Source organism: Camarhynchus parvulus, chromosome 1, assembly GCF_901933205.1.
Source record: "Camarhynchus parvulus chromosome 1, STF_HiC, whole genome shotgun sequence".
NCBI lineage: Eukaryota > Metazoa > Chordata > Aves > Passeriformes > Thraupidae > Camarhynchus > Camarhynchus parvulus.
In genome coordinates this window covers 8,144,434-8,286,450 of record NC_044571.1, presented here as the reverse complement: position 1 = coordinate 8,286,450, position 142,017 = coordinate 8,144,434, and the positions used below count along the sequence as shown (strand labels likewise).

Below are 142,017 nucleotides of genomic sequence, written 5' to 3'. Positions count from 1 at the left end.
CAAATTTCAGTTGTAGACCTCAAAACATCCTGTCTGTGACACTTGAAACTTTCTCTCACCAAGAAATTTCCACAGTAACGTCCCAAATCCTTCCCTAGCCCGTAGTCTCCAGGCTGTTCTAGCTTCAGGTCTCTTCCATTTAAAGAGACTTTAAACACCCAAATCCAGTTTTAAACACTCCTCCTTGAACACCCAAACCCAGTCTTTTTTTCTTCTCTGCAGTGCCCTCCCCCTGCCCTGTTTCTACCATCCTTCCATGTGCCCTTACATCACTTTTCCAGCCTTTCATCTTGGCATGAGACAGCACATGCTGTGACTCAACCAAAAGCATGTGGATTTGGATGGGGGAGTTGTCAGATGCCAGTGAACATGGGCAGCATCTCCTCTCCAGCTTTTCTTTGGTGGAGGCACTAACTGGTGCCTTTCTTTCCCAAGTTCTGCCATGGCCCTGGACCTCTGCCAGATTTGATTCCATGCTGACCAGTGGAGCCCAAAAGCTCATAGTTGGGGACTAGCAGATAAACAGTGTGTTTGTGTAACTTTTGTGTCCCTAGGAAACAAGGCTGAAAACAGAAATATGAACTATGTCCATGTTTACAGATATCTTTCTTGCTAATATTTCTGTTGAACTTGCCCCTGGGACTCCGAGCAGCTCTATGATAAACACTGCGTAAACAGATAGGGATGGTCTCTACTCCAGTTAAAGAAGACAAAGTATGAAAATCTATGCCATTCAGCTACTAAAAAAATTGTAAAAGTTGCTCTTGTAAATAAGCAGTGAGGAATAAATTGCACACAAACATGACACACAAACACAGGGATGGTTTCAGGCTGGGATCATCCGTATCTGATCCGCTGAAAACAAAGATAGATACAAACTTGTCCTGTCTGAACCCAACTTTAAAAACACAGTATTGTGCATTCACAGTAGCTCAAATGTTAAATATAAAGCCTCATTTATCTCAAGAGGGAATGCTAATGAAAGGGGTAGGACTTAAACCACATGTCTTGTAGGGCATCGACTTTCCAACTTCAGACTTGCAGCAGAAGCTTATCCTCTCGAGAGATTCACTACTCCAGCGGCTTGCCATGGTATATCTGTCATATAATATCTGTCTATATCTATCTATGATGTCTGTCATATCTTCCTCAATAATCCATGGGTTCAGGACACTCATTGGTAGGGGGACACTTGTTTTAAAAATCCACTTGGCCTAGGCTTGAATCTCTGTGGGTGCAACATCTCCTGATGCTGCTGTTTCACTTCACTTTTCCCTGGAGCAGTGACTGACACCTTGCTCAGCCATAGCTCAGGGAGATGCCACAGAATTAGCAATCATCTTAGCTCTAGTGTCAGTTATACAGTCCTGAGCTTGATGGTCAGGTCACTTTGCTAGGAGAAACACAGGGATCTGCCCAAATTTGGCAGGGTGAGGCTTTGAAAACAGGTTTTCCATCTGTTAAAAGATTGCTCTAACCAATGGATGGTGGGTGGAACTTGCCCACAAGCTCAGGAAGTAGCTGAGTGGGGAACACGGGCCTCTCAGCTTACCTAACGAGAAGCCTGAGTTGCCTCAGCTGATTTGGGCCTCACCATAAAAATTTGGTACATATATGAGCTGAATCAGACCAGACTTGTTCTCCATCAAGGCTCTGCAGAACATTCAATCACCTTTCTTTTTCTTCGCTGCATCAGGAAGGAGTTAAGCAATTTAAAACTGTGCAGATCAGAGTGTAGGAAACAGACTTAGCCTTTCCCACCAAGACTCCTTTTGCCATCCCAGGGAGCTCTAACATGCATGATTGGCTCAGTGTCAAGCTCCTAAAAGAGCCCCTTGCTGGTTACCAGCCTTGGCAGGGCATGACTTGAGAACTAGGAATCCTGGTTTGCAAAATACTACCATGCAAGTAGCTAGAAATTAACTACACACATTGCAATGCAAATGGACATGCAGAGGTCCCCCTCATTGTTTAGTATGGTTTGGGGTTGGGATTTGAGGATTTATTTTTTTTTTTGAAAGGAAAGAGGTTTTGGGTGGGTGTAGAAGACTTGGCAGTGAAGCACCAGGACAGCCAGCCAAATAGACAAGCATGATTTCCATTTTTACCTCTCTTGCCTTTAATCCCAGGTTTCCTGCAGCTAAATCTATGGGTAGGGATGTAGGGAGGGAAATCTACACTTATTTATTTCTGGAAATTAGGATGAAGTCATTATGGCCTGCACAGTATGTTTGCTATTATGAAGTTGCAAACTGAGCTAGAGAAAGGGCATTTAGTGGGGAATATTGTCAGCTGGCAGTCTCGGGCACTCGAGCACCCTCCATAACACGCGGAACGGAATCAATTTAAACCCAGTGAAAGGGACATTGTCTGATAAAGTAATTCCTCTTTGAACACAAGATGGCAGCCTTAAATAAATGCAACCCCGCACAGCTTTTAATCTTACACATCATTAAATTCCTAATTTACACATTATGTTTTCATGGGCCAACCCATAACTCATTAGTGTTGAACTCTTGAGTTGTAAAGACCAACACACTAGACAAATGTGGGCTTCTTTATCTGCTTTTCTTTGGGTGGCAGTTCTCTTTTAATTTACCACAGAGGCAGACTTCAAATTCAACATTAAGAAAGCTTTCTGATCTTGCGTGCTTTGTGCATGCTCTACCCCAAAGAAAAACCTCTCTGATTACTGTTCTGTACCCACAGATTTTACTGACAAAGTGTGGAATATGGAATGGGGAATACCATCTTTTTTCAGCTTGTTCAACATACTGGAATTCCTTGAAAGATGCATCTTTCTGCAGGAGGATTTCAAATAGGCCTTGAAGTCAAAACTAAAACAGACTGCAAACAACATAGGATTTGGAGCTGGTCTTCCCACTTTTCCACAGAACTTAACACACCAAATCATGTTTTGACCTCTTGTGTTTCTGGCTGTTGTCTGAAAGAAATCACAAACGCCATCAGAGCAGGAGGGTCTCCATAGGGCTCCAGTACCATGACACTAGAAATAGTTCTACCAGAATGGATGGAAATGGCAAGACAAAGGCTATAATCCCTTTCTCTGCCTTGGGAACTGCAAGTCAAAAATGTCAAAAGCATAGAAGGAGCCTTTACAAACCTGGTACCACTGCTTTAGCACTGCCTGTAAGAACATAAATGGCTCTTGGAGCAGGTCAGACCAAGGGCCCTTCCAAGCCAGCCCCTGGTCTCACATTCCCCATGCAGGCAGGGGCAGTGGGAAATGTGACTCATTACGTGGGGTCAAGGAGGGCAGAGCAGCAAGGCAAGGCTCTGAGCTAAGTTTGTTCTTCCTGGCTGGGCTGCAGTTTATCGTGGCCACAGGGCCACTGCTCTGCAGGAGCTGCTGCTCTGAGAGAGCCAAACTCCAGCAGCACAAGGCCCTGCATGCCCTGATGGAAACTGGAATGAGGTTCACAGATGGCTGGGAAGGCAGCTTATGCAAAGGAGGAGATCATCCCTTTCCACCAGAGCTGAACAAGCTTCTAGGGAAAGTCAGTGCTCCTCAGGGGAACGCTTTGCTACACTACTGTTCAAAAAAAGCCACAAACCTAAGGAGAGAGGAGGAATATTCATACCTCAAGTGTAAACAATTTCAAGATCTCCTCCCTGTCCTCCACTAAGCCAAGTGGAGGCCATCCACAACACCAGCAGAAGAAATCTTTGTGAAAGTCCCCATCTATTCTCTTGCTACTCCTGTCTCCAGCAGCTCACAATGACTGCCCCACTGGGCACCTTACAGACCCTTCAGCTATTTTAGAGAATGGCAGTGCTGACCCAAGTCATCTGCCTGGAGCAGAGCTCCATGACCCCCACGGAGCTAACCTCTTACTCATACAGGATGGATGTCTTCACCCCCACCAAGTCCCTTCTTCTATTTGTTTTATTATATAGGCATTCACTTTTCTCTAGTCTTCTTCATCCCCTTCTCTTCCTTTTGGTGGACAAGAACATACATTTTTTTTCATGGTGAGTTGGTATCCATCTAAAGAGGAAAGGTCAGCAGAGGTAACAACGAAAGTGTCTTTCCACTGACACCACCTTCCAAGTGGAACTTTCCAGAGAGCTTGTGGATGGTGAGGGACAGTGTGCAGTAGCAGGGGATGTCCTTGTATGCCAAATAAAGGGACTCTGGCTCTTTCCTGAGACTAAACCATCTGGGGAGGGAGGTGGGCTTGTGACATAAACTGAACATCAGCCTCAGTAGGTTTTGCTTCAATTTCTGGCACAGATTTACAGATATGATTTAAAGCCATGTTGGGCTTCCCTATGCCTGACTTTACTCCTGGAGGAAATGAGTCCAGCATTTGGAGCAGTTACAGGATTCCACTCCATGCTCCTGCAAACACATTGAGACCTGGAGACCCAAGTTGCATTCTGTCCTTTCCCCACATCTTCCCCATCAGAGATTGCTCTGGAGGCCTAAAGCAACCCCCAGCAACATCTGTACAACCTCGTAAGGACATCATTTTAAAACAATGCATTGCACAAGCATACCAGGAAAGGATGGATTCCTTTTGTGGTTAAAGCACAGCAGGAGGCCCTCGAAGATTTAGGTTCCATTCTCAGCTCTGCCCAATAGTTTGAACAGGTCATTCAATCTTTCGGAGCTCCCAGTTCCCCTTTATGAGGGGGAGCAGCTCTTGGTGGGAATGCCTGCCCGGATTAATGCACACAACAGCGGAGAGGTGAGGGCTGCATCGCTGAGCTGCGCGACAGCCAGTGCTCTCCTTGCCTTGCCAAGTCTCCTACACTCCTGCCAGGGATGGGGCACAGCCTCCAGAGGTGGCAATTAGAGCCCTGCCAAGTATTACAGGGATGCGTGGCACACGGCACGGCCACCCCTCCTTGGCAGGGCGCCTCTGCAAACAGGCTGAGCCACAGGACAGCTCCCGGGCAGGGCAGGGTCCCTGCAGGCAAAGCAACCAGCCCACACAGCCCTGGGTGGCTGCAGGGCCAGGGCAGGCTCGGTGCCCCATGTCCTGCTGCCACCTCTGCTGCCTGAGCCCGGCGCTGGGACTGCCTGCACCCTGCGTGCACCCTGCCTGGCCTGCCTGTGCCACCCTGCCCACACTGCCCACCTGCCCACCCTGCCCACACTGCCCAAACTGCCCACCCTGCCCACACTGCCCACCCTGCCCCTCTGCCCCACTGCCCACCCTGCCCACCCTGCCCACACTGCCCAAACTGCCCACCCTGCCCACACTGCCCACCCTGCCCCTCTGCCCCACTGCCCACCCTGCCCCTCTGCCCCACTGCCCACCCTGCCCACCCTGCCCACACTGCCCGCACTGTCCCACTGCCCATCCTGTCCACCCTGCCCACAGCCCACTCTGCCCAGACTTGCCCACTGCCCACCCTGCCCACACTGCCTGCACTCTGCCTCACTGCCCACACTTCCCACACCCTGCCTGGCCTGCCTGTGCCCACTCTGCCCCACTGCCCACCCTGCCACGCTGCCCACAGCTCGCTCTGCCCAGCCTTGCCCACTGCCCACCCTGCCCATTCTGCCCCACTGCCCACCCTGCCCACCCTGCCCCATTGCTCACCCTGCCCACCCTGCCCCACTGCCCAGCCTGCCCAAGCTGCCCATGCTGCCCAGCCCACACCACCCTGCCCACAGTGCCCGTGGCACTGCTCAGCCTGGCAGTGCTGCTCTCCTGAGGCTCACAGAGTCCCCCACACCCTTCTGTTGCCCACAGCCCCCAGCTCTGCACAGCCCCTCTCCAGCCAGCCCCTCCATCACCTCCAGAGTCAGCACCTCCCCAGTGCCCACCCTGCTGCTGACACCCACACACAGAGCCTGGCACAACCCACCTGGCCATATGGACCAGCAGCCAAACACAATTTTCCCCTCATCCACAGCCCCTCTGCAGTCTCCCATCTGCCCTCTTTGCTTTCACACAGGGCTCAGACAGCCCTTTACACGAGGGCCAGCCTCTGCAAGCCTCACCAGAATACAGACGAGACATACCCTTCAGCTACACTGCCAGAGCCAGCCCCTCACACCACACAGGGCTCCCCCTGCTCCCTCTCTTCTGGCCCCCTGTGCATACCAGACTTGCTCCACACCCCTCACAGACAGACCCCTTCACTCCCAAAGGCAGCCACAGACACCTGGAGCGTGCTCGCACCTGTGGATCCAGAGCTACAGAGGCACAAATCATTGATAGGCACAGGCAGGAGGCTGAGTGGAAAAGCAGCAAGGAGGTGTGATCAGTGGAAGGAGACCTTTAGGGCCTGTCACAAGCCAGTGTGCTGCCTTTTAGGAAATGCTGTTACCACATTTGCAGCTGCATCCACCTCAGTGAGACACCAGCAGCGTCACAAGGTTTCATCTGTACTCACCACTTGCCTGTGCCCCACTGACATTTATCTTCCAGGTGCCTCTCCAGCTCTGCTATAATGGACAAACCCAATGGCAGAGGCAAATGCTCAGAATCACAAATATCCCTCCACCAGCCTGGCTGTGCACATGTGCACACACAGGTCCTGGCTCCAGGGCTGTGCTGCATCTCTCCTGAGCACTCCCCACCTTGTTCAGTACCTGTGCACTTTACAGGCAGAGCATTCTTCTGCAAGCATCCCAAATACAGCCCTACACTTCTACAGGAGCAGCTTCCCAAACTCTCCATGCAGCCTGAGCGCCACAAATGCATCTACACATTCCATATGGATTTTCATGTTTTCCAAGTCAACAGTGGTCTGCTGGCAGGGCAAGTTACACTGTGGTTGCCAAACCAAGAAACAGATCCCTCCGCTCATCATTAGAGGTGGATGAAGTCTGCTGGGAATGGAGCCTGGGATTGCTTAGGGCTTTATTCAGCTTATTCATCTGTCCACTTGTATCCAACAAATTATTTTTTAATGTAATATTTATTTCTATTTTTGCAGCATTGCGTCTGATACTGTGTGAAAATAGATCTATTTTAAATAGATCTATCACAGGCTGACCCTTGTACCAGACAGAATGTGTCCTGAGTAAGAAGTCACAACAACCTGTAAGTAATAGAGATGATGGCAATATGCAGAGTTATTCTGTTTTCTCCTCTTGCTGTATATAGCCCATGATTTTACTTTCAGAATCTCATGTTTAACACTGCAGTGAGCTGCTTTTTGCCTTCCTGCACTTTGGACACTAGGAAAAAAGCCCCAAACAGCAGGTTTTTTCTCTCTGTCATACTGGTGGCATAATCAGCTCTGCCTTGCTTTTCCCTGGCCTCCATCACCAGTTTCTGGCCATAGATGGTGCCTTTGGTGGGATTTCACCCCATTTTATGCCCTTTCCATTGTCACAAGGTCGGGTCACTTCCTTAGAAATAACCTGCTGTGGCCAAGGTTGTTTTCCTTGACCTGGTTTATTGCCTTTTAAATGTTTTAGTGTTTTGCCTGTTCCTCAGGTTGAGCACAGGATGTTTGTTGCACTGGTAAGAGGTTAGTACTGCGAAGCCTAGAGAGTGATATATGGATGGTTCATGCTTTCTTTTGGATTTAATTTTTCATCCTCTAGTGCTCTGTGGTGAAAGGAATGTTTGCTGCTTGCCTAGGGAGACACCTGACATTTAGACTTTATCTTCTGTAAAGGCTTGGGCCAAAATTCTCTTCTCTGACTTTGGGAATGGCAGTAAAGGGCACAGAGTTGAAGTGAAGGGGGGGACAAAGAGGGATATGTGTCTTGTGATACCAGGCCACACTAAGGAACTGTGCAGGCCTCTGATAAAAGTCAGTTCCTCCAATATAAATGGGGTTTTCATCCCCAGGCACCGTGCAGAAATTCCTCAGTCCCAGAGTACTCATGGGCCTGGGGGTGGAGGAGAAGAAAAGAAGAGCAGCTTGGGCTAGAGCATCCTGCTATGATGTTCTAACCAGGGCAGTGCTCAAATTCTGGCTTTGGAGCTTTCACAGCCCCTGCATGCCCAGGTAAAACACAAAGGCTGAAGAAAAGGTAAAGAATCTTTCTCTGGAATAGTTTTTGCTCAGGCTCAAAGGAATGAGGGCTTCCTTTTTGGTTTTTTTTTCTTCTTTTTTTTTTTTCTTTTCTTTTTTTGATGAGTCCTAATTTTGCATTGTCCTAGCTTGATTTTGCTGCCCCTGCCTCTGGCTTTATCTCATGTCTGGAGTCAGCAATGTTGATTTAACAGAGACAGATGTGACAGGAGCAGAAAGAATAAGGAAGGGACACCCTTCTGGAGATAACCCTCCAGTGTAAGATAGGTTCCCATCTCCAAGGCATCAGGAGCCATGATCTCTGCCTCCAGAGCATTCACTTTTCCAGAGCTAAACACGCTGGCTTTCAGAAGCTCTCCTCTTAGGTGCTTACATCAGGTTTGCTACCTGGGCAGGGAACACCAAGAGATGCTGTGCTGGTTTTCCCACAGCTCTTCATCCCTGGCTTTCCCCACCCCAACCAGCCACAGCACCAGAGGAGAGTTTTGAAGAGGAGAGCAGTTCTGTGAGAAGATGAATGGTTGATCATAGGTCACAGATGCCAGGAGAGGTTTGTGTGAGTGAAAGGCTGAAAGTTTGTGTTCCCCACCTGTGTGTGCCCACCCCTGCCCCTCCCAGTCATTCAGATATCTGAGCTGCAGTGACTGATGGTCCATTAATAGCAAAAAAGCCCCCTTGGCACAATTGCTGAAAGAGATATGAACTTTCTGTGAATGGCACTGGTTTATAGTTGTTGGAATGAATGCTACTTAGATGGTTTCCCAATTTTAAATAAGAATTTTGTGTTTTCTTCATGTGCTCAGTGTGAGGAAGGGTTGGTATGGTTGCAAGTTGCATTTCTGCTGACCTTCCTGTGAATAAGCACTATCTGCTTTGCAGAACTGCAGGTGAAGGTCTTCTGCATGATTCTTTTATTTCACCAAGTATAAGATAGACCTGCAGCAAGAAGGGCTCAGTTATGCTCTGCCTGATTCTTATTTTATCAGAAATTTCACTTGCGGGTTGTGTCTGTCAGGTGGATCCTCCATAGCACAGAGAGGCTGGGGGAGCTTTCCCTGCCACGCTTTGAAAGGAGGCCTGAACCTCCTCAGTCTGGCAGAATTTAGAGAGTAATTAATTTCCACCTCACTGAAATGGAGTGGTGTTTGTTTTAGAGATTTTGTGAAACACTGTTGTTGTTGTTATTTTCCCGGCTGACCTTTGGAGGCAGCAGGTTGCTATGGGGATCACCTCATAGGATGGGAGCAGCAGCCTGTACCTACAGACACACTGGGTGCTCCCTGCTGCACCTGTGCCACTGGGAACTGCTCACAGAGATATGGTAGCCTGATTCACTAACACACAGCAGATCGAGCCCCAGATCACATCCTTTTATTTTCCTGTATAGTTTGGCAAAAGTAACTTTTTTCTAAGTTAGTTACTTATCTTCAATGGTGCCATAGGTTTTGTTTTCTACTAGCAAATATAACTTGGAGCAAACTGAGGATCAGTCCTGAAGAGCTCAGGTTAAGCCAAGGGTTTAAGCTATACATATTTATGATGTAATTACTCTCTTCTTTTTCTCCCCCTTGTTTTTTGTGGCTTTGTATCACCTGTAAGGTAAAAGTATGTCAGTGGTTAATTCCTCCTGGAGAAATCCAATACAAATTCAGCAACACTTTGCTGTTGGACAGATGGCTGAAAGGAAATGATTAATCTACTAACCTTGGATTTAGGAGATATGGATTTGAGTATCTGCTTGCTGCAGATTTTCCATGTGACACTGATGCGTGAATATCCTCGAACATGGCCAGTAGCCTCTGTGCTGGAGTTCACAGGCTGCAAAACAGCATCACCCTGTCTCTCAGGGCAAGGGGAGAAGAAAGAAGGCACATGCCCTGAGCCAGGTAATCCCAGCTTCTTTACAGGGGCATCTGCTGGCCCACAGCAGCAGGGTAAGCAGAAGGTGGCTGGGAATGAGTGTGGAAGAGAAAGTGATGGCAAAATATTTTGTTACAGTTTTGGGGTGGTGCAGACACACTCTACAAACTGAGGCTGTTTGCAGGGATGGGTTCCACACAAGTGCCTGGCAAAGGCAAGGCTATTTTCAGGAAACTAGACCATAATTTGCAACTGCTCCTGCTGACACAGATTTTTCTATAGTTTCATGTCTCAAGCACACTTCTGTTTTTGTATGGGCATAATTAGTGCCAGTGACTGTCTCCCAAGGGAGTGTCTGAACTGGAACTCAGCCATCCTGGAGGTACAATATCAGGAGAAGGTTATCTAAGAAAACAGGTACATCCTCCTAATCCCCATCCTCCTTCCTCACATCCCATATGCAACATCTTTCACACAGTCCCAAGTATTTATTATTTCCTCAGCTATTCCAAAGGACAGACCCAATATTTGCCACCCTACATGCAGCATGAGACACACCATAAGTTGACACCAAATCCAATCTTCCAACACTTGTTTACATGCACTGTCTCCCCTCCCCTTCCAAAGCAAGTCTTCTCTGCCTTTTTGGTGAAAAATCCATTCTCAGAAGTATTTATTTGTTTTAAGTGAATCCAGAAACCAAGTCTTCGAACTGCTGTCTTTTGCAATTTCCTGAGCCAGCCCCACTTCTCTGCACAATTCATCACTGCTTTCTTTGTGCTCTGCCTGCTCTACCCCTGAGAAACACACAGAGACATTGAGTGCAGCCTTGAAAGCACACATGCCTGCACATGGCTGTGTCTACACCTCCTGAGGCTGTATGGGCTGACTTCTCCAGGATTTGGAGCTTGGGGGAGGAATGCATCCAGCAGACACGTCACAGGCAGGGGCCACGAGGAGTATTGCCAGAGTTAAGTGTAAAAGTTGATATGGTGGAGAGAAAAATCACAAACATTCCCCAGCAACTGTCATCATGGTCCATCTCCAAGAAGGGCTTCACATCTGGGAAGAAACTGCCTGCGGGTAATTGGGTTTGCTAGAGTTGCCTCTCTAATTAATAAGTGATTTGACTTGGAGATTGGAAATAATAGTTAAAATGATGGCATAAGCACAGGGGCACTGGGGCTGCTCTTGCTGTACTGTTCAGAAAGGACTTTCCTGCACAATCTAATGACACTGTATGGCAGTTTGAGGAATGTGAAGTTGTTTGCCCAGGAGACCAACAATGTGATAATATTGGCATATAACCTTCTAGTATTTGAGTAATTAGTTGCTTAGCTACTTTGGATAGGTCATTATTTTGCAAACTGGAAACATTTGCAAGTGGTGATATTTTCCTCGGTATGGTGAAAGAGCTAAACCTATTCTGGCAGTGTACAACTCCTAGAAATATATATGCATAAATTGTTTCTAATGAGACCATCTGCCTTTTATAGCCCCTTTGGAACTAAATAGTACCCAAAGACCACTCTGTCTTTTAGATATCCGTGGTCAGGAAGGCTGCTCCTAGCAATAGCAGCATGTAGTTTTTTGCAGCTAGAGAAGCTTTTTGATTCCTACATTTCAAGACGTGTTTGTGTGTGCGTGCGTGCATGATACTGCTTATATTTGTTAAAGTTGTTAGAAATCACTGTCCCAAATCTCTTAAGAGATAGCATCTGGTAACTCATCTGTTAAATTAGTATTTTCAAAGATAACAGAAAGTTCAATCTCTCACTTACAGGGCTGGGGGCAGCTTGGCAAGGATTCTTCGCCATGTCAGGATCTTTCTGTATTTGCAAGGCAGCAGCAGTGTTTTAAAGGAATACCCTCAATTTAAAAATCACAGCTGAGCTGCTCAGACTCAACCTCTCACTTTGAGGTGCTCACATGTTGGCACTGGTGTAAAAACTGTGTGACTCCCTGGGTGTTGTGTGCACAGCTCCCACTGAGCTCAGCATGCTGAGGACACAAAGTGGCTCAGCACCCCTCAGTCCCCAAGCAGCTGCTGTCCTGGTGCCCAAATCAGGCCTGGGCAACAAGTTTCTTCTTTTACTCATGTTTATAACCTCACATCAAGTACTACAAAAATAACAGGACTTGCCTGCTCCTTGCCTTCACTGGGCTGGAGCCGACTGACTGAGAATAGTGGAGTCAGGTGCTTTTCTTCACGTCAAGTTTTCTGTCATATCCCCTCTCAAGTCCTTCTATAGCAATACAGACATTTAAAAAGCCTCCACTGAATGTTTGTTTGTTGCTTTACTCTGCAACCACGTGGATGCATCAGCTTTAGTCTGAGGATTTGTAAAGTCATGCTCCTGTGGTTTCTCTTTAAATACTGCCTGCAGTTTGTGTCGGAGCAGAGCTCAGGGATGTGCTGGGGACAGCCTGGCTGGGAGGGAGGGAGGGAGATCTGCAGGGCAGGGCAGGGCTGGGGTCACATCCCCTGGCAGCTGCTGAGGCCAGCAGGAGGCCTGACCTCTGGCTCCAGCATGGCTCTGCCTGGGCATACGGGGAGTGCTGGGCACGCTGGGTGTGCTGGGTGTACTGGGTGTGATGGGTGGGCACACTGGGTGTGCTGGGTACGCTGGGTGTGCTGGGTGTACTGGGTGGGCACACTGGGTGTGCTGGGCACTCTGGGTGTGCTGGGTGTACTGGGTGTGATGGGTGGGCACACTGGGTGTACTGGGTGTACTGGGCACGCTGGGTGTGCTGGGCACACTGGGTGTGCTGGGCACTCTGGGCAGACTGAGTGGGCACACTGAGTGTACTGGGTGGGCCCTCTGGGTGTACTGGGCAGGCTGGGTGTATTGGGTAGGCACACTGGGTGTACTGGGCATGCTGGGTGTGCTGGGCACACTGGGTGTGCTGGGTGTACTGGGTGTGATGGGTGGGCAAACTGGGTGTACTGGGTGTACTGGCACACTGGGTGTACTGGGTGTACTGGGCACGCTGGGTGTGCTGGGCACACTGGGTGTGCTGGGCACTCTGGGCAGACTGAGTGGGCACACTGAGTGTACTGGGTGGGCCCTCTGGGTGTACTGGGCAGGCTGGGTGTATTGGGTAGGCACACTGGGTGTACTGGGCATGCTGGGTCTACTGGGCACACTGGGTGTGCTGGGTGTGCTGCGCACTCTGGGCAGACTGAGTGGGCACACTGGGTGTACTGGGCAGGCTGGGTGTGCTGGGTGGGCACCCCAGGGAGTGAGCAGGGTTGGTGAAGCTCCTGGTGAAGGAGGAGGAGAGCTGCCCCTGCAGGGAGGGACAGGAGGCCAGGCACACAGCTCATGGAGCAGGGACACAGCGCTCCCGCTGCTGAGGTGCTGAATGGAAAGGTCACCCAGGGATGGATTGACCTGAGGCACTTTCACAAACCTCCCCTTCCTGAGGAGTGTGGCTACAGCCCCCAGAGCCTCAGGAGCCTGATGTCAGCACAGCCTCTCACCCTTTTTTGGATCAGAAAGCCATGGAAGCCCATGGGACAGTGCACAGGAGGGCTCTCCAGGGTGTACCTGGGAGGTGACCAGCCCTGAGGCAGTCAGATGTTTCCATGATACCCTGTCTTGAATTAAATATTCTATGCCAGGTCACGTTAATTAACATTCCATCTGTCATAACACAGCAGGGTAGTGAGCTGAGGTGGGGGGAGGATAAACACTTTCCTATTCACTACCTGCTGTTAATTAGAACAGAAATTAAATAATAATTTTTTTTAAGGCTGCACTCTTTTTAAGGGTTGGTGAATCAGTGCTTTGTGATAACTTAGCTGCTTTGGGTGAATCCAAGGTCTCAACTACAGCCAAGATTATTCCAGAACTTTAGTCAATGAGCTTAGTGCATATTCTCATCTTAATTACAGGCTGACAGAAGCCATGCTTCGTACAGCTCGGGACAAATGCACATTCAGGAGGCTCAGGGCTGGAGGTTTTTTCAGTCATCATCTCAGATGTCTCCCTTTGAAATCTCACTTGCCCTATTTCCTCTCAGAGAAAAGTTTTGCTGGGAAGTTTGATAAAGCTCCTTTGGTGTTTTTAAAGCTGTAGCACTTTGAAATGTATCTGAACTTTCCTTTGGAGAACTTTTTCTCTTTTTTTTCCCCTTTTTCTTTCTCAGCTCAAACACACTCCACAATCGCTTGGCCTTGTTGTGTACCTGTTTGAGGTAGGTTAACTAGCATAATAAAAATATTGATGAGTTAGCATCTCGCCCTATTTTCCTTTAATGCAGCAAAATCCCATTTTCTCTTCTCACACCATGTGTGTGGGAGTCACCACAGAGTTTGTTATTTTACCTGACTTTATAAATAAGCATTTGTACACACCGTGGCAGGGAACAATACAAGAGAGAGCTCTGGAAATGGAGGCGGCTGTGCCCCAGGAGTGTCTGCCACCAAGGCCACCCCAGTGTGAGTGTCACTGTGCTCCTGCCTCCTGCAGCAACTCACACCAGGCTAACCAGGCACACTCAGCTTGGGGCTGCTGGAGATACTTGCTGCTCTCTTTAGCATGGCTGGTTTTGTAGTTTTATGCAGGCAGCTTTCTGTATTCCAGGTAGAAGCCTTTGCCAGTACAGAGCAGTGGTATTCCCCCACCTACAAAACACCCTGGTGCAGCCACCTTGTGACTCAGCTCTGACACAGAGCTGGGGCCCTGACAGTCTTTGTGCTGAGATAATGGGATTTCCAAGATATGGGGCCCGGGGGGACAGTTTGCTTCTCTTTTGAATATAATGGCTGGAGTTGGGTTTGGTGTTGTTTGGTATTGTTCCCAGTGAAACACACTTTAAAGCAGGACTTCGTTTTTATCTTGACAGGTTTGTTTGTTCACAAACAAGGAGCCTCTATCATCAGGGCCAGGTCTTCTGCAAATAAGTGTCTTAGTGTGGTTAGAAAAGGCCATACATGCATAAAAGTTACCATCTGGTTTGTAAACCACAGCCCAGGGATCAGAGGGGGACTTCCCTTGCACTTTTGTCAGAGGTCCAAGATGTTTTCCTCAGGACTGGGCCACAGCTCTGAGCTGTAGTACTCTTTGTGTGCTTCAATAGAAATGAGCAAGAGATCACATCTCAGTCAGCAAATGTAAAAGTAAAAAATAAATTTCGATTTTTACTAAAAAGTAAATCAAGTGAGCAAATTGCTTCTGCTGCATGGAGAACACTGGTGCGGCCAATGTCACCGCTATGCACACAAATTAAAAGTTGTGTGCATGAAAGGATGTTCAACCACAGGCAGGAAAAATAAAAGTTCAAAAGGAAATCCATGAGGAAGGCAGACCAAGGCCCACAGGAGGGCATGGCCAGAGATGGACAGGAGGGGACGAGCAGGGATGGACCTGTGGGAAGTCCATGCTGGGTTTGGTCCCTTTCACTGTAATTGGGATTTGCTTGTGTGACCGAACCCCTGGAGAGGAAGGGAGGTGACAAGACAAATGGCTACACTCATTTCCATAGGTTTGGGCACTGAGGGATGGAATCCAGATTGGCAGAGCAGTTGCTGTTGAGCAGTGTTTCAGTGGGTAGGAGTGCCAGGAGGAATTTTTACTCCTTACCAACTCCAGCATGAGGTGAACTCACCAAAAAATACTTACCAGGGTGTGACTAAAATCAGAAGTGAACAAACAAGGTCTTCCTTTGGCTGTTCTTCGCCAAGAATAACACCACCCTTTGGACACAAGGAACACAATTGGGAGCTGAAGTCACCAGGGAACGTGTCTTCAGTGCAGGCAACACAGGCAGACGGCTAGAAATAGCAAGGCCTCCAATAAACCCAGTGTTAAAATCCTAAATTTTGTGTTACAATGTTACAAAATGTTACAAAGGCGTTAAAATTTGATTGCAAGGATTGACAGGAACCTCTCTTGTGTTCCCCTCCTGCCTTTTCTTCCTGGTTTCATCTCCATCTCTGTGGTGCTGCTCCAACCCTTTCTGATTTTATTTTATCCTCTCTGCACAAAGACTCTTTTCTTTCAGGACTTGTCCCTGTTCCCCGAGCTATTTTTACGAGTTCCACCTCGGTCTCTTTCCCCTCTGACTCACTGCTGGGAATCCTCCCCTGGATCATTCCTCCATTTCTCATCCCCACAGCGTCACTCCTCCTCTGAGGAGGTCAGAGCAGGAAGCACTTCTCGATTCCCAGCTATAAAAAAAGGTGATATCTTGGAAATGCAGTGCCTGAGGGCAGATTGGTGACTGCTCCTTTCAAAGGCAGAGCAAATAGAAATGCATTCTGTTCAGAAATGTGGCCAATTTTTGAGATATTTATGCGGGACCATTGTCAGTTTTTACTTCTTGGGGCACACCCAATGAAGCAAAAGCTTGCAAAAAATGATTACAGGTATGATTACCCGTTTCACCTGTGTGAAGGGAAACAAAAATTGCACCAGAGAACGTGTCCACTGAAACACGAATATTTTTAAATTTACCAGAGGAAGGGTATTTAGTGATATCCGTTTGCCATAACTGCAGGCTTTGCACATTTCTAAAGAGAAATGGCTCTTGCAGAGTTTAGCCAAGGTGCCTTCACTCGCAGGTTTGTACACTGAAGGTGTCCTTCCTGTTTCTGTTTGGTTCTCCCTGCGTTGTCCTTGGCATGTTCAACATCTCCCCAAAAGGACTGGGCACTGGGTGCGACCTGGGGTGGTTTTGACTCCTTTTGACCCCTTTCTGACGCCCTGGTCAGAGACCAGCCACCAGCTCCCCCCTGGAGATGGCCACCTTCAAAGGCAAAACTCCATTCCTTGCTGCTGCCTCCCAACACCGCTCCTGCAGAAAGTTGTTCTCCTTGTCCTCTTAATAAATTTTTAAAGGCGATAAATCTTCGCTTCTTTCAATAATTCATTTTCATCTGACCAGGTTCCAGGTGGGTGTTCAGGCTCTCGCTTCCTCCCGGGGCTGCGTGGCTGGCAAGGAGCCTGTGAGCCCCATGGTTTGGGATCGGGAGCACTCACAGCCCTGCCCTGAGCCTCCCCGGGGGCTGCTCCTCGGGCTGCCGGCCCCAGCTGCCCTCCGCAGAGCCGGGCAGGGCAGCTGTGTCTTTAAGAGCAGCATCCCCTCACAGTGCCATGGGGCTGTGCTCTCCCTCCCCCAGAGCTCAGATCTGCTCTCCACAGGATGCCGACCATCCTCCTTGTCCCCTCCCTCCGGTGGGACGGCTTCCTCTGCTCTCGCTGTGATAAGAGTTTGTTTTCTTCTCCAGCATACACTGGGCTAATACCACTCTCTGCATTTTTCTGCTTTGATACCTGCATTTATGTTCTGATTTCTTTCTCTCTCCTGGGGCCATTCTGCTTTTCTGCTCTCACCCAGAGCAGCTCTGCAGCGAAGACAGGTATAACTAATAGCACTGAGCTTCATCAATGGAGCAGAGTTCCATTTACCCTTTGCGGAGATCGCACAGGCAAGAAACATCAGGCCAAGATTTATGTGGAACTGTTTGTCTAAATGGCCTTCCTACTTCCTTATTTCCATGGAGCGAGGAAGCCCCAACGTCTGCTCTGTGCCTGATACTGCTTCCCATCCCACAAGCAGAAACCTCTCCCGAGAGACAAGGAGCAAGGAGTTTCCCAGGCTGGTGGGGATTGGGATCAGGGGCTGTGTGTCCATCTCAGGGACATGGATGGGTGCAGGCTGTGGGCGTGCTCTGCCTCTCCTGCCTGCACACAGCCTGCAGGAGCACTGGGAATCCTTTGCTTCAGGCAGCTCCAGCTCCACTTGCTCTCCGAAGGGAAGGGGAGACGCCCAGCTTGAAGTCAGGCTTCTCAGAGGGCATGAGGAGCGTAGGGGGATACAATATAAGAAAATAAAGGTAGTATAGAAAGTAATCTTACCCCCTAAAGAGGTGCAGCTGAACCAGTTGGGAGCAGGCCTGATGTTAACAAGCTGCACCTGTAGCCAATCAGAAGAGTGTTTTTATAAAAGAGTGGATTGGTGGGAACTGGAGTCAGTTGGCTGCTGAGAGGACAAGGAGGAGTCAGTGCCTAGAGGAGCTGCTTGCAAGAAACATCAAGGAGGTACCAAACTCTAGTAATATGGAACCCTTGCAATATAATGACAATAGAACTCTTGCAATGTAATGATCACAGAGGAGCTCTTGTTTTGCTGAGGCATCCTGAATTTCCCATCCTCTCCGGAGAGAAACCCCTCTCTTGCCTCCATTGCCGCTGTTGTGCAGGGCTGACGTGAGAGGTGATGCTTCTCTTGCCCAAACTGTGGCACTCTTGTCTCCTGAGGGACAAAGTGCAGCTTTGGAGAACAAGCAGCATGTCCAGAGCAAGCTCTCTGCTGCTGGGCACTCCAGGGGCTTGGGGCTGAAGGAAGACTCCAGTGAGCCTCAGACCCACGGAGACTCTTCTACACCCAGGCTCCAGCTAGAGAGAAATGCAGTTTTCTGCCTGAAAGTTACGTGGTTTGTGGCTTTTGGAATGTGTTCTAAAGCTCTTATGTGTCACATGTGGCCCCCTGCATGGCTGCTCAAGATTCTCAGTATTTTACTGTGCAGATCCTCCTGCCTTTAGATGGAAGGAGATGTTGAAACTAATGAAAAATAGTCTGATTTTATACTAGACCTGTAACAGTATAATTCGAGGGGAATGTGTTAACTTTTGTTTTATTTAGCTTTGCCAACTTTCAAGTCAGCTCTCCAGCAACCCAGAAGGTTTTAGAAAATGTTTAATCTAACTCAGACAATTTCCTGAACTCCCTAACTGGACCACCCCATTTTCTGAAACGCTGCCAAAAGGCCTCAGTTGCTCACAGGCTCCTGCGTGCTGCTCTTTCACAACTCCTCACTGTCCTCTCACCCATCTCCAGCCGTTGTGTGTGCCTTAATATAGCCCAGAAAGAGGAACCTCCCAGACCTCACTGTCAGTGCCTGATGGAGCAAACACAGCCCGCAGGGCTGGGGTGCCTGGAGAGCCCCTGCCCCAGTCACTTCCAGGCTGTGCATGGTGTGAGCATGGACACCCAGCCTGCTTGTGTTAATCTGCTGCTCCAGGTGTGCCCTGTCCCCCCTCCCAGCCCCTGTGCCTGTGGCACCAGCCTCTGTCCCTGCAGAGCCAAGGGACACTCCCTGTTGGCCCTACAGGACAGTGGTGCAGCCTATCCTCAGCCTGGCTTTGCTGTCCTGGTGCCCCTGACCCTCCTTGTGCTTGCCAAAAATCATCAGGGGCAGTTCCTCATGGTGTCAGGACAGAGGGGGTGGTGAGCATCACCTCTGCTGCACACTGAGTCTGTACAGCTGCAGTCATGGGGGCACAGACAGCACACAAAGGTGCCAGAGCCCTCAAAGATCCATCCTTCAGACATTAAGAATTATTTATTTTTCCAGCACAGCTGGAGCATTGTCAGGACCCAGGACATCCCTCTGCCAGGGGGCTCAGAGACCCTGGCACAGAGCCCAAGATGCCCCTGTGGTTTTGATTATGGCCTGTGGAGCAAGTTACCAACCTTAGATGAAGATCTGCAAGCTAAGAAAAATTAAGTAGAATGATGGTGAATTTATCACAAGGTGTAAAAGTAGATTTTTGGGGTTTTCAGAATGGGGATCCAGGGGGGCAAGATGGAGGGATCTGGGCATGTCCTGCCTTTCTCCTTCTTCTTGGCCTCCATCTCCTGCTGTGATGTTGTCACTTACAGATTGGTTTAGAGAAGAAGCTCACTGTCTAACACAGGTGATAGGTATTGGAAAGTAATTGTGAACATTGTACACATAGTTTTTAGTATAAAGACATAACACTGCCCTGGGAGCAGGCAGAGTGCCTGCACTGTCTTGCTGAGCGGACCTCAGCTGGACAGGAGAAAGAATTTTATGGATAAGATACAATAAACAACCTTGAGACAGAGAAATGAAGAGCTCTGACTCCTTCTTTGACCACCAGGCTGGGAAAAGAGACTTTCCAACTCTTCTCAGGGTCGCTCTCAGCAGCTGGAGACCCTGACAGAGTAGCACAGTTTTAACAAAGCTGCAGCAAACTGGGGGTTTAGTCACTCCCTCACCAAGAGATTCTTGCTGTTTGGGGACTTATCATCGTGTGATAGAAGTGTCCTCCCCAAACTCAGTTTCCTGCTCTTCTCCTGTGCTTCCCTCTGTTGTCCACCCACGCTGCTGGCTCCAAGTAAGGGCAGGGAGCTCCCCAGAGCTCTCCCCCACCTACTCATCCCCCTGCTTTCCTTCCTCCCCTGCCTGCTTGCCCTGTCCCCTCCTGGTCACAGAGGAAGTGGGATGACAAGAAAAACTGGCTCAACTTTTCCAGGGATTTCTGGAGGAATTTGTTCCCTGGACCTGACTGGCTCATCTTTAGGATTTTTACTGCAAAAGGAGTTAGGCACCTACAAATCCAAATGAAATAAAACCCGGGGGGAAGAAAATAAAGACAGCAGTTAGAAAAGTGATTAATGCAGTTTCTAGGGTCTGCAGCTTCCTGCTGGTTGAAATTGTCACAGACCTCACCAGAAGCCAGCTGGAGTGCTGGGGCCAGAGCTTGCCTCACAGCACAGTCCTGCCATGGGATGGTCAATCCCAGCATGAGCTGGGGGTGTTCCCAGCTCCCCAGGCAGGGCTGCACAAAGTGATGAACCCTCCAGGCTGCAGGGCTTTCCTTCCCTCTCTCACAGGAACCAACTTTGCTGCAGGAGTGACACTGCCAGGAGGAACAGTGATTTTGTGAAGGTAAAATATTGCCAAGGGCAGGGGCTTTCCTGGAGGCAGAGGCACCTGGGAATGGCAGAGCTGGGATCCACAGAATCGGGATGGATGGCTTTCCTTGGGTCTTGCAGGTGAGATGCATCTCTCAGGGGGTGAAAGTTCCTGCTTGCACTCGCTGGAAGTCTCTGCTCTGATCAGCATGGCACACAGGGCTCCACAGCTGCAGAGCCAAGGAGTTATTGCTCAGAAATCATTTCCCTATCCTTCACAGAAATATTGCAGCAGGGAGAGGATTAACAGGTATGCAAATCACAGTGGAGGTGGGGGGAGAGCTATGCTAAAAAATTAATAAATGCCACGGTGGTATTGCTATTCGAGCTCCCGGGTGCCTTTTTAGGAAAACTAATGTGGTTGTGGGGTGGGTGCAAGCCCAGTGTGAAGAGGGAGCCGAGAGCCAACCTTCCCCCTCCTGGATCCTGCTGTGGGTCAGGTAATAGGATCTCCTGCACAGCTGGGGTGGGGAAGGAGCAGCCAGCAGCCCCTGCACACACACACAGACACAGCGTACCCCTGGAGATGCTGAGGAGGGGAAGTGGAGGTGGCAAATGCTGGCAGCAGCACAGCCAAAGCTGTCTGCTCAGCCAAGAGGGTGAGGGAAGGCACTCACCAGGGTCTGTCTCTGCTGGGCCTGGCTGTGCTCCCTGACACGCTGGGCTGGGCTGTGCTGGGACCTCCTGTCACCCTGCAGCGCACGGCACAGGCTGCTGCTGCCGTCTGTCTGTCCCTCATCTGCGGTGGCCAGCAGGCCAGGGGCTGAGCAGGCAGCTGAGTCCCTCCTCCTCCCTGGGCACCTCCCCGGCTCCCTGCCCAGGTGGGATTTAAAAGGGAGGCAGCACATCTGCACCCCCACCCCAGCCGCTCCAAGAGAGCACACAGAGTTGCAGGGGGTGGCTAATGGCAAGCAAGAGTGATTTGAAGAAGTCCCTCAGTGCCCAATCTCAATTTCTAAATAAGTCTGCTTTAAATTACATTGATTTATGATTCACATATTTTTATTTGATCAGTCAGTGGTGCTGCAAACCTTCAGGCACTTTAGGTGTTTCTAATCTCTCCATCCTGTTGGATGGAGGCACCACTTGCAAGAGGCCTTTTTTTAACCCCTGAATCCACCAGCCACTCAGCCAGGACGGGCCACAAACCTGTCTGCTGTCCCCTTACTGGGGCTCTTCTCCTGGTGTGATCATAGCATGGATTATCCAGCGTCTCTGGGGATTATCCAGCACCTCTGGGGTCTCCTGCTGTCACACCACGACACAAGAAACCAGGGTGAGGGAGTTTTGGACACTGCTTGTGACAGGCTGCATCTCTGGGAGTTTACATTTTAACATTTGTACCAGGAAATCAGGTCTCTCTCAGTGTCACGGGGTTAGACAAATACCTGATAAAGAAATAAACCTGTCAAATAAATTTACTTTATAAAGGACCAAGCCCCGCAGAAGCGCCTGTTGTGTGTTTTAAAATCTGCCTCACGCCCTCACAAACAGGCTGCCTGGGACGCTGCATTCCTGTGCACTTGGGAGCCGCTGGCAGCAGAACAGGGACCGTCCTTGGGGCTGTCCCGCTGTGATTCAGCCCCAGCTGCTGAGCAGACCTGCTCTGCTAATCCTCCACATCCTCATCCCTCAGCACTGCCTGGCTGAGGGATGGGGCTGACTCACCTTGCTCTGCCGCTAAAGCAAAGCTGAGGAGCACCAGAGGTGACCTGAAAGCAAACACTGAGCAGCAAAGGCTTGAACTTGGTGGGGTGTTTGAAGCCCCGGCAAGCCCAACGTGGGCTGAGCTGAGGCTGTGTTTGAGGTGATCTGCAGCTGCAGAATAAGCCTGGGCAAGGACTTTCTGGATTCCCCCAGCCTGCTCTGCCTGTGCCCCATCTGCTGCGCTCACAGGACAGCCTGGGAGTGCCGTGGGTTCCTTCCCTCCTGGCTGCTCTTGTTTACTCTTAAATAACCTTGAAGGCAGAGACGCTGCTTTGTGTCCGCAGAGCCCTGTGCTGGTGTGAGCCGCTGCTTTCTGGGCAGTAGCACACCCTCCCTTCTCCAGGGCTTCCCAGCACACAGAGCTGCTGCTTCCCACCGCCCAGGCCGACTCCCAGCCTCACAAAGCACCTTTCTGCTGCAGCCTATTTGCATCTCTTTGTTGATTTTGCTAATCAAGCTCACTCCTGAGCCTTTGAAAACAGCAGTACTCAAAGGCACTCCATCTCTTTGGGCACGGCAGCCATTTCAGGAGAGGTAACCCCTTGGGGACCAGGCAGGTTTGGTCCCCGGGCAGTTCAGGGCTGTGTTGGGAGCTGGTGGATGGGCACAGCATCCAGGTTTGGGAGGCACGGGCTTACCCAGCTTTCTGAGCCAAGGTAATGCCACACTGCCACCAAAAGGGCAACGCTTCCCTGGCTCTCCCTGACCCCTTGCCCTGCTCCCAGACCCAGGCAGCCCTGCCTCCTGCCCTTGCAGGGGATGGGCTGTGTCCCACGCTGTGCATCCCACCCTGAGAGGCTGCTGGGTCTATCTGCTGGCTTAGTGAGTGCACCCAGCCCCTGTGGGGACATTCCCAAGCACTGCCACCAGCTGAGCTGGCCCTGCAGGGAGGTGACTCGGATCCCCAGATGCTCACAGCAGCCAGTGGTAGCACAGAGAGGGTCCCTGGGCTGGGGAAGCTGAGTAGGGCAGGGCAGCCAGGCAGACACAAAGCCACCCACCCTCATGACATGGAGCTAGGGCACAGAAGGATGAACTCACTCTGGAAACCCAACCCCATCCCTTGCTTAACTGCCCATGGGCTGGCCCAGCTCAGAAAGAATAATTACATTTGTGTAGACTGGCAGGTCACAAAGAGACTTAAAAGTGATATTTACCCAGAAATGCCCTGAAGTGGGGAGACAAGGTACCCAGCTTCAAACTCCGTGTTTCCCTCAGTGCTTTATGCCATCAGCTCCAGCAGCTCAACCCCAGCCCCACGGAGTGGTCAGACACCAAATGCCCACTAAATTCCTGTGGTGCTGGAGGAACTTCTCCTCAACAAGCACCACAGACCACGGGCAGGACACGTGGCAGTGGCAGTGGCAGCCCAGGTCTCCCCACTCCCAGGGCTGGGCTCTGTGGTTACCAGCAGCACTTTGAGAGCAGCCAGGCCAGGCTGTCACAGGAGAGTCCCTTTGGCACACGCTGGCTCCAGCTCTGAATTTGCATACTGTATTTGCCAAGGGTTATTAGTGTTGATCAGCTGTTAAATAATCTGCCCTTTTCATTTCAGGAGGCCTGTCAGGACTTGCCTTCACGAAGGCTTTGCTTAAACAGGAGTTTCATGGCATATTTGAAAAGGGTTTTCATTAGGTAGCCTTTTCCTTGAAATTTCGACAGCTACAAATACTAAACACTGTCTCTGACATCATGAGCATCTGCCACATGTGTTGCCTAACCCTCTACATGCTCAGAGTGTGGAAAAGCCTCAGCCACAGAGCAGTGGAAATCGGGCTGCAGTCCCATTGGCACTCCTCACTGTGCCAAGGAAAGACCCGAGCCAGGAGATGAAGATAAAAGCAAATCCCACATCAGAAAATGAAATTATGCCCTGTTGGAGAAGGGCACTCTGAGCTTGCTGTACACAGGTTTTAAAAACAGCCTCACCCTGCTCTGCACCTGCAGAGATGGAGTCTTTGGGGTGACTGATGGCTGCATTTCAGCGTCCTTGGTTTTATCTGTGTCTCTTCAGGCCGTGCACCCTTTGCAATTAGCCAGAAACAGGAGCTCCAGAGCCTGGGCAGGCTGGGAGCACAGCCCAGTGGTTCAGGGGCTGGCTTGTGACTCACAAGGGAACAGCAGGATGGGGTAAGAACCATGTTTTGTGGTTAGGCAACACCGTCAAAGGACTCTGGAAAGTCAGGTCAGGAAGAAACCTCACTTCAGGACTGAGGGGAACTGCAATAACCAGCTGGTTTCCTCACATGTAATTATGCCCACTACCCTGCAAATTTTTAAAAGAGCCAGAAAGGAATGAAAAAATGGATGTGGCAGTAGGGATCTGAAGAGGGGGGTGCTGTGCATACTGGACAGTCTTGAATAGCCCAGTAGAAAAAAGTTGTGCTACCTTGCAGGCAAAGGACCTTCTCTGTTACCAGCAAATGAATTAGAACATCTGCCTGCAGGACAGCCCCACATTCCACACCTCCCATTCCTCTCACCTGCAGGTTTTGAGTGCCTGCTGAATTCCAAGGGCTTTTCACCACGGTTCCTTCAGCGCAGGGGAGGAAACCCACGGTGCCAGGGGAGTTTGCTGGGGACATGCTGGGGACAGAGCTCTGCCCTCCTCCTCCTCCTCCTCACCAGGGCTGGCCCAAAGCTGGTGCCTAGGTGGTACATCCAGGTGGTGGCTGCCTGCTGGCAGAGAAAAGGGCGAGCAGGGAGGTCCCTGAGATGGCCACGTTTTCCTCAGCCATGCCCAGCAGGACGGGAGGGTGGCAGTGGGCACCACAGCCAGCTCAGTCTTCTTTCTCTCCCACCACTCCTCTGGGGAGAAGAAACAAAAGCGACTGAAAACCAACCAATTTGGCTGTAACGAACCATAAAACATGGGATCAGCTCTCCACCTCTGGGTCACCTCGCCAGCAGAGTGCTTGGCTGTGCCTTGCTGGTGCTGCCTGTGTTACGGTCATCAGGCAACAAAGCCAGCATTTAGAATTGACTAATTGATTTGTACATTAAATAGGTATTTGTGCTCAATTATTGGCAGGTTTGTTAGTAGATTACTATTTAAACAATTGTGATATTTTAAATTACACGTTATTTTTATAGATGCATATTTACTTGAAAAAAGAGCGCCCCTTGCATCTATTAACATATTAAAAAGAAAATAAAACATTCAGGCTGTTATAATGCACAATGTGGCATTACTCTGGTACTTTCCCTAAGCTAGGGAAATCTTATTTGTTTAATAATAAGTTAACCATGAATATGCAAATCTGCATCCATGCAGTACCTCACTGCTGTCACTATTAATGAGTTGCAAATTAATGTGACAACAAAAGGAAAATCTATTTAGTGACAGATTTGTGGTTCCTACCTGGCTCAAGAGAGCAACCATCTACAGACACGTCAGGCTGCTGGAGGAAAATGTGCACATGGCGTGGACGGGGTTTTCTTCAGGACTGGCAAACCAGAAACAAGAAATGGATCTCCTCACCCCAGGGGCAGGAGGCAGTGCGGCTCCTGAGGATCCATCACACTGCACTGTGCCATCAGGGGAACCCATGCAAGGCTGAAATGCAGATCTAACAAGGCTGATGCAGGTAGACATCATGGTGGGATGCTTAAAACATCATCTTCTTCAGATCTCTTTGGAGATTTTTACCCCTGACCACCACTCCAAGTGAAACTTGGGTTCCTGTCATCTCCTTCTGCTCCTCCTTCTAGCAGAAATGCAGTGGTGAATGAGCACGCTGAGAAAAGATCTGTGTCTTTACAATTATGGCATTCAGCTCTTCTCCCTTGTGCGGTGGCGCCAAGCCCTCTCCTACCACCACTGGTAGGTGGTAGTAAAAAATAAAATATTTTTATTTTATACTGAAATAAAAATAAAAAAAATAATTTTTTTTTTCTGCAAAAAAATTTTAAAACACAAAATGCTATTTTTCCAGTTACCTTGGATGTGTGCAAGTTTAAAGCAATAATGTGTGCCTTTTCCCTGTGCAAAGTGATGATGCTGAATGTTTACCAGCATCCCCACAGAGCCTGGGAATGGCAGCTGCCTGCACTTACCACTCCCTGATACATTAATGCTCAAATGATGGGTCTCCTCTATAGTTTCATTATTTAGCACAGAAATGAAGGGAGGAGTCAGCTTCAAACTCTTTTGATTCATGGAGTGGGCTTGGCTCCTGGGAGTAGTTTTTAAAATAATTTCCATCCTGCTCCTGCTAACTAAAACCATAGAATCATTAAGGTTGGGAAAGACCTCCGAGATCATCAGGACCAAATGTTAACCCAGCACTGACAGGTCCACCACTGAGGCATGTGCCTGAGCACCACATCTCCCCTTCCTCTGACCCTTGCTTGCCACTCACTGCCTCAGTGTCTCTGGCACAAGGCTCCAGCTCAGCCACCGCAGCAAAGCAGAAGAAATGAGGAGAGTGGCTGGAGGCAGAAATGACCCAAAGAGGAAACCCCCAGGGCTGACCCCACTCTGCAGAACTCTTGGGTAAGGCAGGAAAGTAAAGGAGACGTTCCATATTTTGGTCCTCAGCAGCATAACTTATCTCAGGGGAGCCCTCCCAGCACTGCCTGTGCTGTGGCTCCCCCTTATCCTCCCTGCCAGGCAGCCAGCCTGGAACTGGGTATTCCCTGGGATTTCCCAGCCAGCAACAAGTGAAAGTTTGACAGAGGAACCTCTTTGAAGCCAGGTTCATCTGCCTGCTCTGGCTGGAAACAGGGTTTTCCCTATTGCACCACTGGTTGTCCAACACTTCCACAGGGCAGCACAGACTCCCAGCTGGGCAAATCCAAGTGGTAAGCAGGGGAAATTCAAGGAAACACCTTGGCTTTGTCCCCAGCAGCATCAACACAGCGCTTTCACCTTGCAGAAGGCAAGTAACAGGATCAGCATGCTTTTACCATCCCCAAAGGCTGCGTTTCCATTTCCTTATTTTTTTATTGACCTGGAGCAAAGCCAGCAGTGTGAAGCAAGCATGTTTGGCCCAAGCAGGATGCAATGCACAGGAAAGGGCTTTAAAGGAGAACAGTGTGAGATCAGAAGCTGAAGTGCTGAACACAGCTCCCACTGTGGGCTGGCTGGAGCTCGCCCAGCCCCAGCTCTGTGCCCTGCAGGACCCACACAGTCCCAGTGTGGCCAGTGCTTCATGCCCTGCTGGCACACTGCCACCTCTCCTCTCCCAAGGTAACTCTCCTGGGCTTGCCTCCTGCAAAATTTCACCTGCATTCAGCCTCTCCTGTGACAACCTCTCCCAAAGCACCCAGCACAGGGGCAGCCAGGCCAGGCTCCTGCTTCGCTGAACCCTCTGTGCTCCCTCACACAGCGATGTCCCTTTAAAAAATCACATCCCAGAGTATAAAAGGGTTGTGTTATGTCAAGGCACAGCGCTGGGATCAGGTGTCCCCTGCCATGGCCCTATTTTTAGAGCACAGGCGCCTGGGGCAGGCTCACACACACATTACAGCAGCATGAGGCTGTTACTGTATTGAGCACCAGGCAGGAGCCAGCAGGGAGAAATCCCGACTGTACCCGGCGGAGGCAGGGAAAGCTGACTAAGCAGAGATGCTCGTGCTCGGGATTCCTTGAGGAGGAGCTGGCCAAAAGAGGAAGCTGTGACAATCTTTTGTGTGCGTGAGGGGTGAGGGGCTCGTGGAGAAATGAGGTGTGCGCCACACCCCCCGGGAAGTGGCACCAAACTGATTTATACCCAGCTCAAGCCATGCAAGCATTGGGATCACACAGCTGATCAGGTAAAGGTGTCTGTAACAATTGCTTTTAGTATTGTGCCTTGACTTTCATTTTCTGGCCCCCTTCTTTCTGGGAAAATCAGGGGGTGCAAGCAGATGGCACTGCAGAGTAGGGGTGTCTGTGCTTCACTCCCCTGCAAAGCTGGAGACTGTTTGAAAAGGAAATCCAGCGTGCCCATACAAGCTGTGCAGGAGAGACCATCCTCCTCCTCCTTACCCCAAGTCTGGAGAAAGGAGGTTGGCAGACGTGTTAGGACTAAAAATTCCCTGTCCTGAGCAGAAATAAGACTTCAGCATCCAGCAGCAGACAGCTGTTGGACCCTTCTCTCGCCTCTTGGCTCAGCTACAAAACCACCTAACCCACAGGAACAGCCCCACTGTAAAGCCATACAGCACAAATGTTTGGCAAAAGACTCAGCACACCACGAGAGGCAGCAGCTCTGAGTCTTCCCCTCCAGGGCACCTTCAGAAATGTTCTCCCTTACCTTCAGCCTTCAGGACAATGCAGAAACTCCTTCCCAGAGGCTTCTCCCAGAGTGAGCAGGTGCTCTGCTCAAGACCCTTTGAGTGGGATGCTGGCCCCCATCAGAAGAGCAGAGCAGTTTAAACACCTCAGTGGCAATTGGCTGTCATAAAATAACAGCCCCTAATTACAACTCAGGAGTTTGAGTTCACAGCTAGAATTTCCTTCCACAAGGGGAAGGCAGAGAAGGTCTGCCCAAGCCCAGCATCATAGATAGAAGTTCCAGAGCTGCACAGAAGCGACATTCTGGTCCTTGTCCCTTTAAATCCTCCCAAAATGTGCTCATAAGTTTAATGCTCCACATTAAAACTAAAGCATTTCCCCTGATACTATTAACTTCCACTCTGCAGACTCCGTGGAAAAGAGAATTCAGCCAACTGAAATTAAAAGGATGTCAAAGGAGGGGAAATGATGGAACCTATTCACAGTTCTTAAAAAGATGGTGAAGAAAGTATTGTGAACACCATTTCTAAACCCTTGTCCCACCAAAAGCACAAACTTGATGTTTTCTTGTAACATGGAATTCAGAAAGCCAATATAGTGTACCCCAGATTTCATCAGCTGCTTGCCTGCACGTCTACCAGCCGTGCCCCACTTTGGAAACTCCACCTTCCGTTAATGAACATTAATGAGATGAAGCTCATGTCACAACCAGGCACAGAGTTAATGGGAGTCACTTTAGCCTCTTCATTTCTCAACAGTTTTATTGCCTTTAAGAAAATTTTTGTAAAATATAAATACAAAGGCAGAAGATTTACTTACAAAGTTAAAACACAGATCTCAAACATAAACACACAATTCAGAAAATTTAGTTTATGTACAGTTTCAAGCAACTTCAACATATGTTAGTTTTTCAATATTTTACAAGGTACAGAAAAAATAGTTCAAAGTCTTCTTTAAATAAAGAGCATAAAATGTTTAAACATATATAAACAATCCGGTTTGATGTGTGAAAACTAAATTTCACAGCTTTTAAATTAGGATATAAAAGTTCTTACAATTAGTTGATGCGTATGGATATGGTTTAATTTATATTACAAACTATTGAATTATATTCAATAGTGCTTACCTGGCCAAAGCAGGTAATTCTGTAAACAAAAAACCGAAAATAATATCACCAAGTGCCTTACCAAATTCTATCTCCCAAACAAGCCACACGACTTTGATCACATCACCTAGAAAAAGTATGTTCTGTGTAATCAGTGCTTTGCATGAAACAAAGTCAATGTGTGTGGGTGTGTTCTTTAAAAAAAAAATGTGTTCAGAGTAATAACAAACTTATCCCAAAGCCTGTGTGCATTTAAAGAAACATTATATAACAATTTTTTGTAAAAACTGATTGAAGTTAAAAAAAAATTCTTCCAAAATCCATCCAACTGGAATTCAGATCTCTTATATAAAGGAAAGATATTTTCATATTTAATAGTGTCCTTTCTTTACAGAAACAATTTCATTTGAACACATATACATACAGAAGTAGCTGTATAGAGCACTGTACATTAAAGGGCCTGACGGTTCACCAGAGGATGTCGAAGGGAGGCTCCTCGTGCGGGTGCAGCCAGTGGAGCTCGGAGCCCAGCAGAGTCTTGAGCTCACTTGTGAACTCCACCAAGTCCAAGAGCTCTTTGCTCTCTGGGTTAAAAGCTTCAAGGTCCGTAGCACAAGAGAACAACTGGCTGAGGGAAGTCTGTTTGTAAAACTCTGCCTCTGTGATGGTGACGACCTCCAGGTTGGGGAAGTTGCAGCGGAAGATGCGCGAGGACATCTTTAGCCTCTTCACCACGTCCGAGAGCAGAAGCCAGTTCCGTGGTCTGTGGAAGCACAGGAGAAAGGCTCCAATAACTGACATCAGGTCTCAGGATTCCTGACTCTTCCTCACATCGCAGTGTGACAAACCCTCCCCGATCCCACACCCACAAACAATCCCTCTGAAAGCAAGGTTGTTGCCCAGGGGTCGAAAATAACAGATGAGCAGGTGTGTATCTGTTTATTCAGAGTACTGCTGCCTGCAGCTTTGGGAAGGGAAGATCTAGGATGCAGGGGCACTGGGACCTATAAAACCTGGGCTCCTCAGTGCCCATGTGTGCCAGCAGCCACCCCAACTCAGACACCGAAAGGTTAGCCTGCCTGAACTCAACTTTCATTTCACAAATAGGAGATGGCTTATAGTTACAACCACAAAATTCAGCACCCCTGACTTCCAGAGAGGCTTACATAGAAGTCAACAGTAAGTTGGTTTTTTGTCAGATAAACAACACGGTTTTAAAATTCAATCTTTGTACTTGTCCACTTCAGGGAATTAAGTTAGATCCATCACCCATGTAACAAAAACATACTAAAACCCACACCCCTGCATGACCAATATTTAAAACTAGCTGTCATCAAAATTGGTGCAAATGGCCAACAACAGCCACTAACAAATCTAATTTATATCTTGCATATAATAGATAATACAACTTTCCAGGTCTTTGCTTATTAGTAAGTATCACAGGATCTTCCCTAAGATACTCATTTGTTTGTTCCAATTCAGAGCTCTAAACCAGTTTTGCTACAAAGTCTAGAAAAGCAGTAATGGTGTCATTTTGTCATGCACAAAAGCATGTCCACTCAGCCCCAGAACAGAAAAACCCATGGAATAAAATTAACACTGTACAAACATCATACCCAAATTTAAGTGCTAGAAGCACTTCTATTTTGGGAAGTTATAAACAAGATGCCTGTCTGGGATGAGGAAAGGACTCTGTGCTCAAACATCACTTGTCCTGCTCCGGAATATGGCAGTAAAAACTCAGCCCTGACAAACCAGCCTTTTCCTCTTCCACCTCCTCTTAGTTATTTCCTAAAAACCACCAGCAGTTACAGTATTGATCTCTCATTTATGTTACATAAACACAAACACTTTTCCCCACCGAGACAAACTGCCACCAGCCCAAGCAGATCATCCCAGCTGTTTTTACCCCAAAATCTGAATTTGTTCTTACCCCTGAGAGAGACACACTTGGATGTTGTAACACGGTAAGGGAGGCTCATCCAAAAATTCAAATTCAAACACATCACTGAAGCCATCTTCATCTTCATCACCTGGGCCAGGAGGATTTGCCAAGACATCAAATCCAGATTCATCTTTTGGATCTAAATAAAATTGAATAAAGGTGCTAAGTCAGCAATGAAAAGACTGTTGCAGGTCTTGCTTTTTTCCCCCCAATAACGTGATCTGTAAACAAAATCAGTTTGCTTCCTTCCCAGCTTCCTCCACCACAAGAACAAAACAGCCCCCACCCCCACGTGCCCCGTGTTTTTAAAGTCTCTGCATAGAAAGAAATAAAGGGCAACATTTGCTCACCGCACACAGAGCTGCCATAGAAATCCCAGTACAAACCAGGGTCATCCACACTTCGACCTTGCAGGTCAGTTAAATACTCTGGAGAGGAAAAAACAACAACAAAAACATACTGATGAGAACAAAAAGCTGGCAAGTCAGGAGACTGCACGTCACAGAGCCTCAGCACCTTCCATCAAATAATCCCACACCATACCCCTGGCACACATGCTGCAAACAACAGCATATAAACACCATGCCCCCACATCAAATAATGACCCACCACATCAAATAATCACCTAAGGTCTAACAGGGACACACCCAACATTAAGCTTCAGATACTGAGGGCAGTATCTTATTTTTGTGGAGATAGGGTGTGCCACATTTATTGGCCTTCACAATTATTCTGGACACCAACTTGAGGGTGAAACTGTGGCCCCAAATAAACAGATGAAAAAGGTTTTTCTACACAGGTATGTTCAGAAGATGTAGTTCTTTTCTACAGATATAATCTGGGAGATTTACAAGCTGAATTGCTGAAAAGATACTGGGAGTCAGGATGCTAGGAAGCCAAAGATACTGGACTTTACTGGAGTCCTGAAACACTTGTGTGCCTTCTGTACTGCACCAATTAAAGAGGTAAACAGATGAGTACTTAAACTCATGGACTATGAGCACTGCAAACATGCCCAGAGGTAAGTTATTAGGGAATGCAAGTGTCTTCATCCAAAACTAAGAGGAAAAAGAACCCTAAAGCCATGTTATAACATGGATATGTTTAAAGCCTTTAATGTATTTTTACAGTATTTCAGGTATAAAACAAGGCAGAACTGGCAAAACCAAAAATAGTCTAAGACCATGGGAAAACGCAAGTATAACAAACAGCTATGTGAATTGCCAAGTTTCTTATTTTCATTTCAAGCAGAAAACTGAAGGCACCAAAACAGCCCGCTGACCTCCTACCCACCTATCAAATCTGACAGTGCAATAATCCCTATGACTTATTAAGAGTTTCAATCAGAAGGAGCCCCCAAGCATGGCTATGCTTCCCACCTGCAACCTCTGGGTTTTTGCAGGCAAGGGAGGGAGCTCAGCCCAGCCCACATCCCCTTGGCATGAAGCCACCCCTGCCAGGCAGGAGGGATTTGGGGGACAGAGAACAAGCCCCAAGGACCAGAAAGCCCCAAGCAGGGTGGGCACAGACCTGTGAGGAAGGTCTCCATGAGCTCACTGTGGGTCATTTTCACGATGGTCCTCCCAGAGTAGGTTGCAAGTGTTGGATCAGCACCATAGGACAGCAACAGGCGGACAATTTCCAAGTGGTCGTTTTCCACCGCGTCGTGGATTGGTCTGGTGTGCAATAAAATAAAAACCACAGAGTTACATCTTGACTCAACAGTTTTATGCAAATATTTTTGACAAGAAACTTCTGACTGTAGATCAAAGCTATTTATAGAAAGTAACACTATTAATACAGCTGCCAATCATCTTGCTGGCGGTTTTACTTGCACATCATCCCCCTCCCCTCTTGTCTTCAGTCAGACTGCTCAGGGCACATATTTCTGTTACGTCTACTCCTTGCTGCACACATTTTCGAGGGACAGTAAAATAATTACACTGCTGTAACAGAAAGCAGGAGTTTGTGTGAAGCCTCACAAACATCATTTTGCTGCAAGTCACTCTAGCGTTCCAAATCTCTGCCACATAACAGCGTGTTGTGGAGCAAGGCTCATTCAGCCTGCCTCTGGGCAAGCAGGGAAATCAGTTACCCGAAGCTCCTAAATTATGTACACAGAAATAAGTTATGAAAATTTGCTAGGAATTAAACTTCCGTGCAGAACATCCTCTTTAAACAGTACTTGTAAATACATCTGCAGCACAATTCAACCCTTCTAATCAGAGAATAGAAAAACATGTTATTTTAAGTTGTAGTCCACCCAGAAATTAAAGCATTTCATGCGGCGTGAGCAATCCATACAAGCTCGACATAGATTTTGTGAGCCTTCAGAAGGATTATTCATTAATACACAGGCCTGCAATTCCAGGTTTAGAATTCCTTATCGCTAATTATAAATCGCATTAACTTCTGCCTTTAAAATTGATTATACATAACGGGGAGTTGTCTGGAAGTAGAACATATTACCCTTCAGACTAATGAAGATGTGCTAAAATCCCATCTTTTCCTTAGACAGCAAGAGCAGGGAACTAAAAGCAGAGCCCAATGCATGGGCAGCGATCATGGCAGCCCAACTCAGCACAACATTCCTCCTTTGCACTGTCAACACTGCTGCCCCCAACAAGGCTGTCAAGGGAGCTTGTATGAAAAGGCAAGGAAGGACTTTCACCAGGATCACACACTGCCTTCCTGGAAAGCTTTCACAGTGATGTTACCAGGGGAAGTCACTTGGAAGCACTGCCAAGTGAACCTCTCTGCTCCCTCTCCGGATCTGCCAAGCAGCACTCGGCTGACAACCAGGGCTCAACTCCCTCCTGCCAGGAGGTCACATCCCACCACTCCTGCCTCTCAGGGCAATGTCCCCTCAAGGTCACCACTGCTTTGGCATGACCTGGCACACACGAAAGCTCAGGACAGAGGAAGGGGGGATCAGATCAGTCAGAAGAGGATGGCACACCACTGTCTTCCCATCTACCAAACGGCACTGCTGGTGGGAGAGGGAGGAGGGTGACTCTGGTAAGTCTCAAAAAGATGTTGCAGATGTATTTACTCCAAGTACTTTCCATAGTGATTTAGGGTGACTAACATCTGCTATACATGAAGGGTTCTTGCTTGCATCCATCTTGCTGGAAAGCTGCATGTCGTATCAGTTTTGACACACGCACAATATACTGACTTGAGGAGGTGCACCTGGGGACTTGGTGGTTTGTTCCCTATGGAAAGAGGGCTTATCCCATGCTGCCTGCCTCCCATACACCCCATGCCACCAACAGAGAGAAGAAGCAGGTGGTCCTCGAGCTGCTGAGCACAGTCCTCAGCCCAGCTTGCGGCAATCCTCAGAGCCTTGGCAGCAGAGAGCACAACGTGGATACCTTCAAAGCCCAACACCCCGCTCTTTGGAAAGCCACCTTCACATTTTGAGACCAGAGAGGTCCATGAGGATCACTGCAAAGCATCAGGATATCCTTTATCAGTTTCCGAGGGAATGCCTCTAAAATAACACTGACACTGCTGCCTTTGAGACAGACAGTGTTGGAGGAGCCGACATTCCCAGGATTCCCCTGCAAGTCTCACCCTCCCACCTCCACCTACTGACTCAGCGCTTCCCCACAGGGAAGCATCACATCCAGGATCTGGTCAGTGCTACATCACAGTGTCACATCCCAGGTGACACCAAGCAGGAGGCAACAAATAACAGAGGTGCCGACACGGGGGCTGCAGAAGTATCGAGTGTTTCTTGCTGTCAGCGAGCATCTGAGGCCTGAGCTGCTGGGTCACGGCACTCTGAGCATCTACAGCAGGAAAGGTCAGCCCTGCTGCAAACCCTCCTGTCCCCCCCTGGGCATGAAGCATCCCTGGCTGAAAGTCTGGCACCAGGCACCAGGAGCAGATCAGAGGCTGCTGCCAAGTGCTGGCAACGCTCTTTCTCCCCCACTCCCTCGCTTCGCTCGAGTCTTTAATTCTGAACTCATTTTAAATTTTATTTCAGAATTACGATTTTCTGGTTTTGGGGACGGGGTTGAGGAGTGTTGTGGGATTATTGGTTTGCGGGTTTTCTTGTTTGCGTTTGGGGTTTTCTTTTAAACTGACTTACCTAAGTGGCTTTTGAAGCAGTAATGAATTCAAGATGATCCCTTAACTTATTAAAAACAGCATCTAAATCACCGCCCAGTGTTCCAATTGATTTAACGACACTCAGACGAGTTTATTAAAGGGTGCCTGGGCATTCCCCAGGAAGGCAAAACTGCAGCACATGGGCTGTAACCCTGTGATGGAGCCTCCTTCTGCCTCCTTGCAGGTCACCAAGCCCAACGTGGGGCTGCAGACAGAGGGGCAGGCAGAACCAGATTCGTCATCCCAGAGTACACAGGGAGGCTGCCTGGGCATGAGAGGGAATTTATAGAGGCACGGGGAAGGAAAGGCGTAGTAAGGCAGCGTGGAAGGAGGAAGAACAATAAATAGAAGGAAGCAAAGAAAACACTGGCAGGGATGGAGGGGGGGTGGGCGGGGAAGGAGATTCCCCATAGATAAGTTAAGGGAGAAAAGGCCAAAACAGAGCACCGACAGACTCTTTCACTGGCTAGAACAGCTTCTTGGCAAGCTGACGAGCGAGACCATGCAAAGGCACAGCTATTTGTTTGCTTCTCCCAGCAGAGCCAGCAGAGGAGGGAGTATTCTTCAGTCTTGGCAGAGTTTAACCATCCTCTTTGTAGGATGCAAAAGCAACTACTGGAATAGGCAACTTTTTCAGATGTGAAAATAAAAGAAGATCCCTGGGAGTCCTCTCCTGGGCTGCTCTGCCATACAATCTCTTCCACCCTGAGCATCGTGGAAATAAACACTCTCTATCCCTAATGGTACAGTTAACGTAGCACAGCTCGTTTCTAAAACAAACCCTTCAAAAGGCCCCAGAAGGAGCTGAGGACATTCGAGAGCTGCAATATCCTACAAAAGACACACATCTCAAACCCTCTCTTGTGTACCGCCGAATCCTTCCTACTATTTTTACTTCCACTAGAGTTAGGAAAACAATTCACTGGAGGGTTTATCATTCCACCACCAAAATTATAAACTATTTAGACCAGTCAGGGTTTGCTCTCAGCCTCTCAGGCACCACCAGAGCTCTCCCCACTGCAGTGAGAGGGAGCGGTGCCATATTTTGGCGTTCTGTTTGCATTCCCAGCCGCTCTGTTACGCAAGGCAAGGCTGCCCCACGGAAGGGGCAGGGCAGGAGTGGCAGGAGGGCAGGCTGGGCTGCCTCTCCTTGAACGCAATTAGCTGCTGGAAGGTATGGCTGTGCCAAGACCAGCTGAAAGGACACAGGAAGAGAGCCATCTTGGCATGGTCCTCGCAGGGAAAAAAAATAAAAATAGGCTGAGCTCATCAGCTGCCAGCGGGAAGGATACAGCGAAACTGGCTGCAGAGAGAGGATCTCGCCAGAGAACTCCGAAGCAACGCGGAGCCCTCGCTAACAGGCAGGGGATGTCTGTATTTTTGGCACGTGGCTTTGTTGCCGTAATGGCAAGGGTTCAGCTAGGGCATGCTGCAGAGGGGTAAGAGGAGGAGAACGGCGAGATAAGGCCAAATACAGGCGGCAAACAGCCTTGCTAATGTCAGTCCCAACACCCCTAGCGGAGCTACTGCACTTACCCGGGTCCTGTCGGGAAAGGGAAGCTCTCACCTCTTAAGCACGGTCTATTATTATTTATAGGTAAGACGATTAAGAGCCCTTAGTGACTGCAGCACCTCGGAGACAGGTCTTAAAGATCTCCGGATTCTACAATAATCTTTGATTAGGCACTAATTGAGCAGCAGAGTGCTTGTGTATTCAGGGTCTGCAGGCACTGCATGTGGTCCATCAGCATAGAGTTTAAGGGGAAAAACATCCAAGACCTACCACATTTAGCCCGGCCAGATGTGCTGTGAATAGGGCAGAGAGGGACATCCTGTGCCGAGCTGGGGTGAATGAAGAGGAGGACTGCACCATTCCCAGACATCATCTCCTCGCTGCCCCTACACCAGACTGGCATTTTGTTTGTTTCTGGCTTCACCGAGATGTCTGATACCACCAGGAAGCAGAGGCTGGACGCCTGCCTCATCCCAAAACACACACACAGAGCCAGCACCATGATCAGAGCACCCGCAGCATTTGAGAGAGGCACAGACTTCACAGAACTTTCCTGCATCCTTCACATTCGCAGAACTTTCCTGCATCCTTCACATTCGCAGAACTTTCCTGCCTCCTTCACGTTCACACCGACACCCTGCACAGACCAAAGCCATACCCTCACCAGCCACAACTTTTCAGAATGTCCTCCAAAAAGCCGATGGTAGAGGCAGCAAGGAGCAGAGCCCAGGGTTCCAGGTGACCCCCCAGGCTGCCTCCCCAGCACAGCTGTGCTCGCACAGCACACGCAGCTGCATCCATCCATTGCAGTTACATCACTCCTCCGTGCTGCTTTGCATTAAAACAGACTGAACAGTACCACACACATCCACTGCCACCGGCTGCAGGCTTGAGAGCATCCACAGCACTACCAAAAGTACCTCTGGATAAGTGAGGTGGCAGAGGGGAAAATAAAAAGCCAATTCAGAGTCGTTAAAAAAGCAGGGGAGAAGGACAAGTCTCAGATGGTGCGCTTTTTGGGTTTGTTTTGGAGGGGGTTTTGTTGTTATTTCTAAGGGTTGAACATGTTCTGGATTTTAATTTTAAAAGCAACACACCAGAGGAAGACTGACACATCTTTCCTCCTAAAAGTTAAAGGAGAAAAACCTTCAAGAGAGAAATGGGACTTGTCTTACGAACGTCCTAACTTACTCCACAGAGACAGAGAAGTCTGACCCTGCCAAAAGGCAGTGCATTACACAAATCCAAAGTTCCTTACACAAACTTCTGCTCTCTGTCCTGCCCAACTCAGACCATCTTTCCTCTGTGTATTAGCTGTGTTCTGGATTCTTGCTGTCTACTGGGCAGCTTTCCAAATGAAAAGTAAGTCTTGCCCTCAGAAAAGAGAGGCAACAGCACGCTGAGTTCTGACATTACCATCTATGATCAGATCGTCATTATGTTCATTTCTAAAATCCATTTTCCCAAGAACAACTTTTCAGGGTACACTGGCCAAGTTTCTTTCTTGAAAATCAGCTCCATCTGTGACTAGAAATCAAAGGTGGGCTCGGAACTGGCGGGTGATTAAGACTGCTCAGACGCTTCCCAGGGATAATTTTCTATATAGGTTATTCCAGCGAGTGAGACAAAAATAATTTAGGGTTCTTTTTGAGGTAATTCACCGCTGTTGCACAGGTCACATATTAAAGCTAAAGGCAGCAGAAAATGCGAGGCTGTTTGTCAGCCTGGAGAGCTCAGAACTCTTTACAAAGACGTGGGCGACAGAGGAGGAATCTGACAATCCAGTCGGGGTTTTAATGTTTCTCCAAAAAGCTTTCCTTTGGGCTGTGATGGGCTGGTGATGGGCCGGGAACAATGGACCATCATGAACTTTTAATGGACCATCCTAACCAGACCTCTTTTTGTTTTCCTGACTCCTCCCTCCCCAAGTTAATAAATAAAGAGCTTAAAAACAAAAGAAGCAGGCTCTTAGTTACGCTAATTTTACCTCCCTGGCTATTTGGATGGTGATAGGGAAGGCGATAAACCATTTAAGATAACAAGCTGCAGGAGATTCGCAGAATACAAAGACCTGTCCCCAAAATGCACAGACTGAATAACAGCTCTGCATACGCTCAGGACAAGTTACCCCAAGGTCAGCCTCGCAGAGGTGGTCAAAGAGGTGCTTTAGGAGATACACAAGAAGCTTAAAAAAAGGTCCAGAGCAGCATTTTTTTTCTCCACAAAGCTAAAAAGAAAAGCTCACTATCTATTCTGCCAGCACAGGAACTAAGCACCCCTACTATTCTGTGAAGGAAACTAAAAAAAGGCTAATTCGGGATTAAAAAAAAGAAGAAAAAAAAAAAAAGAAACCGTAAATCCAAAATATCAAATGAGCAGATAGTTTAACAGTTCAGCAAACAACATTTTTATACAGCACATACAGGACTCGCACACCCGATGGCCACAAAAGCCTGAAGTGCTCTCCAAAGTAACCCTGCTAACAAGGCTAACTCCACTCTTTTGGCACAGCTCAAAGGACCTGCAGGGCACATGAGCAGGGCTGCAGCTCAAGTATCACTCCTTCCTGCCCTGCAGCTGGCAATTCCACCGACTAACAACAACCAACCAAAGCACAACTTATTAAAATTCCCAGAATCGAAAAGAAATTACCCCGAACTGGAGCCGCAACAGAAGCGTGTCCCCGCCGCTTTATGAACCAGAGAGCACAGGAGGCCACAGAGCCCCGCACGGCCCTGCCCAAGGACCAGCAGCAAGGCTGTGTGACCTGCCTGGGTGGGGAGGCAGCACAAGGGGAGCATAAAGGAGAGGCTCAGAGGGAAGGGAGGCACAGAGAGACGAGGGGGTGCTGCTCACCTGGTTCCATCCTGGGCGCTGCAGTTGACGTCCGCGCCGTACTCGAGGAGGTGCCGCACGATGCTCAGCCAGCCCCGGGCACAGGCCTCGTGCAGGGCACAGTAACCCGCGTTGTCACGGTGGTTCACGTCACACGCCTTGCTTTCCAAACAATACAGAACCACTTCCTGCAAACAGCAAGGAAAACGGACGAACACTGAGTTATTTCTTGCTGGGTAAGCGCGCGGATTTCTCTGCTTGAAGGAAAAGAGGGTAAAGACAAAACCCCTATGATTTGCTAAGTTACCCTCTATGAGATGGGTCAGTCAAAAGGAAAATGAAAGGGGGAGCTGTTGACAGTCCTGTCTGTTCAGGAGACACAGCAGAGACTTCCCTGAGCAGACTAATTTGGGCAAAGTGACACTGAGAGCTCCATGCCTTGCAGGACCCTGTAACCCCCAACATCAGGAACTGTCACAGAGGGAGAACACAAAAATTTCACAGACAAAACTCATAGTGTTCCACTTCTGAGAACTTCTACATGTAAATCTAGTGGGAAGGTTGTTACTCTTACATCTGCATTTTCTTAACAGAAAATTCTGCAAGTGCAACAGCAGCACAGCCAACGTCAGTTTGATTTTAAAAGAAAAAGTGCATGACCCGAAACAAAACACATTTAAGACACACAAAGGATGGTTTGCTATCAGCAAACAAAAACCAGCCTGGCTCTATCGAGACTGGGGAAATCCCATTTTCACCCACCCCGGTTTTCTGCATGCAGAAGTAAAGGCAGGCGCCGGGTTCCAATAAGGAGCCCGGCGCCGCAGGAAGCCGTGTGAATTTAACACAATTCATCTTGCAGTCAAATCCACACGCTCCAGAGCCTGGGCCAGGCTCAGCTCTGCACTGCCCTGCAGCCTTGGAACAATGACTGCTCCATCACTCAACCGAAAATTTGGGATGGTGCGAGTCTTCCTCGACTCGTGCCGGATGCAAAAGAAGGCAAAACAAAACAAAACACATTTCTAAGAGATGTTCAATGCATAAAATAGCCCCCACGTTCCCAGATTAGTGGTAAACCATTAATTTTACATTTGAGTGACATCCATGCAAAGCCAGAAACGGCACGGAGGGGGCGAGTGCTTGTTTAGCCAAAGCAGGAGAATAAAACGACGTCGGGCGCAGCGCATTTATTCCTCCCGTTTCAAAATAAACCAGAAAGCCCGCAATAATCTGTGCTCTGGGTACACCTGACTCGAGAGCTGGTATCCAGGATACAGCATGAAGCTGCTCTTTTAGCAGGCCCTCCAGCCAGGCTAGAGCTGAGAGCTAATGAGCTGCCTGTCCCAGGCTCCAGAGCATCCCCTCCAATGCCACGGGGGATGCACCCACCCACCCACCCACCCCAGTGCACCCACAGGACCCCCACAGTCCCACCTCTCACCAAACAGGGGCTCTGAACGCTCCTGCTAATCAGCCCAAGGGCCAAAAATCACTTCAGAACAGATCCTCTTTACCCTGCACATGCTCAAGCCCATAAGAAAGGGCTGTGCAAAATTGTACTCTGGAGGTATGAATTTTCCTTCAAAGCAGACCACCCTGCCAGGCAAATTAGCAGATGGATATAGGTAGCAGAAGCAGCTGCTGTATTCAGTGCCACTTTTAGCATGCAGTTACCATTTAAAATAGACTTTGCAACTCAAAATAAAAGATGTTTCATCTATTTTTGTAAAAATGAAGGACTCGTCCTAGGGTGGAATACCTACTACTGGACAAAAAAGCTAATTTTGTCAGGCAATTCTGTGTTCAGAGGCTATAAGAAGAATGTCATTAACCACAAAATGTAACCGTAAAGACCATAAAACTCTACACTGTTAATTAATTAAATGCCTCATTAACTTTTTTTTAACATTATTTATTCAATTCACAAAAAAATTGGCCACTAATGCCAAATACAGGAACATGTGGTGCCACAAACACACTTTTGGTTTCACAAGCATTTCTTGCTAAGGTTTGGGGAAGTCTGTGAGAGTGCCACAGGGCAACTTAGTGTCTCTTCAGGTGCTCTATTTAAATCAGCATTCTGAAAATCACTCACAGTTAATCCAAAGAGTCAAACTAGAACATAACCAGACACCTCCACCTCTGCTTCTTGCAGTTTCTTAGCCAAACTGCAAACAGCCACGTCAAAGTATGCATATATATATGCATGGCCCATCCTCGTATGCAATGAGCTGCCCTTCTTATGTACTCCTTCTCCAGGGGAAGAGCTCAGCATCCCCCAGGCCCCAAGAAGCACTATTGCCCCCCACCCAGCCTCAAAACACAGCCCTTGGGTCAGGCATTATATGCTGAGCCTTAACACTTCCCCCAGCACCACACCAAACCCCTGCAGTGGTGTCCATTCCTGAGCAGGATGCAGGAGATCTGCAGGAGCTGTGCAGGGGCAGGATGGGGCTCTGCAGCTCCTGCTCCTGTGGCAGTGACACTGCATAAGCCCTGCCTTCCCCTCTGTTTAAATGCCCTCTCACACACCACACACTTTGCTAGTTTCTCTGCCTTCCCAGGAAGGATTTAATAACAAACTGACAGGGAACTTCCCAAGCCCACTGTCGTGGTTTCAGCCCAGCCAGCAGCCTCACTCACTCACTCACTCACTCACTCACTCACTCACTCACTCCCTCACTCCCTCACTCCCTCACTCACTCCCTACTCCCTCACTCCCTCACTCCCTCACTCCCTCACTCACTCACTCACTCACTCACTCACTCACTCACTCACTCACTCACTCACTCACTCACTCACTCACTCACTCACTCACTCACTCACTCACTCACTCCCCCAGCAGCAGGACCAGGGTGAGAATCAGAGAAGCACAAGGGTCAAAGGTGGAAAACTCATGGACTGGGATAAAGACAGTTTCATAGGGAAAGCAAAAGCCATGCATGCAAGCAAAGCAAAACAAGGAATTCATTCACTGCTTCCCGTGGTTGGGCAGGTGTTCAGCCATCTCCAGGACAGCAGGGCCCTATCCCCACTTATCAGTGACTTGGGGAGATGAACAACATCACTCCAAATGTCCCCCCACCTCCTCCTCCAACTTCACACTCTGATCCATGATGTCCCAGGGTCTGGAATATCCCTGTGCTCAGTTTGGGTCACCTGTCCTGGCTGTGTCTCCTCCCAGCCTCCCATGCACACCAGTCTCCTCACCAGCGTGGCAGCAGGAAAAGCAGAAAAGGCCTTGGCTCTGTGTAAACCCTGCTCAGCAGTAACAAAAACATCCCTATATTATCATCACTGTGCTCAGCACAAATCCAAAACACTGCCCCATACCAAATACTGAGAAGAAAATTAACCCTACCCCAGCCAAAACCAGCAAATGCAGACACACACCAAAAAGCAACGAGGCAGAAAGACAGCCAGTGTTTCCTCTCACATCAAATTCATTACACAAGCCTTTTGTCATTTTTTTCCCAAAAAGACTCTGCGCTCCCTGTAATTCCCTCTTCACAAAAAGTAAATTACAGTTTTAAGACTACCATTATCTCAAGTCATTTGTTTCAAATGGGGAAAACAGAAGGGATTCTGGAGCGGCCATACATTGGGATGAGTTGGTAACATCCTGCTGAAGCATGGCCTGGCGCAGAAGCCTAGGAAGGGAAAGGCAAAGCTTCCCACCAGTTTTATCAGGGATTTCCAGGGCTGAAGACCATTTGCTGCTCTGTCTTTAAGCAGCCTTGCTGGCTGCAGCCCTGCAATTTATCTGAGCATACACGAGCCACACTTCTCCTTCGACATTTCACACTCGGGTCAGCTTTTCACACAAAATCATGTGCACTCGTGTCCTGCTTCCTGCAGTGACCTGGGGCACATCTGCACCAGGACAGCAGGACACAGCACTGGCACTGACAGCAGGACACAGCTCAAGGCCTCGCAGCATCGGGCTCCCCACGGGTCCAGCAGTGATACACACAGCCTGCCAGCACCTCTGCGTGCTGAAGGCTTTGGAGTGGGATCTCTGCACAGCCTCGGGGCATCCCTGCTGCAAAGGCAGGCAGGCTGCCAAGGGCAGGCACGAGCTCATCCGGTCTCAGGGCAGCACAGCATTCCTGCCAGGGCTCCGTGGTGCCCTGCGGTGCCAGCCGCTTCCAGCTCCCAGGCCTGAATCAGCACTCAGCTCCCTCTGCAAGCTGTGTCCTGATGATGCAAACTCATCTGCCTCCCCTGCCACGGAGCTGGCAAAGGGCTGCTGCCATCACAGCAGCCAGGGAAGCCCCATGTGCCCACCAGGGGTTGCTGCCCTGCTAATGGGGATGGCAGAAGTGACCTGTGTACTTGCCACAGGTCACAGACCAGCATGTTACCTTGACTCATCCAGATTTTTCTTCCTTTTTTTTTTTTACATAAAGGAATGTCTTGACCATTCTCATTCTTTGTGCAGACAGAGGAAATTCAATTCAATTTTCTACTAATTGCAGTAGTGCCATCACAATTAAGAAAAACCCCTCAGCTATGGAGCTTCCATGGATGATCCAACTATCACAGCCCACCATGGGCCAAACATAGCTCCAACAGGGTGACACAGCCACCCACCACTGAGCCTCAAAAAACACAGACAACATCAGATTCTGGCAGCAGTCTGGGTGCATGGACTGAGCTCTTTCCCTGCCCTGTATTCCACCAGCAACACAACCAACTGCTGCACGGCCAACACCACCTGAATAATCAAATCAAATGAGCTGAATATTTAAGCCTATTAAAAACACTGTGTTCACTTGAACTTTTGGGTGAATTTAAGCCAGAAAATGAAAACCCCCCGCCAGCTGATAATGGGAAGGCATGGTGGCACACAGTGTTACTCACAATGATACCTTGGTGAGCCTGGGTATCCCCAGCTTTCTGCAAGCAGCCAATTTGATAGCAGAGAGCTCCTGCTATCAGAGCAAATGGAGAGCCCTGGGCCCCTGCTTGAGCAGGATGCCAGCCCATCACTAAGTTGGGAGCTGCTCCCATTGAGCTGTGCTCAGCAGAGGTGCTGGCCACAGAAAGCCAAGCGCTCAAGCATGCTCACCCTGACAGACCCCATGCAGGAAGAAAATACACACTGATAGCTTGGAGCACATGCTACAGCACATTTTGATTTTGGACCCACAGAAAATGAAACCATTTAAATTACGGAGAATTCCATAGCAGTGTTGTAACAGCCACCTCTCCCAGCTAGAGCTGAAGTGCCCTGGGTTAGAAGAAGCCTTTGTCTAAGGTAAACAAAACCTTCCCAATAAACCCTGCTTTCCAGAGCTGGACAAGACCCTGCTCCACACAAAGCTCTCTCCAGCTACACAAAGGGCATTCCAAGGTTTCAGCAAATCCCCAAGGCTGGGCAGGCCCCACCTGGACCTGGGCTGATGCCGCCTTTCCTCAAGCCCAGCTCCAAGGTCCAGGCAGCCCCCTCAGCAGCACAGCAAACCCTGCAGCCATGCCAAGGGCAGCAGTTGCTCTCTGCAATGAAACACCTCTGCACCAGATCTGAAACCGAGCAGCAACGATGCTCATACCTACATGCCCACATTTCCCCAATAAAAGCGTGCTTCAAAACGGCCGAGCTAAGGGATTCATCGGTTTCTGATTTTTGTAGCAACAGGGGGCCCCTTTCATTAGACAACATTGTTCCAGCTACACCAAGCAGCTCCAGACGCCGAGTATAAAGCATGCAGAGTGCTCCTATGATGTGTCTGATCATGCAAGAGGACACTCTAAGCGCTACATCCTGTGTCACATACCAGATACTCCTTGGAGAGAAGAACAAAAATAAAACCCTTCTCCTAAACTACACGCTCTTCACAAACAACAAAAGCAGAAAACATACAGCTCATTAAAGATCACCATAAAGATTACTTGGGAGGAAAAAAGAAAAGAAAAAAAAAAAAGACATTCGTTCTGTTTGCAGATGGTTTATATCTAAAGGGAAGTGAGGGTTACCAATAAAACTTTACCCTTTGCTCATTCCCGTGGGATGCTGCTCACCCTGCATCCCTGCCAGCTGACCCAGCAGTGGTGGGGAGCCATTCCCACAGCAACCTGCCTCCAAACCCCCACACCAGGAAAGGGAAAGCAGCAGGGGAACGGGGGCTACAACTTTCAGCAACCCAACCGAAATCCACTAACTTTTGGAATCCAAAAGAAAAGCCCATCCCACGGGGCGCCGGGGGAGCCTTACCTCATAGCCCAGGCGTGCCGCGCGCTGCAGCAGCGTCTCCCCCGCGTTCTTGTTGACGATGAGGCGCCGTGCCTCGGGCGGCATGGGCCGGCTGGGGGTGCTCTCCGGGCCGGGGCTGGCCAGGGGCAGCTGTGGGGGCTGCGGGAGCAGCGCGGGCGCCTGCGGCAGCCGCTCGTACAGCTTCTGCTCAAACGGTTTGGCCGGCGAGGAGTCGCAGTCTGAACTCGGCTCCGGTCGCTTCCTGACTTTCCTCGTTACCGTGACCTGTCAAAACCGTGATGGCAGGGGGTTTTTTATCTTTGTTTGCACAGTACTGAGATGGGACTGTGTTTTGTCAGCGAGGAATTAAGACTTTTCTACTGGTATTTAATTTTTAAAGGAAGACCCGCTACAGCTTTTAAACACGAAATGCTTCACCCTTGTAACAGTGCCTTCAACTAAGGTTAAGAAAAGCAAACACAAAATGTGCAAAGCATCCACAGACAAATCCGAGCGCAATCCCCGCTACCCTGCATGCACGACAGTGCGTTAGTTTTAAGCAAGCTGGCTCTGCCTTCTCAGAGGCTGGTGGACAATTAAATCTAAATAAAGATACCTTATCTTCAGCATTTTCGATATCTGTGGTGTCATCCCCTGTCAGAGATGACCTCCTTCTCCTCTCCTGCAGTGCCAAGTGTTTTGTTTTACACTGACGTTTCCCTGATGGCTTCTCACACTCGCTGTATTTCGGCATCAGAGATGCATGTTGGAAATCCTCCTCTTCGTCTGTGTACAGCCCATCTGTCTTCCGGCTTTCTTTAATTTTCTGCTGTTTGGCAGCCAACCTCGAGGCTGGAGTACAGCTTGGCTGAGCCTGCCTTTTGCTGTTTGCATTGGTGGATGAAAGGCTCTTCATGTGCGGAGACACCGGGAACACGGGCAAGCCTAAATGGGAAGGGAAAGGCATTACACATCGCATGGTGCGTTAAAAGGAAAACGCATTGCTAGCACTTAACACAAGCTCCTCCACTGCTTAAGAGATCTACAATTACATTTTCAAATCGTTAATATTTTAAGCGTTCCACATCCAAACTGTAAATAGCATCTCGCCCGTTGACGCTGCTCTAACAGTTATCGGGCAATCATAAAAATCCCTCAATGAAATGCCCCACGCAGGTGCTGGGCAGCGCCAGGGCCGTGGGGATGCGTGCCAGGCCAGCTTGGCAGTGCCACAGCCCGGCCACCACGGGCAGAGTGGAACAGCTGCAGGGAAAAACTCGCCTCCTTACCTAGGACTGCCTGATCTGAAGGGGAACCAACTCCTCCAGCAGCCTGGGCCCAGCCTGGCGTGTCTCAGTGCAGACACGGGGATGGCGAGGGAAGAGGGGACAGGAAAAAAGGGGGAAGCATGGATCAGATTTTAATGGGGCAGTGTGCTGGTTTTGCATCATGGAAGAGATGTTTTGGGAGAGGTGGGAATGTCGAGCTTAGTCCCAAGACAGGGACCACCTTCTCAGCAGCATTTTGACTTCAAAAACAAGCCCAGAGAAGACTACTCAAGGAGCTGTCCCTACAGAAGCTCTGTGCAAGCTCTCCATCAGAAAGCACAGGGATTTTGCAGGAAAAGCAATCAGATGGTTTTTTCCCCCAAAAACTGCATTCACAAATGAGTCTTTCTGGGATGCTGGGACAGTAAGGCCAGTGCTCTGCTGCCTGTGGCAGGATACTGGCAGGGCTGGGTTTTCTCTGGGGGTTAGCTCCAACAAGCTGGATCCCACAATCTGGGCCACATGCAAAAAGCATGGTTAGTTTTGGGGTTTTTTTTTTGGAGTGCAAGCAGGCTTACGACAAAACAAGGACAGGAAAGTTGACTTTTTATAGTCTGAATTTCCCTTGGGAAGAGAATTGAGGTGACCTCAGAACCAACTGCTCTGCAGAAAAATTAAAGGTTTCTAGAAAGGAAGGGACACTTCAGTCAAACAATACCACACCACCAAGGGAAGGTGTGGAAGAAACTTTGAGAACTTGAAAGAGGCTCCCTTGCTCTGAGAAGTCTCTGAAGTGATGCTACTTTCACAATAGAAGAGATGGCAGGAGCAAATAAGCAGGTGCTCAGAGGGGAGACACCCTTACCTAAAGAGATTCGGTCTGGAACCAGTTGGTAAAAAAGAAAATAAAATCTAGAATCCTCTTGGTGGGCAGTTTCACACTTTAGTCTTCCTTTAAATAGATCTGTGAAAGCAACTCACAGAAGGCTTTCTAGATTAAGGATGAAAACAGAAATCCCTCAGTTCTTTTGAGCCACTTTCTAGAAAAAGACGCATACCACGGCTTGCCAAGCAGATGTCAGGGAATTTATGGGACACATGATGTGCAGATTGTTCAGCAAAAATCATGTAAGTTTTTCAGGCTTTGCAATACTGAAGGAAGGCACCTAGTTGTAGGCTGAGCCTATGGATGCAAGGCTGTCTTTCCAACTCTGTAGACAGCACAAAGTAAGGAGTGTTTAATTCTCATGTTCCCAACTACCCTAATTGAGTAGCGTGTGAAAAGCCCAATTCCAATACAGAAGTACAATTATTGCCTACTTAATCACTTACTAAAGCAAAAAAAAAGATGGAAAAGATGGAAAGCAACAGTGAGGAGCTCTGGTGAGTGCAAATGGAACAAACAGCTGCATGCAGAAAAACTACAATAGAATGAAAAACTCACAGGTCTGGAGAAGGACAGAAATACTGAAAGGATGGAGGAAAAAAAAACAAACACAGGAAGCTTATCTCAAAGAACTGCAGGCTTTCCCATGCAGACATGCCGAGGCATTGAAAGCAGAAGTTTAATCACCACAAAAAATGTGTTCTCCTGCCTGCAAACTCCACATCAACTCTGTGCTTCACTCTGACCCTCCACAGTGGTGACAGCAGGCACCAGGCTAAATGTGCACCGGAGCTGAGAGATGGAGAGCAGCTATGCTGTGCACCCAGGAGCTTCAGGATCAACAACATTGCAAGATGCCAGCACTACACAGAAAAAGCCAAGCATGAGCCTGGGAAATGCAAGATAGCAGGGGCAGAAAAGCAGCAAGTGACTGATCCTGGAATCCCAACCCATCTTCCTGACCACGTGAAGAGAGAGAAGAAAAACAAGAGTGAGCAGGAATATACCTAAATATCCATGGAAAAAAAAAAAAGAAAACCCAAACCAAAAACCCCATAAAACTCAGGCCTCTGACTGATGTGGGCTGTGGCAAGTCTGACTCAGAGCAGGACCTGTCTCCCTTCCCGCAGGAGCGGCTGCTGCGAGGTCCACGTGGAGCAGCAGCTGCTGCCGCGTCACCTGAACGCTCCTTGTTCAGCTCCCCCAGCAGCTGCCTCCTCCTGCCTGCCAAGCCCCTGGCTGCCACACTGCCTGCAGCCCCAGGCAGCTCCCAGGGGCTGGCACATGCTTCCCGGTGGGCGAGATCCTCTTGGCTCCTCTCCTCGGGGCTGTTGTTTCTGCGCTGCTTTGGTTTTCTCCTCGCACGGAGTGAGCGGCTGCGGCTCCCTGGGGAAGCATCGGGAGATGCTCCAGCAGTGCAGGGTTATTGCTCAGCTGGGACCCCAGCAGAGGCTGTGGCTTCTGCCTTGGTCATGGGGCTGGGCAAGCAGTGTGGTGCCCTGAGGCAGCAACATCCCCATGTTCATGGACCTGCTGCACCCCAGAGACCCAGCATGGTAACAACACTTTGCAACAGGATCACAGAATCGTAGAATGGTTCAGGGTTGGAAGGGAGATCATCCCCTAAAGATCATCCAGTTCCAACCCTTCTGCTGACACATTCCACTTGATCAGGTGGCTCACAGCCCCATCCAACCTGGCCCTAAACACTTCCATGGATGTGGCAGCCACAATTTCTCGGTGCAGCCTGCTCCAGTGCCTCACCACTCACAGACAGGAATTTCTTCCTAATAACCTAATCTAAGTCTACTCCCTCTTAAATCTGCTACCACTTGTCCTATCACTGTATGTCCTTGTCAAAAGTCCCTCTCCAGCTCTCTTGGAGCCCTCTTTTAGGTATTGGAAGGTGCTATAAGGTTTCCCTAGAGCCTTCTCTTCTCTGGGCTGAACAAGCCCAGCCCCCTCAGCCTATCTTGACACCAGAGCTGATCCAGCCCCCTGATTATCTCTGTGGCCTCCTCTGGACCTGCTCCAGCAGGTCCATGTTTCCCATGCTGGGGGCCCAAGAACTGGACACAGCACTGCAGGTGGGGTCTCACAGGAGCAGAGCAGAGAAAGAATCACCTCTCCTGACCTGCTGCCCACACTGCTCTGCATAAACACAACTGGAGTAACAGACCCAGAAGTTAGAAACCTCCACAATCCCAGAGATTTGCAGGCAGGAGTGGCAAATCATCCTGCTGATGTTAGACTGAACCTTCAGAGGCACAGAGGCAACCCTCTTGTCTGTTACAGCCAGCTCCTTGGGATACAACCAGCTGCCCAGCAGCAGAGACTGCCACAACTGCAGGCAGTGCTTGAGCACAGAGAACAGCTGCTCCCAGCCCCAAACTAAAAAAAAAGGCTGCAAGTGACAGTGTACATTCTTATATTGTCAGTCTCTGCTTGTTTAAGAGAAGTTTGAGGACTAGTCCTGAGCAACACAGACAAGCTGCAAGTCTCCATCTCCGTGAGACTGTCATGCAGAGGATGCTCTGTCACACAATGGGGAAAAATATCCTCATCCCAGTCAACTAAGAATGAGGAGATTCAAAAGTTTACACTTCAACAGGGCTGGAGAAGCACCAGCAAAATTATCTGAATGATATCCACTGTCTTTGTACAATGAACAGGAAGGCACTATTTAGTCAAGTTTATGGTTTTATAGCAGCTTCCAAACCTAAGAGGTTTTTCATAGCCATAGGGCAACTGAATCTGAATGCCTTTGGGAATGGTGCATAAACTGGGAGCCACCTCTTTTTCTTTCCCAAGGCCATGAGGCTGTCCCTGCCACAGGAGGGATTCCAGGGGAAAGTGAGAACATCCTTACACAATACAGCTTCTTGTTTGTGACCCTGGTTTAATCTCTACAAGGTCTCTCTCTCTGAAAGTACTAAGGTGAGGGGCAGGGGTGTTTGAGCCAATACCATGCTCACCCAGGCAGCACACAGAGCAAGGAAGTAAGAGTCAAAGCTCCTTTTTGTCCTTGGTTTGTTAATTTTTGTTCTCCTACTGCACAAATCCTTTTGGAGGGATCCTTCCCCATCAGTAAGCATCAAAGTTTGGGGGTTTCTGTCCTCAGATAATCCTACCAAGGAGAAGGACAGATGAGGAGCTTTAGGACCGAAGGGAAGCTGGTACTTTTGCCTGTGACTGTGTCAGAGACACTACCAAGGAAAATCTTCACTGGCACAAGATCATCTGGACTCTGTCCTTTCCATGGCGTGGGACAAGAGAATCTACTCTCCTCATGCTTCTCTCTTTCTAGGGGATCTCAGCTGAACTATAGTTAGGCCAGCTGGAATGTGAATGTGTTCCAGGTGGTGAAGGTCCCAGGTTTGTGAAGGAGCAAGGAGCCCAAATGCCATACACGCAGCTCCTGCTCCCAGAAACAGTCTTTCCTCAAAAACAAGCAGAGCACTTGGAGAGGTAAGAGCAGGAAAAGAGAAAGAAAAGGGGATTTTCCCTGTGCACTGTGTGATTCCATTCCCCATCAGTTCTCCAGCCAAGCTACAGCAGCAAAATGTTGCAGGGAAGGAGAAAGGCACCAGAGCAGAAAATGTGCCCAGGGGCTGAGGACAGTGAGGACAGGAGAGTGACCTGTCCATCCCAGTGAAAATTTGGCAGATTGTATTCACAGCCTTTCCCCCAGGATAGGGAACTGACAGAAATGGGAGGGAGGATGGGGAAAGGAGGAAGTGGAGTCAGAGGCAAAGAAGAAGCCAAAAACAAGCCAAGGAAAGCTGATATGCTTTGAGGAAGCAGCCCCTTAGGAGAGAGGTGCTGGAAGACCTCTGCCGAGGGGCCGGGAAGTGGGGTGCAAGGGGTTTACAGGATGTGCTCAGGACAAACCAGCAAAGCATCCTTGGCAGGAGGAGGATGAGCTCTGCTCTTGAGCATATGGCCTGGGAAAGGCAGGGGAAGCCAGCAGTGCTGAGGGTGCTGGAGGAGTTGGGTTCCTGAGATCAAGAGCAGCTGTAGATGTGCTGACACTGCTTTAGAAGCTCACAGCCCTTCAAACCCTACGTGGTTAAACACCCTTACACCAACTAGCAGCCCATTTGCTCCCTCTCTCACCCAAAAGCATTTTATGCCCTCCCCAGCTCTCCTCTAAAGATAAACTTCATCTTCGCATCGTCTACGAAAATATTTAAAGCCAAAACACACACGCACACACACACAAACACAGAGTTACACACACATACACAAACACGTTTTCTGGTCTGACAAATATCAGCTACAGTGCAATTCTTAAAGAGGAGGTGTCAGCCCTTATAAAAATGGACATCTACAGAAATATATATATAGTTTAAAAAAAAAAAAAAAAAAAAAAAAACTCTCGACAATTCCTTCACATCGGTGGCAGCATGCGTCACTGTAAATGCTAAAGCCAGCTGGTTTCCCTAGTAGTCTCTGCATACCTTGTTCATTGTCACTTGTTTTGAGGGACTCTTCAGACCAACTTCTATTGCTTTTGGCCTCTGACCTTTTCTTGGTGTGCCTTTCTTCTGTGAAGTCTTTGACCTTTGCAGTGGCCTCTGGCTGAACAGCCTCAGCTAAATCTTTCCTGCTTTGCCGGCCCAACTTGCCGGACGGGGATCTCTCTGGTGACACCTGCTGCTCCCATAGTTCCCTAAGATGCTGCAGGTGACGCTGCTTTTTGGGATGGAGCCCTGTTAATTCAATGCACACCTTCAGGTTGGTCACCTCATTACAATTGGGCTCTTCTAAGTGGTTAGAGGAATTGTTTGTCATTTCCCTCTCAGGCCAGTCATCTAATGGAAAAATAACTAAAAATTAATCAAAAAGCCCCCTCAACTTAAAACAAAAGCTACATTTCACTTTCGGGGCATATAGTCTCAGCTTTACCACCACACTATGCATTTTAAAGCTTCGCTCATTACGGGTTACATGCACTACAGGAACTTGCACTGCTGTGGCTACAGTGGCCAATGACTAGTGCTTTATCCTTACATACCAAGTCTTTTTATATATACATATATATATACACATATATATACATACATATATATACATATATATAATTTAAAGTGAAATGACAGTGCTCACATTAGTAACTAGCAAGTTCAAAAATGGAAACACATTAAGCCAAAGGGACGTTCCTTTCACAAGACATTCCTTGAGAGAAACCAAAGCAAAATGCTGTCTTACCTTTGGAGCTCTTCTTCTTTTTTGCTTTTGATATAACTTCGTCCTGCAGTTCATCCACAAAGCCTTCATTTTGGCTGCCATCATTTTGCACTCTCTCACCAGAGTGTTTACGTTTCCTGTCCAGACGTGGACATGAATGTTGGCCAAAATCTTCTGCTGGCTGGTCTTCTGCCTTTTCATACACAGAATGTCTCTCTAAATAACATTTCTCATTTGAGAGATCTTTTTCCTCTGGAGTTTCAAGAAAGTGACCTCGGTTGTTTTCTGTACTAGTAAAGTTACCTAAAAATAAAAAACAAACAAACACCACAAGACCTAATAAATACAACACAATTCACTATGAGAATAGGCTTTGCTCTCTGATCTCTTCAATGTCATCTCCATCATGAATTACGGCTCATGAGGCATGCAAATTGTACTTGGGAACAAGTCTCCTCTGCCCAGCCTAAGGCAGCAGTTTTCTCAACAGTTAAGCACAAAACTCCCAAATGCACACTACTTTGTGTTGTTTTTACATTAATTTAAGAAGCACAATATTCACTATACTTGTATCCATAGAAACATCACAATATGCTTTTTTAAATAAAGAAACATCTTTGGATACTGAAAGCACAAACCCTTTTGAGAAAGCAACCTCACCCCCCTAAACTGTGGCAAGTAACAGTCCAGTTCAAAAATACCTTCTGATGACAACCAAGTATTAGTCCTCCCTTAATTCCTAATCTTTCACTAACTTCTCCCATCAAATTGCAGAGTCTGACTTAAAAGCATTCATCCCCTTTTTCTGGAGATATAAATGGGATACAGAACACGCACACACGGACACAGAAATACCACTAAGAATAGCTGTGATATTTTGCAAAAAAGTACTACTTGAATCCAAGGTTATAAAAAGGCTTCTTCACTTCAAGTAACCAACCAGTCACTGTACCTCACATGATCTCTGTCACCTCCTTTTAAAACAGACCTCACTTTTTTCAAGGAGTATTTCCAGCAATAGCAAGAGGGTGAGCTCTGAAAAGCTTACTAGAAACTCGTCAGACAAATTAGCCACAAAAACACCCATGCTGCCTTGCCCTCACCAGCTTCAGCTTCCCTCCAATACTGTTTGCTCTAAGTCAGAGACAGCCTATGCAATTTTAAATGGATGCCTGATTTAAAATTACACTTAATCACCATCTTGAGTAACGTTATTTTCTTGGGTTTAACCAAACTAGCAAAGGCAAGGTTAGGCAGAGATGCAGTACGGACTTCAACACAGACAATCAGCTCCTATTTACAACTCTCACAAACAAGCTGGGGTTCTCACGTGTTTTAGCCTCCTGGCCGACCAACACTCCACACCTCTGCCACTGTTTGGCAAACTGTATGTTCCATCCTACTTCCCCATGGCTCACTGTCCCTTTTCCTCTTCCTCCTTCCTGCCCTTCCTCCTTCTCCCACTTCCCTTCCTGCAAACACATTTGCTGGTTTCCTACCTGGACTCCTGACAGCTCTGCTGCCCTTCTCTCCTGCGGATCCGCTCTTCCTTTTACTCAGTTTTTTACAGGTTGCCCTGTCCAGCCTGGCCTTCAACTTCTCTTTCCCCTTATCAGGGCTGAAACTGCTCCCCTGCAACCCCTTCTGTGCCCTTCAAGACCCACCACTGGCAGTGTCTGGAAGCAGCCCAACTCAATCCCACCTTATCTTGACAGCACCTTCCTACAGCTCTGCCAACCCCTCCTGGTTTCATGACCATCCTCGAAATACCTTTTGTCAGCAATGGAAGGCTGGGGGGGTTGCGAGGGGAAACTTCCCTGATGAGTTTTCTCCTCACCACAATCTGGAAATAGCTCCAAGTAGCACCAAGGGCTCTGGAAATGTTTGTCAGCACCAGAAGACACCCCAGCATAATTTTTACACTGCTTGGGAAGCTGCCTGCAGGGCTGCTTGTAAAACAGCACAAGATATGGGCCAAGAAAAATCAAAACAAAAGCTGATTTTCTGCAGGCGAGCGGGAGGCTCGGGCTGTTCCGCTGCTCAGCCATGCGATGCTCCACAAGGCCGTCTGGCCAACACATGCTCCTTCCAAGACTTTAAAATGCACTTTGTCACACTTCTTCCAGCCAACAGCGCTGAGGTATTCCAGAGAACAGGTATCTCAGCTTACTGTGGCCGTGCCTCTGAATGGCAGAGTCCCCCCAGACCAGAATTAATCTGGCAGCACCCTGCACTCGCACATCTGGCACGAGGACACCGCCCCACAGCTGTGCCCCATAACCACACCAAAAGCACCAGCAGTCCCGTTTCACACAGCATAAAAGCAGCTGGCCCAGCCACGTTTTAAGTATCACAATAGAAATAAATGTGTCTATCGGATTTCATTTTACATTTTTAATGCAATCTGCTATTTTCTTCCTCTCATAAGGAAACATTATACTTCTGTGGTCAGTTTCCCTGAAGAGATCAGGTAAGGGCACTCTCAGCCACACCCCTGCTGTCTTAGAGCCCTCTCATCTCCAGCAGCACCAACAGCTACAAGCCATGGGCTACACCAGGATAGCTTTCCTGCTCCTAACACTGTCTGGCCTGAGAAAAGGCAGGCACATCCTGACCAATTCCCAGAGAAGCTCTTGCAGGGTCAAAGGAAGTAGCAGGCTGTAGGGGGGGGGCAGGGGGTGATGGTCTTAATCTTTACGGCTTGCAGGAAACAGCAAGCTAATTCCAGCCTGCCACCACCGAAAGCAACCTGCTGCAGATTAATTCCTTCTCTATCTGCAAGAGGACTTGGCACGGGGATGTCGAGCGCCGCTCGCTCAGACTGTGCTGAAAAATAAAAGAGGGGAGAGCCCTCGCTAACAGCTTGTCACTGTCAGCCTTCCTCTGAGACTCCACGTGCTGGCAAGAACAGCACACACCTACTGCAGCTCATCCAAAAAGCCCTGGCTGCCAGCAGCTCCGTGACACCTTAGCCTCCGCTGCCCGGTGACATCCCAGAGGGACCCTCAGGGGACAGAGCTCCAGAAATCCCTCTCAAGGGCCACCCGCTGCACGCGCAGCTGTGCGATCCATGGCTGTGCGATCCGTGGCTGTGCGGTCCATGGCTGTGCGATCCATGGCTGTGCGGTCCATGGCTGCGCGGTCCATGGCTGCGCGGTCCATGGCTGTGCGATCCGTGGCTGTGCGATCCGTGGCTGTGCGATCCGTGGCTGTGCGGTCCATGGCTGTGCAGTCCATGGCTGTGCAGTCCACGGCTGCACGGTCCATGGCTGTGCAATCCATGGCTGTGCAGTCCATGGCTGTGTGATCCATGGCTGTGCGATCCGTGGCTGTGCAATCCGTGGCTGTGCAGTCCATGGCTGTGCAGTCCATGGCTGTGCGGTCCATGGCTGTGCGGTCCGTGGCTGTGCAGTCCATGGCTGTGCAATCCGTGGCTGTGCGATCCATGGCTGTGAGATCCGTGGCTGTGCAGTCGTGGCTGTGAGATCCGTGGCTGTGCAGCCCATGGCTGTGCAATCCCACTCCTGCAGTAAGGCCATTAGGGAAGCGGCATCTCCGCACACTAATCCCAGTTGTGTAATCACCCTGCTCCGAGGCGGGAGCAGCCCGGGAGCCGCGGGACGTGCCCTTGCCTGTGCGCTCCCTCAGCCGGATTTCAGTGCCAAAGCACAAAGGTCACTCATTCACTCATTCACTCTCTGCTGGGGACACCCACGGCTGCCAGGCCCTCCTCGCAGCTTGCATCCACACGTCGCAAGCCCAGAGGTTTCTCCTTTTCCCCCCTGGCACAGCTGTGGCTGCCTCACAGAGAGCAGGTCCTATTAATATTTTACCACCGGATTCCGTTCTGTCCTCAAACTGTTTTGCAAGCAACAGGGATCAGACGCAGTGTCTCCCCAAATTAAGATACAAATGTCAACAAGAAGCATGGCAACATAAGCATAACGTGCGTGCCCAACAAGGATGAGGAGAATTTATCTGCTTTTGTTCCCACCACCCCCCTTCCCGTGCCATGTATCTACAACATCCTTTTCTCTGCCTAAGGAAGAAAACAACAACAAAATACTTGGGAGTTCTCGTATCATCATTATTCAAACAGTGGTGAGGTAGCCAGAAACACAGGATAAATGCTGAGTTCTCATAGCAACACACCTCTATGAGTAAGGAGATTAAACTCTTAAATGTGTTCCTTCCTCAAGCCTCCAGTATTTGCCAGTGTCACACCAGCTGTGACAACCAGCACCAACAATTCAAACCATTTCTCACTGTCCTACCAATCTAGAAACAAGGGAGAATTAAGAAGATGCTTCTTCACAGCTGGTTTTTGTCGGAAGCAGTACCTTCTTAGTGCACGGGTTACAATCTCACAAGGAGCAGTTACAGACACGCACAGACAGGCTACCCAAAAAACTTTCTTTCATTTTTCTATCTTCCTGTTGCTGTCAACTGCTGTCAACAAGACCAGACCCTCCCATTCGATGCAAACAAGGAAACACATCTTAGTGTTCAAGCTGCAGATTCTTTTGTTCAAATAACATGGCAGCTAAAAACAGCCTTTCCTCTTCCCTGGAGCAACCTCTCATTGTGCTCACTTATACGCAAGACACCCTTTATTCATCCAAGAACAGTAATGACTATCCAAATGCTAAAACCCAGTATTCAGCAGGGAGATCACAACAACAGTAAGAAATTCCCTAAGATATTCTCAGAATTCAACTCTGAGTATCCCATGGGGCAGAGGGAACCCAGTTGATCTCACTTTTCGCTCCAATTACCTCTGCATGGGAGCTTTCTGCATTTGTTGCATTCTGCCCAAGCCTACCACACTGCACAAACAAGCAACCACCACTCTCAGTGCACGGACTTTTTTTTTTTTTCTTCCACTTATGTCCTGTGGCAGGAAGGTAATAACTGACCAGGGCAAAGGACATGTTTACTGCCTCCATCTTTCATTTGTTCCAGTGTACACACAGCCCAGCAAGAAAAAAGAAAAGCAGGGCATCACCATGCAAAGGGACACTGATACCTCACTACAATGCTAAGATCAATTGTGCAATGTGTTTTGGCACATTGCACCATTTACCTTCACACATACCAACTGCTTTAACTTCTTCTTTATGACCTCATGCCTGCCTTAAGATCAGGCTTCTAATATATTGGGGTAATTTTGCCCAGCTAAGGCTTAAACAGGCACTGTCTCCCATCCTAAAAAATTAAATAAACAGGTGAAGTAATGCTCCCCAGTCAAGAAATTCAGAGTCTGTAGAATTCATTCACTCTTTCACACTCGGATATGATTTTCAGAACCTCTGGAAGAGCTTTGTTATGAACCGACATGCGATCATCACATGCCCGTATTGATGCGTGTGTCCGTGCCAATAGCTTAAATCACTTGATCTCTGAACAATCCTATGACTCATGACATATGCATCCCATAATTTATCATGTTTGTGCTATGAAAATGCACTGGAGCAGCATTGCCTCAGCAACATTTACAAGTCACCTTGGCAACAAAGCAGCTTTGCGGCTGCTCTCAGATGCCCGGTCTGAGATGCCCAGCAAAACCCAGACGAGATGGGAGAGAACTGAAGCACTTCTAATTTACTGATCAGCTTTAATTGCTCATTAATTAGCTAACACGGCTACCTGCCTTAAATTGGGCCTTAAAAAAAAGGCAAAACAAAAAGCTAAATAAAACAAAAGCCCATCTCTTTTACCCTTCTCCAGGAGGCTCAGTGCTCAAACTTAAGGAGACTCCCAGTACAGAAAATCACACACTGCCAAGCCAGAGGAAAAGTTTAAGGAACCGGATATTGTGCCTTCGTGTGCTTCCCAAAAAGTCTATACATGTGCAATGCAGCTAGGAAAAACAGCAAGTCCTAGGACAAGCTAAAAAAAAAGCAGTTTCCATCCCATGAAATGCCTCTGTAAGCATCACCTGCCTGTGTTATTTAGGCTTTTGTTGCACGGGCAGGTTTAGAGGAGCCAAGGGGGCAGGCAGCTGCCAGGGCCGATCGGCTCTGCAGCTCGGTGCCAAGCGCGGCAGCGGCGGCAGCAGGGGAGCGCTGGGAGCTGGCTCCGTGCCACAATCACAGTTCTGGATGCAGTTTCCTTCTTCATCAGGCAGGTGAAGTGCTGGCAGTGAGGGCAGAACAGCCCGTCGGTTTCACTCCTAAACTCCCTCCTCACACAGGTAAAGGCACGGCTGTTTCACTTTCAAGCTAGCGCCAGACAAACACCAAACATAGGGAAACAACTTTTCAAGCAGCAAGATCGCTCACAGGAGGCAGAAAGGAAACACGGGAGGCTGCAAACCATCAGCTCATTCCCATTCAGGAGCTTTAAAGCCAAACACACCAACAGCGTGGTCAGAAATTGGAGGCAAAGGGAAGGCAAAGGATCAGCAGCCCTGGCTCCCAGCGAAGGGGAAGGGAAGGCAGAGCTCATCTCCCCTTTGCCAGTCGCTCAGTGAGAGATGCAGTAAGGCTGCTGGTGGCTCAAGCCCCAACACAGAGCCCAAGCCACCACAGTAGAGGCATTCAAGAGGTGTGAAACTCAGCTTCCTGATTTATCAGCTGCTATCCCGAGGGGCAGGAGGTGAACCACCACGATAAAAAACTTTTACTGAGACCTGAATCTGTACTGGGAAGTATTTGCTGCTGCCCAGGCGGGTGTACAAAAAGAAGGAGCTCCCTCAGCAGAACAGATCCGTGCTTTTAGGAGTTTAGACATTTGGCCAAAGTCTGAAATAGCCTGTTAAGTCAGAGCTAATTAGCAGAGGAGAGGAATGAACTAACATAACACTGAACATACTTTCCCTGCTCCCAACAGTTATTTAACAGTCTCAAACAAATTTTAGCCAGCAGATTCAAGTGCCAGAGATCTCACTAAATGGTGAATTTACAGACAAACCATATCATCAGCCTTTTGCAAGGATGGGGGGAGGGGTTTCAGCACACAGATTATGCTCTAACACACATCCTCTCCACAGCCCCCCACAAGCAGCCCCATGTCCCCGAGCAAGCCTGCCTTCCCTCCCCCTGTTCATCCCCTGCACTCCCCTCTCAACCCCACAGCCCATCATCCCCCCTGTGCTGAACCCTCTCTGCAGCCAGAACCAGCCAGCAGGACTGCTGCTGCTGCTCTTCTAGCTTTCCTGCACACCCAGGGTGGGATTTAACAGAGGGCATCACCAGAGCATCCCTGAGGAGCAAGGAAGGCTGCAAAGGGGACAGCCAGGGCAGCAGCCTGCCCAGCTCTCAGCTTTAGCACAGGGACTGCAGAGGCAGCTGTGCCTTCCTCCCCACAGCTACCTCGATACAGCCTGGGGAAGGAAAAGGCTCAGCCTGCCTCTCCCCACCCTGCTACCCTCTCTACTTCCACAATTAAAACTTTCCCGTGGTATTTTGCCACGCCAATTTTTGTGGAGGCTGTCGTTTCAGTGATAGCAATGCCCGGGTAACTTGAATTTAGGTGAGTAACCAAGCAAGTACGATTGACCAGCATGCTCTCTGCCAAAAGCATTAACCAAAGACCAGAACAATAATTCAAAGTTATTAAATTGCCTGAATGAAATTTTCTACTAGCCCTACTCATGAATCTCCACCTACCAAAGAGCACACAACCACTGAGTTACACAGCCACGCACACACACACACAGTGCAGTCTGCAATACAATTCCCCTTGTTTTGCAAGGCTTTCAGCACCAATCTTTTTTTCTGAGTTGCTCAAAACAAAGTAGCAACAGAAGGAACTGATCCATTCTTTAAATACCCAGGTAAAACAAAAAAACAAAGAAAAGGTGGAAACTGACAGAAGCCACATGCTTACCCAGAGTGCAAACAAAAAAGAAGTGATCTTTCTTACCTACAGTAAAAAATCCCCTAATACCATTTTTTAATTTTTATCTTACTTTCAGGACATTGCATTTTCCATAGTCCTCTGACACCCTGTAACAGCCTAGAGGGGACAGACGGCCCCACAGGGAGATTCAGACTCTGCCTGCAAGAACCTGTGCCTCACAAACCTCCCAGCCACTGCAGCAGAAGTCACCAGGAAAAGTAACTTCTTATCATCTGGAGCTGTTACTGCCAGCTTTTATGGACAAGCCTGGCAGATCACATCCTTTCCCACTTCCCTTCACTCTTCTGTCCTCCATCCTTGCTTTGAAGACTGCAATATTGGCATATCTCAGTGCTACTGCAACTTCAGGAAGCTGAACTCCTTCTTGCTTTCCTGTCTTCCCCCATATCCTTTCTGTATTTAAAACATAGCCTTGGACCTTTGCTTTCACTGGCTGGTGTAGTATCCCATCAGTTAAAAGGAGGATCTCTCTAAGGCAATGACAGACAGTTAGCTATCTCCTGAAAAGCAGGTGCAATGGCAACCAGAAACTTGCAAGCCCCAAAACAAGCACAGAGGGTACCAGCCGTGGCAACTCAGCACCTGCAGAGGATGAGGTCAGTGACTTTCACAAGCAACATAGCGAGAACACGAGGATTTGCTTGCTTTGCTGCAAGCTGCCATGGCAAAGAGACACATACACGCTTCAGAAAGCCATCTAAATTCGCTTACATCTGTCATTGTCATTTTGGTCAGCAATGGCATCTTCCAGAGCAACAGACTTTGGCTTCTTTTCACTGTTTCCTTTCAAGTTTTCCCAATCTGCCTGGCTGAATCTGCAGACCTCTGAGTCTTTGGTAGCTGTTTGGCCTTCTCTCTCTTTCATCTCCAACTCTGAGAAGCGCATCATTGCTCGCTAGAAAGAGAATTGATATAAAAAAAAAAGTCTTGCAATAAAAACTACTTCATTTACACCTTACCTTATATGAAAGCATTTCCAAAGAAAAATTGACTCAAAACCAGGGTTTCAGATAAACTGCTAAGGGTAGGATTTTAACACACCTGACTTGTAAAACAGTGTTCTAGAATCTTATAAGCAAATAGCCACACAATTCTTTCATATATAAGTATATATATATAAAAGATTATATATAAATGTATATTATATATAAAACAAAAACATTCCATTTGGAGGTAAAAAGAGACAAAAACAAAAAGAAATACAATAAAATAAAATTTAAAAGGAAAAAGAAAACAACAACACAAAACCGTACAATGAATAAAAGACAACCATGGCCCACAAACTTCCCTTTGTGTATTGGAAATGAAATTTAACTCAAAGGTTTATGTAAGAGTCTAGTAATAAAAATTTGAAGAACTGACCTCACAGTAAGCAGCAGGTAGACATAAAATACTGTCCTCTTGTAATCCTTCCATCTATGTAATTAAAATGGGCACTCAATGGATCATTTAGATAATTTCATCCATTTTTATAAGCATAAACCAATTCTTTTCTTAACAATGCAAAACAATTTGGCTTAACTCATCCCTTCATTAACAGTAAAACACCCTAAGAATATTCCTACACAATATCTGTCTATCATCCCTCAGCATCAACCTCAATACACTCCTACTCTTCCCTAGGCGCTCACTTGGAACCAACATTGCCTGAGACCCACTAATGCATGACTGCAACTCCTCACCATCCAATGGCACGTTTGGCATACTAATCAAAACTTCTGGGTATGCTGTGCTGGCTGGCACCACAGGCCACCTCAGACATTACAGCCAGCGCCAAGGTAACATGCATGCCTGTCCAACTCCCCTCGAAACTGCACAAACATTGCATTAACGTGCATTAACATTTGTATCAGATTTTAGTAACAGCCCTTTAAAGCTGGCTAGCCCATACATACCTATAAGCCACACATATTCTTTACATTGCCTCACTCTCATTAATAAACTCTGCTATTTAAAACCACTTATGGCCAGTACGCCCCAACAAAAAAAACGTTCTGGTCTCCCCACCTGCGTCGCTTCTCTCAACTTTAAAAACTCAACTGTGACTTGCAACAGAGAAATAAATACCGACAGCAAGCGCGGCGGGTGCTGGACCGCGCGGGCTCACCTGCAACGCCCGCTGCTCCCGGCTGAGCTGGCTGGAGTCGGCGTAGAGCTCGGTGGTCACACACTTGAATCGGTCACCTACATAACCGGCAGAGTTTGCGATCCTCTTGGCCAGTTTGGACGGCTTGGGTTTCAGCGTTTTGCCGTCGGCAGACTCCGCATCGTCGGCTCCGTCTTTGGTATAGGTCTGGCTGGCATCGATGCTCGGCGGCGCGGTCCCCATGCAGAATGGCTTCGCGTCCTCCTGCACCTTGCCAAAAGCCAGAGCTGGAGCATCGCTCTCGTGCGCGCTTTCCAAGAAAACAGGAGAAGGCTGGACAGCCACTCTCTCTTTAGGCTGGCTCACAGGTAAATCTTCTTTCCTTAAGCCGAACACTGATGAACTCTGGGCTTGCTTGAAATTATAGGTTTCGTGAACATCATTATTTCTTCCAAACTCCTCTCTCATTACAATAAAATCTCTGTGCTGAGACGCCTGCTCTACCTTGTGCTTTGTAGGGTCATTAGTCTGATTACTGCTTTCTGTAGCAAAGCTGGCTTTCGTTACGTTTGCTTCGCTCTTAGCTTCCTGCTCGTCTCGCAGAAGATCCGGGAAAAGGTGTTTGTCGCTTTTTGCAGAGTTTTTACTATGGCCAGAGTTCTGGTGCAATTTCACGCTCTTGTCACCGGGCATTTCAAAATGCATCTTCCCACCGCTCTCCAGGAGCTCTGGCAATCGGCCCCGCAGAGCCGGGTCCTCGTAGCGGACCCTCTCGTGAGACCGTGACCTCCGTTCTGTCTTCTCCTCCTTATTGATTTCCAGAGCTGAATGCTGCAACAGCATGGGGTGCACCATCCCCACTCCCAGAGCATCCTGGTAGGTCATGAACTCCCCCCTCCCGGCTGGCAGGCTGTAAGGGAGGCCGGGTTTGGGAGCCAGGTGGGTGGGGTAGAGGCTGCCGTTGGGCAGCAAGACAGGGTGAGGGTAGACGTGTCCCTTCCCGTGGAGGGTGAGAGGGCTGATGGCAATCCCCTCTGGCACTGGATATGGGAGGTAGCTCCTGGGGTAGGGCAGAGGAGGGGAGCGAAACGCCTCGTTGGGCGGCAGGAAGATGGGGCTGGAGGCCAGGGCAGTCTCGGTCGCCTTGAAGTTGGCTTCCTGAGCACAGGACTTGGCCACCTTACTGCTGTGTTTGGCGGCAGGGGTGGCGACGGGCTGCCCGACGTGCTGGATAACCGAGGCCGTGCTCTCTGCAGAGCTCCGCGCCGTCTTGGCGCAGTCCACGTTGGCATTGGGAGCCGGTGACGCTGACGCTGGCCGCCCCCCTGCCGACACCGTCCCAGAAACACTGCCAACCACGGCTTCCGTGCCACCCATCCTGGGGCAGGAGGAGCTCCGTGGCTGTGGCATAACCCAGTCCAGTGCCTTGTTTTTCAGTTGGACATTCTTCCCAGCCTCCTCATTGGGGCTGGGACCAGGAACGATCCAGGAGGATGGCGCCGTGCTGATAATTTCAGGCCTGTAGATGGGGCAGCTGTTCCCAGGAGAAATGGTTTCTTTCTGAACGATGTCACCGCCTGGCAAGTGTGTCCCCCCTCCTGCCCTTCCATGCACCAGCACTGTTGGCATAATTTTCTTACTGTGGTCAGACTTGCCAGCAGTTTCTGCATCAACCACTTTTGCCGACAAGTCCAGCGGTTTGTCAGTGACGTCTTTGGTCGGGGTCTGCTTTTCCAGGAGTGGGGGAGACCTGCTATCCTTCCGGTCGTGGCCAGCTTTCCGTGCATGGGGGGCAGATGGAAGGGGTGCCTCCCCAGCATCACTGCCTTTGGGAAGCTTCCCATTGGAGAGGCGAGCAGGTGGAAATTCACTGCCGATGTTCACGTAGGGCTTTGGGAGCGTAACAGCAGAGGAGGGAGAGGTGGTGATCCTGGGGAAATGTTTGTGGAAATCAGCATAGGCATCCCCGACCTGGGCGGGCAGGGGGAGGCGGGGAGATGGCCGGGGCGAGTGCGGCAGCAGGAGTGCAGGATCTCCTGGCAAGTTGGCAGGGGCCGGCTTGGCGGCGGGGACCCGGGGCTGCTTGCTGCTCTGGATGTGGGGGTAGGCGTGCGTGTCCACAGGCGTGCCCGGGCTCACACCCATCTTCCACGACAAGCTCTTATCCGGACAGTGCACCAAAGGTGGGATCGCTGGAGAAGCTGAAGCAGTCGAGAGCCTCATGGGCGACGCCAGCGACGAAGGGATGTGAGGGGCAACGTAGTGGGAGGGAGGCAAGTATAAAAAACGTTCACCGTTCGTACACACGGGCGAGTAAGCCAGGTGCTGTGGTAAGCTGTAGGTGGACTGCTGAGGTAGCAATGCCTTGTACATGTTCAACGAATACTTATTTGGTGAGTCAAGGAAAGGGTATATGGTGGGCGTTGCACCCTCCATGTAGGGGTTTACCCAGGGGAGCCTTAGGTAACTAGCACCATTGACACCGAGGGGACTCTGCCTGTCACCCGCAGCTCGGTCCAAACCCAGTGTCTCCCCTGTCGGGACAGAGGTTTTTTGTATTCCAGGTGGTGTTTTGTATATAGCGCTGAAGCCGTTCGGGGCTTTTCCAGAGACAGCTGCGCTTTCCACCGCTTCAGGAGGATTAGACTTAAACTGTATCTCTGGATTTCTTTCAGGAGTAAATCCCAGGCTGGCTATGGAACCCGCAGCATCCCGCGATTTTTCCGAGCCAAGTCCACACAAGCTGGAATAGACAATGCTACTGGGCACTCTGAGTCCTTCTCGCATGAGCCCAGACCTGTCCATACTCAGAGCTGCGAGGCTGTCGATGCGATGTGCTGTAGTTGCATCCACCTTTACAGAACAAGAAGCACGTTACTTTCACATCTCACTGACACTATTACCATTCAAGCTACAGATAGATCAGCATTTTGGACGAGAAACAGCAACAATGCAAACATGCTGTTTGTTGTGAAAACGTACAGAGGCTGATTACACTGGAAAATGGGAGAACAGGAACCTACAGGGTAATATGCATAACACCACAAACATCAACACCAATCTCTCCAAATCCCAAATTCAAACAGGCAGGAACGAAGGTGTGAGGACTCAAGCAGCCAAGAGTGGGCCCAGAGACAACGCTCAGAGGCACTGCTCCTGTGCAACTGGCTCTTCAGTCCCAGGCCTCCCAGAGCAAGAGGACGTGGGTTGTGGCATGGAGACCAGAAAGAGAAGGATTGAGTGCCTCTCATCCTCCTCCAGGACCTCTCCCTCCACCTCTCTCTGCTCTGGGACTCACCACACCACATGATTCACGGGGCAAGCCATCTGAGGATGCAGCATGAAGAAATGTCTGCCATCAAATTTCCTTCCCACCTGCTGCTCCCCATGTAGACTCAAAGAAAGGAAAACCCCACCAACTTTGCTGGAACGCTGATGTTCTTAATGCTTACATGAACTATTTTTGTCACAAATGCTGGTATTCATAACAGTAAAACTAAGAATCTGAAGTCACACAACAACACGTATCACAAAGCATCAAGAGATTAACAAGATAAATAAACAAAGCCCCAACTTCACTGTTTCACAGAAACAACCTGAATGTGCCCAAGCCCACTAGAGCTGCAACAGGAAAGTGTTTTAATCATTTCTCCAAATGGACCACGTAATAACAGCTAGGGGCAGGAGTCAGTCATGGTGGGAAGGACAGGCACAAATTCATCTGCAGCATGAAGCTTGTGACTTCTTACCACACTGTGGTTCAGGTGATTTTCCTCCCTCAACTCCAGTCTGCTTTTCGGTGCATCAGCATCATTAACGGGAATTTTCCTATTGAAAAACAGAAACTTACTATTTGAAAACATCCTGTGCATCTCAGATCAGTGCAATATCATATCACCTCCATATTTTGATTCCACTAGAGAAGTCCCATGAGGTAACATATTTATCCTTCTCTCTACCCATACATGCTGACTACTTTGAAAAGCAACGACCATTTGAAAATAAGCATAAAGGACTTTGACAACAAGAACACACCAAGTACATCTCAGAGCAGCCTCTTCCAAAGCAAGCAGTTTTTGTCAAGGTCTTCTCTTTTGCTCCTTGCCCTTTCCTTTTTCCAGGGGGAGAATATCCCATTTTAAGCATACTCTGCCCATATACCATCCATAAACACTGCTGAGGATAAAATTAAAACACACACGCTAATATCATATGAACATCAGCTCTTCCATGCTTAAGAGGGAGCTGCACATCTGTGCCATACCAGTGTTGCAGCTCTGGGACTTGTTATCACAGAAATCACCAATAAAGAATATACCTTAGTGCCAAATTTCAAATCCCAGGGATAAAAATCACTGACATGCAGCAGAAGGAAAGTTTCAGCATTACCCAAAAGAACTCCTTTCAATCGAAGTGCTTAAAGGCATATCATCACCATAAAGCAGAAATGCGATTTTAATCCATTTGTTTTTAAAAGATTCACCTTCCCTGCAAGCAGCACATAGAGTTATTATCCCTGAACAACTGGGAGGAAAGTGGGGAGGGAGGGTGAGAAAGCAAAGTGAGATGCTTGGCAAAATGTTTTCCTTTAGCTTATGTTTGCAAATAGTATTCCCTGCAAAGACCAAAAACTTCCACCAGCTTTTTGGAGGCTTTTCACACAACAGTGAGAACAGAGAATGAGAAGAGAGAAAAGCACTAAAACCACACAAAACTGGCACAGAGAACTGGAGGCACATCTGCAGCTTCTGTCCAGCATCATTTTGCTTTTTAAAGAGCTGGGATTTAAGGGAAGGGGACACCTGCCAGTGCTTGTGTCATTCCATCAAACACTGTATTTTGATCATCAATTGAATTATATTCAGCAGGAAAAAAGGTGGGGAGGAGGAGAAATTCACTTGTGGGAGACAGACACTACTGATCCTATTCCACATGACAAGCTGTTGGTCCAAAGGCAGGGAACACCAAATTGCAGGCACGAGCCCCTCTGCTGCAGAGAATCACCACAAGAAAACGAGCACTATTTGGTTTAATCCCCCTTCACAAATGCAAAACAATAAATTAATTGTAAAAGCACATTCAAAGGCTGCTTTGGGTGCATCCCCCCTTCACTGACCCAGGTTGCCTGTTCCATAGTAAATCAGCATCTGCTCTACTGCTCTCAGGCACGTCTTGACTCTCTCCCTCTGCCCTCCCTCCAAGCTGGGCTGATCTCGATTCAAGGTGGCAGCTTTCTGCTCCAGTATTAGGGAAGCGAGCAAACTCCGAGACCTCGCTCTGCAGAATTACAGTGTGCTTTAACTCGCCAGAAGCTTAAATATTTACCTGTCTTCATTAATTCCACACATGCGGACCCTTTCATTGCTCATCCAGCTATGAACGTTGCCATACAGGGGAGTTGCAGAAAGCATGACGTCTTCTTAAAAATCGACGCTTTTCTTCGAGGTTTTATATTCTATTAAGAAAAAGAAAAGAAGAAGAAAAAAAGTAAAAAAAAAAAGTTGAGCAGATTTGTCTAGGAGGAAGTGCAAACATCACGGCGGAGCAGCCAGCCTCCCTCCGGGTAATTAATAATGAATGCAGGATTGGTGCGGGGAGTGAGCTGCCTACGTTAACCGCTAAGGGAGATACCCGGCAATAAAGGAGCAAATTGAGGGCATTTATAGGTCAGAGGAGATGGATCTTTTCCCCAGCGCACATCCAGAAAATTAAGAATCATTCCAGACTATCGACAAATAAAAGTTTCTCCACAGCATTTCATTTCCACAAGAAATGACTCAGCCGGCCAAGTACACACCAGTCCCCAAATCTTTGTCTCACATAGACTGAACCAAGGAGGGACACCCCGTGAGCGTGGGGAGACATTCAAACAACCCACAGGAGCTCACAAAAGCCCTGCATTAGGAACACACAGGAGCAGGAGAGCATGGCAAGAACAACCACATAACGCGTGTATTAGCAACACTGATTGCTGATAAGGCTTTTACACGAGGACTTAAAACTGAAGAGACGCTGCTACAGAAGGCATCTAAATAAAACCTTCCCTTTTAGCGTATGCACATGACTAACTTAGAGAAAGGGGTTAAAAATAGTAAGTGGGTTGGCGAGCTCCCCACCCCTTGATTTGATTAAGCGTGGAGCCCTGGTGGCTTCTGCATTGGAGCTGCTGTGCTGCTGCTGCTGCTGCTGTTGCTGCTGCTGCTGCTGCTGCTGCGAGTGCTTTCAGTAATTCAATGATGCCTGCTCACTCCAGGGAAAGAAATCATTAGCGGGCTCACTGGAGAAGTATTAGCAGTCCAAGAGGATCGGCGCTGTGTGCAGCCAGAGAGGCAGGTGAAAGGTAACCACATTTTCACGTCCAGTGGCAGAGAGGGAAAGGCTTTTCCTCCCCTCTACCTTGCCTAATGCCACCTCCGCTCACATTAAATTCTAGTTTGCTGCATGAGCGAAGTGTCAGGACAAGCTGCGTTTTATTAACAGGATTATCGCGGCGCATGATTTATTCCAGTGCAAGATTTTAATTGCTCTTCGGAGGTTGAGTCGTTTCTTTTGACTGAGCTTCAGCCTGCATCCTGCTGCTAAATGCTGGGTTAATAAGTAGGGGGAGCCTTTAATGCACAGGATATCCCTCAGCTCTTCCTCTCTCACAAAAATAGAAGCCTTTAAGCAGGAGGCATGATACTCCTTTTACACACACACAAGCCAGTAACGGGCGATTGACCACTGGGAGTTTAATGCCTAACGTCTCCCAAAGCATCCATGCTTCCCCAGCAAACTCATTTCCTTTTGTCAGGCTACAAAATATGCAAATGATCACTTTGGCATTTAATAGGGAAGAAGCCCAGATTGGGCCTTTAGCACAATACTTCACACACGTTCAGAGAGGTTTAAGAACTGAAACGGCAGGAAAGCCTTGTTCCCCAACACTTTTTTCTCCCCTCAGAGAGGCCTTTTGTGCAAAACTCCACGTCTGGAACAAATGTATATTAATGAAACGGCGCGTTGACCCTCCTTTCTCCACAACGGTTAGCTTTTCCTAATGAAGTCCGCACAAATCGCCGCGAGGAAACAAAAATCCACGGAGGTTAGTTACCGCGCTATCATTCAAAAGGAGTTATTTCACTGGAAAGACGTTTTCTGGACAGATTTACTGGTTTCCAGATGCGCCGCTCGTAATGTTTTCAATAGAGGCAGCAGCAGCATGGAGAGAGTGATTTAGGGTTTTACGTAAGGTTAGCAGCCACCCCATGTGCTGCCTCATCTCTAAGGGACAGACACCGGCGCAGGGAAGGGCCTCGACGGCACAGTGCCGCTCTCTGTGCCCCGCTTCCCTTCGGGGCCAGGCTCCTCCGAGGGGCTGCCGGCACCCGCCCGCCTGCTTTCCTCGCTGGAAATGTATCATTAAGATAAGGCGAGGTGCCTGAACTAAAGCCCATCAATCCCCTGACACGTGCAGATAGCGAAATGCTGAAGTTGCATGGGGGGGAGTGAGAGCTTCCCCAGCCAAGAGCGGGTAATCTGGAGGCCCCGTGTCCCACAGCCACCACCACCCGAGCAAGGGCAAAACCAGCCCGGTCTCAGGGACGTGGTGGGATGTCCCAGGGCCACCAGGCAGGTCAAAGCCCGCGCCCCCGAGGGCTGCCAGCCCCTTCCCCAAAGCCACCCCTTGTCGCTGCGCGCCCCGGGTGCGCGCGTGTGCGCAGTTATAATCACCGCCGCCCTGATGAACTTCTTGTGAACTGTTTAAAAGTGGAGGTCTGCTGAACGAGCAGCGGCGCCACTGCCAGCCATAATTTCATTGCAACAAGCAGCAGACTTTTAACTCTTCGCACACCCTGTCCCTCCCCCTCCTCTCCCTCCCCACCCGCAGCTGCCTGTCGGGGGATACCGGCTCACGGAGGCTCGGCCAAACGCGGGCAGCGCCACAAGCGCTCTGCGCGGCGGGGACGGGGGGGACAGTGATGGGGGCGTGGGGGGCACCGCACCTATTTATACACCCAGCTTCCGCGGGGGTGGGCGCAGCCGGTCCCGTTATGCAACCCCGACGGCGGGCTGAGCGCCCCAGCGCACCGAGGAAACCGAGGACACGTCTCTCCCTCCCTCCCCCTGTCACCCACCGGGCCACCGCCAGAGCGCCCCAGGGCGCCGCAGCCCCCCCGGCCGCCCCCGCTGCGCTGCGCGGCGGGGCGCGGAGCGGGGCTCGGCAGCCGGAGCGCGCACGGCATTTCCTCCGGGAGGTGTCTGGCCGATAAAGCCATTTGCGGCTAAATATAGACGGTGATGCACGGAGGAGGGAGGGAGGAAGGGAGGAAGAGAGGGAGGGAGGCGCGGGGTGGGGGGTGGAAGAGAGTGAGACGCGCAACGCACACGCGGTTCCGCAGCGATGCCGCCGTGTGAAACCAGTTGTGAAAAGCGCCTGCAAGCACTAACCTGCCTCCCGGCGTGCTGCCGAGCGGGGCCCCGGCGTGCCGAGCCGAGCCGTGCCGTGCCGAGCCGTGCCGGGAACACCCACCCACCTCCCGCGCTGCCCGCGCCCCGCCGGCCCCGCGCCGCAGAGGCAGGCACAGGCACACACCGCACCGCTCGGGCAGCTGATTAAAAAGGGAAACGTTTGGGTCTCCCTCGCAACGTCAACAGACTTTTGGCAGCCATTGACGCCAGCAGCAGCAAAGTTTTGTTAACACGCTGCTGGCGTGGAAACGAGAAAAACCCGATGCCCGCGGGGAGGGGGAGAAGGAGGAAGAGGAAGACTCCACTTCTCCGTGCCTCCGGGGGAAAGAGGAGGCGATGGCAGCGCCACCCGGGACAGGGCAGCCTGCTCTTCCCCCTCCCTCTCCACCCCCGTGACCCCGGGGTGCCTGCCGGCGAGTTTGCGAGGTGAAAGTCTCAGCGAGGGGCGTGGAGGGGCGGAGGGGATGAGGGGGGGGCGCCCGGAGGAAGCCCGGCGGGGCCGGCGGCTGCAGCGAGCCAGGAAGCGGGTCGGGAGGAGAATTGCAGCGGCGCACGAGTTCCCTTTTGGCGCCTTTACTCTTTTCCACCTCCGAGCTCCGCCTGGCAGCCTGCCAGTTTCCACTGCACAAGCCACGGAGCCGGCAGCGGCAGCGCAGCGGCAGCGTAGCGGGGAGGGCTGCGCGGGTTTTAAAAAAAAAACCTCTGCGAGAGCCGATGGCACCGACGGAGCGCCGGGAGCTTCGGCAAACAAGCCAGCCTTTCGGATATTAAAAGCGATGCAATAAATTACCGGCCTCTGAACCCTCCCCGACATCACCCGCCCCCCCCCCCCGAGCCCCCCTTCCCGCCGCCCCGTCGTCGCCCGGTTCCAGGCCGCTGGAAGGATCATTTCTAGATTTGTGAAAATCCCTGAGAAAGAAGTGAAAAGCAATCGGGGACTCGTAGTGATCTACTTCGATTAGCCCTCAGCCCCGTTCATCTGGAGCTTGATTTAAAGGGCAGCGCTCGCGCGGTATTTATAAGCTTAAATATGGGCTGATGCTTATGAATGTGTTTAGGTACCTCGTTTATCTTGTACCCCCGACTTATATATTTACGACTTATAGGAACAACGACTTGTGCCACGGCTGGAAAGGAGACTTCAGAGACACCGTATTGCTGCACCGTTTACAATGCGCCGTATAAAGCTCTGGCAGCAGCCAGCGATCTAATATTAGACAAGTGTTAAAAGAATAGGCTTGGCTGCGCTTTTTATATATATATGTATAAAAAATAAAATATACTGTGGGGTTTTTTTTATGCAATCTCTACACGACATCACCGCTAGCGACACGTTTTGTAAACCAGAGGAGGAAGCTGCAGACTAAGTAGCCGCCGCACGGATCCGCGGATTAGAGAAGAAGTTTGACCTTTACCCGGGACGTGTGGCATTTCATTTAACCATAAAGCTAAGCACAATGCGCCAGCGAGATCGCTAAACCGATTTAAAATACATATAGAGTCATGCACGACAGTAGTGCATCTCGGTTTAGGCAGCGTGCAGGCAGCACGAGGGGGTCGGCCACTATTTTAAGGCTCTTGCCGCAGCCACCCCCCCATCGTTCCCGTGTCCCCCCCTTCCCGCGGCTCCCACACCGTCACGTGTCGAACAGCGACCGGGACTTGCTGCCGTGTAAACACGGCACGGCGGAGCCGACCGGGACACCCGGGGCTGCCGAGCCAGCGCAGCATCCTCCCCCTCCCCAGGCACCGCCGCCCCGGGCCGCCCGCCCCTCTGCCCCACGGAGACACCCCCGGTGCGGCGGGGCTCCGGCGGGGTCTGGCCCCCCCGGCAGAGGCGGCCCGAGGGAGCGGCGGCCCCGCGCCCCCCCGCGCCGCCTGTCACGCCTTGGACCCTGCACAGACAGGCGCTGCGCCGGAGCGGCAGCGGCGCGTTCCCCTCTCCCATATGCTGCGAGGCGAATCATTGCATCGCTCGCAGCTGCCGGCGGCAGCCAAAAGGGGGGAGGAAAAAAAAGTTTTCAATTAATGATAAGCCTAGGAACTGGGGAAGGGGGCGGGGGAGGAGGCCAATGAGGGAAAGTTAAAATGGCTGGCGATCCTTCAAATAACCCTGGCTGCCTTCCCCTAGAGCCCACACGGCACTGCCTGCCGCGGAGCCCCGGGGGAAGACCCGGACGCCCAGGCACACGCTCCTCGAGGCCAAAGCTGCCTCGGGCGGCCAAGGCTGCCTCTGCACACCGCGAAGCCCACACCTGAAGGCTACGGGACATTCGTATGGCGGGGGCACTCACGTCACCCCCCCCCCTCCCCCTGGTTAAACCACATGGTGGGGGTGCGATAGAGTGGCTGCAAAGGCTCACATACACACACAGCGTGGGGAGGTGACGCGGCTGGTACCCAACTTTGAGGCATCGCCGCATGAAGGATTTCCCAGAGATTCGCGGGAAACACCGATCCCGTCCGCCGCACTGGCAGCCCCGCACCGCCGCTACGGCGCCTACCCCCGGGGCCCCCCGCCCCTCCCGCGGCGCAGGCGATGCCTCTGTCCCCCCAGGCGCTCTCTGCGGTGGCCGGGCGGGACGGGCGCTCCGGGGGGGCCGGGGGATTCCTGCCGCCGCTCCGGCCGTGCCGGGAAACAAGGCTGCTAACTGGAGGAGGCGGCGGCGGAAGAGAGAGCCACAAACCGGCTCAGCCGCAGCAACCCCGGGCCCCCGCGCAGACGGGAGAGAGCCCGGGCTCCCTTGCGTCGCCCACCCGCCACGGCATCTCCCTACCCAGGCCGGCCGCGCCATTTTAGTCACACACACACACACACACACACACACATACACACTCCCACAGAGACACAGACAGACACGCACATACACACTCATACAGACACACAGACACACACACCGCGCGCGCGCACGGGAGCGAGGTTTCCGCTGCCGCTGCCAGAGACAACAGGCAGCAGCAGCAGCAGCAGCAGCAGCAGCAGCAGCAGCAGCAGCAGCAGCCGAGCCCGGGCTGCGCAGGCGGAGCAGCGGCAGCAGTGGGAGAGAGGACACACACACACACACACACACACACACACATACACACGCACACGCACGCAAGCACACACACCCACGCGCCGCGAGCCAGGCAGAAATGTGCATTTCAGGTAATTTAAGGCCGCATTCCCGGCGCAGGGAAGGAAAAGCGCAGGCCTGCGCCCCACCAGCCCATTAACTCGCCGTGCAATCGGCGTCCCGGGAACCCCTCATTGTTGCCTTTATTCCCTATGGCTTTTGCTTTCCAGGAGGGGGGTAGAAAGGAAAAAAAAAGGGGGGGTGGGGGGGAAGGAAGGGGAAAAAAAGAAAAATACCACCGAGCCAGCCCCTTCCCCCCGCTCGTCCCCCATTGTTCGTCCGCGGGAGGCTGGGAGAGCGCAGCGCCACGGGCTCGCTATTAGCCGGGCTCCGGCGAGCACTCCCCTGCCCCCAATAGCTCGGGAAACTTAGGAGGCAGGGTGGGGGCGAACCCCCCCACATTGAATACAAAAGTCCCAGCACTCCTGCGAGAGTTGGGCGAAGGCCTGCGCTCACTTCCGCAACGTTATCCTAGCAGAAATACCGGAGCACGGCCCCCGTTTCCTTCCCCCAGCCCCCGCCGCACCCCCGGGGGGTGGAGTGATTAATGGGCCGTACGCCCTTGGTTTCCCTCCGGCCACCCCGGCACACCGCTCCCCGGCGCGGAGCCGCCGCGGCACGCTGGGCGGGGGCGGCCCCCCCACACATCCGTCGGGGACGTTGGGAGATATTGATCACGGACGACTTCATTTTGCATAACTGCGGCTGACAGGGCCTGTGGTTCCCTCATTTACGGAGCAACAGCTTCGCGGGGCTGATGGATGGGGAGCGGCTCCCTGCGCTCCCCCAGCCCCCCACTCCGATCCCCAGCCCCGCCGGGGGACGGCGGCTCTGCTGCTCATGCAGCAAATGGCCGCGCACAACAGGCAAATATTAAACTTAGGTGCCTCCGTCTCTCGTTTTACCTAGCGCGGACAGGATGGAAGCCTCTCGCTTCCCGCAGGGCTTTGTCTGCACGGCCAGGCCAGGGCCAGGGCCGGGGCACGGGGACCTTCGGCGACTACATGCAAGAAAAAGTGCTTGGGAAGTTGGGGGGTTTTCCTTTTTTTTTTTTTTTTTTAATTCCCTCCTCCTCCTCCCAACAACAAACAAATAAACAGCCTGGTTTCTGCTAAACAATGCATAAAAATCAGCCTCGCCCCAAAGTTTATGTCGGGTTTATGGCGTTAACGTTTCTCCTTAATGGGAAACGCTTTCCCGAGCACTTCTGGAAAGCGCTGGCGAGCCCTCAGTTACGAAAGCTGCATTACGAGCACCTCGACTAAACGTCTCTGCAACGAGTCCCGACCTCACATCCACCACCTTCTCCACCTTCATAGGAAACGCCAGTCCAGGGTGGGCACAGCCAGCGCCAAACACTGCCCTAAGCGTGTGGAAAGCACTGGGGGCAAAAAAAAAAAAAAAAAAAAAAGGAAACCAAACCACGTGAAAAAATACAAAGAAAAAAGAAAAAGGAAACAAAAAGGACATAAAGTTGCCGGTAGCGACGGTGCCCCGGTGTAGATGCAGGCCGCCACCGGCCCTGCCTTCCCATCCCGGCGCTCCGCACCGAAACAAAGCAGCGAATCAACTGCGATGCAGATGGGCGGCTATGAATTTTTTGCTGCTGCTTAGAGCTTTAATTACTCGTTCTTGATCCGTGGGACTACGACACGACACCGCCAAGGTTAAAATGCCCTGAACAGCTCTGAGCAGATGTGAACGAGTTGGCAGACGCGCAAATGAGGTCTGCCTCTAAGCATGATAACAAGTGACTAATACATTGCATATCGCTGAAAGAAAATTATTTTTCTCTAATTTGCATTAGCTTCTTTTTTTTTTTTTTTACGCCGCCGACATTCCCTCCTCAGAGGCAGCAGCATAATCCTTAAAATATTGCTCCGTGACTTTAAAAGATTTGGAAGGAGGCAGCAATTGCCAGTGTTTTGGCTATGCAAGTGTTTTGGCTATGCAGGCTTGTTTATCTTTCCGCCTTTGCTCCAAGGCGAAACTAGTTTCGCAAGCAGTATTCTTGCAGAAAAATGGCACATGTCATATAAAACACCAGTTTATAGGAATTGATGCTAAAATTGTTGAATGACTACTGGTGTACTTTTGCCACTAATAGCACAGTGTAATCCATAAAGGACCAAGGGGACAGTCAAGGCCAAAAGAGAAAAAAAAACATAATAGATTGACTGGAGAGAAATAGATAAAGACAACCCATCGACCAAAACGACTAAAAGGGGGGTGAGGGAGGAAATAAGCATCTCCCCTTCTTACCTGCTTCCACCCCAGAGACGCCTCGTCAAAGAGACAATAGTACGTGGAGGTCACTTACTATATAAAACACAGCGGTTCTCGTAGGCAGCGAAATTATGTCAGGTACAAATATAGGCTGGAACCCAGTTCTCCAAGTTTCCTCGACTTTCCAGAGGCTCTTCTGAAAGGGCCAGGAGATCACTCTGGGTACTGGAGCAAACTTCAAGAACAGACAGCATTTTATATCCTACGCTCAGAAGACACACCGAGGGCCTTAGATGCAGAGGCTTTGAGCAGAAAATAGCCACTCGGGAAATTTATGCACGAGGAGTTTTTCACTGAAGACCTACTCCAGGGATCCCTGCACATCCCAGGTTATCAGGGGTCGTACGCTGCCATCTCAAGCGGCAACTTCTCTGCCAACACGTGTTTGTGAGGGAAACGTGCTGCCAGCCCCGCACCGTGCCGTGCTGTACCGTGCCCGGGCCCGGCCGAGCTCGCAGCCGGGCTGCCCTCTCCTGCCGCGGGGCTGCCGGGACACCGCGCCCGCCGCTCCCGCACAGCCACCGGGGCCGGCGCAAACCTGCCGCCAGGAGGGATTTCCCAGCGCCGGGGCCGGGCACGGAGCCGGCCGCTCCTCCAGCTGCCTCCCTGCGCTTGTAAATCAAGCGGAGGCGGAAAGAGGGGCCGGGGGGAGGGGGCGGAACGCTTCTCCCCGGCCAGCGGCGTTTGCCGAAGCGTCGCGGCGGGCGGCAGGGGAGCGCGGCTGGGCGCCCCGCCGCCGCCCGGGATGCCGCCGGGCCCCGGGGCGCCCCGCCGGGCCCCGCAGCGCCGGGCGGTGCCTCCGGGAGCGGCGGGGCGGCCCCGGGGCCACTCCGGCCGCAGCGAGAGCTTTTGTGTGCGAGTGCCAGCGAGGCGCGGGCTTTTCGCGCTCCAACAGCTGTCACATTATTTGCACTGGCTGTAAACAGCCTTCGCCTTCCCCCAAAACCCCCGCCCCCTTGCCACAGAGTTAAATCCAGACTAACAATCCCCAGTTAGAGATCAAACCAACAACAGCAGCATTGTGTCTGCCTTCATTGCTTTACCATCAACTACTGCAGCTGGTTTACTCGAAACAAGGAACACCCTCTACCCACCTCCCCCGCCCCGGGGCCAGAAACGTGCTTGTTCCCGGAGGCTGGCCGGGCGGAGCCGCGCTGCCCGGGGGGTTCCGCGGCCGGGGTTGCGGGGCGCTGCTCCGCCAGCCCCATATCGGTGGGTGCCAAGCGCCGCGGGGCTCTCCCCCACAGCACAGAAGCGTTTCCAGTCAGCACTCACGCCCGACGAAACGCCCGCACAATCACACGCTGAGCTCCGCTCTCGGTCTGGCTTTTGGGAAAGGCGAGGGGGAACCCCGCTGTAGCGGGGAAAGCCGCGCCTGCAGCTGCGCAGCGCCCCGCGGCACACGGCGAGCTCGCCCCCGCGGCGCGGCGCGCCTCCGAGCAGCCCTTCCCCGGGAAAGCCGGGCTTCCCCCGATCCCTGCCCGGCCCTGGGCCGCCGCCGGCAGCCTCCGACCTGCTGCGGCAGCGAACCTCCCGCCGAGGGGCCCCTCCGCCACCCCTGCCCGGGGCGGTGACCCCGCAAGCCGCGGCGGCCCCGGCCCCTCCGCTCAGCCGGGCGGCAGGGACACGCTGCCACCTTCTCCCTTCCACCGTAAGGAGAAAAAAAAAAACAAGAACAGGAAAAGAAAAATGCCAATAACCTAAAGCACGACTCCAGCTTCGTTCATGATACAACCACTGTGCAGCACACTCCTTTGCTTCCAACTCTCAGAGGGCCTTTTGCTGGGCACAGCTGGAATTTGAGTGTAAATCCTCATAGCTCCTTCCCTGCCCTTACTTATTTTTACATCAGCAGCAAAGTTGGAGGAGACGTGAAATTTACTTTACAGAAGCATGGGGAAAATAAATCTGTTCGAGGAAACCTTTCCTTGCCCATTCTGACTCTTGGCATTACCCAAATTGTGCATCTCTTAAGGGAAAATCGAGACACGGCAACTTTCTCTGAAATTTGTGTCCCGCACAAACTCTTTATGAGGCCACAGGAGCTGAAATAACACTTTCTATATACCTATATGCAGCTTTGGAGACAGCACCAGTAAGGAAAAATAGCTGACTTCATTGGAAGCATCTTGGCCTAACTCCTGCCAAAGGGCAGTACTACCCCGGCAGGTATGGTGCTTCACACTAATGTGGTAAGTGTCCAATGGACTTCCGAATCAGATTCACCACCCGAAGACACCAGTACATATTCACAGGTCAGTATCATCGACTATTCATTGCCTATACGTAGCTAGAAATCTGCTGGCCTGGTAAAAACCACTGCTAACAGAACAATGTCAGCAAAGGCTGCAACACAGTCTTGTGAGAGACAGGCGATTCGTGCCTACTGAGGCTCTTTCAGCACAAAGGCTTTTAGAGGAAGAAGAGAGAGAAGAGGGGGAAAAAGGAGGGAGGGCTCTCGTGTTTCAGGGCTGCTGTCCCCTGGGAACCAAGAACCAAGTGTAGCTTCAATCAAATGCTGACTTCTCCTCTGGGAGCTCAGTAGGAAACCTGATCTCACTAGCTCATGCCTGCCTCCATGCATATAGGCTGGGTTTTCTTTCATACCAGCAATTTGTATAAAGACGGGAGCCAATATAGTTTATTGCAAACGAGATCTCGCAGTAATGGATCTAGAGAGATACTTCTGTAGCTAAAATAAGACAACCTTCAGCCACCTGCTCAGGGCAGGCCGTGCCACAGCCGCCTCCAGCTCGGCACGCAGGGCTAGGCTGTGGGTGCTCTGGCACGGTACGGCACAGCACGGCACAGCCTCCCACGCGTCTCCTCCAGCCCTGCATCCTCCCCAGCGGGCAGCAGCCGCCCTGGGTTGGGGTTTTGTGCAATGCCAGGTTACACTTCCATTAAAACGGTTACCCTGGGAGATCACTTCCTGCTTGCGCAAGTACTGCTCCAGCTTCCCCGGCCGCTCCCAACTTTAGCCAGAGGTATTCCTCTCCTCACCCAGCGAGGCCTGGACACCCTGCAAAGCATCCAGCCCTGCCCACTGCTCCTGGGCTGCCCTGGCACGGCACGGCACAGCACAGGAGGTCTGCAGGGCAAGGCAGGCCAGTCCTCAGAGCTCCGCATAACTTCACACCGGGCTGCTTAATTCTGCACGGGGCTTTGCTAATCCACTTTGTGCTCGACTACTGAAACAGGAGGAAAGGAAAACACTGCACGGGGGAGCACGAGCAGGCCAGAGCAAGGTGAGCCTGGGGGACTGCAGGCTGTGGGAAGGGCTTTCCTCAACAGCCAGCTCAGCCTCCTACTGCTGTGGGCAAGTCGGAGAAGCTTAAAGCACAACCCAGCACACCAGGGCGTGGGAGCAAAGGGGATTGCCCGAGGATCAGAGATCCCAGTAGGATCTCTCCATAGCCAGGAGCTTTCACATGGAGAAAGTTTGGCTCAGGGAGGGAATTTACACTTAGAAAGAAGAGCTCAGCCCATCCCTTCTTGTGCCATTAACAAGTTCTCTGTGAATTTCAAGGAAAGCTGAGAATACGCCCCTCCAGCTTTGATTTCACTTCTCTGTCCCTACCTGTCACCTTACACAAATGCCATACTCAAACCATGACTAAACCAGCCCCACAAAGCTGTCTCACCCCTCCAGGAGACTCCCAGATGCAATGCCACCCCACCCCAGGGGAACACAGAGGAAACACAGCGGTGGGAGAGGGACAGACAGCCCCACAGCACCTGTTCACACAGGGACAAGGACACCCATCAGACTGTCCCAAGCATGCAGCCTGCTCTCTGTGCAAGTACAGGTGTACTTCCCTCTGCTATCAACTGTGCCAAGCGCCAGCTACTCCAATACTCCCGTGAATGCGGAATTCTCACTTTTATAACCGACACAACAGGCCCAAATGTTTTGTAATATGCAAATACTGAAAGGCACACAAGGCCCCCAGGTGAGGTACTGGGGTAAGACCAAGAGCTGCTCCAGCTCAAAACGAAAAGCAAACCACGCTCTGAGAAAGAATGAGCTGGCCGACTGCAACCCACCGTGGGCTGTCTAGAGGTGCACAGGGAAGGAGCCCGCCACAGCACTAAGCTGCTGCAGCTCCTGGATGTGGGAGATTACTCCAAGGGCAACACAGCCACTGAAAGGAGAGCACCAAGGCTGGGAGAACTGCGAGGAGCAGGCAGAGGAAGCACAATGACAGCTTTCCTGATGCAGGCTCAGCCACGGAGCACAGCCCCGAGCCTCCCCTTTCCCCTGTGCTCCACTGAACACACTTAGCTCTTTATATGAGCTGTTCCCAGTGTGGCTTGTGGATTCTGCGCTTTCCACTTTAATTGTCTTATCCAAATAAAGCTTTGTTTTCCTTAGCACGACAATCCCAACATTCAGACCGAGATTTTCATTGGACAGAGGAGATATTTTATTCTCTGATTGTTTAGGGAGCCAGGGCTTACACGGAACAGCCCCGGCTTGTGTGCCTCCACTCACAATGGGTGCTTTGCAGTCCCTTGTCCCGTCATGTAGATTCATTTTACAGAGTTATCAGGGTGAGAATCATGTTTCTCTCAATTTCATAGCTTTCCAAGTCTATCCTAGACTTTAACAAGTCTTTTAGTTTGCACCTAGACAATAAATTTAGTTTAATTTAGCTTCCGGTCTTTAATTTTAGCAGGTCTTCTTTTTGCATGCAAATCAATATGGCAATTACCATCTAAAAGCTCACCCAGCCCTAGGTCAATGTAAATTGATCATTGTCCGCCTTCTACAAAATAACACCGGGAGTCTGTGGTGCATAATGAGATTATACTGGAAACTGTCTTTCAGATCACAAATTATATTTCATGCTATCAGGATCTTCTCCAAGAGGACTTCCTTGCATGTCTAATCACATGGCACCGAATCTACCAGCTCATGACGTAGCTTTGGGGTGCAAAGAGTGAAGGAAGAGTCCCAAATAATTCAGACAACAGTTTTGGAAAACAGGCAGGCAGGTACAGAGTGATGCTCTCACTCGCTAACTTTTCCAGCAATGGAAGAGAGGAGGGGAAAAAAACCTCCCCTTAGCCAAGAACTGCTGTCCAGCAAACAAGGAAAAATGAATTCCCTGCTGGAAAGCAGCAGAACTTTCCTAAAGCCACATTTACAAGGAGTTCTTGGCCTCCTCCTTTCCGTCCCCACCTCGTTCTGCTGGAGCGCTGGCATGCAGCTCCTGAGAAACCCGAGGAAGGATGCGCTCTCCTGGCAGAGCCCGCCCTGCCCGCCGCAGCCCGGGGACCTGAGCAGGTCAGGTCGGAGGGAAAGGTCGCTCCGGAGCAGCGACTGCTGTAAGCCGGTTCCCTGAAAGGCCAGAGGATTAACGGGATCTGCTCACAGCCAGGGGAACTCCCCCTGCCTGCAGCTCGGGCCTCCGCGTTCCCTCCGGCACGCACACGCGATGCAGCCAGCGAGCGCTGCTCGGGTACTCCAAAGGGGCAAGCCCGGCTCTCTCTGCCACTGTTCAGGTTACTGGAAAACCAAGAAAGAGGGGAGCAGGCCCGCTCTCCAGCCATCAATTATTTCTAAAGCAACACCAGCCTAAGGAGGAAGTATTAACTTGGCTTCATGCTGCTTTAAGTCCGCACTAAAATGTGATGTATTGCAGCGTTCGGGGGAAAGACAGCGCATCGCACATCACCTGTGCAACCCAACTGTGCTGCAGGGTCCCAGCAAGAGCACAGACCTCTGCCGAGACATGCAGGAATCAGAGATCACTTGTCCTCCACACTAAGCACTGAATTACTCCAAGCCATATTTAATCTGAGGGCAACGTGGCTGCTTAGCTACGACCTGAACTGCAGCAGGCCCTCTGCCTGTCTTTGCAGAGGCCACTCATCGGTCAAAGGTGAGAGACCCTGTAAACGACAGCCACACATTGCCAAAACTACTTTGAAATGTGCAGCACTCATTATTTTGGGCCTTGGCGACCTGTGTCCATTTTCTCCACAAACGGAGACACAAAAACATGTCAACAACTTTGTGCACTCTCGCAGCTGCACAGATCCAGAAAGTTTGCTTGCATGGACTGTACAGGCACCCCTGCAGCTCAGTCACTGTTAGGGGACCTTGGCTTCCTCATCAGTCTTCAAAAAAGTGTATTATCATGGGATGAAGGAAGAAGAGGGAAGAGGGATGACAATTTTGAACTGCCTGAGAAGCTGAAGCTCTTGGCACATTCTGGTAAAGGCAAATACCGTGTGTGACACGGAGTCTGGATTGTCCACCAGCACAGGAATAAAGCCAAGGCACCAGTATTGTTTCAAGACCCAGTCCATATTTGGGCATTCAGCTCACACATCCCAAGTATTGCTTTAAATATTAGAGACATTCGCCAATGTGGTTCATAATGCACTCAAATGGGAGAAGTCATTTCTGTTCGCTCTCAGATTACTGGCTTGGTCTTGATGGTGGGGGGGTTTTTTGTGGGGGGAGAAGAGAGGGAAACCCTGCTGAGTCTGTTTGCACTGGTCTCTATTAGATATGCAACAAATCTGCCATTTCCGGCGCTGCTTCTATCTAATTAGAGATGTATTTAGATGTGACGTGTAAATAAGCGCTGAGCTGCCTGCTGCCCTGGCTGCGTGGACTGCTCGGGAGCATTTCCAATAAGGCTGTAGCGCCCGGAACCAGGGCTCAGACAAAGAGGGATGGGAATGGTCTGCGCTGCAGGCGAATCCAACAAAACCAGCTTTTATCTATCGCTCTAAAGCCTTAACTGCTTTTAATCTGTACCGCCCAGGCTTGCACGCCAGGATCGCATCTCATCCACCGAGGACGTCTCAAGCACAAAAGGAAGCACACACGCACGGAGGAGCTGCAAACAGCCCCCGACCCACCCGAGCTGCAAGGCAGACCCCGCTCTCCACCTGCCCTCGTGTTCCACGAGGTGTGCTCGCTCCCGTGGGCTTCCAAAGAGCCCGAGGCAGGTACGGCCGGCTCCTGCCTGCACCCACACGAGCCGAGGGCTGCCCCACGCCGCAAGCACAGATGTGGCCCCGTGGGGCGAAGGGCGCCGAGCTGCTGGGGGAGAAGTTGACAGAACCTGAAGGCGGCCACGGAAACTCGCTCCCCCCGCGGGCCGGGAACCTCCATCCCGGGATTTCCAGCGCGGGAAGAGGAGGGGCACGGCAGGGCGGCGAGGGGCGGAGAGCCCCGGGGACACCCCTGAGCCCGAGGGGCTGCGGAGGCTGCCCCGGCCCTGGGGCTGCCTGACTCCGGCTCCAAGCGCTCCTCCTCGGAGTTTCCAGAGAGGAAACTCCTGGGAACGAAATCATCTGGCACTCGCCTCGTGAACTCTTTTCCTGTTGTGGGAAACATCTCGTATAAAGCCATTAGATGGACGGGGCAGCGCCGGGGCCCGGAGGCGCGCTACCCCGTCCCTCCCCCCCGCTCCGACATCATCCCTGCGATCGCTGCCGCATCTTTCCAGGCCGGGATAGCCAGCCCCGATCCCCTCTGGCGTGAAGGGTTAACAACCATCACCACCAACACACACACACACACACACACACACAAAAAAAAAAAAAAAAGGAAGAAAAGAGGGAGGAAAAAAAAGAAAAAATATCGCGGTGACCTTTTCCGTCTCCCCCACTCTCCCTTTCAGGCTCCGGTTCCTGAGCTCGCAGGGAGCCTGAGCGGCTGTCTAGACCGATCTATCACAGACGGACAAACAATACCAGGAGAAGCCCCTGCCCGGTCCCTCAGCCTCCGCCACTCACCTTAGAAATGGCGAAGAACAGAAAAGTGACCGCAATACAATCCTCCCCGGTATATTTATAGCCTTCCACACAGCCCACCTTCATGCCTGACAAATGAGATTTTGTCTGCTCTCTCAACGTACGCTCCAATAAACACACACACTTTTTTTTTCTTTTTTTTTTTTTTGTGTGTCTGTTTGTTTTCGGTAACATTCCGGGCTCGTCCCTCCGATCTCGGGGCGGGCGAGGGCCCACCACGCCCGTGCGCGACGGCAGGTTTGATAGCGGGGGCAGGAGGGACTGGGGGCAGCAGTAGGGGTCCCGGTCACTCGTGTCCATATGCAACCTCCCACCCTGGAAGCTTCAATATCCGTATTCATCACGCCCCTTCGCACCCGGCCCCCCTCACCCGAAGTACTCCCTGGGCCCTGCCAGTCCTCCAGGTTGCGTATTAAAGAGGCATATACGGGGCGAGGAGCCGGAGGTCCAACGCTGCAAAAGGCTGGGGAATAACTAATGAGCTGTGCAGCCCATTGATCCGGTGCATACTTCCTAATTAACTCTGAGTCACCTATTTGTGACAGCAATTCAAAGAACTGCACCAGGGATAAACTGCAACCCCGGCGCGCGAAGGCAACCCGGCGGGGGGGGCGGGGAGGGAAGAGGCGGCGGGAGGGGGGGGCGCTGGGGGAGGAGGAATTTGCTCCTAATCCTCCTAAAAGCAATTAGGGTGAGCGCTGCGCTGGCTACCTCTCGGGAAGAGGGAAAAAAAAAAAAAAGAAAAAAAAAACCCACCCAGCGGCTCCAACAGCAGAACCGAAAGGAAATGAATCGGCGTGTCGCAAGGGCGACAGCACCGGGCTCCAGACAGACAGGCAAGCCTCAGCACCTCGGGGACGAAAGTCGGCGAGAGCGGCGGCCGGAGGGAGCGGAACGCCGGTCTCGGCGGGCAGCGGCGCGCACGGAGCCGCGGGAGGAGCGCGGGCGGCGGTGACCCCGGAGCGGCGGAGCCACCGGCGGGGGGAGCGGGCGCTGCCCGGGGCACCCAGACCCCGCACCGCCCGCCCGCTCTCGCCCCCAGCTTTGTTCCCAAGTGGCTCTGGCGGGGCATTGCTCTTCCCGGCCGCCCCCCGCGGAAGGGCCACGGGGAGGGGGCGGGGAAAAAAAAAAGTTAATAGAAACCTTTGGAAAATCCGGGCTTGGCTACATGGTGCGGGTTGGGCTCCCCCCTGCCCCCCCTTTTTAATGCAAACACGAATACAAAAGCTGCGGGCTCTAAAGAGCAGATGAAAGCAATGAACGGAGTTTCTGGAAAAGATTCATTAGTGGGAATTAATGCTGCGAGGAGCTCCGAGGCGATACCATTAAAGTCAGTCCCCACACTTTGTCAGTTTTACACCGCTCGCTATGGTCGGGGCGGTTTTTTTTTTCTCTTGTCGGGGTAAATGGGGGAGGTGCTCTTCGCCTTCCCCTCGCCCCCTCTGCGATCGCCAAAGCCGGGATCGTACAGACGTCGCGGAAATGAGAGAGGGAGGGAGGAAGGAGGAAGGGGAAAGAAAAAAAATAACAAAACAACAAACAAACCACCCAACATACACACGTCGAGAAAGAAAGAGGAACGTGAACGCTCCGCAGCCCTCGCCCCCGGACTCGCTCCGCGAACATCAAATGCATGCCTCATATGCTGCGCAGAGCCGCCCCACTTGGCCCTGCCTTCACAAAGCAGCCTCCGCTGCCTCCCGCCTGGCCGTCCCCCTTCGGCCGCCCCATTGACGGCAAGCCCCGAGCCTCTCTCTGGCTCGCTCTCCCAACTCCAAACTACATTTTCGGGCTGACTAAACTTCCGTGTCACTCCGGACCTCACGCCAGCACAGCTCCGCGCACGGGAAAGCCCCGGGCCGCCGTGTCCCACGTGCGCCGCGGCGCCCGCCCCGCCGGGGCGGAGGGACAGGGGGGAGCAGCGCCTCAGGCTCTCCCGGCGGGGAGGAGGCAGCCGGCAGCGGGCTCTCCCGGCGGGAAGAACGCAGCCGGCAGCGGGCTCTCCCCGCCGCTCACCTGCCCGCCGCCGGCGGACCGCGCGTTGCTCGGGGCGGGGAGCGCGGAGCCCGGCCCGCCCGGCGCGGGAGCTCTCCCCGCTCCGCGAGCCGGCAGCGCCGCTCCTTGCTCGCTCCGTCCCACGGGAGCCCCCGTAACGCCGCTGCTCCGGCGCCTTCCCAGTCACAAAGTGCGAGACGACGGGAACACCGCCACCACTCCCCACACGGGCGCACCGGAGCCGACAACGCGATCGGGTGCTTTCCCCCGCCTCCGCTGCCCCAAACAGGCATCTTCACAAGCAACTGCCTCCAAACTTCCCCTCCGACACCGCAGCCCCGGAGGCGCTCCGCTAGACCCTCCTGGCCCAGCCGCTCCCGCCCGAGCCCCGCTGCCCCGCGCCGTAACTTTCTGCCACGCCGCCGCTCTGCCTTGCCCGCGGCCGGCCGAGGGGAGCCCCGCAGCCTCCCCGGCAGCGCGGGACTCGGCGGCGGCGCTTCCGCACGGGAGCTGTTCGCGGAGCGGAACACTGACCTTCCTGCCGCGCCGCTGTGCCGTGCGCGGTCCGAGACGCGGGTCCTCACACCGTCGCCTGGCCCTGCTGCTCTCCCTGAAGGGCAGCCCCGTCGGGGGTGGGAAGAAGAGACGAGAAAAGTTTCACGATCCGACTCCCCCTCTCCGCGGGTGCGTGTGTCGCGGCTTGCCCCAGCGCGGGCGGGTCGGGGAAGGGGCGCGGAAAGACCAGGGAGCTGCGGGGAGCGGGAGCGTGGCCGCCCTCTGCGCCGACGGGGCAGGTGCCCGCGGGAAGGGCTTTGCTCCTCGGCTCGACCGGGCTCAGCAGCGGGAGTGGGAGCGGCAGCCCGCGATGCTCATTCCGGCTGCCGGCTCTGGTTTGGCAGCGCCATGTTGCTGGCTTGCTCCGGGCGAAGTTCCTGCGCTGGCGAGCGCGGCGCTCCCCACATCTCGCCCGCGCCGCCGTCTCCCGTGCCCTGACCGCCGCGGCTTTGTGTGTGTGTGGCTGGGGATTTAATTCTCCTCCTCCTCCTCTTCTCCTCTCTCTCTCTCTCTCTTTTTCTTCCTCTCCCCCCCCTCCCCTCTTTAGTCCGCCGGGAAAGCCGCTCTTCCTCACCTTGCCGCTGGGAGACCGGGCTCCGTCTGCTGCACGCTGCGCTCCCCTCGCATCCCCCTCCCTCTCTCCCTCCTCCTCCTCCTCCTCCTCCAGCCGTCGCCTCCCCTCCCTCCCTTCCCCTCCCCCCGGGCAGGCGCTGCACCGAGGGAGCCGCCGCCAGCAGCAGCAGCGGCAGCAGCGCCGCCACCGCTTTTTCCCTCAGCAAGTTTCCCCCTCCCCTGGCTGCGTTTCCCTGCTCAGGCAGGGCTCGCCCGGCCGCTCGCCCGCTCCCCCCCCCTTGCCCTGACTAATTGATTTGCCCCCCCTCGCCGCGCCGCCAGCCCCTCGCCTCGCTCGCTCCCCCCGGCTGGCACAGGTCGCTGCCAAGCTGCGGCGCCCCGGGGGGGGACTCCGCGCTCCCGCGCTCCCCGGCAGGCAGGAGGGGAAAGCCGCCCCCCCCCGCCCCGCCGATACTCCCCTCTCTCGCTACCCAGAAGGCCAGTGGAGAACCGCAATTACCATAAAGCTCCGTTCACTCCGCTCCGCCAAGCTGTCAAAACCCCGGCGGCGGCGGCGCTGCCAGACATCGCTGCGAGCCTCCGCGGCGGGTCGGGTCGCGCCGCGCTGCCACCCCCGCCACCCCCGGCCCCTCCGCCGGGCGCCCCCAGCCCGCTTCCCCCGTGATCCCAGCGGCGCCTGGAATAACCCCCGGCGATGCAACCCGCGCCCACAGTCCCACCCGCCGGTTCCGGGGTTCCCCCGTCACGCAAAGACATCCCCGCTCCCCCAGGACCTGCCGAGGGCTCGCAGCCGTCGTAACCCCCCGCAGGGGTCACACCACGAGCGGAGCCTTTCGGCCGCAGCCTCTCACACTCGCGGAGGGAGGGCTGTCGCCCCCCCCGATGCCGGGGCCCCTCTCTGGGTCCCACCCGCCGCCCCCAACTTCGCGTGGTCCGCGGCTCGGCCGCGCTGATTTCCGCGCTTCCCCCCGGTCCGCTTCTCCGAGCTCTGAATCGGGATGGGAAAAAAAGCCACTCGTTTGTCAACGTCTGCATTGCGGGGGGCGGGGGGGCCGAGGGGGACCTTATTAAAGCGCGTTTTCGCCTGATCCGGCTTTGGCAGCCCTTAACGCGCTTTTTACCCGGTGTGAGCAGTGTGGCAACCCGGGGTGGGGTCACGACTGAAGCGCCGTTTCCCTCGCTGGCATTTCTAGGGCTGCTTTAAGATTTCTGCCCGGATCGTGGAGCCCTTTAATCTCCGGGTTGGTAGTTATCGGCTGCATCTATTTACTTTGGCAAGGCAACTTTTGGCTCAGCGAGCTCGACTCGTAAATTTCACGTTCATAACGCCCATCCCCGCTGATACTCCCAGGTCTGGTCCCGCAGAGCCCGCGGCGTGGAAGCTCCCGGGGCGGCCCCGGCCTCAGGGCCAGGCGGGCTCTCGGCCCCTCTGCTCCCCCGCACCTCCCGGCGCCTTCCCGGGGAACGGGAGTTCTGCCACCTCAGCGCCGCCGGCGCCGCATCGAGCCCTTCTCGCCGCCGCTCCGTGTGGGAGCGACTGCCAGCCAAACGCCAGGCGATTAACGCGGACAGTTTGCCCCAGGGGGGATTTTTAATCGCTTCGCTCAGGACCCTGCGCGAAAAGGCTGAAGAGACGCTCTGAGCTGCAAAAGCGTCCCTCACCGAGGGCGCCGGAGCAGCAAGCGGGGCGATGGGAATTCAACGCCGGAGCAGGACGGCCCGGGCTGCCTGCCTGCTGTGCGCCGCTGCTTATCTCTGAAGGTGGAAAAATGAGAGTTCTCCGAAGTTGTCCCTACTAAAGCTCCCCCCCTCCCAAATTCAGAAGTGTTTAATAGAGAAGATACACTACGTCTGGGGAAAACAAATAAGTGAGGGTCGCCCAATGCACGGGAAAAGGACACAGAGTCCAGAGAAAAGCACACACACCTCTCACATACACACACGCAGCCGGGTCATGGCCAGAGGGTTGGCATTTCATGGAACTGCCATCACAGGCTTTGGAGTTTCACTGCGTCTCTTAAAAAAACTCGCCCGTCTCAAAGCAGAAGTGAAATATCCACCATCTGAATGAAACCCGAAACGGCAGCCGCACCGCTCAGCTTCCTCACAGGGGAACCCTGGAAGCCGCTGAGGATGGGGAACGGGCAGCGGTCCCACCGACGGGGAGCACTGCCCCGAGTAGCAGCCGGGTTTGATCCTGGTGCGGCGGGCCACGCATCTGAAAAGGCTCCCACACGTTTTTTTAATCTCCAATAACAAGCAGAAGGACACCTGGCCTATTACGCTGTAAAGCTATTTTTTATAAAGATGTTTTAGGGCTAGACATTAAAAGTTATTAGATTGAACACACGTGAGTTACAGGCACACAGCTGGAGGGGAGGCCTCTGTTGGATTTTTTTTTTCCCTTTCCTAGGAAAACCTCATTAAAATTGCTTCTTTCTATATGAAAGCAGAACTAGCGCGTTTCCTGGCGAGGTGGCCGCAGCTTCCCGGCTTCATTGATCTGGGCTTTGTCTCTCCCCGCAGGTCTGGATCTGCGGTGCCAGCGGCCCGCACTTGCATCACAAAAGTCGCCCGCTTGCCTTCCCCCTGGCTGCGATGTCCAGATCACAACTGTGTGCCTACAGCCTGGGGCTGGATCCTTGGGGCAAGGGTGGTTGGGGTTTTTTTTGTTTTGTTTTTCACTAATGACTTAAAAGTTATCTCGGGGTAAACTTGCTCCGCTTTTATTTTTAACCGTAAACTTTCTTTGTGAACGCAGCTTCCTTCGTGGCGGGGAGGAACAGACCCACGCTTGTTCGCCTCTGTGCCTTTTTTGTTCCCCGGGTCCCCGAGCTTTGCAGCGGGAGGCTGGCGGCTCCCGGCTAGAAGACATTGAGGCTTCAGTTCGCTCCTCCCGCGGCCTGCCCGGGCCGGCTGCGCGCCCCGCCGCCTTCCCCAGCGCGGCTCCGCCGGGCACCGCCGAGCTAACCCCGGAAAATTCAAAGCATGCTCTTGCCTTGCGGATTACCGGGCGGCCTCCCCCCCTCCCACACGCCCCGGAGGGAGCTGACCCGCGGGTCAGGCCGCTGCACACTGCTCTCTCCCCGGGAGGGGAGGGGGGCTCCGCTCTGTCGCTGCTGTTGCGGCCGCCGAGAAGCGGGGCGAGGATGCGCTCGCGAAAACGGCTGCTCCGATAATACTAAGTACTTAACCTCCTCGTAAAGACAAATCCATTGTTAATGGCAGAATAGGCTTCTCGCAGGAGGCTTCCAAGTGGGATGGCTTTATGCCGGCTCTCATTTACCTCCAGCGCCGCCTCTAATTGGAAGCTTCCCCGCGCCCCCGGCCCGCGCACCTCAGAAAGTTGAGGGTTAAACCGCAGGAGTGGCGAGGCGGGGCCTTGGCCCTTCCACGGCCTGCTCCCCTGCTCGCCAAACGGCAACCGGAGCACGCGAGTCCTTCGGGCACGGGAAACGAGACAGAGGGGAGATGGGCGCTGCAAAGGTAAAATGAATTAATGCGAGCGAGGTGCTCAGACAGCCTGGTGATGAGTGCTAGGAAAAGCCTATAAATAACAGATCACTGTCCTAAGCTCTGAATTGCCCTGGTTGAGTGTGTCTTAAATCAGACCTTTATCATTGGTTATTGTAAGGCTGTTTTTAATGGAAGTGTAGAAATCTGAATAACAAAACAAGACAAGCCTCAATTGGCGTTATACAGGGTCTGCAGCGCTTTCAGACCTGACACGGCGTCAGCATATTGTAACACCGCCATGCAAACTCCCCGAGCAATCAAAGGGCTTTTGCATAGCAGAAGTACTATAATTTTACTTCGTAGTTCAGGGCTACTCCGTTGACAGGAGATCCATCATTTTCTTTCCGTCTCCCCAGAAGAGCCCGAAACGCGCTCGGTTCACGGACTAAGCGCCGCTATCTTTCTTACAAAGGCGAATGACAAATCGCTCCGGTTGAGTTTGCTTCGCTCCGCACCCCTTCCCCGCTCCACGAGACAGCGGAGATGCCCGCGATCATGCGGTCCCCGCTCGGCGCCCGGAGGGGACAGCCCGGCAGGGACAGACAGACAAACACTCGCACTATCGGCCTGCCCCCAGCCGGGAGCTCGGCCTGCCGCGCCGCGGCCGGGGGAAGCTCTCGCCGGGCCCGGGCAGAGCTCAGAGCTCGCAGCGCGGAGCCCGCCAGGATTCGATGCGCGGCCCGGGCCCGGTGTGGGGAAGGGGGGCGGCAGCCCGGCTGCAAGAGGAGGGCAGGCTGGCTGCGAGCTGCCCCCTCCACCTCTCCCACTTGCATACCACGGCCATTTTGTCTGCTTGCGGCGCGCCCGTGTGCGTGTCCCCCGCCCCCGCCCTGTCCCCTCGGGCCGCTGCGGGCGCTGCCCGGGGCGCGGGGGCCGGGCCGTGCCGGCGGTGGGGCCGGCGGGGCGGGCGGAGGTGAAAGGCGGGCGGCCCCGGCCGCTCCTGAGAGCGGAGAGATGCAGCCGCTAGGCAAGGCCCTGCAGGGGAGGGGGCGTGCGCCGCACAAGTCTGGAGAGGAGTAAAAATAGCGCCGGCGAGGTTGTCGCTCTGCTCGCCTCCCCCCATCCCAGCGGGGAGCAGCGGTGGGGCTCGGCGGGAGGGCGGCGTGCAGGGCTGGGGGGCGAACGGGAGCGGGAGCCAGACAAAACCCCGGCCCGGCGGAAAGCGACGCGGACGAGGTTGAGCCTTCGCCTTTGAAGGCGTTGCGCGGGAGCTGGAGGCTACGAGCCCTTTTCCCGGTGGGGGTCCCTGAGCCCCGGGAGGCGCGGCCCGCGGCCCGTCCCAGTCTCTCGGCGGCCTGGGGAGGAGCGGTAGCGAGCGGTGACTTGGCGGAGGAACAGAAGCCACCATGCTCCCGAGTTTAAACATAATACGGCGGCCGGGGGAACCGCCATGGTTTGAAGGTGTGTTTGTGCAGACTACAGCTTGTATGTTAATAATTGGATACAGTCGATGAATCACCTCCGTCCTCCTTCTGGTTTTGTTTTTGTGTTGTGTTTTGTTTCGAAGGGGGTGGGGAGAGAAAGCGAGGAGACGGTGGCTCGGCGCTGAATACCAATTCCGAGCCCGGGTTCATAAACACTGGGGTTATTCACTCCGCCCCAGAGGTGACAGCGGAGGCCTCCGCCGCCCTCCGCGCCCGCGCCCTGCGGCGCGGCCCCCGGGCTCGCCAGCGTGCCGAGCGGGATTTGCGCCCCGGCTGGAAGCCCGGCAGCGGCGGGTAGCTCGTTGGGGTGCATACATATGAAATGAGAGCCTGCAACATCAAAGCAGCAGCAGAGCGGAGGCAGGGAGGGGCTCTCCGTGCGTGCATGTGTGTACCTTTCCAGAGAAAAGCCCCTAATTTTTAAAATCGGACACCCCCCCTCCCGCCCCTTCACTCGCATGGCAGACACGCGGAGAGATTCTTTAGTCCTGTACTTAACACTTCACAGTGTTTTTAGCAATTAAGGCGAGAGGGGGGTGGGTATAAAGATAAGCCACTTTTTCGCCCTGCAAGTGTGAAAGATAAGATAACAGTAAGCTGGGGCAAAACGTCTGCTTACAACCTCCCCCCAGCGATTCTGATCGGTCACCTCTTATCTCGGAAAATGTTCATTTCGAAAACAGCTTCAAAAATCCAAGGGAAAATAAAAGTATTTTCCGTTCAGAAGTGCCATTTAAAACCCCGTCCTCACCTCATCTCTCTACATCGTCGATTCCCCGCGGCCCCCCGCCATCACGGTACCCAAACAAGGGCAGCAGCCGCTTCATAGAGCGCCTCTCGGAAGCCAAATCACGCAGGTAATCAGAGGACCGAACCCTGTCAGGCGCCGAGATTAGTGGCTCCCCGCCGCTCCCCGGCCGTGCCCGCTCGCCATCCCCGTCGCGGGCGGGGGACCCGGCCCCTCGCTGCCCGTAGAGTGGGCAGAGACCCGCGCTAGGGAAAGCCCCGCAGGCCGAGGCAAAGCGAGAGCCAGGCTGCCTTGCCCAGTTCGTTTCTCCGTAGCACCCCCGACGGCGACACTCCCCTCCCCTCCCCCGCCCCGGCCTGTCCCCAGCCCGTCCCCAGCCCAGCTGCAGGATCCGCTGTGGGCGGGCCGTGCCCGGCGTCGGGTCGGTTCTGATTCGGAGCCTCTGGGCCGCCCCGAGCCCCGCTGCCCGGCAGGCACAGGCGGAGGCCGTGTGCGGGCAGGGTGCCCGGTGCACACGGCGCTGGCCCTGCCCTCTGCGGCACGGGCAAGGCCCCGCGGGCAGGATGCGGGCGCTGTTCCGCCCCGGCCCGGCGCGCCTGCCACGGCCACGGCCGGGGATCCGTGCTGCTTCCCAGTCCCCGGGGCCTCCCCCCGGGCCCGGAGTTTCCCCCTCCCGTCCTGGAGCCGTCGCCACCTGCGATAAATCGAGATGTCGAGTAGAAAAGGCTTCCCGACCCCTTCCCGAGGGCAGGGAGCGGCAGCGCCGCGTCCTCGCTGCCCGGGGAAACCTCCACGCGAGGCAGCGCAGTGTGTGTGCCGTGGGGCTGTCTGCGTCCCCTTGTCCCCCGGCAAAGACACATCGAGGGCACCGAAACGCGATAGCAGCGACCCCGCGCTGCCCCAACGTGCTCAAGGCCGGAGCAGAGCAGGGGTGGCTCGGCAGAGAGCCAAGACTGTGGGGGGGCTTCCCCAGGCTCGCCACACCCCCGATTGCTCCCGCCGCCGTTCTCAGAAACCCGTCGGTGCCGTGCTCTCGAAGTGAGTGGGTCAGCAGCTGATGACAAGGGGAAAAAAGAAGAGAGCGAGAGAGCGAGCGAGCGAAAAAAAACTCCCTCCCAAACCCTAGCCTGGCGCGATTACTCATCCCCAGAGTTCCCCTAAGTCAGAGAAACTTGGCGAAGTCCCAAGGCCGAGCCGTTAACACGGTCTGAGGCTCCCCGGGCACCTTCCGCCGCCGGGCCGGGGCCGAGGGGGCCGGGGCTGAGGGGCCCGGGAGGCCAAGGCCATCGGGGAATGCGCGTCCCCATCCCCGGCGCTGTTCGCGCTCGAGTTATTGTGGAGCGTTTTATCTTCACAGTCACATCGGCAGCTAACGAAGCTCGGCGGCTGCAGCCCACACGACTTTGGTTCTCTGCATTTATCCTTCAATAAAAGCCGATTCCTTTATTAGAAACAGGAGACGTGTCTCCTACCGCCCCTATCAAATCCCAACTGGCAAGGCGCAGCCGACACCTCCCCCTCAGGCCCCCCTGCCCGAGAGGGGCAGGCGGCACCACCCCATGGCCCACGTCCCCTTCCCGCCGGACCCCCCACCGCGAGCATCCCGCACTCCCCCGCTCCATCATCCCCCTACGAACAGGGGCAGCCCTCGTCCCCTTCCACCGGGGCGGCCACCGCCCCCTCCCCGTGATCCCTCCCGAGCAGGAGCAGCCGAGGCCAGCCGGCCCCTCCCGCCCCAAACAGCCCGCGCCGGCACGGGCAGCCGCCACCCCTCCCCTGCCAAATCAATCGCCCCCACCAGGCGCACCCACACGACTTTCGTTCCCCTGCATTTAGCGTTCAATAAAAGTCGTTTCCTTTATTAGAAACAGAAGAGACGCTTCTCCCTCCCACCGCCCTCACCTCATGCCCCCTCCGCGGGCGCAGCCGGCGGCCCCCTACCACGTCGCCCCCCGCCGAGCGCGGACAGCCCCACCCCCCCCCGCTCCCACCACCACCGCCGCCCCCTAAAAATAACAATAACAGTAATAACAATAATAACAGCCGCCGTCCCCGGCAGTCGCGGCAGTCAGCACCCCCTCCACCGAGCTCAGCCCCCCTCCCCTTTCCTCTCAAATCCCCCATCGCTAGGCGCAGCCAACCGCTCCCCCCGCCCGCCCGCCTTTCCCCAGGCGCAGCCAACGACCCATCAAATCCCCTGGCCAGGCACGGCTCGGCCCCCGCCCGCCTCGCAGCCCCCCCGGGCACCGAGCAGGTCTGCGCGGCGGATGCTTGTGTGCGACTCCGATTGGAGCTGACGCTCCGCCGCTACCGGGCGGGGAATGTTTCCCCGGGCGCCGCCGGGAGAGCCGGTGCTCGGAGGATGCCAGCCCGCTTTGCCGTGCCGTGCCGTGCCCCGCCGTGCTCCTCCTCCGCGGCGCGGAGCGCCCAGCGGAGATCTCCCCGCTGAGGAGGGGCCGGGAGGGAGCGCACTCTGTATCGCATTAAATTAATCGCTCGGCTCCGGAGGAGGCAGGTGATTCTGCCAAACACAATGAGGGGTTTGAGCGCTGCGGAATAAAGCGCTGTTCATGGGGCCGTGGGCGGCGGTGCCCGGCTCCACCGCGGGATCGCCGGCTCCCGGGCGATCTCGGCGCTGCTCCCCGCCGCCGGCCCCAGCGCGGGGAGCTCCGGCTCGGCGCACCCCACCCTCGCCCTCGGGATGGATAAAGGGAGGGCGTGGGGGGGAAACGAGCAGCCGCCCTGGCAGCGGGGGAGCGGCAGCCCCTGGGGACGGGGAACGGGGGGTAGAAGGGACTGTAGCCAGCTTTCCTCACACCCCACCCCCAGCCCCCGCTGTGCGCCCCATTGGGGGCGGCCCTTTGCGATGGGGGGGCGAGAATCAGCCTCCCGAGAGGAAGCGGGGGCCGAGTGCCGGGGAGCGCGCAGCTCGGCGTGCAGGGCGCCGGGGAGCGCGGGGCCCCTGGGCGGCCTCCGGGCGGCCGGTGCGGGGCGGGCGGCGCTGCCAGGGTTCAGGCGGTGGCAGGCGTTGTTTTCCTCGGAGAGCGGAGGAGGAGGAGGAAATCTCCGGGTTTTTAATGAGGGGGTGCAGAAGGGCTGAGCGCTGGGATTACACGGCGCGGAGACAGAGCTGCGGGCTGTGTGTGCGCGCAGGGCTGCTAGTCTCCGCCCGTCTGCCTGCTAATCGCACGTTTTCCGCTGTTAAAAAGAAACCGAGACACTGTGGCCGAGCCCAGCGCTGTCTCTGTGACTGTGACATGAAAAGATGGCGCTGTCTCCCCTCCCCCAGCCTCCCTCTCGGTTTACACTTCCTCCCCAACAGCTTTTGCCTTCCAGTTTTTTAAAGCCCTCTTTGCTCCTTCCTTCCCCCCCTCTCTCCCGGCCGGATACCACCAGCTTCCCAGCCGGTCGGTGGGTCCCTCTGTTGCGACGATTTTTTTTTCCCCTTTTTTTTTCTTTACCTCGCTATTTTCGCCTCTCCCTTTTCTCGGAAACCTCGATCTCTTTATGTCTCGCTCTTTTGTGAACTTCAGCGGCAGTTTGCAGGGGGCGGGGGGGAGGGGGCGAAGGAAAAGCGGGGAGGGGGTTATCCCGTCGCTTCTGCCCCCTATCCATGTCCTCCCTGTCCCCAGGGCCAGCGGGGGCAGGAAAGTGAGCCGGATCTGGGTGCGTGGGTGTCGGGGCGGGCAGCGGGGAGGCTCTGGGAGGTGCCTGCCAGCGCCGGCGACCTGGTCGCGCTGCGGGTGACCTGGTGGCCACGGGAGCGCTGGCCGAGGGGGCGAGCGGCGCTGGAGCGATGCAGCGGGAGGCAGCTCCTTTGGAGGAGTTTACCTGCCTAGAAACCTGCGCGCTCCAAGGTGCTCCCGGAGGGGGTCCAAGGAACTGGCCGCGGTCCCGCTCCGAGGCAGGAGGGCTACTCTGCCGCCTTCCCCATCACTTCTTGCGTTCATCACCAGACCGCTCTAAGTGCTAAGTTTTTTTTTTTCTTCTTTTTTCTTTTTTTTTTCCCTTAAGCCTGCAAATTAAATTCAGCGCCGCTCTCCTATTTTAGTGTCTATTATGTTAATTGCACTTAGCGCTGGGGCGCTGCTCGCCAGGGATGTATGAAGGCCTCGGAGATTAACCACAGACTTTTTCTCGGACTTTTCTGAGGCAGCAGCAAGTTGCGAGGGACTAACAGGGAGTCTTCAAGATCCCATGTGCTTTCGGGGCGTGCCGCTGCTGGCCGGCACCTCTAAACTCGGGGCCAGCGACTGTCGGCTGGCAGGTCAGGCTGCCAGCAGCTCCCTGTGCACCCGCAGATCTATTTGCGTAAGGATTTGCATTGCGGGACGACAGGTATTTTTCCTCCCTGTGGATGGTAAAAATGCAAAATTAGCGTGACTGTTTCCAGGCAGAGAAGCCACGACTACGTGATCTCGCTGAACCTGTCGGTTGTGCTCTCTGGAGCAGCAGGGAAACCGGACACCTTTATCAGTGACCCCCGAAGCCGTTCTCCCGGGCGTTCGCTGTACTTATCGCCATCTAACCCTAGGCAGCCCGCGAGGGCCGTGTCACGGCCCCTGTCGTGCCCGGGGATGTCCGTGCGGCTGGCTGTGCCCCGCGCTGTCACCCAGCCACTCCGGCATGTGCAGCCCTCCCCTGCATGTCCCTTCTCCGGCGTCTACTTCATCTATTCGTTATCAGGGGACGGCGTGTGGAGTGACTGAGCCTAATAAGTTGTCCACTTGTTCATTTCAGGAGCATTGATTTCTGGTTCCAAGGCACTCCGTTCTAGCTCTGGCTACAGCTGCGGGGCATTTCGCAGCTGGTCCTTCGCCTAGACAAATATCAGCGAGAATGTGAGCGTTATTAGCCGCATAAATAAATCATTAACGTGCACACAAATGTTATTTTAGCATAACTTCCAGGGAGAAAATATCCCGGCGGGGCAAGGCGGCGTTGGACCGGCCTCGTCGCGGGCTGCCCGGCAGCGGCGGGCGGGGGTCGGCGCCCCCCCGGCACGGAGAGGCAGCGCTCTCCGGTTGCCGATTGAACATTAACAGGGCCGGCCGGCGTGGCACGGCCGCAGGGCCTTGCTTCGCAGACCTTTGTCTGCTCTCCCGAGGCCGGGCGGGGACGCCGGGCTCTTTACTCCCCAAACGCGACGGCGCTAATGAGATTACCGGCCGGCTGGCCGCGCCTGGGGCCGGGAAGCGCCGGGGCGGCGGGCAGAGCCCAGCCCGGCCCGGCCAATGCGCCTCGTTAGCGCGGAGCCCGGGGCACGAACCACGTTCGCTCCCGGCCTCCCGCGACGCCGCCGGCTCCCCCGTGCCCCGGCGGCGGCGAGCGGGGAGCGGCAGCCGCCGCCGCCCGGGCCGCGCTCGCCCTGCCCCGCGGATTCCCGCGGGTGCCAGTAAAGCCCTGCCTGGGAGCCCTGCCAAGGCGGTCTCGCTTTGATATTCCGCGCCACGGCCGCTCCTCCGCTTGCTCCTAATCACGCAAATGCGAGCTTGCCCCGGCACTCTCCGTAATAAACACTGAGCGCGTTTCGCCGGGCGCCCAAAGTAAATACTGTGTCGGAGAAGCCGGGCTGCGCTGGGGAGCTGAGATCTTCCACTTTTTCGCACTTAGCAACAGACTGAGGCGTCGTGCGCGCCCTCTCCGAGCCAGGCTCGGTGTGATTTACTTTCTGGTTGCAATGCAGATACACACTTGTCAGTTCAAGGGCAGGACAGAAACTGTGCAAGCGGAGTCTTGTGAACGGAAATCTCCCATTTACGAGATTCTGCTCCTGCACCAAAAGCCACCCCCCAGCACCTTTGTTCTGCATGCAGCTGCTTTTACACACACATACACACGCCCTTCACTCCGCCACATCACCATCCAACCCTTCTTCCCGCGTCTCACTCCTCAGATGGATTCTCAGTTTTTTCCCGACTGACCCTGGGGGAGGCGGTGGGGGGGAGCAAGGGGGAGGGAGCCTGGGAGAGGTTGATGATGAATGACAAGGCAAATGATAAGAGCCGAAGCGACAGCAAAAGCAAACAGAAGTGGTCTCTCGCAGGGCCCAGAACCGTCCGCGGCCACGGGAGTTGTGCCTGTGCCATGAAGGCAGGGTTGGCCTCCGCAAGCAGCCCGGCTTCTCCGGGGCGAGATAAACACATTTCGGTCACGTGGCGAGCCTATACGGTGCCGTGCTCCTATTTGCCTTCCCCGCTCGCTTTTCGCTTCTCACAATAACATGCCATCCGCCAGCCAGCTCCGAGGCTAGCCTCACCTCCCTGGCGCCCGGCCAGCCCGCCCCGGCCCGGCAGTGCGGGGAGAAGCCGCGATTCCCGTGGGGAGGTTGCAGCCCGTCCTGGGGCTGGCAGCAGACCAAGCCAGAGCTGGAAAGCGTCCGGCTGCATCCCGGTTTAGGGCTAGAACCGGAGTTGGCTGCCCGGGGCGGGAGCAGGGGCCAGGACCGGCCACATCCCCAGGACAGGTCTCAGGAAGAGCGCTGTGTCCCCGCAGGGTGGAGTTTCGCCCGGGGCCCGCAGGTGCGGAGCGTATGCGGGTGGTGCTGACTTCAGGGCGGGGGGAACCCCCGCATCTCCGTCAGGATCGTAGAACGGGCTCCCGGGAGAGGTGGGGGGAACGGGGCACCCGCGGCGAGACGCCAGCTTTGCTGGTTTAAAATGGCTGAAAAGGGTGTCCCCGGGCATCCCCTTCCCGGTAGCAGCAGCGGCGAACCCCGTCGCCCCGAGCACCGCGGGCGCCGGCGGCGGCCCCGCTTGGTTACGGGAACAATGAGCGGCCGCGGGCGCGCCCGGTGCCTCCCCGCTGCCGGGGCCGGCCGGGGGCAGCGCCGCGGGGCCGGGGGAGGCGTTCGGGGGGAACGGGAGCCTGGAGCCGGCCAAGCCCCCCCCGCCCGGCGGAACGAGCGTGCCGTTTAATCCCTTTATCCCCGCTCGCTGGTGGCGGTGCGAGCCGCCGGGCCGGGAGCCACCCGGCAGCCACCGGGGAGGCAGCGTGCTGGCTCGGCGCCGCAGATGTCGCCGGGTGGGAGCCGGGAGCCGATCCCCAGCGGCATCACCTCCACAACGGCGGCAGCCCCCGGGCACCGCTTGCCCGAGCACCGCTTGTTACCCGCACCCTCCGGAGCCCCCGAGGGTTTCCTGCCGTCGGGCACCGCAGCCGTGCCCCAGCACTCCGTATCTCGTTCCCGGGGCAGGCCTCTCTTCTGTCCCCACGGGAGCGCGGTCTGCAACCTCCCCTGTGCCCGGAGCTCCCGGGTGAGCGAGGTGCAGCCCCCGGTGAGGTGCCCAGGTTGCAGCCCGTGCTCCGAAATCCGGCAATTATGCAAATGCCCCGGACGCTCTCCCCTTTGATCTGAACTTCCTCGGAATGATCCCTTCTCATTACGGGGCATGAAAATGCCTCTCGGACGTGTAAAGTGAGCTACAGAGCTCCTTTCATTCCCTTTTGTTACCCGCACCGGGCTCGTCTCTCCAGCCCCGCATTCCCCAAGCGCCGGGAAAGAGCACGGAAAGGGGCTCCCGGGGGAGGCGGCGGGACGTGGCAGCAGCCCGGGCCGCCGGTTGTCATGGCGAGGCCAAGCGTCTTCCCAAGTTATGTGCGACTAATGGGTTTGTGCCCCGCTCGGCTCCGGGTTCACCTTTCCCCCCGCTGCTCCGCTCCCCGCCGACCTCCCCGCCCGCGGCCCCGGGAGCCCAGCAGCGGCGGCGGCGGCCCCGGGAGCCGGGCGGCGGAGGAGCCTCGTCCCTCTGACTCGCTGCCCGCTTATCGAACGCCCCGGGGCTCGGGGGCGCGGGCGGAGGGAGGCGGCTGAGGGCTCCCGACGACGGGAGAGCAGTCCGCGAGCGACTCTAAACTCCATCTTCTGCTGCGCTCCTCACCACCTCGTTCCAGTTTTGATAACTGAGGCTAACGAGACACTGAATGTATCAGAGGTTTAGAAAGTCTATGCAACCGTGGATATGATTTTCAGGACTCCCAGGAGCCGTGGCTGGGATTTTCTGTTATCTTATTTTCTCTCTTCTCTTTTTTTCTTTTTTTTTTTCCTTTGAAAGGATATTAAGAAAGTTTATGCTGTCTTGAAAACTACTCCTCCGTAAGAAAAACATTCTGACCATTTGCTGGAGGCCATTTTATGAAACCTCAAGGAGGTTAATAGCTTGCATAATTTCAGGAATACCAGGTCTCTCCTTAATACCTTCTTCTCATTCTCTGCCATTTACTCAGACAAACCAGGAGCTCTGGAGGCCAAGCACTCCCGTGACAGACAATGGATTCCTACCTGAATCCTCCTATCTGAGGGGCCTGCACCACAAAACAGATGGACTTCTTCCCTGCTCTGCTCATACACGGTGCTGAGAGAAAACCTGCAATGTATCTGTGGGACTAAGGGATGCACATGAAAGAGGACAGGGTGTAAGGAGCCCACCCTAAAGTATGGAGGTTGCATTTTTCATTTTGCTGGAATTTGCTATTTCATCTAGAGAAGCACTGGTAGATGTGGCATGAATGAAATTGTGCTGCTGCAAAACAAAGCTGAGCAAACGGGAGAAGGAGAATTATTTGAAGTGTTTCTAAAATGTTGTCATGTTTGTTAACAGCTGCTTAACTCCAGTGCCTAACAAGCTCTTGGAAAATAAGTTTATTAATAAAAAAAAGAAAAAGGCAATGCCCCTGCTTGCTTACAATTAAATGATGACAGCTTATAATGCATTCCTTTGAGACCTCCAGTAATATCAGGACTCAGGGGACTGGAAATACCTAATTCATAGATTTTTTAAACCAAGAACGGACTGTTATGATCAGCTGGTCTGACCTGCCACATATCATGGGCCAGTGAATTTCAGCCAGACATTCTTGTATCAGACCCATAAATTCTGCCTGAGCTTTTAACTTGGCATCCAATCTTGCTTTGAAGACTTTTAAGTAACAGGAAAAACCACTGCTTGCCTCAGTTGTTCCAGTGGTTGTGTCCCCTCACTGTTTTTTTTCCTAAAAAGTACCTATTTCTGCTCAGAATTCATAGAGCTTCATTTTCCAACATAGGATCTCATTATGCCTTTGTCTGCCACATTAAAGAGATCTTGACTATCAGAAATCTCCCCATAGAGACACTTAGGGCACTTAAAGACTATGATCAAACCAAGTCATAGCCTCCTCCTGGATAAATTAATAGATGGGATTTCTTTAGTCTTTTGCAATCAGATGCGATTCCCAGACCTTGAATCATTCTTCCAGCTCTCTTCTGATCCCATATTAATTTGCCAATGCACTTTTAACATGCAAACACCACAACAGAGCCGGACGCAGTATTGCAGCACAGCCCCATTCATGTTGGAAGCACCAATGGCATAATTAAGTTTACTTGTTTAAAACCCTATGCAGATTACTTTTATAGATAGCTTTAGCAATACTGACTTTATTAAAACCCCATTTAAAAAGTCACCTGTCTTCATGCAGACTAGTGTTGTTCATCAAAATCACAGTGCTGAGCATAGCTTGACCAAAGTGCAGAGCTAGATTAGTTTTTCTGGCTGGGGCTTTTTCAGTGCTCCATCAGCCCTAGCCTTCAGCAGGGCTTCATATTTTTTTCTTTTGTCTGTAAGAAGCAACTGTTGCATATTCTCACAATGGCACCAGCCCTGGATGTACAGAGACAGAGAAGCATGGGCAGAGCTTCACTACACCATTCCCTCTTTTCCCTGCTCCTCTCCTGTGGTACCAAAGCCCTCATCAAGTTGCTGCAAGATTCAGGGTAGTTCAGTCTTTTCAGTGCTCCAGTGATGGGGCTCAGTTTTGGGACACCCCTCCCCAGGTAGCTCACAGAGACATTCCATAGAGGCCTTTTCAACCATGTCAAAGGGTCTGCTTTCACACCTCAGCCCATTGCCAGGTTAAAGCTAGGAAAAAGTGTGTTTGGGGATCACTCAGAAGAAGGAGCAGAGAAAGTGATGGAAGACGTGCCCTTTCCCAGGGAGGGAATGGCTGCAGGATTTATCTTTCCTTCTCATGAACATCTGCTCCAAAAGATGGACATTGAGCATGGTAAGACTGTGAGTGACATTGCATCGGGTGCTGCAAGCCCAGACTCTGTTCTGCATGAGAGGTGGCCTGAGTTGAAGCCAAAATGCCCTGGATTATTTGGGTGAGACAGGCTCCCAAAAGCCTCAGCAGTAGCTGGGATTGCATTGTGCTGGGCTTTGTACAGCAAGGATGAAATATTCTGGCCCAGCAATCTCTTTTCATATTATTTGTATCTTCAAAAGCAGAAAATCACCTAGGATAGACACATTCTAGGGAATGGCTGAGCCTCAGCTTCATACACTATCTCTGTGCTACCTAGCAGGAGTCACACCTGAGCAACACTCCTTTATTTATTTTCCTCCCAAATTATAGGTCTTTTTTCATGGTTCTGGTTGGAGATTCAGGCTGGTCATGGTCACACATCAGCCCAAAGGTGCTTTTCCTACCAAGGGCAATCAGACTGGCATCACTTGGTTTGCCAGGCTGTCCTTACTGAGCTCTGTGCCCTAGCAGAGGTTGTGGCACATGCTGGAGATGGGTGAGCTTAGTGGGCCTGCACCAGGGTCACCTCCCAGTGGGAAAGCAGCTGTGACTTGCCCAGGGAATCTGGTCCCCAGGCAGGAATGATTCTCCTTTTGCACAGAGCTGCTCAAGGGACTTGAATGCCACTTATTCTGCCACTACCTCTGGGAATGGGGTGGCAGAGCATAAAGCCAGTGTAATTACACTTTTTATGCTGAGGTGATCTGTGATGAAGTTCACATTACATTACAGAACCTAGAGGCTGCTACTGCAACACATGTCAAGGCCCAGCCTGCATAAACCAACACCAAGACAGGGACAGCACAGGATCAAGGGTTAAGTTTCTTTTATGCTTATGCCCCATCACACATTTTACACCATGCAGTTGCACCACATCTGCCCCTTTAATCATAAATTATCCATGAGCTTAAATTATATTTCCCATGACACATAGCACAGCCTTCAAATCCTACCAGCAGCAGCCCTCCCTTCGTTTGTACTTTCCACGTGCCCTCGTTTTACTATGAGTCAGACACAGTTGCCCTCTCTTCCTCTGACTTACACTTTCCTACCTCAGAGGACACATATATCAGAAGACACATCTGATGGCCCACTTTATGGATATCCTCTCATACAATGGGCATTACTCCTTTCCAGAACCACTGCTAGAGAGCCATCGGGTTCAGATCAACCTCTCCATTAGACCCAACTGTGAAAAGGAGAGCACAGAGAAGTCACCTTTGTTTTAACAAAACACCCTTGAATTGCACTTAATTCTAGTAAGCAGCACACTATCCCCGCTCGCTGTACAAAAATGCAATTTATAATTTTAAAAAGCAATCAAAAAAATCATTCAAAGCATCGGAGCTGCAGCTTTGAGGCACTGCACACTGCAGGATGGGATTGCTTCTCTTCTGTCTATTTTACCTGCACACATCACCCAGACACTCATGACAACCTGCACTTGCTTCTTGCCAGGCTGCAGCCAACAGTGTTTGGGTCTGAGTGCCTCTTTTGGGGTCTGCTCCCCTCCAGCTCTCCTAGGGGTTTGCCAGTGGTTTTCATGGAGAGCAGAACGAGGCTGTCTGTGTCAAAACCAATGTTGACATTCTCTTGTTTAAATATCATACATCAGAGGGGGGTCACGGGAGCCAAGGCCACCAGAAAGGGTTCCCCCACCAGCTATTATTTCCTTCTAAAAGCACCAGGGACCCAGCAGTCTCAGCTGGGCCCCACACCCGTTTGTCTGCCCTTCTCTGTGCGCTGGCTGGCTGCTGCCGGTGCCACTTAGCAAATACAGATGTTCAGGTCTTTTTCTTTCACCACGGGCCTCACTTATCCCTGTGCAGAGGTCTGCCACTGAATGAATGCATCGTTTAAGCCCTGTTTTCAAGGCCATGCAAAATACACAGCCCATCCACGCTCACCTCACTCTTTGCTTGCAAAAATCTACGGCGCTTTCCTATCAAATTTGAAACAAATGGCATTCAAACTTATTTTAAAAATTAATTGAACCAATACATCAACAACTTTCATGTTTTCAGAGCCTGTATGGCCCTCGCCTGGGAAATTAGAACTGCAGGAGGGTAATTTTGCATTTAAATCAATGGAGCTCTCTTTCCTGACAAGGTTGTGTTCACACTAAGCCAAGCAGCTCTACCAGGGCTCCAAAGAAGGGGAACCATTAGGTGTCCTGCACCCATGGCACACCTGATCTCCCAGCCAGGAGAGCTTCCTGGGAAGCTGTGGGAGTGTCACCCTCACATCAGCACCATAAGGGGCAATGCTGCTGGGGGATCCTCCTACCCCCTGCGCCCCAGTTCCTCTCTCTTCCTGCTCATCCAAGCAACACCTCACCTGCTGTGCCTTATTCCATGCATTTCCCCCCATTCCTGATGTGGGAGTGTCGTGCTGAGAGTGAGCAGGCTGTCAGGGTGATGTCAGATGCTGAGCTAGGAAAAAGTGTGTTTGGGGATCGCTCAGAAGAGGGAGCAGAGAAAGTGATGGAAGACATGCCCTTTCCCAGGGAGGGAACGGCTGCAGGATTTATCTTTTTTATCTAAACCCCTGAACAGATTTGCTGCCAAAAGAAAGATAATCCACATTATGTGGAAACACAATTACATTCACATGAGCACACACACACAAACACACACTGTTCCCTTCTAACCACAGGACACAGACTTTGGGAGTGGTGGCCTTGCTGAGACATGGCAAAGGAGCCCATGACTAAGCCCAGGAGCTCACCTGCCTCCCTGTACCACCAGCACAGCACTCGTGGTCATCTGCCTCTACAGACTTTACAGTTTTGATTCCATTTTGGGGCAAGCAGGAGCAATCTGTCCTCTGTGTCTACAGAGTGTGCAGCACCCAAAAGTTTCTGGCACGTAACACAATATTTGTGAACCTGGAAAGATAAAATACTACTCAAACTTAGCATATGTTGATCTCCCTATTTATCTCTGTGTGTCCTGAGCCTTACCCTAGTCCAAAACCTCTCCTGACTGTGTTATAGTTTGATAATAGGAACAGTAGATTAGATGACGCAAAGCAGAGTCTACCCCAAAGAAACAAGACAGGCAGCATAAACAGAGTTTCTAAGAATATGAAGGCATCATTTAGGTGGTCATATAGTGGTCTTTGAGAACTTTCGATGGCAGGACTTTTGAAATAGTTTTTCTCCTTCTCACAAGTGTTCTGAGGGTGGTGAGATGTCAAAACAGTGAACAAGAGAGACAAGACTTGACAAACTGTAACTGGGAGAACATCAAAGGTGTAAGCCTGGCTGCAAGAAGGCCTGCAGGCTGGTGAGGACTGGTGCCTGCAGCCTGCTACTTCTTGCAGAATTACAGCAGGCAGCAAAGGGCTGAGGATGGAAGAGGGGCCTGGGGTGCACCTGTGTTCCAAACTGAAGAAGCTTTCACACCTTTTGGTGTACCAGCCCACTGCTCCAAGCCACTGGGGCTTCCCATTCTGCTTTAGCAATGTTCTCCACTGCTTTGCTTCTAAGGCTTTGCCATCACCATGTAACAGCACTTCCAAGGGGATTCTAAATTGCCTTTGGAGCTGCAAGGGGACAGCAGTGGGAACACTGTTGGAACCACCTTGGTCTGAGATGCTGGGACTTAGATCCATCCAGGCATTAATTCAGTGAAAGCCAGACAGGATCAGGCTGAAAGTGGCATAATGTTGGAAGCAAATCCACATAGTTTCAAGTACACACAAACCATTTTCTATGGGACCTTGGAGTGCTTCACAAGAGCGCTCAAGGGACCAGGTGACTTTCAGCGTGGTGAATTTCCAAGCTGCATAACCAAGGCTTAACACTGTGACCACAGCCCTCCCTGAGGTAGGGATGACTGCAAAGGCTAAGCCAACAAGTTGGAAAGGATTGTTTTCCTTTTTCATTGCTACTGTCTGGTTTTCCAGCTTCTCGATTCAAGCATACTGCTTGAAAAGGGGTGTATGTTACCATCAAGACACAAGCCTGTGTTTTCTCTCCTTTCTAAAATGCTGGATGTTCCTAGTCAGAGAGCAGCTCCATGCAGAACCTACAGGGAGATGCAGAGACCCTGGGGCTGTTTTTGCCCACTGCTCTTCAGGTTGCTCAGAAGTTTCAGTCCTGCCTTCAGACAGAGAAGAGCAAGGCTCAGGGCTAGAAAGAGTGGTGGTATATAACACCTGGGCAATATCTCTCCCCTCACAAGGCAGGGACCAATCAACTACATCCAAACCCTTTCAGACCCCTGGGAAATGAGTTTTAGTGTTGGTTTGCCACAAACCTTGTCCCAGATACCGAAGAAGGACCTTGTCTCAAGCCAGCCTGAAGGAGTTGTACTGACACACACCTATGTGCTGTAGTCTCATTCTTGCACTGTTTTTTCAGGTGCTTCCTTGCCATGGGAGAGGGTATCCCCAAGCCCTCATTCACATGTACCTACAGGACTGCTTCCCAACCAGAATTTATATTCAGTTTTCCCCAGACAAGAGTTACTCTGACATCTCCACACACACACACACACACACACACACACAGAGGGATCTCTCTGAATGCCATATGCATCATCTTTTGCTCCTCTCCTGCTCCCAGGCAGACCAGGGCTCAGCCTGTCCAGGCATGTGCCACACCACACGTCTTCCCCGTGATCTGCCCAGAGTCTGTCCCCATTTCCTGCACCTTCCACTGTGCCAACACCAGCCACTTCTGGAGGACCAGAGCGACTGCTCAGGTGCAGCAAGGGCACATGAATCATTTAATCCTAGCCAGTCCTCTGTGCTGTGCTCCAGCAGGAGTGGCACGGTGCTCTTGCTCCTGCTCCTTAAGCGGGGCTCAGAGGTACAGGGCAGGTTACAGATTTCTGTCTCTCTCTGACTTTTGGGCTCGGCAGCAGCACCTCTGCTTGTGGGGCTGTACAGGCAGCTGCCTTGCTGCTGTGCCCCTCCACTTCCTCTGCCATCCCTGATGGGTTAAAACTTCCTCCAGAGGCCGGGGGGTGGAGGGGAGCAGAGGGAGAAGGCAGAGGTCCGTGGGATGGGAATCGCTCCAGGGTGCTGGTGACGAGCCTGAAGGCAGCTGGCCAGCTCTGCAAGCACAAGGCGGTCGGGAGCAGGAGGTGTCACTTGCATGACCTGGGGCTGGGGCCATCACCGAGCCGGGGGACAGACCGCCCTGGCCCGGCTCCCGTGGGGCAGGGGCACAGCTCAGACACCGCTCCCGGACCCACATCCTCCTCGGGGAGCCGGGCGCCTCTCACCGGGAGCTCTCTCGGCCCCGCAGTCCTCCCGGCTGGCTTAGCCCGGGGGGACACCCGGAGGAGCCCTGTCCCGCTGCTGCCATCCCCTGCCCCAGCCCCGACGGCACGGCTCCCTCCTGCCCTGCCTGCCTCGCCCAGGGCAGTTTTCTGGGCTGAGGAACGTGGCCTGCACCAGACCGAGCCAAAACCTCGCCGTGCGAGTCACCCCTGTCCTAGGAAGAGCCTTCCATATCCCGGCTGCCTGGGGGTAGCAGGGAGCTCCAGAAAATGCCAAGTGCGTGCTTGGACTGCATCAAAGGTATTTATTTTGATTGTCCCTTGGCTATAACTTTCATCGTTCGCCTTTGTTTTATAGCTGCTCAAGTTTACTTGCAGAATTAAGACAGATTTGGGGGGGGAGGGGGAGGAAGGGGGTAGGAAGCCTTTGTTCTCCGGAGTGTGCTTGTCTTACTTTTGCATCATGTGGCCCGAGCGGCACACACACACACACACACACACATCCCCCCCGCCCCGACCGTATTTACTCTATCTCGAGTGAGTCCTTTGAAGGAGAGGGCAGAGCCGTCGTTAACCCCCTGCGTGCCTGCTGGGCCCTCCGCCGGCAGAGCCCGCCTGTGGCGGGGGCGCAGCCGCTCCCGAATCCCGGAGCCACGGGTTTCTCTTTGACGGACGGCATCACTCGTATGTTTGTCCCCCCCGGAAAAGCCCACAGCGGCCATCCCGTGGCGGTCTGGGCTCCAGCAGCGCGCACGGGGAGCCAGCGGCGGTGGGGCCTCTCGGAGAGAGCCCGGGGATACCCCTTGATCGCTCGCAGACCGGGCTGCTTACACGAGGCTGGAGATGCCTACAAACTCGAAACAGCTGCCGGGCTTTGCTCTGGCCTGACTGCTAAAATACGCCGATCTCCTTTTAATCTGTTTCATATTCACAAATTAAGCACTTAGCCTAGGTAATAAATCATGAGGCAGTTTACGAGGCTAGCAGGAGACAAACAAGTGGAAAGGGAAAACAATCGCCTAAAAGTAGGTTCCGTAGAACTGAAAATATAACTCGGAAATGTAACAAATGTAACTCGGAAAACCCAGTCCGCGCTCCCCGGGGCGGCGGCAGCACCCCGCGGTCCCGGCAGAGTCCCCCCCGCACCGGGACCGGCCGGGCCGCACTTGTCGGCGCAGCGGGGCTCCGGTGGCACCGGGAGCTCCGGCCTTTGTCTCCCCGGGCACCGGCCGCCCACACCGGCTCCACCTGGGAGAGACTCCCGCGGCAGTCGGCCTGGAAATAATGACTCGAGCTGGCGATAACCTCGTCTTGCACACACGCACACGGGCTCGTCTCCGGCTGGGGCGCGGGGGAGGAAAGTGATGATGGAAAATAATAAAGTGCGGGCTCGCCTCACGCCGAACCGCTCGCAGGCGCCCGCGTGTGATGTGGCACTGCCCGGTGTCCCCGGGGAAGGCAGCCCAGCGGTGCCAGGGGCTCCGGAGCGCTCGCTCCCGGCCGCCGGGCGCAGGGGAGGGCAGCAGCTGGAAAGTAGCGCCCTGGCTGCCGGAGCTGTCCCCTGCTCCTCTTTCCGGGATGGCGAGGGACACACGCCCCCCCAAGCCCCCGCGTGGGGACACGGTCACGGTCACCACCCGCGGGCGTCGCGGGGCAGGGGACGGGGCTCCGGGGGGCAGGTCCCAGCCCCAGCCGCTCGGTTCCTGCGGCGGGAAAGGGGAGCCGGGAGGCGGGCGAGCCCGCAGAAGTGCCGGCCGGGCGCAGGCAGCGGGGGCCCGGGGCACGGCTGCCCGCGGCGGCAGCCCGGGACTCCCCGGCGCTTTGCCCAGAGTCTCTTCCCGGGAGAGCCGCCAGCCACTCCGGGGCACGAAGCCGAAGTCCCCAAGACAAAAGATCCGACGCCAAGACCCCTCCTGGCAGAGTCGCAGCGTGCCGAAAGTATTCCCCCGGGGAGTTTTCCCCCTCCCCCGGCGGAGCTCCGAGCCGCGGCCGCCGCCGCTTGCGGGAGGGGGAGCGAGCAGGGGAGGGCGGCAGGGCTGCTGCGTGGGGGACGGTCGGGAACATCCCCCGGGAGAGGTGAGGGGGGAGTGGAGCCGTGATTTAAAGGAACTCCCGCGAAAGGGAGCGACACAGACCTGCGGCCGTCCACCGAATCCGATCCGCCGAGCTGTGGGTGCGGAGAGGCGCTGTCAGGGGCTATTTATCTCTCGCCGGAGCGGCGGCTCCGGTCCCCGCATCGCCCGCCGGTAACAATGGCAGCGGCCGGCGGCTTTCCACGCGCCTGGGCGGCGGAATGGATGGCGGAAGATGCCGCCGCGCTCCGCTCACACGGGCTCGTTCATGCATCCCTCTTGGCCAGAGCCTCTCGCTACTGCCGCTCCGCCGAGAGCTCTGGCCCGCTCCCCAACCCCCCCTGCTCCTCCACCCACCCCTCACAGCCCGCCCTTCCCCAATTTTCCATTTTCAGGACTTTGGCACGGAGCCAGACATGTCAGGAGGGGATGAAACTTGACACAGAGATCTCAACCCAGAGCGATTTCCTCCTCTCTCCCCCCCATTCCCACCTCCCCCACCCCCGTCCCCAGCCCCTAAGTTAACCTGAAGATAGTTTGGCCATATTTCAGTTTGAAAAGAAGGGGAAATTGCAGGTCACTGGTGCATGGTCGGGCCGGGTGCATTTTTTTAATTTAAAACGGTAGACATCGAGGCCTGAAAAGCATCTGCAAGCCCGTGCTCTTTAAGTGCTCCTCCCGGCCGCGGCGCGGTTAACCCCTGTGTGCCTCGGCCGCCTGCCCTGCCCTGCCCTGCCCTGCCCGGGGGGACTCGGGACCGGCTGGGGCAGCGAGCCCGGCGCGGAGCTGCGGAGGGCGGCGGAGCAGAGCGCTTCGCCAGCCTTCCCCCCCGCCCCCTTCGCTACCAAACGTCGGGGCCGGGTCGTAGCCGCGGGCAGGATGAGGCCCCCGGCGCGGAAGAGCGGCCAAGCGACAAGGAGCTCGCTGAAGGGTCCCCCCGCCGCTCCCCGCTCCCTCCGCCCACGTCTCCGCCCTCGGGCGGGCGAGGCTGCGCTCCCCGCGGGGCAGCGCCGGGCCCCGGGCGGCAGCAGCGATGCTCGGCTGCTCCTTTCGCCCTCAGTCGGCCCCCTCGGTCGGGGACACAGCGGAGGGCTTCCCTTGCCTCTAGCCAGCTGGGCGTGCTGATAAGGGAGAGCGATAAGGGGGGGCTGGAGGGTGGGGAGGGGGACGGACCCGGAATGAGGGAGGGAAAACTCCCGAAACGAGGAGAGCAGGGAGCGGAGCCCGAGCTAACTCCGGGGAGGATGCCTCAGCACTTTCTCTATTATGCATTTCCAGCACAAGGAAAGCTAATTCCTCCGCTGAGGGCCTCAATCAGGCATTTATTTGACACTCATGATGCATGAACGGCTAAACACTAGTCTAAGCGGAGGATCAGCCGCTAGTTTATAGCTCGCGAGGTTTTTTTTGATGCAGGTGAATTATGTTGATCTCTGAATGCCTCGTATTCCTGGTGGCGGCCGGGGGGTTGGGGGGAAGGAGAGGAGAGAAAAAGAAAACAAGAAGGAGAGTGTAGGGGAGATGAACTTCTTCAAGCTCCTCTACCGCACACCCGGGAAACATTTTGGCCGGGAGTTTTGGCTGCCATCCCTCCTCACGGCCCTCTCCTGACCCCCAGGTTCCCCTGCTGTTCGCTCGCCCCTCCGCGCCGCACGCTGGCCCGGCTGAGCCCCTCAGACACTGCGGCCGGGCCGGGCCGCTCTGCGGGGCCTCTGCGCGCCGCGGCGGGGAAACTCCCCCGGGAAACGGAGAAGTAGCGTGGAGTGGGGAGCGTCACGGAGACAGCATGGAGGGGGGAGAAGAGGAGGAGGAGGAGGAGGGGAGAAACCATATGGAGCAGGAGGGAGGGAGGCGACACGGAACGAGCGAGCTGGGAGAGCCGGGAAAGCAGTGGGAAGCCGGGTGGCCGCTCCGGCCCAGGGCGCTGGGGCGGGAGGGGGCGGCCCCCGAGGGGCCTGGGGGGGCTGGGGGGTTCGGCTGAGCGTCGGCCAGGCCCTGCTGCCCTCCCTCCCTCCCTCAGGGCTGCACTTTCTCTCCAGCTCCCCCACACTCTCCCGGGCACTGCCCTTTATAATTTATTTTTAATTTTTTTCCCTCCTGCTGGCCTCTTTCCAACTGTTGTTCCAGGGCCGAAAAAAAAATAACAATTAAGTAGGAGTCATGTCTTGTGACGTGCACAATCTCTTCTAACGCCTGAGTTCAATTTTACACAACATTTAATACAAATATTAAAAATCAATAAATCAGGGAGGTTGTTAATGAAATGTTACAGTGAGTGTGTGTCACCAGATAGGATTTTGGTGGGAAACATGTCTGATTTAGCAAAAGCTGAATGCAGTTGTATTATTTATCCTTCTGCTAAAAACAAAAGATAAAGGTGTTCATTAAATCATATCAAATCGAATTAAACTCTATTGGCGGGTCCCTCCAGCAGAACAGAAGTATGAAAAACAGGGGATGGAAAATGAATCTCAATGCATCTCTTGACAACGGAACAGGAATCGGAACGCATTAAAAATAAATCAGAGCGCTGCTGTAGGTCACAACAGAAGGATTCGACTGTAGTGGAATAATGGGACGAGAGACAGAAAGGCAGAGACTACCCTGCAGGTACACCCTGGCACTAGAAGGGGAAACCAGATTTTTTAAACGATAGGTCACATCAGGTCTGTAAGAAAGAGTCTTTACCCCATTCACGCTGCTCCTTCATGTCCCCTTCCCCTGGCTGTCGGGACTGCAGCGCTCCCCAGCTCCTCGGCCCGCTGCCAGCTCAGCATTTTGCCGGCTGCTGGCTCTGCCTGTCACCCCCTCACCCCGGCCCTTTGCACCTCTCCCTTTCCTCCACTGTGGCCGGTCCCCGCTCTCCCTGCCGTGCTTTAGCCCGGCCTATCTCACTATTCAGCTATTCCCCGTGACCCATCTCAGCCCTTGCAGGAGGCCTTGGGAGCCGTCTGCAGAGCGATCTGCCAAAAACCGGGCAGCTGCCCGGGCGGTGAGGAGCCCTGCCCGGCGCCCGTCCCGGTGGCAGCCCCCGGTGTCTCCAGCTGCCAGGAGTGGCGGGACCGGGGGGATTCTCCCTTTGTCGTGAGTGGCTGAGAGATGGTCGTGGCCTTGTAGCACCCCTGGGAGCTCAGGCCGCGGCTCCGTGGGAGCTCGAGGGGCGCGGCTCGCTCCGTTCTTCCTCCCGGCGCGCCGAGGCCCCAGCTCGGGCCGTGCTGCGCTGGGAACCATGGCAGCGGCGAGAGGTCGTCTCCTGCCACCGCCAAGCCGGGAAAGAGAGGTCTGTGACCGCCGGGGCGAGTGTTGCCGGCCTCTTCTCGAGCTCTCGTCCAGCTTCCCCAGGCTTGGACTTCGCTCCCGGCTCTCCTGACACAGCTCCTTTCGTCCTCCTCTGCTGCCTGCAGGCAGAGTCCCTTCCTCACCTCGGGAGCCTTGAGGCTTTTCTGGCCCTGTTAGCAACTGGATGCAAGAGTGATGTCCCCTCCGAGCCCTCCGCGAGCAGAGTGGCTGCAACCCTTGCTCAGGCGGGAGCCGCCTCCCCCCGTGTGGGCCTGAGGCGGCCGACGCTGCAGAAAGGCTCGGGAAGAGCGATCGGAGGAGCGGACCCCCGCCCCCATTCCTTGCCCGGGGAAAACCTGAAGGCCACTCGGGGGCCAGTGCCACTGGAGAAGCCGCGGGGTCAGCTCTGCCCTGCCGCCTGCAGAGCCGGCAGTGAGCGAGGCGGCGGCGGGAGGCAGCGGAGAGGCTGATGCGCGGCTGCCGGGAGTGCTCGCTCGGCGCCGAGCCCGGAACGCGCCGCCAGAGCGGGAGCGCGGCGCCCCCGCGGTGCGGCCGGCGGGGCCGCCACGGCCGAGCCCCGGCGCTGGAGGGAGCGGGAGCCCCCGGGCACGGCTGCAAACCCTCCGGCAGACGCCGTGTTGCCGCTTCGCGATCGGGAGGCTCCGCTCCCGCTCCCTCCAGCTCTCCCTTCCTGCCTCCCCGGGGCCGGCCGTGCCGCACAGCAGCGGTTCGGCGTGCAGCACCGCCGGAACGCGATAAACAAGGGTGGCCATCTGCCCTCAGCCCGCTGCCAGCCCGGCGCCACTGCGCCTGCCACCGCACGGGGCTTGCCTGCCCCGGCCCCGCTCCGGTCCTGGGGCCGCGGGGCGAGGTGAGGGGTCAGGGGCCGGAGGTGCTCTCCGGGGCCGCTCCCTCCGGGGCTGCTCGCTCGCCCCGCGGGCTCATCTCGCCGGGAGCGCAACTTCTGCTCCGACCTGAAGTTGCAGCTCCTCTGTTTGTTTATTTCCCCGGCCGCGGTGGCCGGCTGCCAAGCACGCCGACCTTGCCTATTAAAAACCCATTTCTCTTGCCCTGCGCCGAGCAGCAGTTTGCTCGCCGCGCTCTGTTTTTTCGTTAAAATAAAGCGCAGCAAAGTCTGCTCGGGGGTGCCGGGGGAGGCTGGTAATGGGGGGGGGGGGGGTGTGGGGTGTGGAGCTCTGCCCGCTTCACGCGTCCCTCCCGGGGCCACCGCGGTCTCCGGGGCGCCTCCCGGCGCAGCCCCCGCCGGCCGCCGCCGTACGCCGGGATCGCGGCCGGGCGGGGTGACCGCCCCGGCTCCCCGGCCAAGCCATTTCCTGCCCTCCGGAGCCGCGGCCCCTCGCCGGCGGCCAAGCAGTAGCTGGGTCTGGCTAGGGGACGGCGGGCATCGGGGCTGGGCGGAGAGGTTGGAAAAATCAACACGCGGCAGCGGTGGCGGAGGGCAGCGGCTGATCCCATTAGCCTCGTCAAGCCGGAGCGGCTGAGCCGGAACAGCGGGGGCACCGCTGCCAGGGGCGCCCCGGGGCGCCGAACTGAGCGGCGGGAGGGCGATGCTGAGTTCCGCCCCTCCTTCCCCCCGTGTCCCTCGGGGTCCTCACGCTCTTATCGGCCGAGACAGCCGAGGAGGCCCCGCGGAGGAGTCGTGGCAGCGTACACACCTCCGGGGGCAGGACCCGACAGCTTTGTGCCGCTGGGCTCAGGGGGCCTTTTCTGCTCGCCACTTTGTTCGGCGGCGGCAACTGCCCGACCCGGCCGGGCCCCAGCTCGCAGCTCCCTCCCCCTTGGCACTACCCCTGTGCTCAGAGCCTCCTCCAACACCCGAGGGCGGCCTCTCTTCTCCTCTAGGACGATCTAGAAGTCGTCCAAAGCAAGTCGCTTTTAGAGCAGATACAACAATAAAGTATATTGAAATAAGTCTGCGGTTGGTGAGTTTCCAGCGATACTTAATGGCACTCGCGGTAAACAGTCCCTCTCTGTGCGAGCGGGGAAAATCATCCAGACACAAGCACATTCCACCCTCTTTAGGGCTCCCTGGCTGTTATTATAGTTATTGCATTACTCTGGTGTAAGCCTTTTGTAACTAAGCTTCTATAAAGCCCCGCTTACAAGCACCCTGATTAGAATTTTCCTTGCCAGTAACCAAAGGCCACCCGCTTTCCAGTGCTATACAGAGGGAGCCGTCAACAGCCACCCCTCTGAATGTACGCTTTGTTCCTGGCAACAAGGAAACGAGTGGGCTTCTATTGGGGAGAATGCAACCTTTCTTTTAAATATCACACAGCGAGAGCTGATGGGGTACTGGGCTTCGGAGAGGCTGCGATGGAGGCAGAGAGACACGGCGGGGTCACGGGAGCGCGGAGTGGCCGAGCCCTAATGCTACCCACGAAGCGGCTGCCACTCAGCCGACGGCCGGAGGATCATCTGGCTGATCCCGGCTCAGGGGCGGGCGGGGACAGAGCCAGGGCCTGGTGGGAGAAGAAAAGGAGAACGCCGGATAATGGTTTCCCAGCAGCACACTCCGCTCTGCACCCTGCACCAGCTCCCCAAGCAAGGGGAGAGCAGCGCCTCGGAGGCCCGGGGTGGACCCCAGTGCAGGGAACGGTGGGGTCGTCTCTCACAGTGGTGACCTGCCTAGGAGCTCACCCAGCACACCCAGCAACCCCATCCCAAACCCTCCAGGTCCCACCGCCCCTCCAGGGATGTGCCCCTCCAGGAGTGCAGGGCATCGCCATTTCTGCACACACGGCTGAGCTGCCGGGCACCCCCATTTCCAGGGCAGAAGAATCCCCCGGTGGCGGGGAAGGAGCCCGGCTCACCCGGGGCGCTCCCTGCGTGCAGCTGCCAGCCTGCAGCGCTCCGGGAAGCGAGCAGGAGGTGAGCGGGCAGCGGCTCCTCCGGAGGGCTCCGCAGGCAGCCCGGCTATTGTGAGCGGCCCAGAGCCCGTCTGGCCGGGTGTAAGCGATTAACCGCGGTGTGTCCAACACGTATGCTAGTGACATTACTGAGGAGGTGAGAGCTTGGCGCTCACCGGGCCGAAATGCTGGGCTTTCGCTTTCGTTCAGGATGTGTGTGACACAGAGCCTTTTCTCAGCTCGTCTGATTTTTAACTTCCTCTAAAGCTCTCTCCTTCTCTTTTATTTCCTTTGCTCGGAGAGCAGCAACGAGAGACCGAGAGGAAACACGCTGCTGCTGTGCAAAATGTGGACCATGTGTGGGAACTATTTACTCAGAGTGCAACTGCAGGCACCAGGCGAGGGGCTGGCAGAACCGGGGAGCGGTGGAGAGCGAGGCTACATCTCTCTCGCTCTTCGTCCCCCCCCCTTGTCTTCCCTAAAGCCAAACCACGTCGCTGTGTGTGTAACGGTGCGTTTTACTGACTTCTCGCTGAGCTTGTGTCGGGGTGCATTTTATATTTTTTTCTTTTTTTTTTTTTTTTTCAGTCCAAGGCTTTCACGGTCTGCTTTTGTGCCTCACCCACCTCAAGCCTCAAGCAAAGGGTTAAATCTTTGGAGCCCTGCAAGGAACCAGAGTTAAAAAAAAAAAAAAAAAAAAAAAGAAAGAAAGAAAGCGGGGTGGGGGGGAAGGAGTAAGAGCGTGAAGAAGCGGGCAGAGAGGGCTGCACGGTCCCCTGATCGTCCTTTTGATGGCTGAAGAATAATAAAAATAATTAATAATAATCCCTAGCCTTTTTTTTCTATTTGGTTGTACCAGGAAGTGCCTCTGGCCTTGAAACTCCCTATTACTTCTCTTCCCCCAACCCCCGTCCTTTCTTTGGGAAGTGAGAAGAAAAAGGTCTGCAGCTGACAAATATTATCCATCCTTTTCATCGATCGGAGCATATACAGATGTGATAGCTTGATGTACGCTGCAAACCGGCTGATCCATCGCTTTCTCCCTCTCTGGCTGGCTCTGGTTCGGCCTCCTCCTCCTCCCCCTTTGTTCTTCCCCCCGCCTTTCCCTCTCTTTAAATAGATTTCAAGGCGCTGCCTGTTGGAGAGCAGCTCTCCAGAGAGAGCGAGCTATTGCTTTCCTGCCGATAGCCTCCCCCTTTCTCCAGTTTCCAAACAGAAAACAATCCCCGGCCCGAGGAACCTGTGCTGGGCCTGGCGGAAGGAGTTAAACTAGCAGCGAAGAGCGAGATAAGGAGGCAGCTCGCTGCACCATCGCTTTCGAGTCCTGCGTTAAAATAAAAAGAAAAAAAAGGGAAAAAATAAACTAAATAAACATTACATTAAAATAAATAATAAACAAATAAAAATACAATTCGTGGCTCCCTGTCCTGCACCATCACGAGGAGAAGAGGCGGTTTATCCCGGGGCATTGCCCCTCCTGGTCCTGGCGGAGGTGCCCCGGGCTGACCGGCACGGCTCGGCACGGCACGGCTCGGAGCGGGCGGGCGGCTGGGACGCGGCTGGCGGCGCGGAGCGAAAGGGTTAAGCCTCCCCTCCACCGCCCTCCTCTCTCGCCAGAGAATAAGCGCTCGCACGAAGCGTTTCTGAGGAGGCAGGCTGCGAGCAGGCCTTTCGCAGGGATCCATGGCTACCTCGGTGCTTGTCACCGAAACGCTGACCCTGTCCCCGTGCCTTGTGCTGCCAGTGCGGGCCGCCACCAGGCACTTGCAATCAGTTTATCGAAAGGTTAGCCAAGGTCCCCGCTCCTCGCAGACGGGAGGCATTACGAAACTGCCTTTGTATCTGCGGGAACTTACATAAAAAACAGGCGAGGAGGAGGACAGGGAGACAGAGCAGCTCTCTCCGGGCTGGGGCTGGGGGCTCTCCCCGGGCGGCTGTGGGGACCCCCAGGTACATCTCTCTCCGCCAGGGCACTGCTCCGCCCCGCAGGCAGCTCACCCGCGGGAGAGCCGGGGTATCCCTCCTCGCCAGCCCCCCCCGACCTGCCCGGTGCCCGTCCGGTGCCGGGGAGAACCAGCCGGCGGCGGGGCTGCCGCGGCGAAAACGGAGCGGGAGGAGGGAAAAGTGCTATCCGGAGAGCTGTTGTGACAGATGCTCAGCTTTGCCCTACGCGTGCTGGTGAGAGAAGGAGTTAAAAGCAAGCTGCTTTTTCGATCGAGCTGCTTCCCCGAGCGTCGGAAGGAGCGGCTTGCTAGAAAGCCGTCCATCAGCAACCAGTCCAACCTGCCCGTGATAATATGCGATCAACACCAAATCACCCCCGCTAGGCACGATCCATCATCGCTACGATGCAATGGGCCCTTGTATGGATGTGTCTACACGGGGGGCGGGCGGGGAGAGAAGGGGAGGGAGCGGAAAAGAGAGAGGGAGAGCGTGTGTGCATGTGTGTGCGAGGGGGGGACCGCATCATTCACCGGAATGGGGATCGCCGCCTCCCCCGCTTCTCGGCGAGCGGAGCTGCCCGAGCCAGCGGAGCCGAAACTTGCTGGGCCGGGGCTGAGCGCGGAGCCTGGCACACGGCCCCGCCGCCGCCTCCGACTGACATCAGCCTCCCCTCCCCCTCCTCGCTCCTCCTGGGCAAGCTTGACTGGCGTAAAATTAATAATTAATAGGGTGAAATTGATTAAAGGGCTGGGCGCGAGATGGGGGCGCTCGGAGAGCCCTTCCCCTACCCGGGCGCTCCGCATCCGCCTCCCCGCCGGCCGCGGCCCGGGAGCGGGGACTGGCCGCCGCCGGCGAGCCGGGGGAGCTCCGGGGCAGCTCAGCCCGAGCAGGAAGGAAAAGGGCGGCGGGGACCGGGGAGGAGGAGGAAGGCGGCGGCTGCAGCAGCCAACCCCGCTGGGTGGCTGGCTGTAACCGAGATCGGCCGCACGGGCAGCGGCGGCGGCAGGCGGGGGCTGGTCCGGGGCTGGCTCGGCTCAGCGCAGCTGGGCGTGTGTGTGCGTGAGTGTGTGTATGTGTGTGTGTGTGTACAAAGCCGGGTCCCGGGAGCTGCCCGAGGGCGGTGCTCGGCAGCACAAGGCCAAACCCCCCGGGCCCCCCCGCTTCTCCCCCACCGTGATCAGTCTCTGCCACGGAGGGAGTGGGGAACCGCAGGGGACGCGGCCGGGCCAGCGCACGCCTCAGCCTCCCGCCCCGCGGAGGTGGGAAAGGGTTAAACGTTGGAGGGAGACGGGGAGGAGGACGGGGGATGGGGAGCGAGGGAAGGGGGGCCGCCGAGCACAGCGCTGAGCGCAGGGAAACCACAGCGCACCTGGGCTCGGCTCGGGAGCCGGAACGAGCCGCCGCCTCCTCCTCCCTCTTTCCCTCCCTCTCGCCCTTCCTCCAGCTCGGTGCCTGCTTGGCCCATATCGCGGCTCTATCTCTGCAGCAGCGGGAGCTCAGCTCCTCTGTTTCTATCAGCTGCTCCCTCTAACCCCAGTGACCCAGATAACAGCGGCGGCCTCCCCCCACACCTCCGCTCGCGAGCGCGCCGGGGGCCCCGGTCCTGCTTCTCACCGCCCCCCCTGCCCCCCGCGCCGCCTCCCTGCGGGGCCGTCCCCGGCCGGCCGCCCCAGCCCCAGCGGGCTCCTCCCGGCCCCGTGGCTCCGGCCCCGACCTCCGCGGGAGGCGGCAAACCTGGCCCCGCGCCCGCCCCCTCGCTGGGCTCCTTCCCTCCCGGCTGGGGCGGCGCTGCTCCCCGGTGCCCCTCTCGGACGGCTTGGGGTTATTGTTTGCTGCGCTGCGTCAGCCCGCCGTCAAAATAATAATTAAAAGCAAAACAAACACCCCGATCCGGTCTTTCCTGGACACGCGGGTCGGAGCCACCGCAGCCCAAATGTTGTTATTCCCGGGCTGGAAATAGCCCTGGCTCCGCCCTGGACAATCGCCTGTCAGAGGCCTCTTCTCTCCCTTCCCTGGAGGCCCTTCCCTGCCCTGCTTTATTTACTTTTGAAGTGTCTGGATTGATGGAGACCTGCGAACGGCACTTTTTTCCCCCGGCTCCCTCCTGCACCAGGGCTCCGCCGGAGCCTCTTACCGCACCCGGCGCTCCGCGCCAGCGTGACCCAAGATAACCCGGCCCCGGAGAGGCCAGGGCGATCGGGGGAGGGCGCTTAACCAAACCAAACCAAACAGATCGATCCGTCCCCGGCCGAGGCCACGGAAGCCCAGGGCGGTAGTGGGGGGTATCGGTAGCCCAGGGGGATCGGGGCACCCCTCGCAGCAGTTCCCGGACGGGCGGGGGGAGCCGCGGTCCCAGAGCAGCCTGTCCGCCCAGCCCGCCCGCCGGGGAGGGAGGGCGGGAGAGAGATCGCGGCAGGGCCCGTAACGACACAAGGGATAAACACCAAAGTTATCACCAGCCGTGACCAAAATAAATGCCTGTGATAAAAAAGCACTGACAGGATGATCCATTACGCGGGTGTCACTGCCTACAACGAGGTTCAATCAGATACGCCGGTTGCCGTGGACAACGGGGGAAGCGGCGGTACCGGGCTGACGACTTTTCTGGAGAGGCGGGTGGTGGTTGCCATCAGGGAGGTGACACGGCGCGATCTGCATGAGGGTGGCCCGGCATCGCGGCAAGGGGCAGACCGCATCTTCCGCGGCCGCCGCTCGCCTTGGGGCCCCTCCGCTCGTCCGGGAGGCAGCCCCGAACCACCGGCACATCCTTAGGGAGAGGAACGCCTTCCCTTACGGGCGGCCCCGCGGATGTGCACACTCCCTCCCATCTGGGATGCGGTGGAGGGGGTCCCTGCCCGGTCGGTGCCCCCCTCGCCGCCGCTGTTGCGGGGCCGGGAGCGCGGCACGGCGCCCCGCGTTCCCCCCGCAGCCCCGCGGTGGAAATCAATGAACGCTTGTTCCGTGCGGCGCGACCGCCTTGCGAGCGGTGCCCTGTTATTAGTGGGGAAAGGGGGAGAGAAGAAAGGCGCTCTGCGGACTCCTGCGCACGTCCTCGCCTCCGGCGGAGCTGCTCGCAGGTGCCGGAGCGGGGCCAGCGGGGGCCGGGCTGGCTGTCAGCGCCGCCGGGAAGAGCCGTACCCCGGGGCGTCGGGCTAATCTCACGGCAGGCCAGCTCGGCGGTGCGCCGCGGCCCCGGGCGCTGCGATTAATGAAGGCTCAGAGGCAGTGGGGATGGGCTAAGGGCCAGTCTCCCTTATGCCACATTCCTCTGGATCGGGCCGGGCCGGAACTTGCCCTACACAGGGGAAGGGGGGGGTTGGGAATAAAGTCCTCCGGGCCTGGGGGGACCAGCCCTTCTTCCTCAGCCCTTCTCCCCCCGGCCCTCCGCATGAGCGAGCAGCCTTTGGGAACGGCCGTGCCCCAGGTGGGGCATGCCAGGCAACAAGAGACGATGCCTCTCCACGCCCGCGGGAGGAGCGATGCCAGGGCCCTCCCCGCCGGTGCCACGGTGCGTGACACGCCAGCCCCGTGTCTCTCCGGGGTGAGAAACTTCCTGGCTGCTAGCGACGGGTGGCTGCGCCGCTGCTACGCATCTTTCGGTCCCGAGATTCACCCCCACCCACCCTAAATGCATCCCCGCCGCCCCCTTCCCGTCACGATTTAATGCTTTTCATGTTCTTCGGCAACTGCGTTTCCGCAGAGAAACCCCGGCGCGCTCGCAGCTCGGCTGCTCAGCTGTATTGTGGCGAGCTCAGGCACAGCCGGAGTGAATCCATTACGCCTCGATCCTACAATACAGGTTTATGCGGATACCCTCTGATTTACATTTAAAACAGTGCACGGGCATTGTCTGCTAGCCTGAAAAAAAAAAACCAACACAGCCCCGTAACTTCAAATGACCTTCAAAGCAATGCAATTAACTCTCGTAATTATCGGTACACGCCTTTTAGAAAAAGACACAGGTGCTCGCCTCGGTAGTGTTCCACCTGGTTAAGCAGCCTCGTCCTACCAGGGAATGCCCCCGTCTCGCCCTCCCCCGCTTTGGAGTCCCCAAATCTGGGACTCGCTCCGCCGTTCCTACATGTCGAAACCTCCCTTCGCCCTCCCTTCCCCCGCCCGCCGCCTGGGCTGAGGGACAGCTTGCTCAGCGCGGCGAGGCTTTGTCACACCGCCACACACACACACCACCACCACCGCCACCACCACGTCGCTGGCTGGTGCCGGCGGCGGGCGGCGTGGTCGCTTTCCCGGCTCCCACAAAGCGCTCCCCTCCCGCCGGCCCCCGGACCGCAGGCCACGCAGAGCCGAAATTTAGGTTAATAGGATGGGCTTTGATCCGTGGTCCCCTTCGCCCGCCCCTCACCCCAAACGACATCGATCCGCTGCATTTACTCCCGCGCCGATCGGCCCCCGGCGCTCCCGCAGCCACTCTCTGCGCGACCGGAGAGAATAAATAAATAAAATAAATATTCCCGAAACCCCCAGCCGGTGGTGGCCCCGGTCCGGCCCGCCACGGCACGAGTGGCAGAGCCCCGGCGGCCGAATGTGCAGTGTCATGATGGCTCCTACGGCCCGCGGGCGGTCCCGGGGGCGACACCGGGAGCGGCGAGGACAGGGGCAGCTCCGGGGGGGGCTGCCGGTCCCGCAGGAACCGCCACCCCCCCTCCCCTTCGCCCCTCTTTTGCACACACGCACACACAAAATAAATAAATAACGAGGCGGCTGGAGCCATCTGGGGTTGGATGGCTTCTCATCTCATTACAGAGCATTAGGAGAAACAGGCAAATATACAGCTATTAAAATTAATCGCCTCGCGCTGTCAGCTGAACATAATGGAAATTATTTATAGGCTGCCTACGATGCCTTTCTCGTCACGGAGGCTTGGTGCGGAGAGGCGCACTCGCGGCTCCCAGCACAGAGAGGCGTACGGGCCGGGCGGGGGTCCCCGGGCTCGACTCGGCCCCGACCAGCGAACTTTGGGAGGTCAGGGCGGGGAGGAAAAAGGGAAAGGGAAAGGAAAAGCAAGCGGCAGAGGCGCTGCGCTGAGCGAGTTAGGGTGGCTTGTTTTCAGGTGGTTGCAGGGGAGCGGGGAACGCCAAAGGGCGAACCGCGGTGCTGGGGGGCTCCCCGGGCTGCTCCAGCGGAGCGTGCCCGGGGCGCTGCGGGGCAGGGTCCGGGGCAGCGGGCGGGCTATTCCCGAAGGAAATCTCCTCTGCAAACAGCGCATAGTGCTTAGCAGGCACCGCGCGATGCGGCGAGGGCACGCCGCGGGAGGGGGCGATGCGCTTCCCGAGCGATCTGCCTGCAGATCTCTGCTAGCAGAGGAAATGTTAATTGTCAGCCCTTCCGCTTCAGCCTCTGGAGCGGGCTCTCGGAGCTGTTTGCTTATGCGCCCGGGGAGATGGGGGTCTCTTCCGCTCCGGGAAAAAACCCTAAACCCAATCGACTATGCTGAGGAGAGCTGGCCTGTTTTCCGACCGAGCAAGATAATGTATTTGGGAATGTATTTGGGAAGCAAGGGGAAAGGCTGTCCGTGCATTTCCCCGCTCCGTCCGGGGTCGTTTCGGCCGAGACAGCCAGGGCGAACCGCCTCCTCCCCCTCAGCTGTGGGGCTCATCGCGGCGCTGTGCCCATGTGAGGACTGAGAGCCTCAGCAGGGGCCGGAGGAGGCAAAGTACGGCGGCCACAGGCAGCGGAGGCCGCCGGGGCAGCCCCGGTGGCACCTGCAGGGTGGGAGGGAAGGTGCGAGAAAGGCCGAGTGAGAGGCTGGAAGCGCATCTTCGCCAGGCTTGAGAGGTTAATAAATACACCCGTCCCCTCTTCCCAGCCCGCCTGAGGCTAAGACTCACAGCTCAGCGGGTAATTGACAGTCTCAATCCAAAATTGAAACATGTGTTAACAACAACGCCACGCATCCTAGGAGCTACCCGGGAGATCGCCACCTCACGGTCTTTATATATTATTTGAATCCACCGGAGGAAAGTGTCACGAGATTTTCAGAGCACGTTTCACCCCTACCTGTAAATCAGCGCTTATCACTGCTGGCTGCTCAGACAGAGGCAGCCCCTGCTCTGTAGCGCAGGAGGAGAGGAGTCATTGCTCCCTCGCAGCGCTGCTTCCGTGCAGCCGCCCTGCGGAGCCCGCCGGCCCCCCCTGCCCCTCCGGGGTGATCCCAGCGGCGGGGAGCGCCCGCCAGCCGTGCCCGGGAGCGGGCGAGGACGAGCGGATCCGAGACCCGGCCACGGCCGGGGCTACGCGGCCACTCGGCTTTCCCTCTCCCCTCCCTGCCAGAGCGAGCAGGACCGGTGTCCGAGTCCCACCCTCCCCCCAGCCCTTTCGGGCGGGAGTCACACCACCGCGAGTGGGAACAGGCGCCCGTAGTGGTGCGGCATCTTTCCCAGGCAGTTGCTTGTGTTTCTGGGATCCAGCGGAGCAGATTTACGCGCTGAACTGAGGGCCTTGCTCTCGTCAGCGCTTCAACAGCCACAGCGGGGTTGCCTGCTCCCTGTGGTGGAAGTAAGCTGGGGATTCCCTCCCCCCGAAACCCCTCTAAGGGCCTATGTTGTCCCTGGCAGGAGGGATCGGGCCGGGGCGGGAAAAGGCGAACTTGTGCCGAAGTGGTTGGACGTGCAGAGGCAGGACAGGACTGGCAGGGCTCCCCGGCAAGGGCAGGTCTCCAGGGCCTCCCACCGCCGGTTCCATCCCTTCCCCCGCCGTTGCCATCGTCCCCTTTTCACACCGGGAGCCCGTGCGAGGATGAGCGTCCTCCCCCGGGAAGGCGGCAGCGGCTCCCGCCGCCCCTGCGGGCCGGGCCCGCGCCCCAAAGCCGCTGCCTGCGAGCTCTGCGCGGAGGTCACGACCAGCGGAGCAGGCAGATGGAAAATCCCAGTTCCTGCCGCACATAAACAAGGTGGGGACGGGCAGAACGGCCCTCGGCGCTGAGCGGGAGGGGAGGGGCGTGGGGTCCCTCCTCCATGGCCCGCTGCCCGCCCAGCCGCGGCTCTTGCTCCCTCCTCCGGCGGGCGCCGGCCGCGCTGGCTGCGCGGGGGCGGATGGGCGCGGGGGCTCCGTCCGGCCAAGGGACGGGACGGCCGGTGGCAAATAAGACTCCGCGGGCACTCCCGGCAGCGGGGGCCGCCCGGGCAGGGCGCCAGCGCGGCAACGGAGCAGCTTCTGCCCGGCTCTCTCGGCCCCGCAGCGCGTCCGCCCCCCGAGCGGCTCGGCAGCTCTCGCCCACGCGTGCACTCGCACGGTCGCACGCTGAGTCACACGGGCACGCCGCCTCTCGTACACCGTGTCACGCACACGCTCCGTGTGGCACACACAGTGCCGCTTCTGGATCGTGCCGTGTCACGCACACGTTCCGTGTCACGCACACGTTCCGTGTCACACTCACGTTCCGTGTCACACGCGCATTTATTCCCACGCATACTCGATGGCCCTCCCGCACAGGCACTGCATCCTGCGGGGGAAGCACGGCAGCTCTCACACATTCGCTGCATCTCTCAGCTGGGACGTACGCCGAGGACCTCTCACGTTCCCTTTCTCACACCCGGGCTGTCACACAGCCACACACACTCACGCTGATCCGCACACGCACCAGCGCAGGGTTTCCCACGCGCGCCGCCTCCCCCGCAGCGCGCTCCCGCTCCCCACGCACATCGTCTCGCAGGCACTCGCCGCCTCACAATTCCGCACACACGGAGCCGCCCGCCGTCCCCGGCTGCTCTCCGGGCGCGTCACCACCCGCACACGCCCGACCCCCCGCCGACCCCCCGGGGCACACACACACGGCTCCCGCCGCTTACGGCCGCTGGGAGCGGTCCCAGCGCCGCGCCCGGGCGGCCGCGTGTGTGCGCTTGCGGGAAACCCGAGGACCTTCCCTGCGGCCTCTTTGGCAGCGCTCCGCCGCTACCGCCGGGCCAGCTGCGCGGCCCCGGTCCGGAACAGCTTGTGTTTGTTCCCATCAGACGGCCGGGCGGGCGGGGGGAGGAAGGGTCAGCAGGTCCCGCACCGCGCAGCCCGGGGCTCCGCTCCCCGCAGTGCCCCCCGCCCCGAGCCAGCCTCCATCTGCTGCGGGCATCCCCAGACCGGTGAAACCCCCACTCCTCCCCAAACTTCGCTGCTACGCTTGATACGCCCGTCCCCCATTCTCCGTCCCGGGCTGATGCTGGGGCTGCGGCCCGGCCCCCGGGCGGGCGGCCCCGGCCGAGGCAGCGCCGTGCGCTCGGCGGCTGCGATGTGCGTGCTGCCCGAGCCAGCCGGGGAAAGGCCAACGGCGCCCGAGGCGCGGGCAGAGGTAGCGGCTGATCTCTTGGCAGATCCAAGAGCGATTTGGCCGCCACAGCCGGGAGGCCGGCCCGGATTATTCATCATGGGCGGACGAACACAATCCCTCCCCCTTCCCCCCGTCCCCGTCAGCCCTGGATATTTTGTCCCGGCCGCACAAACAATATTCAACTTGTATCCTCTTCCTTGGAGGCACCGGGAAGCCGGCGGCTGCCAGGAACAGGCTCCCGTGCAGCGCACGGCAGCGGGATCCTGTTTCCCTCGCAGCCGGCGGAGCGCGGCGGTCCCGGGGGATGCGGCCGCTTTCCGCCCCCGCCCGGCGCACGGCCGCGGTCCCCGGGCCCTGCCAGCCGTCCCCAGCGGGGCTTGGTCCCCGCCCGGCTCCCGGGCCACACTTGGCCACCCCCGGCGTGCAGCCGCTGCTCTGCGAGCCCGCGATCGCAGCCCGCGGAGGGCGGCGCGGCGCTGGCAGCCGGCGCTGCCTGCCCGTGCCAAGCCGCGGGCACAGCGGGGCTCGGCGGCCCCGCTCGCCAGCCAAAGCCGAAATGAAAGCCAGCTCCGTGAACGCCCCCGGGGTTTGCCTGGCGCCGCTTTCCCCTCTTATTCCCCGCAGCCTCTCTCCAGTGGGAGCCCCCAGCGGCGTGGGGGGGTCCCCGGGAGCCGAGGTGTCCCCAGGCTCCCCTGTCGATCCCGGTCCCCGCTCGGACTCGGAGCCCAGCCGAGCTTCCGTCGCCCTCTGTTGGAAACCTCTACGCGGTGCGGGGCCGTGGCGCCGGCCAGGTCCCCCACACCCCCCTAGATCCGACCGAGGGGACGCAGGAAACGTCGCCTCCGTGCTCAGCGGCGAGCAGCAGGGGCGGCACAGCCCGAGCGGGGCCCGGAGGCCTCCTTTCCCTTCCCTTCCCCATTCTTCCTCTTTTCCTTCCCTTCCCTCACAGTTCCCTTTCCCCTTCCTTTCCTTGGCCTCCTCCCGGGGGGCCATCCCGAGAGCGCACTCAGCCAAGCGCATCGCGCTCTTAAATCAAGCCTGGATATTTAAAGCTTAACTCCCAGTTTATTTTCGTCCAAGACCAAAGACGCTCGCTACGTATTCGGGAAGCTATTTAAATACCTCTCCCGACCTCCCCTCGGGGTTTTGAACGTTTGCTGCTGGAGAATTTCACAAAGGTATTTGGTACCGTCGCCCCGGCTCCCCAGGACGCACGGCGGGAGCCGGGGAGCATTGCCGAGGGCGAGGGGGGGATGTGTTTTGAAGGGAGAAGAGCTCCTTTCAGCCAGGGAATCGCGGTACTTCACACTCACTTCGTGGTTTATTACTACGGGAGGAATCTGTTTATAGTCAAACCGTATTACCTTGGGCCGTATCGATTTTCCAGCAGTACTCCCCGCCGATTTAATTGTTTTTAGGAATGTCAATTGCAGCTCTCATGTTCCCTGAATTCATCAGTGTTCAAATGATAAACCTCATCATCGCTCTAAATCATACGGCAATGTGCTCGTTACCGCTGCCCGCCCGCCCCCCGCGCCCCCAGCCCCGCACACCGACCGGCGATGTCTGGAACTTCACCAGAACCACGGCACCGCGTTCCCGCCTCTCTCTCCCCTTCACAGCCCCTCCACTCCATCTTTTAAGTTTTACTGTCTTAATATGAATGCACTGAAGAAATACACCCCTAAATTAGTCACGGTTCCCGGTTTTGGGTTCTACAGCTAAAAATCCCCATCGCAGCGCAGAGCAGATAAAACCAGAGGGGAAAAAACCCCAGCAATCAACCAGCCAACAACAACAACAACAACAACAAAAAGCACAACCCACACAGAGAAGTCATCGTGTCTTTAAAAAATAATTAGGAAGAAAAACAAGCTGAAACTGCGGAGCGGACAAGGCGCTGGAAACTCCACGCTGGTGCTGCTCGTGGCTGCGCTAATCCCTGAGGGCGGGAGCGGGTGGAGGAGCCCTTGCCCACTGCCCGGCCCTCCGCGCCTGGGGCCCCGCACACGCGTGGGCAGTGCGGGGGATCCCGCCGGGCTCCGGGCGCTCCGCGGCTGCCCAAGGGACCCCGGAGGGTGCGGAGGGACAGGCTCGGTGATTCTCCAGCGGCAGGGACGGGGACCCGAGGGTCAGCGCGGGGATATTCCCGGCAGGGCGAGCGCAGCCCCCGGGAGACGAGGGTGGCGGGCAGTCCCCTCGGGAGGGCACGGCGGTGCCTGAGCGCCGCTCAGCGCAGCTATTTCGGCAGCTTTTCCTGCTGCTGCTGCTGCGGCTGCTCGGGAACCACTTTTCCCCGTCACAAACATGCCCTGCGGGCAAGCTCAGCCCCCACGGCGGTTTCCCTCCGTGGCAACCTTTACGCGGGCTCTCGGCCCGCTGGTTCCCAGAATTATAGCGAAGTGCCTTTACGGAAAGCAGATTAATCTGCTCTGCAAAGCCAGCCACTATCGCTTGGGGCGGCTGCGGGGAGTTTTTTTGCACGGGTGGGAGATGCCAGGCCAGCGGCGAACCCCTGCACTGCTCGCGGTCAGAGGGATGGCTTAGCGGGGCGACCCGCGGGTAGGAGGCGGCTTCTCCCCGCGCTGCGTTTGGGACGTTTAAGGCGCCGGCAGCGTCCGTCCTGGAGGCAAGAGCTACCCTACAAACTCAGGTCGGACATCCCCTCCCCAGAATAATCAGTGAGGGCCGTTTCCCCTCTCGAAGGTTCGGCGCAGCGAGGGGATCCAAGCACAACAAAACATCCCCCGCGTGGCGCCGGGAGAGAGCCCAGGCGCTGACCCTTCGCTCCGCTCAGAAGCCCCCAGGGCAGGAGTTGATGGGGCGTCTGCCGTCCCCTCTGCACGGCACTGCCCCGCTCCTCCTCCGGGGGGTAACGGCGGGGAAAGCCCCGCGGAGCGCCGGGAGCGCGCTGAGCCCCGCGGAGCGGCGGGCGCGGGCACCGCGGTGCGCAGGGAGCGCTCATCCCACTCCCCGCCGGGCCCGCAGAGCGGCGGCCGGGAAAAGTCGTGCGGCGGGCATCCAGCACCTTCCTGTGCCGTCTCCCGCGGGCAGCCCTCGGCTGCTGTTTATTTTGTCATCAAATCAATTAAGCTGCCGCTCTCGTATAGAACGGGGGCGGGAGGGGAAGGAGGAGGAGGGGGTTTGGAGTAAAACTGTGGCCACGCCTTTGACACCGTCTCACCAAAGCAAAGAGCTCCTCCTGTTGGAGAAATTATTTCCTGCCGGATGGGAAACCCTCACAACACGCGAGGGATTTCATTACTTTATTTTGAGTAGTGTGGTTTTATGCTGTACTATGTAATTTTATTTTTTTTATTTTATTTTATTTTATTTTATTTTATTTTATTTTATTTTATTTTATTTTATTTTATTTTAATCAGTCGGAGGTCTCTGCACCAACAACCATGCCAGTAATCTGGTGCAACTGCTCTTCTGTGTTCTACTTCTCTGTTGCCATCATGTCTGGCCACTGGTGCCTGGTAAAATACTAGCTACAAAACATTGGACCCTTCCTGTGCTGTGCATAATGATCCAGCCCTTGTAATACCAACACAATATTTGGCACCTTGTGAGTAGCATTGAGCAGATGTAGAATTTTTTGGCTTGATCCAAAGTCTCCCAGAAATCTGTCCCAGTTTCTGGATTGCTGGAAAGGTTTACCTTGCTTCCCAGAGGGCATCAAACCAGATCTCATGCAGGGTAATTTCTAATCTGTGCTCTACTAAGTTCATGTCCATGATTATGTTAAAAGTTTTTTTAAACGTACAGTTTCTGTTAAATGAGCTAAGTTGAACTGGTGACCCAGTATAATTACAACTGGTATCTTTTGGGGAATCCCTGGCAGAAAAAGCCAAGCATTTGATGAGCAAAGATTCTCCCAGAGTCTTGTGATTTGCTGAGAAGCATCCTCTGAAGGCGGTGCCTGGCTGGAAGCATGGATCTGGCTGCCAGAGGACAGAGAGCACCTGGCCAGCCCATCCTGCAAAGCACAGGACTGCTGGGTTTAAACAGGGGCTTTTGCTCTCTCTGTCTGAAAAAGCTCTGCTCTTTGCCACTCCAGCTGCCAACCATTTAAGACTGTACCCTGCTAAAAGGTGATATATCCTATTTGCTTCTTTATAGCACTGCAAAGAGGATCCAGATCTCCCCAGTCACAGAATGCTCCATTCCAAACTTACCCTTGTTTAGTTTAAAACCAACTACAGCACTCATTGCAGATACTAACACCAGCAGAAAAATGGTGCTCCTGCTCCCTCCCTGTGTTGTAAGAACTCTAAAGACAAAGCCCAGTGCACTGCAGAGGTACCTCATGGGAGGCACTTTCAGAAAAAGCCACTGATTACAAAGGCCTTCATTTCTGGGCACTCAGTTACAGCTTGTGTAGAAAAGTGGGTGCTTTTGCAATCAGCAGCTATTTAGAAAAATTCCAGCTTAATTCTGGTCAGCCAAGAATGGATAAAAATGCTAAAACATGCATGTGCAGTAATGCTGGAAGATGGTGAAAACTGTGAGCAGAGGGTGCACTTCAAGATATTTTCTACTGTTTCTGCACTGTGAGATTATTCATTTTAGAATAATTTACTTTACTACATTTGCTAAATGCACTTGAGTTCTGTGTTTGAACCAATGACTGCACTCTCAGGCCATCTGCTCCTCCTACCCAATGCTGCAGCAGCCCAGATCTTCATGAGATTATAGGGCCATGTCCTGGCCAACACAGAAGTGCATTCTCATTCACTGTGGGAGAATGAAGCCAACAGTTGTGATCTCAATGTATCAACAAAACAACAATTTTGGAAGAAAGACAGCTTATTGTTTTGTTATGTTTTAGTGGTTACTCCTTACCATCGCTTTCATCCTCTCTCAGAATTTACTGATAAGAGATTTAAAAAAAAAAAAAGAGTGTCTTACCTACACCAGGCACTTCCAAATCCATAGGAATAATCAATGAATTTGATTATTGTAGCCCTCAGCTATCTGTGAGCATGATTTCACCTTCTCCACATTACATCAGCCCCATCCACCACCCACAACCCACCCACCTCCTCCCTCCGTCCCCACACGAGCTGCATAACTGTAAACTCAAACTGTGCAGTGTGGTTTGCAGGAGGAGAAATTGTGTGGTGCCCTGAGAAGCAGCAGGAATTCAGGGTGTATGGTCTCAGCAGCTGGTGGGAGGGAGCTATGTGAGATGGCACAAACGTTTTTTGTTTGTTTGTAAGTGGGAATCCATGGTAGGAGAGTTGACGGTTTGGAGAAGTTCCCCCCTACTCCCTGTGCTGGTGTGAGTTTGGTGTGTGCTGAGGAAGTACGGTGCTGAATTTTGTTTTCTTGGCAGGAGAGGTTTGTGTGCAGGGCTCAGGTTAAAGGTTTCAAGTGGGAAGGGAGGGAGGAAGCCTGTGGGTTCTACAAGTCTGTGGGGTGACACGCCGAAGGTGAAACTGCGGTTAAGGGCTTCAAACCCCAAGTGAAGCCTTGGCTGGAGACTTCATGGCTTTCTAATGTTTCTGTTGGTGGGATGTGCCACCAGCAACTTTAATGGATTTTAAACAATATTTTTGGTTTGGTGGGATTTCTGTGCAAACATTGACAGATGGCATGGGTAGCTCATGTATTTTCATCTCTGTTCCTCCCCTAGTGTCTTGCCAAGCCCTAAATCTTCACATACCACCTTGCTTTCTGTATGAACTCTTTACTGGACTCCCCTTCTCTCTCTCATTTTCCAGACTATGTCCTGGATTAATTCTATATTCTGCTAGAGCCCAGATTAACTATTTTCTTCTGTTTCCTGACTCTTTGGTCAGCTCTTTCACTGCTTGTTTATACAGAATCACAGGAGAGTTGATATATTATGGGCACAGAGAAAAAAAATAAAGGCAGTGAGGGAGAAGAGAAAGAGAAAGGGGGTATGTGTGGGACAGTAAGGAGGGCAGCATGAGAAGAGGTGGTAAAGATATTGAAGTGTAGGTGGGGGCTTGTCTGTAATGTTCTCTGTCGGTTTGCAGGACTGACAAGCTCCAAGGGGGAGGGAGAGGTGAGAAAACTGGCTCTGTAGTCAATCTGGACCCAAGCAGGGAGAAACAGAGGAGCTGACAAAGCCTGGGCAGCCCCTCTACCCTGAGCAGCTTTCATGTCAGCTCTCCCTCCCCTTCCATGCTGCCCCACACAATCCCATTGCTGCAGCTGCCTGCTCCCCTCTGCCCTGCTGAGGTTCCCGTGGTGCAGATAAACACTGTTCCAGGGAGAGACTGAGGCAGCAGGACCAGGGCTGGGCTCCTGGAGGGGTAAAAGCCCAGCAGCCCTTAACCCCATGGGGTAAAAGCCCATCAGCCCTCAGGGGAAGCCCTGGCTCTTGCCTCAGCCCTGTGGGCAGTCAGGGCTGGCACACACCAGCGCAAAGCTGCAGCTCCTTTGCCACGGGCTGAGAGCAGGAGAGCAGAAGGTGACGTGGGCAGGATTTCTGCAAGGACAGCAGCAAGTGCTGCTGATCTGGCGCAGAAGCTCAGGGCCCAGAGCCAGGCTTAGTCCATTCCTCCTCTACTGCAGAGGCACTGGAGCACCGGGGCTTAGCCGGGCTTAAGCACTCACACCCAGCACTGTCACTCGCTCGTCACATCATGTGCACAGCACGTGTGTGCCACACATCTCACTCCCCTGCCACCTTGAAAATCCACCTCCGTAGCTTCTATTATCAGGTGAGCAATGCAAGAGGTGGAAGGCTTTTAAACTCCCATTACTGGCAAACCCAGCCATTCCTTTTGGCTAAACTCAGCATGATTCGGACCTGCCAGCCAACGCAGGAGGAATGATTTGTGGTGCCTGAAATTCCCCAGGTACAAAACAGTAGAAACCTTGAGGTGCCATCAGATCTTCCATCTGTAAAGTCTGGTATTTACAATTATTTATAAGTAAATGAGAAAGAAAATGAACAAAATTTAGAAATTAGTTGATATGCCAGAAAATAATGTTAAGCCCTCTGTGCCTTATGCAAGATCTAGTCTCTAAAATCTGGAGATTAAACTCAGCCAGGGAACTTTGATACAGAGGGATTTGATTCCTCTTTTGGCTGCAAATTCCAGACTGGCTTTAACTGTGACCTTAGCACTAACATCCCCCCTTTTACTCGATTGAGCACAGTTTATTTTAGCGGTATGCAAACCAGCTTCCCCTAATATGAATCCTCTCTGCCATAAGGAATCACTGGCATCCCTTCAAAATACCATGGAAAGCTTTTGGTCACTGCTTGAGAGCAGAGAAGGTATTTGAAATGGAGAAAGTGACTAAAAATGGGGTATGGAAAAGGAAGGATTTAATATTTAAATGTGGCTCTTGAATTCCTCACATTACAGAAACACCAGGGAGCAAGACTCAGCCCTTGCTTTGCACTGTCAAACACAGTCTGTGGTAGTCACTGTGCTTTTTTTTTGTGGTGCAAGCCAGAAGAGGAACTGATCCAACCTTTTGAGGAACAGGCTGTGTGTTGTCAGCATCACAGGGTGGCTGCTTTGTTTATACAGCTCCTAATGAAGGTAATGGATTGGCCACTCTTTTGCACCCTTCTGATGCTGGAAATTTCACCTTTAAAACGAGAAACTGCACAATTGCCTCCATTTTCAGTGTTTTGAACCACATGGAAACAGCCAGAAAAAAACCACAGGTCTAAACCAATTATAAAATGTAAACATTTATTACAAATCATCCCAGTAACCTCTTTTCCTATCTTTTCAGCTTAATGTTGCTAGGTAAGGCCGGTAAGGCAGCTGGCAAGGCTTAGTTAAGCATGGTTTAAAATGCCAGATAAAAAAGGGTGGAATTTCACCAGGTTGTGGAAGACTGGGCTCTCCTTTTTCAGTGATTCTTACTGAAGACAAACTTTAATGGTATTCATGCCTAAAAATATTTCAAAACCTGCTTCTTGGGGAAGGGTACAGACTCCAGATGCCTGACCACAACAGCAAATTGCTGTCAGTGACACAGCCTATGCATATTGAGGGGAGCCAGCTCTGCCCTCTCCTTGACAGGATAGTGGCTTGCCTTGGGGTTCATCTGCTCATATCACTGTCATCTGTCATGACATATTCATATGGGACCCAGCTGCTGAAGCTTACACCAAGAAAGAGAAAATGTAAAAATAATTGGTTGATGTTTATGTCATTCCTTAGGCTACACCCATGCAGCCCTTTTCAGGGTTCACTATTTGAAGGATCATTATCTTTACATACATTTATATATTGTCCTATATCTTAAGTGATATACCCTTCTACTTTTAACCTTTAAATAATGCAAGGGCAGAAAAAGCCTTGTCACCACTGAGCACCTCCCAGTAAAATTTGGCTGTGGTTTAATGTCAATAATAAAAGCATCATAACATTTTAGTAAACTTGTCTCTGAGGTGGGATTGATTTTCTTAGATTTCCTGGGAGATTGGACAACTTTTCAACTCAAGACTTTTAGAAATGCTCATTCCTGGAGCCAGCAGTCTGGAGAAGATAAAAGCTTTGGTATTGGGGCTGAGCTTGCTCTGGGCCTGCTGCAAGCTGCCCAAGACAAAATTGTGTCCCACCACAGGGATCTGCCTCAGAGCCAGACCCTACACCAGAGGCACTCGGGATCTCCTGGAAATGCAAAATGCAGCCTCTCTCTTGGCAGGTCCTGCTCCTCTGGTGCTGGGGAAGGAGATGGCATCCTGGCCCTGCCCTAGCTCCCCGTGGAGAGGCAGTGTAAGGGTGCAGAGCTCAGCAAGGAGCAGGACGTTGGCACTGCTCTGTGCACAGGAGCCATCCTGCAGATGGGAGGGGAGCACAGACTGCCTAAAGCAAACAGTAGTGGCTGCTTCCCTCTGAAACTGCATCCCAAAAGGATTTCAGCTGAAGGATTTGGGTCCATTAGGAAGAGCACTGCCAGCAGGTTGAGGAAGGTGATCCTGCCCCTCTTCTCAGCCCTGGAGTGCTGTGTCCAGCTCTGGGCTCCTCAGGACAGGAGAGACATGGAGCTCCTGGAGCAGATCCAGTGGAGGGTGACAAAGATGGTGGAGGGACTGGAACATCTCACTGAGGACAGGCTGAGGGAGCTGGGCCTGTCCAGCCCTGAGAGGGCAGAGAGGGGCCCTCACCCCTGTCAGAGTCTGCAGGGAGGATCAGGGCATGGACCAGGCTGCTCCGTGGTTCCAGCAATGGGACAGGAACTGATGGCCAGGAAGTTCCACCTGAACATGAGGGAGAATTCCTTCACTGTGCAGTGACCAAGCACTGGAACTGATTGTCCAGAGAAGGCATGGAGTCTCCCTCACTGGATCTATTCCAGACACATCTAGACACAATCCTGTGCCATGTGCTCCCAGAGCTTGAGCAGGGAGGTGGGACCAGATGACCCATGGGGGTCCCTTCCAGCCTGACCCATTCTGTGATTTTATGATTCTGTGATTTTGGATCATTGCAGTAACAGCAATAACAAAGGAATGGTCCTTTATTTGAATATCCTCAACAAAGTACTGGGTTTTAAATATCATCATTAACCTGGCTAATACAGTTATATGGGAAATGAAGTGTGCAACCACCATCTTTCACTTAAGAGATTGATTAAACTGAAATAGGTGCCTATGGAAATGAGCAGAAGAGGATGCTTGTGTGTATGATAAGTAAGAGAAATCACATGGACAGCATGCAAGCAGTAATCATAGCACCACTTTTAGCAGGTTGAGAAAACGCTCAGAGACAGTTCTGGGGTTAAAGTGCTTCCAGAAACAAAGTTGAAACTGGAAGAAAAGAAATTGTTTCCTCTTGTTTGATTCCTCCTGCATTCCACAAACCAATTGCTTGCAAATGAACAGGGCTGCACCAAAGAAACAGCTCACTGTTTCCAATTTCTAATAGACATGAATGCTACATTTTAGTCATGCTGCCCACCAAAAAGAGCAATTATGCATTGGAGATGACACAAAAACACAAACACATTTTCAAGGAGTGAAAATTGTCCGTGTTCCTTTTTGATAACTCCTGAACTGTGTTTCCTGCGCTACTTCACCTCTGGCTTTGCAAGGGAAGAGCAGCAGAAAAACTTTGTAGATTAGTGATACAGCAAAATGTCCTTATTTATGGTCTTTGAGGGCTCTGAATGTTGAGTCCCTGTATGCTGTAAAAGAAGTGGCCTCAAGGAGCTGCTCCCCCAGGTCACTGCAGAGGCAGCCCAAGCTCCGGTGCCCAGGGGGCTCTGGCTGCTCCCCCTGCCCAGCGGAGTTTGTGGCTCCCTCTGCTCCCAGCAGAGTTTGTGCCATTGGCAGAGCTGGCAGAGCCTCATTCTGCAGAAGCTGAATTCCTTCTGCCCATCCCAGCCTGCTGCACGTGTGTGGTGTTTGCTGAGGCAGTTTGGTGCTGGGAAAGGTTTAAGAGGGGCAGGGAAGAAGCACAGCCACTCAACACAGGGAATCACACAGCCATGGCTCTGTGAAGGAAAGCCCTGTATCCCCAAAACACCATTTCAGACCTATTGTTAGAGCAGGAGAAAGGCAGTAATTACAGTTGGAGACCAATTGCCAGGGAAAGATTATTCTCACCTCAGTTACACTGTTAGCTCTATTTTTATTCTATCATTTCTTTTTTCAGCATGCTGAAAAACTGAGAGAAGAACAAGTGACAAACAGAATTCAGAGATGTCCAAGTAAAGTTACTTTGGAATGAAGAATAATCCATCAGGATACCGTTTGCAGTGTCTATTTTAGTAAAAGTCCCTAGACTATGGTTCTTTAGAATTAAAATAAATATTGATATAATGCATAATCTAGGCAGCTGGTTTCTGGATTGTACCGTGCTTTCATCTATCACTGTAAGTAGTTTTTAATGTAAAAATGAAATATATGTTCTGCTGCAGCTGCTTATGTTTTGTACTGGTTTGCTTGTTTGTTTTTATCCATGTTGTGTTAGATGGGGAACATGAATTGTCTGTCAAAGGGCCAGGTGGAATAAAGGACTTTTACACCCACCAGCCTGACTCCTTGTGTGACATGGTATTAGATGGACCTTACTGTGCTTGGTGCTTGTCATCAGCACCCTCAAAATGAACACAGGCCATGGCTGGGCACTGGGACTTGCTGAACTGTGGTGCCAGACCCCGCAGGGGTGATGTGGCCATTTGTGAGTTCTGCCCCATTCGTGGCTGCACACGGATCAGGCAGCTCCAGTCTGTGCCCATGCCACAAATTCAGTGACATGCTCCAGTTCTGTAGACCTTGTTACCCCAGCTCCTGGATTAACAGGCTGCTTGGACTTGCCTTGGCAGAGGTAAATGTGCTCTCCTCGAAACAAAATGCAGAATAATTTTATCCTAAACACATCCAAACATTATTTTTGGCTTAAACAGAAGTGCTCATTGTACAAAAAAAGAGGCATCACAATGCAGAAATGCTGAGGGAAAGAGATGAACTAGAAATACACTTGTTAAGTGAGCTGAAACTTGTGTTTGTGTCACCTGAGCTATCATTTGTACAAGAATACAATAACCCATGATCCCAGACCAGAAATAAAGAACATAAAAATTTGTGTTCTCCACAAATGCATTTCTATATATCCCAGTTCCTACCTGTAGCTTCCTATTGTGGAGCAGAGAAGTCAAAAGATTTATTCAGAGGGAACCATGGTTTCCTCCAGAACCAACATCTGGAGGGTAGAGCCAGAGCAAGACACACCAGGACAAGCACTGCTGAGGGTTAATGGCATCCCAGGGGTCTGTGCTGGGGCCAGTTCTGTTCAGTGTTTTTATTGATGACATGGATGAGGGCATTGAGCCTTTCATCAGTAAATTTACAGATGTCACTAAGCTGGGAGCGTATGTCCATCTGTTGGAGGGTAGGAGGGCTCTGCAAAGGGACTTGGCATGGTTGGATGGATGGGCAGAGTCCAGTAAGATGAGGTTTAATAAGTCCAAGTCCTGCATTTTGGCCACAATCACCCCCTGCAGTGTTACAGGCTGGGGATGGTGTGGCTGGCCAGTGCCCAGGCACAAAGGGACCTGGGGATGCTGGTGACAGCTGGCTGAACATGGGCCAGCAGTGTGCCCTGGTGGGCAAGAAGGCCAAGGGCTCCTGGCCTGGATCAGAATGGTGTGGCCAGCAGGAGCAGGGAGGTCGCTCTGCCCCTGCACTGGGCACTGCTGAGGGCACACCTTGAGTGCTGTGTCCAGCTCTGGCCCCTCAGTTTGGGAAGGACCTTGGGATGTTCGAGCACATCCAGAGGGGGCAACGAGGCTGGAGAGGGGCTGGGAACACAAACCCTGTGAGGAACCCCTGAGGGAGCTGGGGGTGTTCAGCCTGGAGAAAAGGAGGCTCAGAGGTGACCTTATCACTCTCTAAACTCCCTGAAAGGTGGCTGTGCTCAAGTGGGGTTGGGCTTTTTCTCCAGGCAGCACTGACAGAACCAGAGGGCACAGTCTCAAGCTGTGCCAAGGGAAATATAGGTTGGATATCAGGAAAAAAGTTTTTTACAGAAAGAATGATAAAGTTCTGGAATGGTCAGCCCAGGGAGGTGGTGGAGTCACCACCCCTGGATGTGTTTAAATAAAGATTGGGTGTGGCACTCAGTGCCATGGTTTAGTTGAGGTGTTAGGGCATGGATTTGGCTCAATGATCTTGAAGGTCTCTTCCATCCTAGTGATTTTGTGATCTTCAGAGAGATGGGGGAGCAGCTACAGAGAAACTCTCCAAACCTTCAGAAAACTTTCCAAAACTGCAGGTGAGAGATGCTGGAGGCAGGTTTGGGTAGCTGGGGATACCCAAAAACTGACAAGCAGCTTGCTGGAGTCATCTGTGCCACCCTACATGTTAGGGAAACAAGCTTTCTTCACTGTTTAACACAATAACTGCAAGGGCACCTTCACAAACCTTCACAGACTCCTGGAGACTGCTTTGCTTCTCTGAGTTAGAGAAATGGCATCACTCTTATTTCACTGGATTTTTTTTTTTGAGAGAAATGGAACATGTTTCTTCCTTCCCTGACTGGTACAGAAAGAACATTTTCTCTTCTAATCACCATTTGACAGAAAAATGGAAGAGCAAACAACCTATGTTTTTCCACTGTGATTGTTTTTTGCTTCCTTTTATACCTTTCTCTCTGAAAAGTGTCCATATCCCCCTGCCCCCTATTTCCTAAGGTTTTTCTGGTAATCGTGTGTTATTGTGGGGATTAATGCACAGGAAACTTGAAAGCAGCCAAAGAAGCCTGCAGGCTCTGTTGGGTATGAGGGATGGGCTGTTATCCCTCACACCTCCTTGTTGCAAATCCCATTTGGTGGTGTGCTGCTAATGAAAAGCAAACCTGTCTTTTGCAAGTGCTTGGATCAGTTGGGGAGAAAAGATCCTGTGTCAGGGTTGGTTTTAGCCACAGAATGGTCTGACTTTGCTCCTACACCACCCAGCTGCTGAGAGCCTTCCTGAGAGCCCTCCCTGCAGCTTTGTCTTGCTCTGGGCTTGGCTTTTCTATCCACAGCACCTTCTTTGCCAGGGCCTGAGCTGGGCATCCTGCTGGATCCCCTTGGTCCTGCTGAGGTGGGAGCTGTGGGAGCGCAAGGTCTGTCAGGGGCAGCTGGTCCTGGGCTGAAAACCTGAATGCTGTGGAGAAGGAAACATGCTGTTGTCCTCTACGGTGAAAAATCTGCCCATTGGGTCCCATCCTGCCTCTGCCAACATCAGCAGGAGCTTGGTCTTTGATTTGGATGAGCCTAGCATTTTCTGAACTCCTATTAAGTTCTTATTAGTTAGGAATAGTTGAATCCATGGTAATAGTCTGTCTCTGCCCACAGACTGTGCAGGAGCAGGTTTCCCTTTGTACAGCCTTGTGATTTACAACTCTTCAAGGCGACTTAGTGCCGATGCTCTTTAGCAAATTAATTTTTTTCCACAAGCCAGTTGCTAAGGGCGTTCACTACTTGCTATTCTCGCTGTGTGGCTGGGTGCTGTATCCCAAGGAATTGTCCCTGTTCCAGGACTGGCCCCACCTCAACTCTGTGAACCTGAACACCTTCTCTGATTGCAGATTGCTCACAAACATATTGAATTGTTTCTTGGGTCTGTTTTACTCACCAGGAAAAGAAAAAACAAATAAGAATGGAGGTTTCCATTCCAGGCAGAACTGCTTTTTACACAAAGGCAAAGAGTCATGCCAGTACATTCTATTTCCTACAAGTGCTCTGGGGGATAAAACCTGGTGTACCTGGGCACTGGTGAATAATCCATATAAATCACTAACAAATATAATAACAATGATAATATAAACCAAATTGACATAAAATAAAATAGATGGCAAGTGGTGACAAGCCCCATGAGCAGCCTGATTCCTGGGACTGAAGTGAAAG

At 53.6% G+C, this 142,017-nt stretch overlaps 1 protein-coding gene across 8 annotated transcripts; it reads right to left on the bottom strand.

The window, feature by feature from the left end:
- Positions 1-29,099: 29,099 nt before the first annotated feature.
- BCOR (BCL6 corepressor) lies at positions 29,100-111,621 on the bottom strand. 8 transcript variants are annotated; one of them, XM_030957806.1, is made up of 16 exons: positions 88,249-88,318; positions 87,654-87,729; positions 68,821-68,950; positions 67,245-67,323; positions 63,517-66,348; positions 62,772-62,825; positions 62,121-62,304; positions 53,568-53,849; positions 52,817-53,170; positions 46,819-47,147; positions 46,224-46,487; positions 40,025-40,191; positions 33,070-33,215; positions 31,890-31,967; positions 31,528-31,678; positions 29,101-30,357 (listed from the first exon to the last, which is right to left on the bottom strand). In XM_030957806.1, exons 3-16 carry the CDS (start codon positions 68,904-68,906, stop codon positions 30,063-30,065), a joined length of 5,301 nt encoding a protein of 1,766 aa, XP_030813666.1. In that variant the 5' UTR covers positions 68,907-68,950; positions 87,654-87,729; positions 88,249-88,318; the 3' UTR covers positions 29,101-30,062. The 8 variants fall into 8 exon arrangements, with proteins under 8 accessions (XP_030814014.1, XP_030813666.1, XP_030813579.1 ...); XM_030957719.1 differs by lacking the exons at positions 87,654-87,729; positions 88,249-88,318 and adding an exon at positions 111,367-111,621; XM_030957652.1 differs by lacking the exon at positions 88,249-88,318 and having other exon boundaries at positions 87,654-88,188.
- Between the last annotated feature and the right edge of the window lie 30,396 nt (positions 111,622-142,017).

Excerpts from the sequence above, each read along its gene's own strand:
- BCOR (XM_030957719.1), bottom strand. The coding sequence starts at position 68,906 with ATGCTTTCTGCAACTCCCCTGTATGGCAACGTTCATAGCTGGATGAGC. Across the intron at positions 31,968-33,069 it reads CATGGAGACCTTCCTCACAG|AGTATTTAACTGACCTGCAA; the intron begins GTCTGTGCCCAC and ends TTTCCTCTCCAG. Across the intron at positions 31,679-31,889 it reads CTATGGCAGCTCTGTGTGCG|ATCCAAAAGATGAATCTGGA; the intron begins GTGAGCAAATGT and ends AATTTTATTTAG.